Raw genomic sequence first — 124,467 nt, forward strand, 5'->3', positions numbered from 1 at the left:
CTATCTCTTAAAATTGTTATCAAGAATACAAAATATCTTCTATTTCTTATTTGGCTATTATTCATACATAATATCATCCCATCAGTTTCTTTTATTACAATCGTAGAGTTGAGCCTCTCCTTGTTGCATCTTTCATAAATCTTATTTATCATTTCATTTCTATTTTTACTGGTTGTATATTTCTATAGATACTGTACATCTGGTTCATAACAACAAAACAACAGCCCCGGCGTCTTTTCTTGTATGCTAATGTTGGCTGTTTTGTCTATGTGAAGGTACACAGTCCCTCCATGTGGTCCTTTTCTCCAAGTCCCTTCGGTTGTAGTCACATTTGTAGTATAACACGGGTCATTGGCCTTACAGGTGTAGTTACCCTGCTTTCTATCCACTGTGGCATTCGCCCACACTGTCCTGAACTGTTCCAGTGATTCTGTACTGATTACGTGTACAGGAGTAGCAGTTCTGCCTTTTTGTATAAGAGCACACGCAACAACCGCCGCAACAACCGCAAAGATCTTCATTCTTCTGGCTGAAGAACCTTTTTACAATGACTGGTGTGAATCCAGCTTGCCTTTCCTTCGAGCTTCACTGAGGTGCTTGTAACGAGTAGGACTTGAAAAGGACCATCAAACCTTGGCTCAAGGCTCTTCCTCACATGTCTTTTGACAACGACCCAATCTCCTGGTTCTAGCTTATGCGTCCCTTCAACTGAATCGGGATCTAGAATGGAAGCAAAGACTTGTGCATACACCTTGTTCAATTGTTTGTTCAGCGTTTATACATAATCTGTTAGTCTACCATACTGCATTTGGCGCACCTGTGGAAAATAACATCCTAATCTGGGAGCCGACCCAAATAAGATCTCATATGGGCTGAGACCTGTTCTTTTTGTGGGCGTGTATCTTACTGAGAACAAGGCTAATGGTAGACACTCGGTCCATGGTTTCCCGGTTTCTACCATTGCTTTTTGGATTTTCAATTTGAGAGTCCCATTTAGTCTCTCAACCTTCCCACTACTTTGTGGATGGTATGGTGTATGTAGGGCTTGACTTATGCCTAGAGCTGACAACACATGGTTCATGATTTCACCCGTAAAATGAGTTCCTCTGTCGCTCTTGATCACCTCTGGAACTCCATATCTGCACACCACCTCGTTGATCAGTTTCTTTGCTGTGGCTACGGCTGTAGCTTTGGTTACTGGAAAAGCTTCTGGCCATCCTGAAAAGAGATCAATACAAACAAGCACATACTCATAGGCACCAACTTTGGGTAGTTGAATATAGTCTATCTGCAGTCTCTGGAACGGATATATAGGTCTGGGTGTGTGCTTCTGTGGTACTTTTACAGTTCTTCCAATATTATGTGTTGCACAGATCATGCATCCTTGTGTAAAACTGCTGGCCATCACACTAAACCCTGGAGCATACCAGGTTTTGTTAACCAAGTCCATCATTGCCGTTTTTGACTGGTGTGTCTCTCCATGTGTTATCTGGGCCATCATTGGGAACATTGTCTTAGGCAGGCACAGTTTATTCTGGCATTGCCAGAGGCCATCTTTTCGTAGCGTTGCTCCTTGGGCCGTCCACTTGTCTTTTTCTTCTTCTGTTGCTTGTCCTTGAAGTTTTTGCAGTAGTTCCGGGCTTACAGCTGGTCTTGTTTCCTCTGGATCTTTTATCTGATATACGGCTGCTAACACGGGTAGCTTCTGTGCTGCTTGCTTTGCCGCTTCGTCTGCCAGGGCATTTCCCCTTTTGTCTCTGGTGAACTCAACTTAGTGTGAGCTTTAATTTTTACTACTGCTACTTCTGTGGGTAACATCAGGGTCTCCATCAAGTATTTTACAAAGTCTGCATTCTTTACAGGTGTACCTGCAGAGGTCAAAAACTGTCTTGCCTTCCATATGGCGCCATAATCGTGTGCAATCCCAAAAGCATATCGAGAGTCAGTGTATATATTTGCTGTCTTTCCTTCTGCATGTTGGTATGCTGCTGCCAGGGCCTTAAGCTCCACTTCTTGTGCTGAGCGGGACGCTGATAAGGAGGCTGCTTCTAGGACTACATCTTCGGTGGTTACTGCATATCCTGTAAGAAAAGATCCTTCTACACAATACCTTGAACCATCCACAAAGAGTATTAGGTCTGGGTTTTGGGGTGGGGTATCTTTTACATGTGCGAACCCCACTGTTTCCTGGGCCATAAGAGCCATACAATCATGTTCATCAGTTTCAGGCAAAAATTGTGACCATACTTTACCTACGTCTTCTCCCCCTTGCTCCAAAGGCAGTAAGGTAGCTGCGTTCAATGTAGTACAGCGGTGTAAAGTAACCTGCTCAGGAAGAAGAAGAGCACAGGTTAATCTCAAATGTCTTGCAGTGGACAAATGCTTAGGTTGTACTTGAGTTAGAATAGCAGTAATATCATGTGGTGGAAATGCCAGGACCAAATCTGAGGCCTTGTTTAGCATTGAATTTACAGCAATGATAGCTCTCACACATGATGGGGAACCTCGGGCCACAGGGTCTAGTCTAGCTGAATAATATGCTACCGGGCGCTGCTGTGGTCCATGACTTTGTGTGAGAACTGCAGTGGCATGTCCATTCTGTTCAGTACAGTACAAAGTATATGCTTGCGTAGAGGTACTCCATGGATTGGTGTCACAAGCCGCTACCAAACACAACTCCTCCTCATTCAGCTGATAATCCAGAATACTTTGAGAATCTCACTTTTATCAGGTTCTGCAAATACTTGATTAATACAAAAACAAATAAAAATAAAACATTCCCAAAAACTTTACATCAAATTAACAATGTCCAGACAAGTTTTGTTTTGCCTTCTCCCTCATCTAAATCCATAAAAACTCGTGTGAGTGACGTCACATCGCCTCCTGTGTAACTTTGCTGGAGGGGGATGGTCTCTTACACATAAACCAAAATTGTACCTGATCAGTTCCTTCACCCTTCCCCCCTTTGTGGACTCTGCGAGAGTAATGTAGCAGAGTTCAAAACTACATCTCAACATAACACTAGTTTAACCCCTTGTAATGTGCAACAGCTTGAAACAAAAATGACTTTTTCCTGACGAAAATACATTTGATCTTTACAATGACATAACTCATGTGTGAAATCAAAAACAAAACAATTGTAGTTCGTTATTCAACAAAACAGAAAATATTATCTCTGATAACATTAATTACTGCAAACCAATAAACAGTATAACGGTGGGGGCACATACATTTTCAAAACCCCGTGTCTCACAGTATCTGTAGTTTAATACATCTGAATTAACATCAAAACACATGAAATCTGATCACATCATAACACATAAATATCGTAACTTTTATAAACAACAGCGCTTGCGCAAAAGAGAAGAAATGTATTTAGGTTTGTAGACATTACTGATATATATATCTCTCAGCAGTGCATATTGAGATCCTTTTGTCTCATCAGCCCTGCAGACTGCACCCAGCCAGCCCCCCTCCTCCTCCTCCCAAACACAGCACACTTTAGAGGGGAGGGAGGGGGGTCACAAACTCATTTCTCACAACTTCTCACAATCTTAACACTTTCAATGCCGGCAAAACAACATACGTATCTGCAATCATTCATCACACCATTGTATAGGAATTATCTACGTTAATGTTTAACCGTACAATCTGTCGGCCACCATCTCTATATTATGATGACGTGTTGTTTCATCAGTGAACTAGACTGGAACTTCTGTAAATAGAAAAAAACACTACAAATGACAAAATTAACAAGGTGATTATTTCATACTGATTTGGTTGGGCCGGGCGTGGCCACATCAGGGGCAGGGGGGGGGGCAGCCTCTCCCATTGGAAACAGTGCGCAGGGGGTTTCCTACCAACAATGAGGACACACTCAACATGAGGTACGGACGCCATTACCGGGCGTCGGCTGGATCAGCATTTAATGTTGTGTCCATTCATTTCAAGAACAAGATTACATTTCTTATCTCACTAGCAGCTGTTCTTCACCTCCCCCTTCTCTTGTCACACTAGTTGATTCTAAATTATACCATATGGGAATTTACTATAAGGTCACTTGCAACTTTAAAACAGCTACTACTTCTATCACCTCCCTTTGCTTTAAACTTTACTTTATAAAATATGAATTTCCTCTGACAACCTCCTGCACTTTTACTTCAGTGTATTAATATTACATACATTTGTAGGCTCTTTGTTGCTTTCTAAAAGATGCTACAATCCATCTACTCCAATCTGCTTTGTCATTTGACTCTGTGTGGTTCTGGATTTACAATCCCCTAGTAAATTTACACCATTTTAACAGGTGCTTGCTCACCCATATGCCATACCTCTATTGGCTGTTAGGGAAAGTCCCACACTACGTATCTCCTACGTACACTCTGTATACACTATCCAACTGAGCCAAATTACAACCAACTAAACAATAATCCCACAAAGGATCTGCTCATTATATCATCTATATTTTTCCCGATCTAATCTTCCCGCTTTTCCCATTCCACATGCCTTCATTAACTGATTCGTTCCTTGTGTTGCCTTTTTACCTTCTCTTTCTGCTACTGCCTGTTTGGCTGTCAGTCCTTGTGGGTGCTCATCTCGTAATAGGAACACCAAGTTCCCCATTGTTCACTAGTTATAAGTGGTCGCCTATGGGCAGACCCTAAGTTACGTAGGGGGTAATTTTCCTGATAGGTGAATTTCTTTCTCACCTATTTTAGACAGTTACTTATCCCCTCGAAACTTCTTAATAGGAACACCAAGTTCCTCATCTTGTGACTGTAAGTGGTGGCCTTTTTTGGCACACCCTAAGTAATTCAAGGGGTAAGTTTCCTGATAGGCAAATTTCTTTCTTGACTATTTTCGACAGTTACTTATCCACTTGATACTTCTTATTTTGTTACAGATTTTAGCTACTGACAGATGAATTTCTTTCTCATCTATTTTAGACAGTTCTAGTTTCCGTACTTACTCTTCTACTCTGGCCAGAGAATCTTCCCTTTCACAGTCCTTTTATAACTATCTTACTTTCTTCGTCTGAGACACCACTCGAGTACGTGCCCTCCGCACCATGACAAATATTCCTAATCCAAATAACAAGGCAAACGTAAAATCAAGCTGTTCTTTTGACATGCCGGATTATCAGATTGCACAAAATTCTGGAATTTTGAGCTGAAAATCAGTGCATGATAATCTCCGCAAGTACCTCAATGCTGTACACACATTTTCGGTATTTTGCCGGATTATCAGATTGCACAAAATTTTCGATTTTCGGGCTAAAATTTAGCCTATCATAATCCCCGTAGTCACCTGAAGCATGTACACATGTTTCTGGTAATTTGCCGGATTATCGGAAGTTTTTTCCAAAAACTATTTCCTTATTCTAAAATGCATTTGTGACACAAAACTGGGTTTCTACAACATTCATACAAATACTGTCATGGAGATCAGGCACTTTATCCTGAGGGTAGGATTACATATAGACTTGACCAGATTTTTACACTAAAAATACCCTCATGTGGCCCCTCTATTCCTCAGGAGTACTACCGGGAAGGTGACCTACCAGACAGGAAGGTGCAGAGCAGAGTTTGTAAGAATTAAGTCTTCTTACCTTGCTGCAGCAGTGGTCTGCACGTTCCTTCGTCCGGGTGGTCGCCATTCAAGTCCCGGGAGATCCCCTAGGTGGGGTGCCGTCCTTCTGGTCAAGTCCCTGGTTCGGGCGCCAATTTCTGTGATCGCAATTTGAGTCACGTTACGCCTTGATCTCCATGCAGGTTCAAATCAGGTGGGGGGGGGGCGAGCTGCTCGGAGAAGTAACAGATACACTGAGACGTTTCTCAAGGCAAAATACTTCTGACTTTATTTAACCATAGTGGTCGCTTTTATAGCATCACAACAAAAACATTCCATAACATATGAGTCATCTGTATATTCAATAAAACCCATTGGTGGAACACAAGGTATTCCCTTTTATGCTTAGGGGGGTTGGTCAAGTGATTGACCGCCATCTGTTCGCAATTTCAAGAGACAGCAGAGCAGCTGCAAACTATTTCCTCTCTTACCCTTTCTAAAATACCCATTCTATTGTAACACATGTTCTCCTCTATAACATTTCACTCCTTGGGGCCCCAGATACATTATACATATATTTATTCCATAACATTTCCTTTTGGGAACGGGTTGTGCTGTAATCCTTTTTCTATGTCGGCTTACACTGCTATCTAAAGTGCCATCTAGTGGTATGTTTTCAATACTACAACTGTAAGTAATGTCTATGGGAAGGTTTGGTAAAAAAAAAATTATATACTATTTAAGTCTCAGATATTCAGATTTCGTATTCACTATTCAGATTCCGGTCTGACAAAGTCCTACTCCGAGAGACCTCATCTAGCCTACAGGGAATGTGACATTCCATTATCTGATGGCCATGAATATTGCCACAATTGTGCCCCTTAAGCTTTTCTGTAGGCCCTCCATCTACAAAAGATGTAATAGTCTGGATTAAAGTCTTTGTGCACGCCTATCTGAATAAGATGAGAGATGAACTTAGATCCTCTCTTATACGCAAGACCAGAGTCCTAGTTATGCATGCAGCTCCGCTTCAGCTCGTCTCCATATAGATGTCTCCCTCTTAGCTCTGATGTATATGGAGAATAAGGCCTCATGCACATGACCGTAGCCGTGTGCACGGCCGTGATTTTCGGGACGGCCGGCTGCGGACTGTCAGCGGACTGTCAGCCGCAGGCCGCCCGCACATGCCATTGTTTTCAATGAGCCCGGACCGCAGAACCGGGCCGTAATAAGACATGCCCGTTCTTTCTGCGGTCCGGGCTCCCGGGCCGTGCACGGACCGCAAAAACTACGGTCGTGTCCACGGCCCCATAGAAAAGAATGGGGCCGCAATTCTCCCGTGGATTTTCGGGGGAATTGCGGCCGCAAAAACACGGTCGTGTGCATGAGGCCTAAGGCACGCAGCAAGGCTCCCGCCATACATAGGAGGTTTGAATACATATTTCCTCTTATACAACAACAAGCGTTGGAATGGCTCATGCCCCCAAAGTACATGGGGCTATAGCCAAACTGCCCAAAAGAACAGAAGTATTCCTGCTGGAGGACGCCTATTTCATCTTCTCCCAGCTGGGAAAAAACATCTCGGACGTGTTGGTGTGAAAAATAGAAAAAGAGGGTTACACTATACTGTTTACCCATCTTCCATAAGATCGATAAGTAGTGACCAAATAGTTACTCAGAAGCAAACAGTCCGTTCTAGAGTCCTCCATTATTCAGCTGGTACAAAAGAAAGTTCTGGTAGATGCCCCCGCTTAAAAAATGAGCTTTGGGGTTCTATTCGAAAATATTTCTAGTCTCAAGACCCTCTGGGGATTGGCACATGATTTTAGATCTAAGCTACTTAAAGAACTTCCTGGTAAAAAGAAAAAAAAAGGGCTTCCGCACGGAGTCCATCCTTTCCATCCTTTCCTATTGTAGGTAGAGGACGTGGTGGTCTCATTAGACACCTACTTTCATGTGCCCATCTCTTCCCACCCTCAGAAATACCTGCAAATGGCCGTGATTGTTCAGGAAGACATTACCAGTTCACTGCTCTTCCTTTCTGCATGTCACCAGCCCCCTTCGTGTTCACAAAAATAGTAACATCTGTGGGGGCAGCCCTAAGATTAAGAGGGGTCTCTATAGTCCCATATCTGGACGACGGGATTCCCTTAGCCAGGTCAGAAGATATTCTTCTACATCATTTACGTCTGACCCCAAATTTTGTGAGGGATCTCAGATGGATAATAAACTCGGAGAAGTCCAGAATAGCTCTATCCACATCCTGTTGTGCCCATGGTCCCTGACCCCGGGCACAGTCCTACTTACCGGCAGCCACGACCGCAAGACACTTTCTTCATGCTGGCGTCTCCCACCCTTAGACGCCGGCACACGTGGCTGCAGCTCCGATTGGTGTCCTGTGTTTAGGTCCCCAGCCAATCCCCCTACATCCTGTACTATAAAAAGGGCCCTGCCCTCCCACTCCTTGCCTGAGCGTTGCTGTGTCTATCCATGTTTGTTAGCAAATGGTCCCCTAGTTGTATCCTTTTCCCATAATCTGTTTCCTGTATCCCGTATACAGTAATTGTGTTTGTTCCTGAGCGAAGTCTAGTGTTGGAGTCGAGTTCATCCTCTGTGCCACGTCATCTGCTATGCCAAGTGTCATCCGTCACGCCAAGTGTCATCTGCTATGCTAAGTGTCATCTGCCACGCCATGGCTCATCTGTGCCAAGGAGTCTGCTATGCCACGTGTCTGTCAGAACTTCTATACAGGTCCTCTAGTTCTAAAGACTCACATTGACTGTGTTTTGGACAGCTGCTACTCCGCTACGGCCGAGCGGCCTAGTGGGTCCACATCCCCCCCGAGTCGTGACACATCCATTCAGTTCCTGGCCTTTACAATAGATTCTGAGGAATTAATATAGAACGTATACCGGAAAATTGTATAAATCGTATTTATACAAAAAAATTAACATTCATTTTCTGAAATAGGACAAAACCTTGTTCAACTGAAATGTTTTTTTGCTCTTTAATAGCAGAACTGCAGTAAATCTTACCAGAGTATGGAGGGTGAATGTCTGGAGGAGTTACCACATCTCTCACCCTGAAGGTCTGACCCTCAATGTCTGGATTAGTGAGCGTACATTTTACCTGAATGTCTGGATTAGTGAGCGTACATTTTACCTGAATGTCTGGATTAGTGAGCGTACATGTTACCTGAATGTCTGGATTAGTGAGCGTACATTTTACCTCAATGTCTGGATTAGTGAGCGTACATTTTACCTCAATGTCTGGATTAGTGAGCGTACATTTTACCTCAATGTCTGGATTAGTGAGCGTACATTTTACCTGAATGTCTGGATTAGTGAGCGTACATTTTACCTGAATGTCTGGATTAGTGAGCGTACCTCTTACCTGAATGTCGGGATTAGTGAGCGTACATGTTACCTGAATGTCTGGATTAGTGAGCGTACATGTTACCTGAATGTCTGGATTAGTGAGCGTACATTTTACCTCAATGTCTGGATTAGTGAGCGTACATTTTACCTCAATGTCTGGATTAGTGAGCGTACATTTTACCTCAATGTCTGGATTAGTGAGCGTACATTTTACCTGAATGTCTGGATTAGTGAGCGTACATTTTACCTGAATGTCTGGATTAGTGAGCGTACCTCTTACCTGAATGTCGGGATTAGTGAGCGTACATGTTACCTGAATGTCTGGATTAGTGAGCGTACATTTTACCTGAATGTCTGGATTAGTGAGCGTACATTTTACCTGAATGTCTGGATTAGTGAGCGTACATTTTACCTGAAAGTCTGGATTAGTGAGCGTACATTTTACCTGAATGTCTGGACTACTGAGCATACATTTTACCTGAATGTCTGGATTAGTGAGCGTACATTTTACCTGAATGTCTGGACTACTGAGCATACATTTTACCTGAATGTCTGGATTAGTGAGCGTGCATTTTAGCTGAATGTCTGGATTAGTGAGCGTACCTCTTACCTGAATGTCGGGATTAGTGAGCGTATATTTTACCTGAATGTCTGGATTAGTGAGCGTACATTTTACCTGAATGTCGGGATTAGTGAGCGTATATTTTACCTGAATGTCTGGATTAGTGAGCGTACATTTTACCTGAATGTCTGGATTAGTGAGCGTACATTTTACCTGAATGTCTGGACTACTGAGCATACATTTTACCTGAATGTCTGGATTAGTGAGCGTACATTTTACCTGAATGTCTGGACTACTGAGCATACATTTTACCTGAATGTCTGGATTAGTGAGCGTGCATTTTAGCTGAATGTCTGGATTAGTGAGCGTACCTCTTACCTGAATGTCGGGATTAGTGAGCGTACATTTTACCTGAATGTCTGGATTAGTGAGCGTACATTTTACCTGAATGTCGGGATTAGTGAGCGTATATTTTACCTGAATGTCTGGATTAGTGAGCGTACATTTTACCTGAATGTCTGGATTAGTGAGCGTACATTTTACCTGAATGTCTGGATTAGTGAGCGTATATTTTACCTGAATGTCTGGATTAGTGAGCGTACATTTTACCTGAATGTCTGGATTTATGAGCGTACCTCTTACCTGAATGTCGGGATTAGAGAGCGTACATTTTACCTGAATGTCTGGATTAGTGAGCGTACATTTTACCTGAATGTCTGGATTAGTGAGCGTACATTTTACCTGAATGTCTGGATTTATGAGCGTACCTCTTACCTGAATGTCGGGATTAGAGAGCGTACATTTTATCTGAATGTCTGGATGAGGGAGCATACATTTTATCTGAATGTCTGGATTAGTGAGCGTACATTTTACCTGAATGTCTGGATTAGTGAGCGTACATTTTACCTGAATGTCTGGATTAGTGAGCGTACATTTTACCTGAATGTCTGGATTAGTGAGCGTACATTTTACCTGAATGTCTGGATTAGTCAGCGTACATTTTACCCTCACTCTGAATGTCTAGATAAGTAAATGTACATCTTCCTCTGACCCTGAATGTCTGGATTAGTGAGCGTACATTTTACCTGAATGTCTGGATGAGGGAGTGTACATTTTACCTGAATGTCTGGATGAGGGAGCGTACATTTTACCTGAATGTCTGGATGAGGGAGCGTACATTTTACCTGAATGTCTGGATGAGGGAGCGTACAATGGACGAGCCACACTGTTTACTTGCACATCACAGGCCCCTTTTTTTCTTAAAGCAAAACACATCCACGGTGCTCTGCTAGTATTTACTGTCCTCCTGTCTGTCCTACAAATGACAGGAACCACTGCCAGGAGGAGTTATCAATCCTGGGATTGTCCAGGACTGGCATCAACTATGTAAACATCCCTCATTCCCAAAGTCATGACCATCTTTCTTTAGTATTTCGGGCAGAGTTTTTCTTTAGACTTTACATTTTATTAGAGATAATATAATAATACATTAGTGCGATGCAGACAAATATCCAGATGAATAAAGCAGTGACAAAAAGCATGCTGGGAGTTGTAGTCCAGCAATTACTTTGTGTTATGAAAGACATTTGATTGCAAGTTTCAAAGTGAGTTTTATACAATATTTCACCAAAACTATAAATCCAACAGATAGAGGAGTTATATACATAGTATATAGTATAGTATACAGTGTAGTATATATTATATTATACAGTGTAGTATATAGCATAGTATAGTGCAGTATAGTTTATAGTATGCAGTGTAGTATATAGTAAAGAATAGTATAAAGTGTAGTATATATTATACAGTGTTGCATATAGTATAGTATACAGTAGTATATAGTATACAGTGTAGTATATAGTATATATTATAGTGTACAGTGTAGTATATAGTATAGTATGCAGCGTAGTATATAGTAAAGCATAGTATAAAGTTTAGTATATATTATACAGTGTAGTATATAGTATAGTATAGTACACAGTGCAGTATATAGTATAGTATGCAGTGTAGCATATAGAATAGTATGCAGCTCAGTATATAGTATAGTACACAGTGCAGTATATAGTATAGTACACAGTGCAGTGTATAGTATAGTATACAGTGCAGTATATAATATAGTATACAGTGCAGTATATAGTATAGTATACAGTGCAGTATATAGTATAGTATAGTATAGTATACAGTGCAGTATATAGTATAGTATAGTATAGTATACAGTGCAGTATATAGTATAGTATAGTATAGTATACAGTGCAGTATATAGTATAGTATACAGTGCAGTATATAGTACACAGTGCAGTATATAGTATATAGACACCCCCCCCCCCTGTAGATAGAACCATTGGGGCTCCTTCTAGGAACAGAATACCCAGTAGAGAGTTGCCGATGCTCTGGCCAGGGCTTCCTCTCCTGGAGACGCCCCTGAGGCCAATATATGTCCTGAGGATGCATATACAATTGAATATGGCAGCTGCCGGGACACATCCGGGACAGTAATTTGACGGAACTATCTCTGTAAATTCTGGACTGTTGCCAACTATGGGAATATTGGCCATGACGCATGGGGAGGATTATCCAAAAGGAGACACGGGGATTACACATGGGCAGCAGTATATCATCTCCAGTATACAGCTGCCCCCAGAGAGTAATCACCAGGTACCTGCACAGCGGATCATCCCTCCATGTGATCTAGTCATAGGGACAGCTGCCATGTAGGAATCACAACCGCGCCTTCTCATTCATCCCATTGGCTGTATAATCCTCCAATCATATTCTGGTGTCTGTCACCAGTCTCTGGCCGGATTTCTTAGGTTATGATGGTTTCTCCCAGTTGCTGCCCCCCCCCCCCCCCCTGATATCTTTATAGAACCTTCCCATACACATAATGCAGCATGAAGGGGCTCGGTGAAGGTGGTAGTGACGGTGTGTAAGTGTCTGATGGGGTCACACAGCTCATAAAAGGACAGCTGCCCGGCCTCATAATCTAGACATATCCTGAATCTATCACTGGAGATCTTGTCAGGTAACCGGATCTCTTTCCTGTCATGTATCACTGAATACTTATTATTATTCCTCCACAAACTCCAGGACTTGTTATTATTTCCAATGTATGACTGACGCCCCCTCCTGTCTATACTGGGGTAACACATCCCCACCATCCACCCCCCTGATCTACTGCCCTCCACATCCCAGTAATGTCGCCCTGAGGAAAATCTCCTGCCGCTTATCACCTGAGGATAACCCTGGAATCTCTCTGCTGTTTCTGGACGATTCTGCTCCTCTCGTGTCCAGGTTGCAGTTTTCAGGTCGTCTGATATATGGAGATTATTAGCAGCTGTGTTTACATCCAGTAATATGTCTGCAGGACCCTCCACATAGATCCCACTCCTTATACCTGATATTATGTCACATAATGTGTGTAATGTGTCTGAGATCAGAGCCACATCCAGATCATCCACATCACGGAGCTGTTTATCACGTCTCCCCGTGTCCTCATCCCCTCCCCCCTCCTCAGGATCACACAAGTCACCTGTGTCTGGTCCCTGTAGGACAGTCAGTGGATCAGTCATGTTACACAGCTCCTCAATGTCCCTCATCTTCCCGGACAGCTCGTCCTTCTTTATTTCCAGCTGCTGGATCAGAGCGGAGAGTGAGAGTGACTGTTCCTTCTCCTGCCTGGAGATCTCACTCAGGACCCTCTTCTCCAGGTCGTCCAGCCGTCTCCTGAGGTCTGTAAACAGGACAGTGACTCTCTCGGCTTCTCCAGCTGCTTTTTCTTGATCTTTTCTCCAGCGCTCCTCCAGACTCTGGACTCTTTCCTCAGTCTCCTCTCTCTTTGTGGTCAGTTTCTGCAGAACATTTCCCAGTTTCTTCTTCTTCTTCTCAGAGGCCTCATCCAGCGACTCCACTTTATGTCCATTATGTTCCCCAATCAGACTGCAGGACACACAGATACAGATATCATCCTTGGTACAATAGTACTTTAATAGTTCCTTATGGACAGAACATTTCTTGTTCTCCAGGGAAGTGCTGGGTTCAGATAAGACGTGTTCTGCTGCCTTGCTGTGAACTCTCAGGTGTTTATCACACAGAGAAGCTTCACAGTGCAGACAGGATTTAACAGCAGGTACAGCAGAGTCCACACAGTAAGTGCAGCAGATCCCGGTCTGTTCTTTATCTGGTTGAGTAAACAGGAAATTCCGCACTATATTACATAGAGTTATGTTCCTCATCAGTGCAGGCCGCTCCCGAAACTCTTCTCTGCATTCAGGACAGGAATAAAGTCCAGACTCGTCCTGTGTATCCAGCACACGATCAATACAGACCCGGCAGAAGTTGTGTCCACAGCTCAGCATTACAGGATCGGTATAAGTGGTCAGACAGATGGAGCAGTCCAGCTCGTCCCTCAGATCAGCAGACGCCATGACTGGCAGGAAGAGAGAAACGAAACTACAATTCTCTGACGCTCAGAAACCAGAGGGCGGGTTTTATACTTGTGTCTACAGGACAGGGCGGAACAGCACAAGATCAGTCACTATTAACCTGTTAATGGACACGTGTTATAATCATATATTCTATCTGCTGTATATATAAGGCAGACCTGCAATGCGGCACGTACATAGAGTCGGGTTATTAGCGGTTAAGAACTTTAGAAACTAGAATATTTAGGCTGACTGCACACGTTGCATATTACGTGCGGATTTGCTGAGCAGATTTTCTTGCGGCTAATCCGCAGTGTAATACAGTACCAGCAAAGTAAGTGACATTTCAAGAAAACTAGTCTACACGGTGCAGATTTTTTCTGCGTGTAAATTGACCTGCGGTGCGTATTTTAAAAAACCGCAGCACGTCAATTTATCCTGCGTGTCTAACTAACTTTACAGAAAAACGCATCAAACACCGCAGCTAAAACCGCATCTATTTCCGCATCAAAATGTAAAAAACGCGCCTAAGTTGTAGGGAAAGGGGAAAATGGAAAAGTGTTTGGAGGTATAACAATAGCTGTAATATAAATTCTATATTAATAATTGATAATTGGATTAGAAAGTCATCAGTCAGCATATATTGTAGTCACAGGATGAGTCTGGGTTGTATATGTCAAGGCAGTATAGCACTAAAAGTGGTGGTAATAAAACCTGGCATCGACAATTTGTAACTGACACTCCGATATCCCCCCTGACTTTCTATAAATGAGTCCGGGCAAATTAATTGGCAGTTCTGCGAGTGAGTTGATCTCCCTGTAATGTTCGCTGCCAGTAGCGCGCTGGTTGTGGACCAGAGCACTAAAAGCCACTGATGACCGGCGCTAATCTTCCTCCGCTCGTGTGCTGTACGGAGGAAGCATGAAAGCGATGCTGTGGTTCCTTATTACCATATTAAAAACGCACCTAAAAACACATCAAAAGACGCAGAGTTAGGTGCGGTTTTAGCTGCGGAATCACGTGCGTATACCTGATTTTCCGCATGAATTTAGCCTTAATGTTGACTTTACATAGTTAGTACAGTTGAAAAAAGACGCAGATCCATCAAGTTCAACCAATGAATGGGAAAAATTTCCACACATTGACATAGGAGCGGATATTTTTTTGTTCTAGGTAATGATCTCGTCCTTTTTTGCAGCATCTCCTGTCCCTGCTGTGGCGGCTCCTGCGGTGACTATTCCATAGATTCACCGCTCTTACAGTAAAGAAGACTTGTCGCCTCTGCAGATTGAACCTTTTTTCTCCAGACGGAGGGAGCGCCCCCTTGTTTTTTGAGGGGGTATTACATGGAACAGGATTTCACCATATTTTTTGTATGTGCCATTAATATATTTATATAAGTTAATCATGTCCCCCCTTAGTCGTCTCTTTTCAAGGCTGAATAGTTTTAGTTCTTTTAATCTTTCCTCATAACTTAGATTCTCCGCGCCCCTTATCAGCTTTGTTGCTCTTCTTTGTATTTTTCATCCTTTCTATGAACTGGAGCCCAGAACTGAACTGCATATTCTAGATGAGGCCTCACTAATGCTTTGTAAAGTGGTAATATTACATCCCTGTCCCGCGAGTCCATGCCTCTTTTAATACACGACAATATCCTGCTGGCCTTAGAAGCCGCTGATTGACATTGTGCTGTTATTTAGTTTACTAGATTATTACACCCAGATCCTTCTCAACAAGTGACTCCCCCAGTGTAGCGCCCCCTAGGACATATAATGCATGCAGGTTATTACACCCAGATCCTTCTCAACAAGTGACTCCCCCAGTGTAGCTCCCCCCTAGGACATATGATGCCTGCAGATTATTACACCCAGATCCTTCTCTACAAGTGACTCCCCCAGTGTAGCGCCCCCTAGGACATTTGATGCCTGCAGGTTATTACACCCGGTTCCTTCTCAACAAGTGACTCCCCCAGTGTAGCTCCCCCTAGGGCATATGATGCATGCAGATTATTACTCCCAGTGTAGCGCCCCCTAGGACATATGATGCTGCAGGTTGTTGGTACCCAGATGCAAAACTTTACATTTATCCACATTAAACCTCATTTGCCAAGTGGACGCTCAAACACTCAGTGCGTCCAAATCAGCTTGTAATTCACGAACATCTTCCATAGACTGAACTATATTACATAGCTTGGTGTCATTTTGCAATAGTGCTATTAATCCCATCCTCTATATCATTAATAAATAAGTTGAATAATAGGGGTCCCAGCACTGAACCCCGGGGTCATCACTTATAACCTGGGACCATTCAGAGTAGGAATCATTGACCACAACTCTCTGGACACGTCCTTGAGCCAATTCTCAATCCAATTACAAACTCTACTTTCTAAACCTCTAGTCCTTATTTACCCATTAGGCGTCTGTGGGGGACAGTTAAAAACGATTTCTACCGGAATCAAAGCTTCACCGGTCATTTATTTATTGCTCCTCTATGTGTATCTGAAATTGACATGAGGACATGGCTGCCATTACATCTCACATTAGAGTTGTCACTTAGCTTTACCCCACTTCTGAATGGCAATCTTGTGAAATGGCCGATTGTCCGACCCTCTATAGTCAATGTTCCCTCTAAGTCTTGGCAGCTCCTGAGCGGGGCAGTTAGGGAGCAGGACAAGTCTCCATCAATGGTGGGCGATCTGATGACCAAAAGTAATATCCCCAGTAAACACTAATAAAGCGACTAAATAAGAGAATAAGAAAACTTATTTTAAATTAGTTTTAACCCGTTAGTGACCGCCCTATAGTGGTTTTACGGCGCTGCATCGGAATAAATAAACAGAGCAGGGAGCCGTTAAATCTCCCTGCTCTCAGCTACTAGAGGTAGCTGAGAGCTGGGGGCGTTCCTGCTCGAACGCGTGAGATCGATATCAGTAGCGAGCACCACATCTGAGTGGTTTCTGTAACATTGCCCCCCACTATGACGTCGTTTGTAGCACTCGTCCGCTTATAAGGGTCAGAGACTTTTTGGGTCCATTTAGGTTCCAGGGCTCGGGTGTGACCGCAACCTCTGCACTTCCTATACTTTTGACCCTGAATGGTACAACGAGGCACATTTTTAGTTTAGAAATCTGGGAACTCTGGTTGACAGCTCCAATGTACATGTAGACGTTGTTTGGGTTCCTTTACACCTCCGACTCCAGCAGACAATGTGTAAATCACGCTTTGGACCGTTGTTTTGTTTTCTTTTTTTTTCTTTTTAACTTCTACTTCTTAAAGAGAACCTGTCACGTGTAAAATGCAGTCCAATGTGTTATATATTGTGTTCTGGAAAAATATTCCTAGTATATAATCTGCCCACTGGATTCCTAAGTACAGAATGAGCAGAGTTTAGAACAATTAATTACAAATAATACTGAATATTTTCCCACAAAACTTTTCTGAGCGGCTCCTCCTGCTCTATATCGCGCTGTATTAAGATCCGTTCTATATTGTATGCAGTCAGTGGCCACAACTTCCTTTCCCAGTGCCAACTATATCTCAAATGCCTGCAGCCAATTCTTCATTCAGGACTTTTTTTCACATCTGGCAGCAAACCAAGTCTGCAATTCTTCAGGCAGTGGATCGCATGAAAGCATATGCCGATAAGAAGAGAAGGGTTCCTTCTCAGTTTCTCCCCGGAGTCAACAGCTCTCTTGAAGGAACATTCGTCTTAAGATCCCTTCCCACAAATTCTCTCCCAGATTCCTCGGCCCCTTCGAGATGTTACAACGAATAAACCCTGTGTCCTATAAGCTTAGGCTGCCTCATATTCTCAAAATCCCCAACTCCTTCCATGTGTCCCTCTTAAAGCTTGTGGTCCTGAGCCGCTGCAGCAAATCTCCTAGTTCTACAGTTGCTCCCAGCAGTTCTTTTGAAGTCTTTGAAGTGAAGGAAATCCTGGACTGCAAAAGGGTAGGAGGAAAAACATTTTATCTGGTGGACTGGAAGGGGTTTGGTCCTGAGGAGAAGTCTTGGGAGCCAGAAGAGAACATCAATGCCCCAGCTCTCATTAAAAAGTTCCTCTTACGCTCGGGACTTAAGAAAAAGGGGGCGTAAGGGGGAGTGCGGTTGTGCTCGCGGTCGTTGACCACCATCACATCCTACTTACCGGCAGCAGCAACCGCAGGACACTTTCTTCATGTCGGCGTCCCCCTTCCCAGAGACGGCGGCACACACGGCTGCAGCTCCCCTAGGTGTCCTGTAGGGTGTGCACGCACTCCCTCCCGGCCTTAAAGGGCCAGCGCAGGGACCTGTGTTTAGGTCCCCAGCCAATCCCTTTACATCCTGGGCTATAAAAAGGCCGCCTTGTTTGTCTCCTATACTATTCTTTCCCTTTCTTTCTTGTGTCTACTCTGAGTGGTTCTTGCTCCCTGTGATGGTGCTCCCATGCTTGGCCATAGCATTTCAGGTTATACAGGACGTTGACTTATTGCACATTGTTTTGTTCTCCTCACCATTCCCTTTTCTGTCATACTCCTTCCCATTATGATGCCCAGATGGCTGTGGTGGTGGGGGCTCTTCATGGGTTGTGATGTTTACCCCTTTTGTTTGGGCTGCGCCCTATTTGTCATATTTTTATTATGGGGACACATTTTCTCTGTATGTTTTTGTACGTGTTTGTATTAAAACTAATAAAAAACGTTGAATTGGAAAAAATTGTTTTTCCTTAAGAACAGCACATCTCTCCTGTGCCACCTTAATAACCCCTCCCTGACCCCCCTCATCTGCTCTCCGCCATTGTAATACGATCCTGCTCAGTATCGGGGTGTCTGCTCTGCAACTGAAGGGAAATCCTGTGATGGACTCACCAACACTTGCTAGTGGTTTCCTCTGGAGTCTCTGTGGACAGCAAGAGAAGATCCATATAGGCAGCTGCCTGCACAAAAGGTAAGTGTGTGTAATGTATGTATGTACTGTATGTGTATAGTGTAGTGTATGTGTACAGTGTATGTCTAGTGCATAATGTCTGTATTGTAGTGTATGGTGTAGTGTGTACTGTATGCGTATAGTGTATGTCTAGTGCGTATTGTATGTATTGTAGTGTATGTGTTGTAGTGTGTAATGTATGTACTGTAGTGTATAGTGCATGTGTAGTGTGTAATGTATGTACTGTATTGTATAGTGGGTAATGTGTAGTGTGTAATGTGTATATTGTAGTGTGTCATGTATGTATTGTAGTGTATAGTATGTAGTGTATAGTGCATGTGTAGTGTGTAATGTATGTACTGTATTGTATAGTGGGTAATGTGTAGTGTGTAATGTGTATATTGTAGTGTGTCATGTATGTATTGTAGTGTATAGTATTGTAGTGTATAGTGCATGTGTAGTGTGTCATGTATGTATTGTAGTGTATGTGCAGCGTGTAATGTATGTACTGTAGTGTATAGTGTGTAATGAGTAGTGTGTAATGTGTATATTGTTGTGTGTATTGTAGTGTGTCATGTATGTACTGTAGTGTATAGTGTTGTGAAGGATGGTTTATTTGCTTATATTCTCTGTATGAAATTACATTGTGAATTATCAAGCAGGAGGCCGAATTACTAAGATATGTATTATGTGAAAGTGATGATAATGTGTAAATGATTTAGTTTCGTGCAGCAGCCTTCTTGTCTGGAGTTCCCATCTTGTCTGGAGTTCCCATCTTGTCTGGAGTTCCCATCTTGTCTGGAGTTCCCATCTTGGTTCTTTTGTAGTGAATAGGAAAGTCATTGTTCCTTTAATACAAGTAATGTTGATTTCGTATGTTTTATCTTTGACCTTGGTTCCCATGCGAAGTTGGATAGGGAGGGAGATGGGAGTGAGATGGGAGGATGGCAAGTATGCGTGAAGGAAGGTCTCCCCCATCTCCACGGGAACATTCTGTCCAAAAGAGATTAGACACCTGCAAAACCTGATGTGTGAAGAATTATAATGATGTATCTGGGATGTATTTTATTGTATGCTTTTTACTGAATAACAAATATTGTTACATTGTCTCTGATTGGTTTACCTCAAGCCGACACCCCTTCTGAATTTCAGTTTAACAGTTTGAACTTGGAAATAAATCCTTCAGAGGAGCATTTTGAGCATATCAGCAGCGTCTGTGTGTTTTCTTCTCTCTCGATATATATCGGTGAAATATTCTAATTAGGATACTGAATAATGGGGTCTGGCCTTGAGAGTCTGTTTGGACTTTCAGTCTAATATATTTTGAGCCATTGATTTTCACGACAGTGTGTAGTGTGTAATGTGTATATTGTAGTGTGTCATGTATGTATTGTAGTGTATAGTATGTAGTGTATAGTGCATGTGTAGTGTGTCATGTATGTATTGTAGTGTATAGTATGTAGTGTATAGTGCATGTGTAGTGTGTCATGTATGTATTGTAGTGTATGTGCAGCGTGTAATGTATGTACTGTAGTGTATAGTGTGTAATGTGTAGTGTGTAATGTGTATATTGTTGTGTGTCATGTATGTACTGTAGTGTATGTGCAGCGTGTAATGTATGTACTGTAGTGTGTAATGTGTAGTGTGTAATGTGTATATTGTTGTGTGTATTGTAGTGTGTCATGTATGTATTGTAGTGTATAGTGTGTAGTGTGTAATGTGTATATTGTAGTGTGTCATGTATGTATTGTAGTGTATGTGCAGCGTGTAATGTATGTACTGTAGTGTATAGTGTGTAATGTGTAGTGTGTAATGTGTATATTGTTGTGTGTATTGTAGTGTGTCATGTATGTACTGTAGTGTATAGTGTGTAATGTGTATATTGTAGTGTGTCATGTATGTATTGTAGTGTGTAGTGTGTAATGTGTATATTGTAGTGTGTCATGTATGTATTGTAGTGTATGTGCAGCGTGTAATGTATGTACTGTAGTGTATAGTGTGTAATGTGTAGTGTGTGATGTGTATATTGTTGTGTGTATTGTAGTGTGTCATGTATGTACTGTAGTGTATAGTATGTAGTGTATAGTGCATGTGTAGTGTGTCATGTATGTATTGTAGTGTATGTGCAGCATGTAATGTATGTACTGTAGTGTATAGTGTGTAGTGTGTATATTGTAGTGTGTCATGTATGTATTGTAGTGTATGTGCAGCATGTAATGTATGTACTGTAGTGTATAGTGTGTAGTGTGTATATTGTAGTGTGTCATGTATGTATTGTAGTGTATAGTGTGTAGTGTATAATGTGTATATTGTAGTGTGTCATGTATGTATTGTAGTGTATGTGCAGCGTGTAATGTATGTACTGTAGTGTGTAGTGTGTAGTGTGTATATTGTAGTGTGTCATGTATGTATTGTAGTGTATGTGCAGCGTGTAATGTATGTACTGTACATTTGTTTCTTGCTCTGCTATTCTGCTCTTTTCAATAACGCAGGCGGCGCGGTGACGTCCTCACGCCGCTTGCATCATTCAGCTCCAGCAGACGGCTCATTAGAGAGCAGGCCTGCGTTGCTAGAGGACGGTGCAGGAACAGGATCAGGTGACCATGTAACGGTTGTTTTTGTTTTTTTAGTTAAAGGGGTTGTCCACTACCGGACAACTGATGACCTATCCACCGTATAGGTCATCAGTATATCATCGTTGCGAGTCCGACACCTGAACCCTGCACCGATCAGCCGCTCCGGTGGCCTGCGAGCATCGGATGTTATTGCCTATTATGCGATGTACGGAGCCGGAAGCAGTTGGCTCCGTACATAGAATAGCGGCCGTGCTGCAGCTCTGCTCCTATTCACTTGAATTGTACTGCAGCTCGGCCGCTATTCCGTGACCGGAGCCAACTGCTTCCGGCATGTACGGCCGGTGCACGGAGGCAGCCAGAGTGGCTTAACGGTGCAGGGTCCAGATGTCGGACCCCCACAGATCATGTACTGATGACCTATCCGGTGGATATGTCATCAGTTGTACGGTAGTGGACAATCCCTTTAACAGTGTGAGTGGCATTATCTACAGGGGGCTCTATCTACAGGGGGCGCTATCTACAGGGGGGCTCTATCTACAGGGGGCTCTATTGGGCAATATCTACAGTGTACAACCAATCTCTATAACTATATTTCCAAATATCCAAGGATAACAAAATGAGAAGTTCAATCTCTTTATTAATAATCCATTAAAAACAAGAACAGCTGTAAACAGACAATTAAAATCAACAGAGTAGTAGGACAATGGGGGACACAGCAGGTTTGATATGTATGAATACAATGCCTGGGAGCAGTATATACTGACACAAATACAAAAAAAGATATATACCCCAAATATTATAGTACAAAAAAGAAGAGTCAAATTTAGGCTATACACATGTATATAATAATACTCCAAAATGAATCATCACTCACAAATGTGTGCGTTTTTAGGTAGGTCACTAAATGATAGGGAATGCACAATTCGTGTCATGTTTCCCACACAATGGTGATAGGTCCAAATAATGTATATACTAACTATGATTAGAAACCCCTGTCTATATAAGGCGTCTTTAACACTAGCGTTAGTATCAGTTTACCTGTCAGTGGGGGAGGGGATCAAAACATTAAACGGAAAGCAACGGGTCCGTTAGAATTCCCATTGATTTGAATTCTTTTGTTTCAGTTGCTTTCCGTTTGTCTCCGGTTTTCAGGTTTTTTTGGACGGAAGCAAAAAGTGCAGAACTTGTTTCCAGGAATGTAGTGGCCTACCTAAAAACGCACACATTTGTGAGTGATGATTAATTTTGGAGTATACATGACCTGACAATAATTCCAAACATTCCCTTGTATGGTTTTTTTCAGATGCAGCAAAATATATCAAATCAACTGATTAAACCGGCGCACGCTATTTGCTAATTACTCTATAAAGGAAGCAGTAAAGAGGGGAGGAAACCTCCAGCTCACTAGTTTGATGCATCTCCAGACTCTCCGCTCGGATCCCCGCTACGGCTTGCGGTATGCAATAGAAGAAAGGAAGAAATGATCCAGCGCTGAGTCGTACTTTGGATTAAAAAGGAAGCAGTATTCCCACCTTTATTGGGGTATTAAAATTGAAGGGAGACGCAGTCCCAAGACATGTATAAATAGTAGGCGGTTTGCCCTGGCCTACGCGTTTCAAGCACAAGCTGTGCTCTTACTCATGGCAAAGAAATGTCTACTATTTATACATGTCTTGGGACTGCGTCTCCCTTCAATTTTAATTTTAATACCCCAATAAAGGTGGGAATACTGCTTCCTTTTTAATCCAAAGTACGACTCAGCGCTGGATCATTTCTTCCTTTCTTCTACTCTATAAAGGGTCATGGGCGGTGCCGCTATCCTGAGGAGTCACACAGTCCGGATGCCAAACCCACCTTTCCATGCTTGAGTGACACCCCCTGGCTGTTCTACATCACTACCAGTCTCCTCCAACTTTCCCGGATGTGCCATTGCATGGGCACGCACTGGGCAGCGAGGCGTTTTTTGCCCGACTTCATTGCTGCACCGCGCATGCCAGGGAAGTATCAGGCAATGACGCATCCGAATGAGTCATTTCAATTTTCGCCTCAGGCAGCAGAAAAGCTAGAATTTGCCCGGCTGCTACGCCAAAGTGCCTGTCCTACAAATGACAGAGATAATATAATATATGCATTAGTGCGATGTAGACAAATATCCAGATTAATAAAGCTGTGACAGAAAGCATGCTGGGAGTTGTAGTCCAGCAATTACTTTGTGTTATGAAAGACATTAGATTACAAGTCTCAGAATGAGTTTTGTACAATCAATATTTCACCAAAACGATAAATCTAACAGGTAGAAGAGTTACACACATAGTATATGGTATACAGTGTAGTATATAGTATAGTATATAGCATAGTATATAGTATAGTATAGTATACAGTGTCGTATATAGTATAGTATACAGTGTAGTATATGGTATAGTATGCAGTGCAGTATATAGTATAGTACACAGTGAAGTATACAGTATAGTATACAGTGTAGTTTATAGTGTAGTATATAGTATAGAGTGTAGTATATAATGTAGTATATAGTATACAGTGCAGTATATGGTATAGTACACACTAGTATATAGTATAGTATACAGTGTAGTTTATAGTGTAGTATATAGTATAGAGTGTAGTATATAGTATACAGTGCAGTATATAGTATAGTACACAGTAGTATATAGTATAGTATGCAGTGCAGTATATAGTATAGTACACCTTGTAGTATATAGTATAGTATACAGTGCAGTATATAGTATAGTATACAGTGCAGTATATAGTATAGTATACAGTGTAATATATGGTATTGTTTGCACATGCTGACAGATAAAAAACAATTAGTTTATTCCTCCGATATATTAAATTATAAACGGTTCTGAAGGGGTTTAGAGGCCTTTCCAATGTCTTGAAACCACAGGCGCCCTCTCTACGGTCCCCGATCCAATAGCTATATATACTAGTCCTCAATAAATTAGAATATCATCAAAAAGTTAATTTATTTCAGTAATTCAATTCATAAAGTGAAGCTCATATATTCTATAGATTCATTACACACAGAGGGATCTATTTCCAGCATTTATTTATTTTAATGTTGATGATTATGGGAACAGCTAATGAAAACCCAAAATTTAGTGTCTCAGAAAATTTGAATATTGAGTAAAAGTTGCAGATTGTAGACTCGTGGTGACACTCTAATCAGCGAATCAACACAAAACACCTCAAAGGTTTCCTAAGTCTTTACAATGACGGGTCTGCTGCTCAGTGTCCACAGTCCTGTTTTCAGATGAAAATAAATTTTGCATTTCATTGGGAAATCTCGGTCCCAGAGTCTGGAGGAAGAGTGGAGAGGCGTCAATCCAAGTGTCTTGTGGTCCAGTGTGAAGTTTCCACAGTCAGTGATGGTTTGGGGGCTGTGTCATCTGCTGGTGTTGGTCCACAGTGTTATATCAAGTCCAGAGTCAGCGCAGCGTCTGCCAGGACATTTCCCAGCACTCCATGCCTCCCTCTGCTGACAAGATTTATGGAGACGCTGATTTCATTTTCCAGCAGGACTTGGCACCTGCCCACACTGCCAAAACTACTAATACCTGGTGTAATAACCACAGTATCACTGCGCTTGATTGGCCAGCAAACTCGCCCGACCTAAGCCCCATAGAGAATCTATAGGGTATTATCAAGAGGAAGATGAGAGACGCCAGACCCAACAATGCAGACGAGTTGAAGGACGATATCAAAGCAACCCGGGCCTCCATAACACCTCAGCAGTGCCACAGGCTGATCACCTCCATGCCACGCCGCATTGATAACACCTCAGCAGTGCCACAGGCTGATCGCCTCCATGCCACACCGCATTGATAACACCTCAGCAGTGCCACAGGCCGATCGCCTCCATGCCATGCCGCATTGATAACACCTTAGCAGTGCCACAGGCTGATCGCCTCCATGCCATGCCGCATTGATAACACCTTAGCAGTGACACAGGCTGATCGCCTCCATGCCATGCAGCATTGATAACACCTTAGCAGTGCCACAGGCCGATCGCCTCCATGCCATGCCGCATTGATAACACCTTAGCAGTGCCACAGGCTGATCGCCTCCATGCCATGCCGCATTGATAACACCTTAGCAGTGCCACAGGCTGATCGCCTCCATGCCATGCAGCATTGATAACACCTTAGCAGTGCCACAGGCTGATCGCCTCCATGCCACGCCGCATTGATAACACCCCAGTAGTGACACAAGCCGATCGCCTCCATGCCATGCCGCATTGATAACACCTCAGCAGTGCCACAGGCTGATCGCCTCCATGCCACGCCGCACTGATAACACCTCAGCAGTGCCACAGGCTGATCGCCTCCATGCCACGCCGCATTGATGCAGTAATTCATGCAGAGTCGGAGCCCCGACCAAGTATTGAGGGCAGATACTGGACATACTTTTCAGTAGGACAACATTTCGGTATTAAAAATTATTTTTGAAATTGGGCTTATATAATATTCTAATTTTCTGAGATACTAAATTTTGGGTTTTCATTAACTCTTAAAATAATCATCAACATTAAACGAAAAAAATGCTGGAAATAGATCCCTCTGTGTGTAATGAATCTATAGAATATATGAGTTTCACTTTATGAATTGAATTACTGAAATAAATTAACTTTTTGATGATATTCTAATTCATTGAGGACTAGTATATATAGCTATTGGATCGGGGACCGTAGAGAGGGCGCCTGTGGTTTCAAGACATTGGAAAGGCCTCTAAACCCCTTCAGAACCGTTTATAATTTAAAGAGGCTCTGTCACCAGATTTTCAAACCCCTATCTCGTATTGCAGCAGATCGGCGCTGCAATGTAGATTACAGAAACGTTTTTGTTTTTTTCAAAAACTAGCATTTTTGGCCAAGTTATGAGCATTTTTATATTTATGCAAATGAGCCTTTCTTAAACAGCCTCTGTCACCAGATTATAAATGCTCTATCTCCTACATAATCTTATCGGCGCTGTAATGTAGATAACAGCAGTGGTTTTTATTTTGAAAAACGATCATTTTTGAGCGAGTTAGGAGCAATTTTAGATTTAGTTTCTTAATGCCCAACTGGGCGTGTTTTTACTTTTGACCAAGTGGGTGTTGTAAAGAAGTGTATGAGGCCGACCAATCAGTGACATATACTTCTCATTGTTCCAGCTCAGCATGATCCACAGCACAGTGTGATTGTGCAGTGAAAGAAGCTGGGCTGGAACAATGAGAAGTGTATGTCACTGATTGGTCACTGATTGGTCAGCCTCATACACTTCTTTACAACACCCACTTGGTCAAAAGTAAAAACACCAGTTGGGCATTAAGAAACTAAATCTAAAATTGCTCCTAACTCGCTCAAAAATGATCGTTTTTCAAAATAAAAACCAAAGCTGTTATCTACATTCCAGCGCCAATCAGATTATGTAGGAGACAGGGCACTTATAATCTGGTGACAGAGGCTGTTTAATATATCGGAGGAATAAACTAATTGTTTTTTATCTGTCAGCATGTGAAATAGGAGCACTATAGAAAAGAACTATACGCACCTACCCAATATCTAAGAAATGATGTCACTGCCGATTTTGCAAACATTTAAAGGGGTTTCTCCAGGTTTAGACAATATCACACCCTCTCTATTATTAAGCCATAATTCCAAAGTTGTGATAAAGATGGTGGCCAGATGTTAGATAAATATGGCAAAACTGTTACATTCACCCCCTGTAGAAAGAGCTACACCCCCTCCATGTGATCTAGTCATAGGGACAGCTGCCATGTAGGAATCATAACCGCGCCTTCTCATTCATCCCATTGGCTGTATAATCCTCCAATCATATTCTGGTTTCTGTCACCAGTCTCTGGCCGGATTTCTTAGGTTATGATGGTTTCTCCCAGTTGCTGCCCCCCCCCTAATATCTTTATAGAACCTTCCCATACACATAATGCAGCATGAAGGGGCTCGGTGAAGGTGGCAGTGAAGGTGTGTAAGTGTCTGATGGGGTCACACAGCTCATAAAAGGACAGCTGCCCGGCCTCATAATCCAGACATATCCTGAATCTATCACTGGAGATCTTGTCAGGTAACCGGATCTCTTTATTGTCATGTTTCACTGAATAATGTTTATGAAACCTCCCCAATATCCAGGACTTGTTATTAAGTCCAATGTATGACTGACGCCCCCTCCTGTCTACACTCGGATAACACATCCCCACCATCCACCCCCCTGATCTATTGATCTCCACATCCCAGTAATGTCGCCCTGAGGGAAATCTCCTGCCGCTTATCACCTGAAAAAACTGGAATCTCTCTGCTGTTTCTGGACGATTCTGCTCATCTTCTGTCCTGGTTGCAGTTTTCCAGTCGTCTGATATATGGAGATAATTAGCAGCGGTGTTTACATCCAGTAATATGTCTGCAGGAACCGCCACATAGATCCCGCTCCTTATACCTGATATTATGTCCCATAATGTGTGTAATGTGTCCGAGATCACAGCCACATCACGGAGCTGTTTATCACGTCTCCCCGTGTCCTCATCCCCTCCCCCCTCCTCAGGATCACACAAGTCACCTGTGTCTGGTCCCTGTAGTACAGTCAGTGGATCAGTCATGTTACACAGCTCCTCAATGTGTCTCATCTTCTCGGACAGCTCGTCCTTCTTTATTTCCAGCTGCTGGATCAGAGCGGAGAGTGAGAGTGACTCTTCCTCCTCCTGCCTGGAGATCTCACTCAGGACCCTCTTCTCCAGGTCGTCGAGCCGCCTCCTCAGGTCTGTAAACAGGGCAGTGACTCTCTCGGCTTCTCCAGCTGCTTTTTCTTGATCTTTTCTCCGGCGCTCCTCCAGACTCTGGACTCTTTCCTCAGTCTCCTCTCTCTTTGTGGTCAGTTTCTGCAGAACATTTCTCAGTTTCTTCTTCTTCTTTTTGGAAGCCTCATCCAATGACTCCATTTTATGTCCATTATGTTCCCCAATCAGACAGCAGGACACACAGATACAAGCCGCGTCCTCAGTGCAGTAATATTCCAGGATCCTCTTATGGACAGAACATTTCTTGTTCTCCAGGGAAGTGCTAGGTTCAGATAAGACGTGTTCTGCTGCCTTGCTGTGAACTCTCAGGTGTTTATCACACAGAGAAGCTTCACACATCAGACAGGATTTAACAGCAGGTACAGCAGAGTCCACACAGTAAGTGCAGCAGATCCCGGTCTGTTCTTTATCCGGTTGAGTAAACAGGAAATTCCGCACTATATTACATAAAGTTATGTTCCTCATCAGTGCAGGCCGCTCCCGAAACTCTTCTCTGCATTCAGGACAGGAATAAAGTCCAGACTCGTCCTGTGTATCCAGCACACGATCAATACAGACCCGGCAGAAGTTGTGTCCACATCTCAGCATTACAGGATCGGTATAAGTGGTCAGACAGCTGGAGCAGTCCAGCTCGTCTCTCAGATCAGCAGACGCCATGACTGACAGGAAGAGAGAAACTAAACTACAATTCTCTGACGCTCGGAAACCAGAGGGCGGCTTTTATACTTGTGTCTACAGGGCAGGGCTGAACAGCACAAGATCAGTCACTATTAACCTGTTAATGGACACGTGTTAGAATATATGATTATATCTGCTGTATATATAAGGCAGATCTGCAATGCGGCACGTACAGAGTCAGGTAATTAGCGGTTAAGAACTTTAGAAACAAGAACATTTAGGCTGACTACACACGTTGCGTATTACATGCGGATTTTCCTGCGGAAAATCTGCAGCGTAATACAGTACCAGCAAAGTAAATTAGTTTTCAAGAAATCGAGTCTACACTGTGCAGATTTTTTCTACGTGTAAATGGACCTGTGGCGCATATTTTAAAATCCGCAGCACGTCAATTTATCCTGCGTTTCCACTTGTGAATTGTATCTGACTAGTTTTAAAGAAAAACGCACCAAAATACCCAGCATAAAACCGCATCTATTTCCGCATCAAAATGTAAATACTGCACCTAAAAACGCATTAAAAAAACGCACTATTAGGTGCGGTTTTAGCTGTGGAATTATGTGCATACACCTGTGGTTTTTTTAGGCTTTTCCACATCAAATTGCGCAACGCGTGCATGTAGCCTTAGACTGAATGCACATATTGCGTATTACATGTGGATTTTCCGCACATATTTTCATGCGGTAAATTCGCAGCTTAATACAGTACCAGCAAAAGTAAATACAATTTTAAGAAATCTCATCTACACGGTGCAGCTTTTTCTGCATGTAAATTGACTTGCGGTGCGTATTTTAAAATCCGCAGCACGTCAATTTATCCTGCGTTTCCGCTTTGCAAATTATGTCTAAATAGATTTACAGAAAAATGCACCAAAAACCGCAGATAAAACCGCACCTATTTCCGCATCAAAATTTAAAAAATGCACCTAAGTTGTAGGGAAAGGGGAAAGTGTTAGAAAAGTTTTCAATTTATGACTACTTTATCTAATGGAGACTAAAACTGTGTATCTGTAAAGCCTTGCCTAACAAAATGTCTAGTATGTTTTATTGTTAAGATAACTGATATTATATATGAGGAGGGGGTAGCTGAATTCCTAAAAAGGGAGCTTAGAATTTCCAGACAAAGGTTTAACTTCTAATTCGTTGTCAATTGTGATATATGAAGAAAAATGTAACAAGAAGTAGACCAGACATGTTATTCTCAGAATATGTATAAAAACTCTGTCATTCAGGATAGAGGTAGACATTCTGCCATAATGTTTCCTTATCGATAAGAATAAAGACGCGCATCCTCTCTATTCAGGTGACCTCTCGACTCTTCCTTGATAAGAATATAAATTCTTCTAAGAATTGGTCCTTCAAAGCCAGGAATCCAACATCTCCTGACCCCTCGTCTACTCGAGGACTGCTTACCGTGCATGGGGTGAGTTAATCTATGAACTCACTAAATCTAAAGACCTCCGGCTGATTGCTGTAAAACAGAGGCCAGTCTGATGGGACGGATGGGGTTGGAGTGAAGGATTCTAAAAGAACGTATAGAGAGGAATTGAGGATTCAAGTTTTCATCTGAATAAAGGTAATATAATTTTGTTTATATATATTTTTAATATTTAGATGTTATAAGTTTATGTGATAAAAAACCTAAGTTGGATCTTAGGTACTAAGACTAGGTTTTAGTTATATTAAGCACAGGTCTTAATATAAAAACCTAGGAATAACGGTTCTCGAGGTTAGTAGTCCAAAGCCTATGTGAGAAGGCTACAGGTAATAAATAACTCCGTGCAGACCGTAACAGATAAAGTACTTGGAGATTTGGAGGATCTCCTATAGATTAAGGATTATAGAGTATTATGATTATTTTTTTTTTTTAAAAAGGAGTTGAATAAGAAATTGTGTCTGGCTAGGTGTTAACTCCATTAATTGGGCTACTTTAAATGACAAAGTAAGAAATTACAGGTGGTTACAGAGTAAATTGATATGAGAAAAATTGTTGAAAAGGCTGGCAGCCATAAGATGGTCGTTTGCATGTGATGAATAGAATGGTTTGTGGAAATTTGAAAGAAATGATTGTTATAGATTAAAGGTATATGAGAAGTATACTTAAAGAGTAAAATAATAGGATAATAAGCATTGAATGATTGAGATATGAGGGGAACAGCTGTTTGTCTTTGCAAGTGTCTGAATTGTGCTGTGTAAGGTAATGATGTATATAGGTTTATGCTTCTGTGAATGTATGATATGAAACATATATGGGACTCCTTGACTGTGAAGAATCAATGTATGAGGGTTAAATAAATAAAACCCACTGGGCGATTATCGGGCAGACATGTGTTCATAGAACGCTGGTTGCCGATAATTGTCCTGTGTAAACAGGGGAACGATTAGCAGATGAACGAGCAAACACTCGATCATCTGCTGGTCGTATCGTTTAAAAAAAGTGAAATATCGTTGTCGGCAGCACATCTTGGTGTGTAAACAGGGAGACGCGCTGCCGGCATGATAATGTATGGGGACGAGCGATCAGAGTAACGACTACTCGTTACGAGCGCCGATCAACAATGTCACGTTGACCGGCGCTCGCTGAACCGACCACTTATCGGCTGGTGTAAAAGGGGCTTAAGGTCATGTTCACACCCACATTGTGACATTCCGTTGTTCTGCTCCCTCGGAGGAGCAGAACAAGGCAATAACGGAAGCAACGGTCCAGTTGCACAACGGACACGGCAAACGGCTGACGGAACCCATTGACATCAATGGGTTCCGTTGGGTGTCTGATTTTATGCATACTGAGCGGTCTCCAGTAATCTCCGGTAATCCCTGCCAGATCTGCAACGGAGCCTCCCACGTATATATACCTAGATGCCATTAGGACGGAGAAGGTTGGACAACGGACAGTGGGACACCAGGGAGTTATGTTCATCATATCCGCTGATAGTATTTACAAAGCTACTGGTCTGGAATTCCGACTAATTCTATGATGAGTCTTTGGCAGAATCAAGGATATTTGCAGCTCCTGAAGGTGAGGGATGGGAAAGTCCCTCCTGTATGTGGCGTGCCAACAACATATAACCACAGGCTCATACATGATTGAATTTATTATTATACTGAAGATGTGCGTTCCCATTCCTTGACAGATAAATTATGCCGTGTGTAATTACTGGCATTTCCTAAATATTGAACTCCCGCAGTTCTAAAAAAAACATGCCATATGCTAATTATGGCGCCTTCTGACTGGATTGTCTAAGAGGCACCAAATGGTCATGGCAATTGTGTCCCAAATCAGATACCACAACCGCACTCACTCTTGAACGGCGCTTCGAGCTAGAGAGCTGGGGCTACTAGGAATCTCTTTACAGCATCCTCTAGTAGTAGGAGATATATCTAATATATATTTGGCAAGACGTGGTGTCCGAGGCAGTTCGCTCCGCCCACAGCCCGACCTGCAAGAAGCCTGTGAGGAAGGAGATGTGAGTGCTCAGTCCGTCTGCTGTTTGTGTCTCTATTTGTCTGTGTCTCTGTTTGTGTGTGTAGAACTTCCAGCATGTGTGTTTTTTGTGTGTCTAAGTGCCTACATATGTATCTCTGTATGTGTATATATTTCTGTGTGTGCATCTACTACATTATCTGTACTCAGAGTTATCACTGTGTTATCTGTGGTGATACATAGGACTGCAGGTAAGGCTTCGTTCACCACTGCGCTTGCGCTCCATTCCAGCAGAGCTTTCCGTCGGAACGGAGCACTCACAGACACAAACGGAAACCAAAGGTTTCTGTTTCCGTCACCATTAATTTAGATCCGGTGCCAATGGTTTCCGTTTGTCTCAGTTGTGCAAGGGTTCCGTCGTTTTACGCTATTGTCGACTAAGCCATCGATTCCAGCAAAACGACGAAGCCCTTGCACAACTGAGACAAACGGAAACCATTGGGACCGGATCCTTCACTATTGAAATCAATGGTGATGAAAACCTTTGGTTTCCGTTTGTGTCAGTCAGGGTCCCATTCTGACGGAAAGCTCAGACGGAATGGGACCCTGGCGCATATGTGAACGAAGCCTAACATCTACTACATTATCTGTACTTGAGAGTTATCACTGTGTTATCTGTGGTGTTACATAGGACTGCAGGTACCATCTACTACATTATCTGTACTGTGTGCAGGGCTGGGCGATTTTGCAAAAAAATAAAAATCTAGATTTTTGTCAACCCTATGGACGATTTTAGAATTGATTCACGATTTTCTTTTTTTTTTAGGAGTAATTAAGGAATTACCGTGCATGCAATTCCCTTATCTCAAAAAAATACAAGACCCAATTATTTTAAATAAGAGAATTGCAGGCAGATTTATCCAATAATATATATTGATTATAAGGATTGTCCCTTAGCTGCTACATGTGATCACGCTCAATTATAAAACAGACAATGCTGATAATCATCATACATATATATATTTGGCTCAGAGAATAAGAGCAACTAGGAATGCAGAGGAACGCCAGGAACGAGAAACCAATTCCCTAAACAAGACATTAAGAAGGCAAAACCCTGAAGTAAGACGAGCCTGTACTGAACAACGTCGTTCTCAAAGAGCACAATTATAAATACTTATCATTCCCTTTGCTAGCAAACCCGTGTAACAGGTTTTCAATATATATATATATATATATATATATACACATATATATACATACATACACACACATACACTATTTTTATATATACACTATATAATAAATGGATTATGGAGAACATACAAACTGTAACATTGAAACGAAAAACAACAACATAAAAGACACAGGCGCCGATCAGTTATACCATAGATTTTTATTAACCCCACAAAATGTCCAGCAGTTCCATACACAGTTCTGGTGTCCCCAAAATTATGGAAACTGCAAAATATAATGCACATTTCATGTCATTGTGTCATAATAATGAATCATCAAGAAACAAATAGAAATGACCAAATTCCTGAAAACACTGAAGATCAAAAAAATATATAAAGGTAAAATTCTGTTGACATCGTCCGTGTGACGGCCGTCACACGGCTGCATGTATTTCTGTGGGGCTATTCACATGGCCGTTGTTTTAACGGACCGTGTGAACACGTCCTATTTTTGTCAGTTTTCATGGATCTCTCAATGGACTCAAGTCTATCAGAGATCCGTGAAAATGGGTCCCACACGGGTGCAAATCGGCCGTGAAAAACATTAGTTTTTCACGGCCGATTTGACACACGTTCATCTGAATAAAGCCTTAATCCAACATATATGGAACCGGATGCTGAATTATCAGATGTATTGAATGATTGGCTTTGGTCATAGAAAACTATATAAGGCTGTGTTTACATCTGCGTCAAGGCTCCGTTCCGATGTTCCGTTAGAGCTTTCTGTCGGAACGGAGCCCTGACTGACACACTAAAAGAAGAGGTTTCCGTTTCCCGGCGACGGATCTGGTGCCAATGGTTGAGTCCGTCAAAACTACGTAACCCTTGCACAACTAAGACAAACGGAAACCATTAGCACCGTATCCGTCACCTTTGAAATAAATGGTTCCGGTCAGGGTTCCGTTCAGATGGAAATCTGCGACGGAACGTCGGAACTGAGCCCTGACGCAGATGTGAACGAAGCCCAAATTGTACTTGTAGGGATAGAAAGGCTCAAGCAAGATAAAATGCTTATCCAAAATCTTCTGCTGTCACTTCACTGATCGGTCTTCTAGGCTGTAAACAAGTGCCGAATTATCAGAATCGCTGGATTATCAACTGCCACAATAAAGGAATTTCACTGAAAAGACTATTTACAGGAATTCTGATTAAATTATTTATCACTCGAATTTGGAAAGAGAATAAAATAATAGTAAAGGTGAAGTTTTACGTTATGTCTGGACCAGCAGAGTTCTATATGGGTTGGTTTTGTGGTTCTGTCCGCATGATTTGCTAATATACACTCAGGTTTAGGCGGTTGCAAAAATTTGGGATGATGTAATTCTCTGGTGCTGAATAAAGGCCCTTTTACACGGGCCAATTATCGGGCAAACGATCAGCCGATGGATGAGCAAACGCTGGTATAAATAGGGAGACGTGCTGCCGACATGATAAAGATGTATGGGGACGAGTGAACAGAGTAACGAGCTCCTTGTAAAAGGTGGAAACGAGCGCCAATCAACAAGCTGTCTCGTTGATCGGCGCTCGATTACACAGCCGTGCAATACCACCTTTAGGGTAGGGCTCCGCAGTGACAGGGAGTTGCATGTGATTTGCAATAAATCCACAATGTAACTTCATTATTTCCCTGTGGGAAAAGTCACGACACCTTACGACCCTCAAAAACAAATCTGACGTCGTCAGATTTTCTGCAATGGTCGGAAGTTCGCCAAAGAAAAATATTGAGGTTGCATCAGTCATGGTGATCCCATGATTTTACCTCGACTCTCATACAATGACGTGTAGGCTTTTCCTAAATGAAGAGGCACAAACATGTTACAAAATCATTGAATTGTCTTACGTACGATATTCTATCCTTCGGGAAAGATCTTATACAGTGTAAATCAGATCTGACCGGGGAGAAGCTATATATAAATAAGGGGTGCACCAATTACTTCTCTGTACTTACATTCTGCTAATGACATGCATGTATGTCACTATACGTTAAGGGGTTAAGCACTATTAAAACAAGGCTCATTATAAGCATAAAGGTTAAGTAGCCGGGACATTGCTGGGAATAAGAGCCATGACACAATTATCAACCAGGAGACAAGGATTACACATGGGCAGCAGGTGCTCGTCTCCAGTATACAACTACACGAAGAGAGTAATCACCAGGTACCTGCACAGCGGATCATCCCCCCATGTGATCTAGTCATAGGGACAACTGCCATGTAGAGAAATCATCACCTGTAGCGCCCCCATCTCATTTATGTCATTAGCTTTATAATCCACCAACCGGATTCTGGTTACTGTCACCGTTCTCTAGTCGGATTTCTTAGGTTATGATGGTTTCTCCCAGTTGCTGCCTCCCCCTGATATCTTTAAAGTACCTTCCCATACACATAATGCAGCATGAAGGGGCTCGGTGAAGGTGGCAGTGAAAGTGTGTAAGTGTCTGATGGGGTCACACAGCTCATAAAAGGACAGCTGCCCGGCCTCATAATCCAGACATATCCTGAATCTATCACTGGAGATCTTGTCAGATAACTTTGTCACTTTACTGTCATGTCTCACCGAACACTGGTTATTACACCATGTCCTCCGCCTCAAGCTCCAGGACTTGTTATTATTTCCAATGTATGATGGATCCCCCCTCCTGTCTATACTGGGGTAACACATCCCCACCATCCAACTCCCCGATTCACTGCTATCCACATCCCAGTAATGTCGCCCTGAGGAAAATCTCCTGCCGCTTATCACCTGATTATAATCCTGGAATCTCTCTGCTGTTTCTGGACGATTTTCCCTCACTTGTGAACAGGTTGCAGTTTTCCGGTCGTCTGATATATGGATATTATTAGCAGCGGTGTTTACATCCAGTAATATGTTTGCAGGAACCGCCACATAGATCCCACTCCTTATACCTGATATTATGTCACATAATGTGTGTAATGTGTCTGAGATCAGAGCCACATCCAGATCATCCACATCACGGAGCTGTTTATCACGTCTCCCAGTGTCCTCATCCCCTCCCCCCTCCTCAGGATCACACAAGTCACCTGTGTCTGGTCCCTGTAGGACAGTCAGTGGATCAGTCATCTTACACAGCTCCTCAATGTGTCTCATCTTGCTGGACAGCTCATCCTTCTTTATTTCCAGCTGCTGGATCAGAGCGGAGAGTGAGAGTGACTGCTCCTCCTCCTGCCTGGAGATCTCACTCAGGACCCTCTTCTCCAGGACGTCCAGCCGTCTCCTGAGGTCTGTAAACAGGACAGTGACTCTCTCGGCTTCTCCAGCTGCTTTTTCTTGATCTTTTCTCCAGCGCTCCTCCAGACTCTGGACTCTTTTCTCAGTCTCCTCTCTCTTTGTGGTCAGTTTCTGCAGAACATTTCTCAGTTTCTTCTTCTTCTTCTCAGAGGCCTCATCCAGCATCTCCACCCGGTGTCCCCGGTGTTCTCCTGCTGAACAATAAACACAGATAAAAGTAGCGTCCTCAGGGCAGTAAAATTCCAGGATCTTCTTATGGACAGAACATTTTCTATTCTCCAGGGAAGTGCTGGGTTCAGCTAAGACGTGTTCTGCTGCCTTGCTGTGAACTCTCAGGTGTTTATCACACAGAGAAGCTTCACACAGCAGACAGGATTTAACAGCAGGTACAGCAGAGTCCACACAGTAAGTGCAGCAGATCCCGGTTTCCATCTGTGTTGGTTGAGTAAACAGGAAATTCTCTATTATGTTACGCAGAGCGAAGTTCCTCATCAGTGCAGGCCGCTCCTGAAACTCTTCTCTGCATTCAGGACAGGAATAAAGTCCAGACTCGTGCTTTGTATCCAGAGCGCGATCAATACAGACCCGGCAGAAGTTGTGTCCACATCTCAGCATTACAGGATCGGTATAAGTGTGCAGACAGATGGAGCAGTCCAGCTCGTCTCTCAGATCAGCAGACGCCATGACTGAAAGGAGAAACAAAGCTGCAATTCTCTGACACTCAGAAACCAGAGGGCGGGTTTTCTACTGGTGTCTAGAGGACAGGAGGTTCACTGAAGTGACAACTGAGTAAAATATACCTTTTAATAGTAACTCGTTTTAAAAACAGGGGTAACACACCACTGTGAAGTAAGCCCCACCGTGAAAATTTAAAAACGTATTAAACAAAAAACACTGAGTCATTATGATAAATATATCTCAGTGTTTGTAACAATGTTTCACTGGAACCAGCATTTATCCTGGGCACAACAGTAGTACAATCCCCAAAATGCACCAGTGTCCGTAAACAAACACCGGATCTCCTAGCGCTGGGTGTAACACAATGCTACTGTCCCCTATGCAGACATTCCATGTACAATGAACGACCCTACGCGTTTCAGATACTCATCCTCAGGGGTCCGTATCTTGGTCACTCTGGCCTCATCACCAGCGATAATAATATTCAACAGCAGATATTCTGCTGTGCGTCACGGGAAGATGCTCGTATCGATGTCAGCGGCATAGAGGACAGGGCTGAACAGCACAAGATCAGTCATTGTTAATGGACGTCACACGTGTTATAATCATATATTCTATCTGCTATATTTTCAAGGCCTACATGGTGGTCACCTATAAAAGACCCGGGTTGTTACTAAAAGACAACAGTAAAGAAATGGCCAGGAGCAAATAAAGCAGAGGGACAGTATGACGGGGAGAGGGGGACAAAGTGGTTAATCAGCAGAGACATGCTGGGATTGGGTGAGAGGAAGGTTCTCGGAGGGAGATAGAAGGGGATATTGCTTACCTCACTTCCTCTTTCCCCGGTGAAATTTTGCTGTGGACATTCAGGCACCGGAAGGTCTTGAAAGGGTTTAATAGTTAACTCATTCTCTCTCTTTGACTCCAGTATGTAGGTGGGATGACCCTCACCCTGAGATAAAGAATAAGTAAACATACATCTAATATAAACCTGAGGTATATCATGAAGCACAGTGTTTTAAATGAATTACTATTGAGGTTTAAAAAGGGATGCAAAAGAGAAATGTTTTGGATTTTTAGTTTACAGTGTTTATCTCATAAAGTGTTAAATAAGACTATTGAGCGGATTACTTCGGTAATCTTCACTATTCGCTATGATTTGAGACCGATTCCTATTTCTCATATATTTACTATTATAGTATTGGATGTTCAGAATAACGAATATAGGGGACTACCACATTGGAACGTCATATCCGGGGTCAATGACAAGGGAGATAGAGAAGGTTTAGTGTAAGGCCGGATTCACACAAGCATGTTTGGTCCATGATATGCTGTTCGTACCTCGGCCGCATTTCCCGGACCAAACACACTGCAGGGAGCCGGGCTCCTAGCATCAGGAGTCCCTGCCTCACTGTGGGAAAATTGTCCCGTACTGTAATGATGTTCTCAGTACGGGACAGTAGTTCCGCGGAGAGGCAGGGATACCTAGCGTCATAGGTAACTATGATGCTGGGAGCCCGGCTCCCTGCAGTGTGTTCGGTCCGGGATATGCGGCCGACCTGCGGACCGTATATCACGGACCAAACACGCTCGTGAACAGACGATTTTATGTAATGTTTTAAACACTTAGTCACATTGGATGCAGCTTCCTCATAGGAAGCCGGCTGCATGTACACGACATGTGGGGAACAAGCAAGCGTCGTTATGGCAATGCCTATCCACATGTTGCGGTTGAGGTGCGGTTAGAACCGTATCGAATAAACGAATCCGAAAGCAGCACAAAGTTGCACCACAATTTGGTGTTTTTTTTCCACGCGGTTGCATTTTTTACAGCAGCCGCTTTGCAAAATGCATCAAACTACTGTAAAAAAACATGCAGTATTTGGATGCGGTTCTAACCACACCTCAACCAGTGGGTGAAAAGACCCTCACACATCAGTGCTAGATAAACACCTATGGCATGGAAACCATTAAACAGCAGCCAAAAGTCTTTGTCTATTTGTGAGTGGAGCCAAGAGGCCATTAATCTTTATCGCTGAACTGACTGGCAATTAACTACCTCCTTCCCCCGACCTCTCAGGGTATGTTCACACGCAGTGTTTTCAGACATAATTCGGGCGTTTTACGCCTCGAATTACGCCTGAAAAAATGCCCCTAATACGTCTACAAACATCTGCCCATTGCTTTCAATGGGTTTTACGAAGTTCTGTTCCCACGAGGTGTCAAAAGACGGCGCCTAAAAAGACGGCTGCGAAAAAGAAGTGCATGTCACTTCTTGGGACGTTTTTGGAGCAGTTTTTCATTGACTCCATTGAAAAACAGCTCCAATAACGTCCGTAAAATACGGCGCGAAAAACGCGAGTTGCTACAAAAACGTCTGAAAATCAGGAGCTGTTTTCGTCTGAAAACAGCTCCCTATTTTCAGACGTTTTTGTCACTGCGTGTGAACATAGCCTTACTCTCTCCGCTCAACCCTGAATACTCTGCCTCCAGTCAGGCTGTAATCACACCGCTTCGGCTGGGTTCACACAACCTATTTTCAGATGTAATGGAGGCGTTTTACGCCTCGAATTACATCTGAAAAAACGGCTCCAATATGTCGGCAAACATCTGCCCATTACTTTCAATGGGCTTTACGATGTTCTGTGCCGACGACCTGTCATTTTACGCGTCGCTGTCAAAAGACGGCGCGTAAAATTACAGCCTCGTCAAAGAAGTGCAGGACACTTCTTGGGACGTAATTGGAGCCGTTTTTCATTGACTCCAATGAAGAACAGCTCCAAATTACGACCGTAAAAGACGCCCCCCAAAACGCGAGTACATGCAATTACGTCTGAAATTCAGGAGCTGTTTTCTTCCGAAAACAGCTCCGTAATTTCAGACATAATTGCAATTATCATGTGCACATACCCTTAGGCTTCGTTCACATCTGCACCAGGGTCCCATTCCGTCGGAGCGGGACCTTGACTGACACAAACGGAAACCATAGGTTTCCATTTCCATCACCATTGATTTCAATGGTGACAGATCCGGTGTGAATGGTTTCCGTTTGTGTCAGTTGAGCAGGAGTTCCGTCTTTTTACGGAATCAATAGTGTAGTCGACTACGCTATGGATTCCATCAAAACGACGGAAGCCTTGCACAACGGAGACAAACGGAAACCATTCGCATCGGATCTGTCACCATTGAAATCAATGGTGATGGAAATGGAAACCTATGGTTTCCGTTTGTGTCAGTCAAGGTCCCGCTCCGACGGAATGGGACCCTGGTGCAGATGTGAGCGAAGTCTTAGAAGTGGTCACCCTCCTTTCCCCGTCAGTGTGTGGAGGCAGGCTGACTGGAGAGAGGCTCAGACATATTAAATACTTAATGGCCACTTTATTAGAGACACCGGCCCTTTCACGATTGGAACTTCCCTGCATGGAAATTAGACACGTGACCCCGGAGTGCAGCATAAAATCAAGTGGGCTTTCCGTGGATCACTTTCAGTGTGAATTCGCATTAGAATGGGTATATTGATCGATCTGAGCGACTTTAAACAAGACATGGTCATCATTGCTGGACTACGCGGGGGCCAGGATCTCAAAAACTGCCAACCTTGTTTGGTTTTCTCGTGCAAAATATGTTGAGTAAGGCTATGTTCACACGCAGTGACTAAAAACGTCTCAAAATACGGAGCTGTTTTCAGGCGAAAACAGCTCCTGATTTTCAGACGTTTTTCGCGGCGTACTTTACGGCCGTGTTTGGAGCTGTTTTTTAATGGAGTCAATGAAAAACGCCTCCAAAAACGTCCCAAGAAGTGTCCTGCACTTTTGACAAGCCGTCATTTTACGCGTCGTATTTTGACAGCGACGCATAAAGTTAAAGAGGCTCTGTCACCAGATTTTGCAACCCCTATCTGCTATTGCAGCAGATAGGCGCTGCAATGTAGATTACAGTAACGTTTTTATTTTTAAAAAACGAGCATTTTTGGCCAAGTTATGACCATTTTTGTAATTATGCAAATGAGGCTTGCAAAAGTCCAAGTGGGTGTGTTTAAAAGTAAAAGTCCAAGTGGGCGTGTATTAGGTGCGTACATCGGGGTGTTTTTAATACTTTTACTAGCTGGGCGCTGTGAAGAGAAGTAACATCCTCTTCTCTTCAGAACGCCCAGCTTGTGACAGTGCAGATCTGTGACGTCACTCACAGGTCCTGCATCGTGACGGCCACATCGGCAGCAGAGGCTACAGTTGATTCTGCAGCAGCATCAGCGTTTGCAGGTAAGATCGACTTACCTGCAAACGCTGTTGCTGCTGCAGAATCAACTGTAGCCTCTGCTGCCGATGTGGCCGTCACGATGCAGGACCTGTGAGTGACGTCACAGATCTGCACTGTCACAAGCTGGGCGTTCTGAAGAGAAGAGGATGTTACTTCTCATCAGAGCGCCCAGCTAGTGAAAGTATTAAAAACGCCCCGATGTACGCACATAATACACACCCACTTGGACTTTTACTTTTAAACACACCCACTTGGACTTTTGCAAGCCTCATTTGCATAACTACAAAAATGGTCATAACTTGGCCAAAAATGCTCGTTTTTTTAAAATAAAAACGTTACTGTAATCTACATTGCAGCGCCGATCTGCTGCAATAGCAGATAGGGGTTGCAAAATCTGGTGACAGAGCCTCTTTAAGGCTCGTGGGAACATTGTAAAACCCATTGAAAGCAATGGGCAGATGTTTGTAGGCGTATTAGGGGCGTTTGTTCAGGCGTAATTCGAGGCGTAAAACGCCCGGATTACGTCTGAAAACAGTGCGTTTGAACATACCCTAAACCGCGAACGGCGTGATCGAGGAAAAAACATCTTGTAGACGTAAACTACTCGGGTCAGAGGAGGATGGGAAGAAGCGTTCCGATGAACAGGCGGTGATCAGTCAAGCAAATTGCAGCCGAATACAACACTGGTGCGCCAACTAATGTGTACGAACGCACCACTCACCGATCCTTAGCACGGGTGATCCATAACCCTAGACGACCAGTGCCATTACTGACTAAGGGAAACAGAAAGGCAAAACTCACGTGGGCGAAAGAGACCAAAAATTGTATCACTGAGCAGCGGAAAAACAAAGCCTAGTCCGATGAACGCAGATTTCTGTGGCACCGTGCGAATAAGAAGGTCCGAACTTGGTGCAAACATCGATGAAACCTCCTCGTCAGGTGTCCAGACATATTTTCAAACCGAGTAAAAAGAATTTAGGGTTTTTCTAAACATATTTTACCTCACAAACAGAACACAAGGCCTCGTGCCCACTTCATTTTCATCAGGGTGCTATCCTTTTTTTTAACCGATAGCATTTCTATGGGGCCAATCACACTTCCGCTGTTTTGACGGTTCCGTTCCGTCAAAAGCAGCGCATGTCCTACATTTGTCCGCAGTTCAGTGACCGTGGGGCCCTTTGAAGTCTATGGGTCCGTCAAAAAAATACGAACGGCACACGGAAGGCATCCGCACGCCGTCCATTTTTCTCGGATCTGTTGCTAAGCGACGGCAGGGCGTGCCAAAGTTCCCCGCATTCAAAACACACACAATGGAATTTAACGGACCGTTTAAAAAACGGAAGAGAAACGGCAGCACAGCGTCCGTCTAAAACGGAACGGACGCGGAGTGACAACGCAAACCACACGGATGTCGCAACGGACCTACGGATCCGTTTTGTGTGGGACACTAACTTTTATCGAGCACGACGGGAGCAGGGCAGTACAGACAAGTCAAAGCAAAAAAATAAATACATTTAATGAAGTAAAAATTGTCAAAAAAAAAGGGGTCATACATTTTATTTGGACAGCGCAAAACTGAGGTTCAGGGCGGCACCGCTTAATATAAGGAATACTATACAGCGCCTCTCCAAACAACGAAATGCGCAGTCCATTAATAATGGCGGATGTCATCAGGTGCCGTCCCGTGCTGGCGCCACAATACGATAACCGCGTCTGAGAACCTTTTCTAATGAATTTATTTTACCTCAGATCCTGCCGGAAGTGATTGAGTTTCTCTGTCAAGATGGCAGCTTTACTCTGATGCACGGTACGAACCAACTCCCTGAGCTGTCTGCTGCAATGCCTGCCCTTGCTGTCACGGTGACTGAGGAGAACTCCCCGTGACTGTGACTGTATCTTGTAGACCTTGTTGCAGGCAGCAGGTTGTCACCAACCAGACAGCACACGACATGAGTGAAAGCCTTGTTTATGGCGGGCTGGCGTGTGGAAGGTAAACATTGGATATCTGCCGGTCATGTGACCAAAAGTGCTTGCAGTACCTGCTAATGGCCAGAGGTGTCATGCACACACTTTCCCCTCAGAAACACACACACTGTGAGGTAATCAGGAGCAGATCCAGGAGGCGGACATTGTGACTACATTCCTCTGCTGATAATATGTGAGGTAGAAGCTGATCCTACACTAGCACGAGATGTCTGAGGTAAATCTGATCGTGTAAGAGGGGTACCCATGGCTGGTATATATCCTTTAGCCTATGTTCACACGCTCAGTAAACAAAACGTCTGAAAATACAGAGCTGGTGAAACCGCTCCTGATTTTCAGACGTTTTTTAATCAAAGTCGCGTTTTTAACGGCCGTTTTTGGAGCTGTTTTTCTATAGAGTCTATGAAATACGGCTCCAGAAACGGCTGAAGAAGGGACTTGCACTTCTTTTTCGCGGCCGTTTCTTTACGCGCCTGTTTTTTAAAACGGCCGCATAAAAAAACGGCTCCTTGGAAATCAATGGGCAGATGTTTGGAGCCGGTCTGCTCCCTATTTTTAGGCCGTTTACTGCCCGAAAAACGTCCGATAATAAGCCGTGTGAACATACCCTGAGGGTATGTTCACACACTAAGGGTATGTGCACACACACTAATTACGTCCGTGATTGACGGACGTATTTCGGCCGCAAGTCCCGGACCGAACACAGTGCAGGGAGCCAGGCTCCTAGCATCATACTTATGTACGATGCTAGGAGTCCCTGCCTCGCTGCAGGACCACTGTCACGTACTGTAATCATGTTTTCAGTACGGGACAGTTGTCCTGCAGCGAGGCAGGGACTCCTAGCATCGTACATAAGTATGATGCTAGGAGCCCGGCTCCCTGCCTTGTGTTCGGTCCGGGACTTGCGGCCGAAATACGTCTGTCAATCACGGACGTAATTAGTGTGTGTGCACATACCCTTAGTCAAAAACAACTGAAAATTACGGAGCTGTTTTCAGAGAAAACAGCCTCTGATTTTCAACCGTTTTTGAAGCTGAAAATGGTTTTTGAGGCGTTTTTTCTAGACATTATTGACACAATGAAAAACGTCTCCAAAAATTGACATGCTCCTTTTTATGCACCGTTTTTTAAAACGGCGTAAAAAAAACGCTGATGTTTGTAGCCATTTAGCTACTCTTTTTTTTCAGGCGTTTACCCCTCGAAATACGCCTGAAAACACTGCGTGTGAACATACCCTCAGGCCCTATTCACACAGTGGAATTTTTGCGGCGTAGAACGCCATGGGCTCCGTCGCAAAATTGTGCCTCCCCTTCATTTCAATGGGAGTCGGACGCTTCTTTTTTTTTTTTTGCTAGCAGACAAAGGAACCGTCCTGTCCGATCTTCAAGTGGATTCTGCCCAAACCTCACATTGAAGTGAATGGGAGGAGGAATCTTCCTGCTGACAGTAGGAATAATTCTGCGGTGGATTTTGCTGCGGGACTCGCCAAGGGGGGATATGGCGTGGCAGGGCAATTCCCCTGCTGTGCCAGTTGACATCTGCGTCTTCCCCTGCACTGGATGCAGATACAATAGCAACAGTCTGACCGGTTCTGCCGGAGCAAGGGAACCATCAGCTCCCTGCCCCACGATTCAGTGTTTTTTCTGTGATGCAGGATGCACCTGCATGGATTCTCGGGAGCAGGCCTTGCTAAAAGAGGCCAGGCCTGCATCCCTGGTTTGACAGCGTGGGAATAGGTGAGTAGGTTTATCTGTTTTAGGGGGCACAATCTACAGGGAGCATTCTATGTGGCACTATTTTCAGGGGGCATCGTGTGTGACCATATTTTACTGAGCTTGTTCAAGATATTGTATTTATGTACTGAGCTTTGTTCTGGTGCTGTATACACAGTCGAGTCTCATTATTATGACAACCGTCTGATATCCAGAGTAACCGCCGTATGCAGCACGGACAGCAGTAGACGGGCTGGAGGTGACTCAATAAGGGGCTGGTCGGGGGTCTCCGGTATCTGGAGCCGTGCTGACTGCAGAACATCCCACATTTGCTGGAGGGAGGGTCCATAGAGCGAACAAGACGATCCAGGTGGTCCCACAGATGCTCAATTGGGTTCCAGTCTGGAGAATTAGGGGGCCGGGAAGTATTTGGAAGTCTTGGTCGGGCTCTTCCAACCACTGTCGGACATTTCTAGCCGTGTGAAATGTCGCATTGTCTTGCTGGAAGATTCCATCTGCCCCAGGGAAGACAATCAGCATGGATGGGTGGAGGTGATCGCAATGATGGATTCATACCCAAATCGGTTCAGAGCCTTCCACATGGATGAGTGGCCCAGAGAACGCCATGAAAAAATACCCCAGACCATAACGCTGCCGCCACCAGCTTGTGCTCTTCCAGCAATGGTTGCCGGGTGTTTGTTCTCTGATGTTTCTCGCCCGACACGCCAACATCCGTTCCATGAAGCAGAAAACGTGATTCATCGGAGAAGGCAACCTGTGCCAATCATCGGTGGTCCAATTCCAATACTGACGGGCAAATTGAAGCCTTTTTTTCCGATGAACCTTTGTTAGCATAGAATATTCCCAATGGTGCCATTTGTCCTCTCACTATACACTTTCACCACAGCACGCGAACAGGTCACAAACTGCGCTGTGTGAGAAATGCCGCCACCCTTGGCCCGAAAGCAAATAATCATCCCGTTTTGCAACTCTAATAAATCGCCCCTTTTACCCATGGCAACGGGGATTTCAATCAAGGTCTAGGAAGACTCCATTTACATTTTTACCTCAGGCAGCAGAAAAGCTAGAAGCAGCCCTGGCTGTAAGACCCTGTTCACATAGAGCTTTTTGCAGGCAGAAAAAAAAAATCTGCCTCCGAATTCCTTCAGGAACGCATGTATGTTTCCACATTTTTTTTTTGTGCCATTTTTCGCCCATGGCCATTGAAACTAATGCAAGCAAAAAAAAACGGCATGTACTTTCTTGCCGCCTCTGACCTCCCATTGAAACCAATGGAAGGCAGAAAAACCCACGGTGCTCGTTTTGAGCGTTTTTTTTGTGTAAAAAAAACGCTGCGAAAAATAGTCACAGGAACACGCAGGTTTTTTCTGCTTCCCATTGATTTCACTGGGAAACCGTGGCAAGATAGGAAATGCCGCTTTTTTTTGTTTCTGCGAACTGCCAAAAGCCGCCCAGAAAAAAAAACCTCTCTGCCTCCAATATAAATCATTGGGGGCTATATCGGCTGTTTTTTGGCGCTGATTCCAATGTGGAGTCATCTGACAGATCTGTACGGTCATTTGACAGAATGTACTGATCATGCCCAGACATCACATCATGGGAGACGGAAGAAAGCTCTAGATCTGAAGGAGCAGGCGGTGGAGCTGTGGGCTGATAGGACAGTGGATTAAATGGGACTGAGCTGCAATAACAGACACAGCCAATGGAAAAGAGTGGCGCTGCATCTAAGGGTATGTGCACACACACTAATTACGTCCGTAATTGACGGACGTATTTCGGCCGCAAGTAGTGGACCGAACTCAGTGCAGGGAGCCGGGCTCCTAGCATCATACTTATGTACGATGCTAGGAGTCCCTGCCTCTCCGTGGAACTACTGTCCCGTACTGAAAACACGATTACAGTACGGGACAGTTGTCCTGCAGAGAGGCAGGGACTCCTAGCATCGTACATAAGTATGATGCTAGGAGCCCGGCTCCCTGCACTGTGTTCGGTCCGGTACTTGCGGCCGAAATACGTCCCTCAATTACGGACGTAATTAGTGTGTGTGCACATACCCTTAGAGAACAGCCAGGTTTTACTACTCTCACACGACCCGGTTAGCAGGTAGCAGTCTGTCTGTGTGTGTGACTGGTGTTTACGGTGGAGGAATAGATATAATTTCCTGATTCATTCTTCTTTTTCTCCAGGGTTCGCCAGGTGGGTGAGTTTCCTGCCAGCCTGTGCTGCTTCCTTTTCTAGTCCCGCAGGTTTTTTTGTTAACCTTTTACTTGTTCTATAGTAAATAAAATAAAAAAAAGATATAACAAGTACAGCCAGCAGGTGGCAGCATCACCCATAAGGAGTCTCTGACAAGGGGAAAGTATCACTATAAGGGTATGTGCACACACACTAATTACGTCCGTAATTTACGGACGTATTTCGGCCGCAAGTACCGGACCGAACACAGTGCAGGGAGCCGGGCTCCTAGCATCATAGTTATGTACGACGCTAGGAGTCCCTGCCTCGCTGCAGGACAACTGTCCTGTACTGTAATCATGTTTTCAGTACGGGACAGTTGTCCTGCAGCGAGGCAGGGACTCCTAGCATCGTACATAACTATGATGCTAGGAGCCCGGCTCCCTGCACTGAGTTCGGTCCGGTACTTGCGGCCGAAATACGTCCGTCAATTACGGACGTAAATAGTGTGTGTGCACATACCCTTAGAGAAGACATGTTTCACCCAGTAGGACACGTATGTGAGTTACGGCCTGTTCACATCTGCGTTGCAGGCTCCGTTAGGATCCCCCGTTACAGACGGTAAGTCGCAGGTGGTGTCCATCGTACAACGAAAATGTGCTTCCGGTATATTCATTGTTCAGCTCCTCTGACGGTACAGAACAACGGAAAGCCAAACACAGATGTGGACAGTCCCTTATACGGGGAGTGTTGGGGCGCTATTATTATATTTCGGAGCACTGTGATGCTCACTATATTTCGAGGGCACTTTTACTGGCACTAGATTTGGGGGCACTATGGTTATCATAATTTTGGGGGCAGTGTCGCTGTCACAGTATTTGGGGGTTCTGTGACTGTCTACATTTTTGGGGGCACCGTGGCTTCCACTGTATTTGCAGGCTCTGTGGCTGTCCTATTTGGGGACCTTAAATACAATGCCAGCCACAAGGCTCTGAAGTATAAAGCTGCCCTAAATATAAAATACCAGTGCAGCAGTCTATTAATATTGCTGCCCCTATGAGGATGGTACAAAAGTAAAGGCCCTAACATCAGTGGTAAATGGCCAGTGACTGAAAATCAAAGCAAAATTGGCCTAGTGCCCATAGAAACCAATCGGCACAGTTTTTATTTTCAAGGAACAAATTTAAAATGTGCTTACAAAGAGTGACATAAGACGGCGACATCGAAGCAAGAAAAAGCTTTTTACGATTCGGAATTTGCAAGAACGGGGTCTGTTGTGACAGTGCAGCGAAACTTGGTAAATGTGCTCCGCATAGAAACTGCATTTCACGTTGGGTAAGGCCGTTCAAAGCAGCTGGGTGTTTGTCATTGGTGAATTCGGGTCCGCCCAAAGACTTCGGAAGAGACCGTGAACAGGATTCGAGCCATGTACGAGCGTAGTCCTAGAGAGTGGACCAGGCTGACTAGTATGGAACTACAGGTGCCACAAACCACGGTATGGAGTATCTGCATTGTAAGCTTCTTCAGGAACTGAAACCAGACGACCAACCGAAACACAGTGACCTTTCAAGTGACTTGCAGAGCCAATTGGAAGAGGACAAATTCGCTGACAGGCTTGTATTCCTCGATGAGGCGACCTTTCACCTGAGTGGGAAGGTCAATCGCCACAACGTTAGAATTTGGGGCTCAGAAAAACAATGTGGAACACGTGCACAAATATATACACACACAGTCACGACACACAGGGACGAGTACATACACACACTCACAACGTATATGGACGAGTACATACACACACTCACAACATATATGGACTAGTACATACACACAGACACCACACACAAGGGTGAGTACATACACACAGACACCACACACATGGACGTAGTGTTGCCACCTTTTCTCTCCAAAAATACCGGCCAGCTTCAGGGTGTATTTACAGGTGCCGCTGCGCTACAAGTGCCGGTGAATTTACAAGTCCTGCAAAAAAGAAAAAACACCATGTGTAAATAAACCCCACCATGGGTAACAATTAGTGTTTGGGGGCGGGACCACGCTTTGTTAGTAAAGGCTTAATAGAAAATATATTGTCAGAAAAGGGTTAATAGACGATAAAGTCAGTCAGTAAATTATTAATAGAGAAAAGAGGCTTTTAGTAAATAGGTATTGAAGCATATATTGTCAACTGAGGGTTAATGGAGACAAATTTCTGCCAGGAAAAGGTTAATGAAAGATATATTCTGTCAGTAAATGATTATAGAGGAATATATTCTGTCAGTAAATGAGTAATAAGGGATATATTGTGTCAGTAAATGAGTAATGGAGGATATATTCTGTCAGGAAAGGGTTAATAAGGAATATGTTCCGTCAGTAAATGAGTAATAAGGGCTATATTCTGTCAGTAAATGAGTAATGGCGGATATATCATGTCAGGAAAGGGTTAATAAGGAATATATTCTGTCAGTAAATTATGACACTCCGTTTGGATGTTTGTAAACCGAAAGCACGTGGTGCTTTTCTGTTTTCATTCATCCTTTTCACAGCTGTTGCGCGAATTACGTGGTTTTCATTGACTTAAATGGGTGAGTGATGCGCGAACAACGCACAAATATAGGACATGTTGTGAGTTTTTCGCTGCGCAAAACTCACGGACTGTCTGCACTGCCCCATAGACTAACATAGGTCCGTACAACACGTGTGAAAATCACGCGCGTTGCAGGGACGTAATACACGTTCGTGTAAACAAGCCCTAAATGTGTACGAAGGGATATATTCTGTCAGTAAATGATTATAGAGGAATATATTTTGTCAGTAATGGAGGATATATTCTGTCAGGGAAGGGTTAATGGAGGATATATTCTGTCAGTAAACATATAGTAGACATGTGCTGTACTGATAACCTGTCACTACATCGAACGCGTCGTTCCTGAGGAGAATACCCGATAACTGCATTTACGTCTGAAATTACGGCGCTGTTTTCAGGAGAACTTCTTTGACGAGGCTGTTATTTTACGCGCCGTCTTTTGACAGCGACGCGTAAAATGACAGGTCGTCTGCACAGTACATCGGAAACCCATTGAAATGAATGGGCAGATGTTTGCCGACGTATTGGAGCCGTGTTTTAAGGCGTAATTTGAGGCGTAAAACGCCTCTATTACGCCTGAAAATAGGTTGTGTGAACCCAGCCTTCGTTTTCACGGGAGCAGCAAAACTCTGCCAACCGTAGTCAATTAAGGCCTCGTACCCACTTCCGTTTTTTCCTTCATGGTGCTAGCCCTTTGACGGCTAGCACCCTGACCCATTAATTTCAATGAGGCCATGCACACTATTTGATGATCCCGTTCCGTTCCGACAAAAGTCAGTCAAAAAAACTGAAGGCACATGGAAGGCATCCGTGTGTGACGGAGCTGTTGCCTAGCAATGGCCGGGCGAGCAGAGGTACATATAGAGACCGATATTGCACTGTACTAATCGGCAGCCCCTTCTCTCTATTAGCACTGATGGAGAGAAGAGGCTGCTGATCAGTGCTGGAACGCAGCGATAGAAAGAAAAATAAGTTCATACATACCCCGGCCGTTGTCTTGGTGACGCGTCCCTCTTCTGACATCCAGTCCAACCTCCCTGGATGACGCGGCAGTCCATGTGACCGCTGCAGCGGTCACATGGTCTGAAACGTCCTCTCAGGAGGTCGGACTTGAGGAAGAAGCAGGGAGTTCTGGGTAAGTAGTAACTTTTTTTTTTATTGCAGGTTTTTTTAATGAAACATTAATAATCTATATTGTGAGTACCATGTGCGGCGCTCAAAATATCGGGTGCATAGTGTGAATGGGAACAGATTCCTATCGGAAACTGAAACACGGAAGTATACACGGAGTACACACGGGAAGCACACTGATCCGTGAAAAACGGTGATGGCAGTGTGCACGAGGCCTAAGCCTCAAAGCCATCCAATAGTTGTTCTCCTTGAAGTGAAAATTAGGCCTCCCACACACGAGCGTGTTTGGTCCGTGATATACGGTTCGTATGTCGGCCGCATTTCCCAGTTCGAACACACTGCAGGGAGCCGGGCTCCTAGCATCATAGTTACCTATGACGGTAGGTGTCACTGCCTCGCTGCACGAAAACTCTCCTGTACTGTAATCATGTTTTCAGTACAGGACAGTACCGCGGAAAGGAAGGGACACCTATCGTCATAGATAACGATGATGCTAGGAGTCCGGCTCCCTGCAGTGTGTTTGGTACGGAAAATGCGGCCGACATATTGACCGTATGTCACGGACCAAACCCTCTCGTGTGAATCCGGCCTACACTCTGATTGGTCTTCGTTAACACCATGAGCCGCACATTGTTAACACTTGGTTTGCTGGCTCCCAGACGACTCAGATCTACTGACTTTGTGTATATGGTGAAAAACCTTTATTGGCAGATGCCTCCCGGTGTGAATAGTAGTTGGGTCGGTGAATTATGGACTGGGTGGCAACCCGACCTGCCACACATTAGAAACCGTTGCAGCAGTTCTTCTGTAGCTGTGTTATCCTGTCAGTCTCCATGGCTCTCTCTACAGATTCTTCTCTCTTTGCAGACTCTCGTCTCAGGGATCATAATGTGGGATTTGTGTTAGGTGCACAGCCAACTTTTTATACCACTCCCTAGACTTTTGTAGGTCACTGTGAGGCTATGTTCACACACGGTGGTTACGCTGTGTAAAAGTACACAGCATATCCACCCTGGTCCCCGCAGAGCGTTCCGGCCGAAAATCCGCACCAAATTGTGGTGCAGTTTTTCATCCAGAATGTCTGCTTCAGAAAACGGCACGTAAAAATAAATAAATAATATTTCGATACCGTGCACCCTCAAATGGTTCAATACCGTTAATTTATGTATTTCGATACTAAGCTTTGCAGCCCCACTGTGTAATACAGCCATTGCCCCGCTCCTGACAAGTGAGCGCATGGTGTCAGCATGATGTGATGCGGCTGCCACTGAGGACAGAGCATGGCGGGCGCACTGCAAAACACCCCCATATTCTGTCTTCAGTGCACTTGTCAGGTGCCGGGCAATGGCTGCATTACACAGAAACCTCTGATCTCCGTCGTTATTCCCTCTAATGCTGCGATCAAAGCAGACCGCAACATTAAGGGTAGGAACACACAGCGTAAACACTGCAGATTTTCCGCAATGGATTAATTGCGGAAAATCTGCAGAGTATTACAGTAGCAGCAGTGTAGGTGAGATTTCAACAATTTTCGTCACCACACTGGTAAATTTCCACCAAATAAAACGCACATAAATTGACCTGTGGTGCGGTTACTTCAATTGCAACATGTGAATTCTGCGGACACGCTACTCTTCTGTTGTGGGTTTTCCCATTGAATTCAATGGTGTGCTTAAAACCACAACAAAGCAGTGTGTGTTGCGATATTTGCGGCAAAATCACAGCGACTGTGCCACAAAAAAAGCAAGTAATAAAAAATAAAAAAAATCACAGGCTGCATCGTCACATGGCCTGCAACATCATCCCAGGAGGCCAGACTACGCGCCGAGAAGAGGGAGTAGGTAAGTATGAACAGGTTTTTTTTTATTTTTCTGGCGCTACTTCGCAGAGGAAATTCCGCCGGGAAAACGCACCACAATGTGGTGCCATTTTCCAGACGGAATTCCCTGCGGTGTTCAGGGCGGGTACGTTGCGAAGTTTGACGCAGTGTATCCGCACTGAATACGTTGTGTGTGTTCCTGCCTTAAAGGGGAAAATAAGGGGGATGCTCCTTGGATTGCGTCACAGGGAATTACAGACGGCCCAGAGTAACTTGAAGGAACCCAGGGCTGTCCTACCATATTTCCTGTTGTTAGGGCACACCTGGGTATGTCCTAACAACTGCCTGTGTACTATCAGTATATAGGTATGTACAGTACACCAAAGTTTAAAAATAGAAAAGTTAAAAAAAATAGTCATGTTAAATAAATTAAAAAAAAGTAAAAATACACATACACATTTTTTAAAATTAAACATTAAAATAAAAGTCTCAATACATAAAATATATACACATTCGGTATCGTCGTGGCCATAATAACCTGCACAACCAAACTCATAGTGTCCTTTATGATGTGTACGCTGTAAAAAATAAATATAAAAGCTGATTTCTTTCACTTATTAATGTGGGGCACGAGGTATTATGAATTGTGAACCTCCATGTGCCTCACATTAATAGTGATTAACCCCATCATGTACCTCACACATTAACCCAATGTTGTCTATTATGACTGAGAAACATGATGGGGTAATTACTATTAATGTGAGGCACATGGAGGTTCAAAATTCATCACACCACGCGCCTCACATCAGAAAATGGAAGAACTTTTTTATTATTGTTGGTAAAGTATCGAGTATCGCAATACTACACGAAGTATCGGTATCAAAGGCCAAATTCTGTTATCGTGACAACGCGTCCCTCTGACGTCCTGCAGCCCGCCCTCCTGGGATGACGTTTCATCCCATGTGATGGCTTAAGCCTTTGATCGTCCCATAATTGGTCACAACCGCTATCACAACCTATCTCTAGCATACGGAACTCACTTTTGAATGTTGGCTCCGAACTATATATATATGTGTATGCTCAGTTGGGCACAATCCGTCTGTGCACTCAAGATGCACTCCGCCACAAGGCTGGAAATCGGAAATCCTCCTGAGAATGTTATATGATCAGTGTATAATGGGGAACATACAAACTGTAACATTGAATCAAAAATAACAACATAAATATACAGGCATCATCAGTAATTATACATAGATTATTATTAACCCCTTAAAATGTCCAGCAGTTACATACACAATAGATCTGGTGTCCCCAAAAATTATACAAGCATGCAAAGAAATAAGGCAAATTTCATATGATTGGGTCATTATCATAATAATAATAATAATAATAATAATAAAAAGACAAATGAAAATGTACCTAAATCTCCCAAATGCTGAAGATCAAAAAAATATGTATAGTAAAATTCCTTTATTCCAACATGAATAGAACAGGATTCTGTATTATCAGATGTATCAAATTCTCAAATTATTGGATTTGGTTATTGAAAACGATATCTAAATTGTTCTTGTAAGGATAGAGAGGCTCAAGCAAAATTAAAATGCTAATCCAAAATCTTCGACTGTCACTTCACTGATCTGTCTTATGAGCCGGAAACAAGTGCTGGATTATAGGGCCCTGTTTAGGCTATGTTCACACAGAGTTTTTTGCAGGCGGAATTCCTGCCTCAAAATTCCGTTTGGAAGTTTGAGGAAGATTTTCCACTCCCTGCACGCCGATTTTCGTGGCGTTTTTCGCCTTGATATCAATGGGAGGTCAGAGGCGTAAATGGCCGGAGATAATAGCATGTCCCTTCTTTCTCCCGCGAGACGGTTTTACCTCTCGCGGGAAAAAGACGCCTCCGCCTCCCGTTGAAATCAATGGGAAGCATTTGCGGACCGTTTTTGACGAGTTTTGCGGCGCGGTTTCCGCGTCAAAAAACGCAGTGTGAACATAGCCTTACATAGTTTTTTGCAGGCAGAAAAAATCTGCTTCAGAAATTTTGCGGCCATTGAAGCTAATGCAAGGACCACGTGCAAAAAACACAGCGTAGGTTTTTTCTGCCTCCCATTGATTGGCAGGGTTCAATGTGGGTTGGTTTTGTAGTTTTGGATTTGGTAATATACAGTCAGGTTAAGATGGTTGCCAAAATTTGGGCGCAAACGTTGCCAAATTATTGACTTGTCTCCTGGTCGACATTCTACAATTCAGAATAATTCCTCTACAGCGTACACCGGGTCTGACCGCGGAGAAGCTATATATAAATATGGGGTTCACCATTCACTTCTCCAGACCTACTCTACAAACCATGTATGCCAACTGTCAGGAATGTGTCCTTAAGGGAAGATCTCAGGGACTGGCGCTGCACACAGGTACGGCTGACACTATGGACGGGTGTGCACAATGATATTTATGTATGTGGAATGTTATATAAAGTTAATCCCTAAGAGAAAAGGGAATTTTTTGTTTTTTCCTCCTGCCATTCGGTCACTTGTTGTTTTTGCGGAATCAGAGATACGTTCTTTATCCATTACTTTCAGGTATATATATGGCAGCATTTAATGGATATACATTTTCTTTTTTTAATGACTGAATACATAAAAGCAGCAATTCAGACATTGCTTTTTTTTTGGCGTGTGTTCATCGTGACATTCTTGTGCGGTAATTACATCCCACCGATGACATACACTATGCATTAAGGGGTTAAAACAGGCTGAAACAAAGCTACTTCCAAGCATAGAGGTTTAGTAGCCGGGACGGCGCTGGGAAAAAGAGCTATGACACATGCAAGGATTATTCACCAGGAGACACAGGGATTACACATTGGCAGCAGTATATCATCTACAGTATATAGCAGCAACTAGAGAGTAATCCCCAGGTACCTGCACAGCAAATCATCCCACCCATGGGATCTAGTCATAGGGACTGCTGCCATTTAGAAATCATAACCTGTAGTCTGCCTTCTCATTCATCCCATGGGCTGTATAATCCACCATTCAGATTCGAGTTTCGGTCACCAGTCTCTGGCCGGATTTCTTAGGTTATGATGGTTTCTACTAGTTACTGCTCCCCCCTAATATCTTTATACAACCGTTACCCACACATAATGCAGCATGAAGGGGCTCGGTGAAGGTGGCAGTGAAGGTGTATAAGTGTCTGATGGGGTCACACAGCTCATAAAAGGACAGCTGCCCAGCCTCATAATCCAGACATATCCTGACACTAGCACCAGAGATCTGGTGAGGTAACTGAATCTCTTTACTGTCATGCATCACTAAATACTGATTATTATACCTCCTCCTCATCATCATCACCCTCCTCCTCAAAGTCCAGGATTTGTTATTATCTCCAATGTATGACTGATCTCCTCTCCTGTCTATACTGGGATAACACATCCCCACCCTCCACCCCCCTGATTCACTACTATCCACATCCCAGTAATGTCGCCCTGACGAAAATCTCTTGCCACTTATCACCTGATTATACTGAAATCTCTCTGCTGTTTCTGGACGATTCTCCTTCACTTGTGAACAGGTTGCCGTTTTCTGGTCATCTGATATATGGATATTATTAGCGGCTGTGTTTATATCCAGTAATATGTCTGCAGGAACCGCCACATAGATCCCACTCCTTATACCTGTTATTATGTCACATAATGTGTCTGAGATCACAGCCACATCCAGATCATCTACATCACGGAGCTGTTTATCATGTCTCCCCGTGTCCTCATCCCCTCCCCCTTCCTCAGGATCACACAAGTCACCTGTGTCTGGTTCTTGTAAAAAAGTCAGTGGATCAGTCATGTTACACAGCTCCTCAATGTGTCTCATCTTCCCGGACAGCTCGTCCTTCTTTATTTCCAGCTTCTGGATCAGAGCAGAGAGTGAGAGTGACATCTGCTCTTTTTGCCTGGAGATCTCACTCAGGACTCTCTTCTCCAGGTCGTCCAGCCGTCTCCTGAGGTCTGTAAACAGGGCAGTGACTCTCTCGACTTCCCCAGCTGCTATTTCTTGATCTTTTCTCCAGCGCTCCTCCAGACTCTGGACTCTTTTCTCAGTCTCCTCTCTCTTTTTGATCAGTTTCTGCAGAACATTTCTCAGTTTTTTCTTCTTCTTCTCAGAGGCCTCATCCAGCATCTCCACCCGGTGTCCACAGTGTTCTCCGGCCAAACTGCAGGACACACAGATACAAACCGCGTCCTCGGTGCAGTAATATTCCAGGATCTTCTTATGGACAGAACATTTCTTGTTCTCCAAGGAAGTGCTGGGTTCAGATAAGACGTGTTCTGCTGCCTTGCTGTGAACTCTCAGGTGTTTATCACACAGAGAAGCTTCACAGTGCAGACAGGACTTAACAGCAGGTACAGGAAAGTCCACACAGTAAGTGCAGCACATCTTGGTTTCAGTCTGTGTTGGTGGACTGAGCATTAAATTCCCTATTATTTTATGCAGGGGGAAGTTCCTCATCAGTGCAGGACGATCCTGAAATTCTTCTCTGCATTCAGGACAGGAATAAAGTCCAGACTCGTCCTGTGTATCCAGCACACGATCAATACAGACCCGGCAGAAGTTGTGTCCACATCTCAGTATAACAGGATCTGTATAAGTGGTCAGACAGATGTAGCAGAGCAGCTCTTCTCTCAGATCAGCAGATGCCATGACTGACAGAGGAATAAGGAAGGAGCTAAACTACTAGTGGTCACATATAAACAGTCGGGTTGTTACTTATGCATTACAGTAAAGTTTCTTAAAGTAAAATTCCAGTTTGTTTAATAGTAAAAAAGAAAAACACTGGTATTCAAGAAGTTTACCACTTTAACAAAAAAATCTAAAGTATCGTGCTGAGAAACTTGTTCATCACTTTTTGAAAAATTCTATAGAAATGTATTGGTATTAAAAAATATATATTTTTTATTAGAGATAAGCAGATAAATTCACCAAAGTAGAGGTTCACGGGAAAATACATTCTGAAAATTATGAGAATTGCTGAATCATTCACAAATATGTATTTTACACTTATACAAGTGAAATATTATTGGATATTACGAAGGTTATGATGTTTTAAGGAATGCACCTTGGCGTCGAGTGTGGTTACTAATATTTATTCCCTATGCCTATTCAATTGTTTAAAATGTCAAATAGAAACAATAAACTTTAGATCAGAAACTGAACCTGTATCTGGTGTCTTTTTTTTTGAACAATCTTATGCTGCAGCTTTTTGATAAGAAAATGACTTAACATTTATGGTGCCGTGAATTGGATCAGAAAGCCATCTGAACACCAGCCAAAAGGACCAGGTAGGAGGACTGGGAGACACAATAGCCACAGTACGGAGCAGCCTTTTATACTTCTACTATTGCTCTCCCTTTCCTACTGGTATGGCGTGCTGTAAGTCGTCTTCGATATCCATGATGCTGTTTTCGCTCCCAGAATTATTTCCCTGCTTAGATTAAGTCATGTGGGGAAGGTTTGAGGAGGTTCTGGCTTTGAGACTTAATTTTGTTACTTGTGCTTTCCATCTCATTATTGAGAAGTTGTTCCAAATGGTGGATGCCCCATCAAGTTAAGTCTGAGGCGGACACAGACTGCAGAGGGCCCCTGTGCAAAAAATGTGCGTGGGTCCCCCATAACCTAACCACGCCCGTGCGCATATTAAACTATACAAATCTATATTTCACACTTTACTAGTTTAGAACACAAGTAACAAACATAAATACTGCAAATAATTTCCATATTTAACAACTGAGTATAACACAAAGCACTCATGTAACTAACTTATAATGACTTAATCTTGCTCATTGCACTGTCACTTATCAAGCAGGACTTTCAAGTAAGGACTTATCAATCAGCTTTTCTGTTTTTGTAAGGGCAGATTCACACGAACGTTGCGTTTTTGCGCGCGCAAACAACGCTGCGTTTTGCGAGCGCAAAGACCATTTGACAGCTGCGTGTGTCATGCGTGTCTGATGCGCGGCTGCGTGATTTTCACACAGCCGGCATCATAGAGATGAGGCTTGTCGACGCCCGTCACTGTCCAAGGTGCTGAAAGAGCTAAATCTTTCAGCACCCTCGACAGTGAATGCCGAACACAACAGCGAAAAACCTGTAAAAAAAAAATATAAAGTTCCTACTTACCGAGAACTTCCCGGCCGTTGCCTTGGTGACGCGTCCTTGGTGACGCGCCTCTCTTGACATCGGGCCCCACCTCCCTGGATGACACGGCAGTCCAAGTGACCACTGCAGCCTGTGATTGGCTGCAGCCTGTGCTTGGCCTGTGATTGGCTGGAGCTGTCACTTGAACTGAAGTGTCATCCCGGGAGGTCGGACTGCAGGAAGGAAACAGGAGTAATCGGTAAGTTAGAACTTCGTTTTTTTTTACAGGTTCATGTATTTTGGGATCGCAAGTCACTGTCCATGGTGCTGAAACAGTTTAACTCTTTCAGCACCATGCACAGTGAATGTCTCCCGACGTCGCGGACCGGAAATTTTTTCGCGGACCCGGTGAAGTTAGCTTTGGTTGTCGGGGTTCGCTCCTCGCAAAGACACTCCGTTTGGATGCTTGGAAACAGAAAAGCACGTGGTGCTTTTCTGTTTCCATTCATCCTTTTGACAGCTCGTGCGCTGTTTCAGTCGGTTCGCACGGAAGAGCTTCCGTGCGACCTGCCTGGTTTTCTGCGTGAAATACGCAGAGTTATTGAACCTGTCGCGTATTTTGCGCAGCGAACAAACGCGCAAAATACACGGACTGTGTGTACTGCCCCATAGACTTCTATAGGGCATTGCGTGCCGCGCGAAAACCACGCGGCCTACACGCTGCCAAATCACGCTCGTGTGAATCCCCCCTAACTCCCGACCATCTAATCAGAAAGTGGCGGGGAAGCAGCCGAGAAAGGCAGAACGGGGTTTAGGGGGCCCCCGTTCTAGAGATAGGCGCAGGTCCCAGAGCTGGGACCCGCATCCTGTGGATATGCCATAAATGTTAAAGAAGAGCAAACCCCTTTAAGGCTATGTTCACACAGCCTATTTTCGGGCTGTAAACACCCGAAAACTGGGAAGCAGAACGCCTCCAAACATCTGCCCATTGATTTCAAAGGGGAAAAATTGCATTCTTTTTTTCCGACGGGCCGTTTTTTTACGTGACCGTTTTGAAAAACAGCCACGTAAAAAAACGGACGCAAAAAACGTGTAAGTCACTTCTTGGGACGTTTTTGGAGCCGTTTTTCATAGACTCTATAGAAAACCGCTCCAAAAACAGCCATAAAAAACGCAGCGAAAATCGTGAGTGGCTTAAAAAGCGTCTGAAAATCAGGAGCTGTTTTCCCTTTAAAACGGCTCTGTATTTTCAGACGTTTTTGAGTTTGTGTGTGAACATACCCTTACTGTCCACTGAGCTCCACTCCAAACATTTTCTACAGACAGGGCAGCAACCACTCCCTCCTAGTTCTTTTTATTTTCAGTGAGTCCCCTTCACGACGCTCAGCACACACACCACACAGTAAAAGCTCTGGCAGGCTCAGGCTGGGTTCACACGACCTATTTTCAGACGTAAACGAGGCGTATAATGCCTCGTTTTACGTCTGAAAATAGGGCTCCAATACGTCGGCAAACATCTGCCCATTCATTTGAATGGGTTTGCCGACGTATTGTGCAGACGACCTGTAATTTACGCGTCGTCGTTTGACAGCTGTCAAACGAACACGCGTAAATGGACTGCCTCGGCAAAGAAGTGCAGGGCACTTCTTTGCCACGTAATTTGAGCTGTTCTTCATTGAACTCAATGAAGCACAGCTCAAGATTTACGAGCGTCTCAGCTGTTAACAGTCTGTCTTTTCACACGTAAATGCCTCTCATCGTGTGAACATACCCTCAGGGGGCAGAGCAAGAAGAACCCTAAGGCTGGGTTCACACGACCTATTTTCAGACGTAAACGAGGCGTTTTATGCCTCGATTTACGTCTGAAAATACGGTTCCAATACGTCGGCAAACATCTGCCCATTCATTTGAATGGGTTTGCGGACGACCTGTCATTTTACGCGTCGCTGTCAAAAGACGACGCGTAAAATGACTGCCTTGTCAAAGAAGTGCAGGACACTCCTTGGGACGTAATTTGAGCCGTTTTTCATTGAATTCAATGAAGAACAGCTCCAAATTACGCCCGTAATTGACACCTCGCAAAACGCGAGTACGAGCAATTACGTCTGAAATGCAGGAGCTGTTTTCTCCTGAAAACCGCTCCGTAATTTCAGACGTAATGGTCGTTATCGTGTGCACATACCCTAACACTGATTGTGCCACACAGCCCCCCTTGTATATAGTGCCACACAGCCCCCCTTGTGCACAGTGCCACACAGCCCCCCCATTGTATATGGTGCCACACAATCCCCCCTTGTTTGTAGTGCCACAATGCCCTCCCCTTGTATATATTGCCACACAGCCCCCCTCCCTTGTATATAGTGCTATACAGAGCCCCTCCCTTGTAAAAAGTGCCACACCGCTATCCCCCCTGTATATTGCCACACAGTCCCGTCCCCCCCCCAAACGCTTGCGCAGACCAGTGTGATGAAGTGACGTCATCACACCGGCCTGCGCAGGGAGTCTTCCCAGCAACGTGAGGACGCAGATACAAGTAAATGTGGTTGTCGCTAGAACCGGGGCCCCCTCTGATGCTAGAGACGCCACCAGTCCTGAGGGGGCCTATGCTGCCCGGCCCATAAATTGTATTGGCTGGGTAGCGCGGGCCCCCTCATGCCTCGGGCCCCGTAGTAGCCGCAGGTAGAGGGCTTCTGAAATTGACCAGTTTGCCCCCCCAAATTCCCTGTCGGCAACTCACAGATCGGGCCCACTTCCTTAACATATGTTATTGATGGATCAATAACACATGTGAAGGAAGGGGGCCCGATCTGTGAGTTGCTGAAAATGCACAGGGAGTGAATGGGGCCCCCCCCCTCTGTCTAAGCGGGCTCCCACCCCCTACGGGCATCTGTGCAGCCAAACCGGCTGCATAGGCTATATATCCGCCCCTGAGTTAAGTCCCACTCACCATTTAAGCTGATAAGGACAGACAACCAGTTCTAGGATCTGGGTCTGTGGGCTCTGGGAAGAGAGACACTTGGGCACAATGGGGTGAAAGTGTTGACAGTAGCAGTCTCGTAGATACTGGGAACCAGCCCACACGCAAGAATGAGAGACAAACATGGTTTGGTACCAGTGAAAACATGGAATAAATGAGGAAGGAACTTTGAGATAAAGGTTTCTAAGATTCCTCGTAATAAGAGTGAGCGCACTTCTCTTTTTGCTTTAAGTAAGCGGTTCTATAAATTCTGGAGTTTCAGTGGTTGATTCCACCCCTTCCCCTGATTGTGTTAAATTATATAAAACAATGTATGGCGATGACTGCTGGTGAAATTAAGGGCCGCAGATAGATGTCGGTAAACGAGCAACAATCGACGATGTAGCACGTCATTCGGTGGTAGTTTTTGTTCCATTTACATGGAGAAATCATTGAGCTGTATGGGAACGAGTGATCATTTTGCATCATTGTTGGCAGCACATCCTCTGTTTACACGGGGAGATGTGCTGCCGACAACTATGATTTTTAGGACCGCATGGAAGATGCAATCAGACGACACGTGCATTTCGTACCACCGATCATCGGCCCTGTTTAAAAGGACCTTAAAGGGATTTTCCCATCAGAGACATTTATGACCTGTCCCCAGGATATATCATAAATGTCAGATAGATGCGGGTCCCACCTCTGGGACCTGCACCAATCTCTAGAACGAAGCCCCCTCAACCTTGTTCTACATTTGTCTGTTCTCGCTGCCTTCCGGCCCCTTCCTGGTTATATGGTCGGGAGTTACGAAAACCGCGTAGCTCGCTGAACAACGGTGTTTCCGTAACTCCCATAGTAGTGAATGGCAGTTATGGAAGCAGCGTAGCATGCGAGCTACGCTGTTTTCGTAACTCCCGACCATGTAATCTTTTTTTATGGTCTGAATTCAACTGCAACACAGCGGCAGAACGGGGTTAGGGGGCCCCGGTTTAGACATAGGTGTGGGTCCCAGAGGTGGGACCCGCATCTATCTGACATTTATGACATATCCTGTGGATATATCATAAATGTATCTCATGGGGAAACCCCTTTAAACTCCGATAGATAGCAAAAAGCAGAGTACTAACCACAGAGTAGAATAAAATAGGGAAATACCGGTTTTAAAAAGGGAAAAACGACTTCAAGATCTCAAGTATTCTGACCTAGATGATAATATATAAAAAATCAATTGGACAAAAAATTCCAAAAACATTGAAAATTGGCAGAGAAACCGTAAGACAGTTAGGACCCTTTTATAGAAAAATATTGGGGGATGATTCTCAGAGCAATCTATACCTGGTGGAACTGAAACTGGCAAAAAAAAAATGCTGGGGCCCCCATGGGTTATGGTTTTGAAATATAGATACAAATTATATTAGCAGGCAGAACCAGATCCCAGCAGATTTAGGAAATTTCAAGCAAATATTGAGAGTAAAAAATGGAAAAACACAAATTAATGAATCTACAAAGTCAGTCCGAGGGGAGATATTGATAAACACTGTTAAAGAAATATTTTTGAAGAAGATTTTGATCTATTGCTGACATTTTTTGTGTTGTTTTTCAAGGCTATCACAGTGTAATCATGTTACCTGTATTTGGGGGAAAAAAATTACAATTGTCACCTATTTTCAGTATAAATAGTAGATTATTCAGTGTAAGGGACTTCATAACACTCACTTATCGTGAAGCTAAATGGTCCTTGTCTACTATTTGGATTAATAACCAACAGATATGGATAGAAACGTAAAGAGAAGTAAAAATAATTCATAACATCTACGGATGTTAGACCTATGGCATTGTATTGTGTTTTGATTGTTATATTTAGGATTTATTAACAAATGCAATGTATTTTCTGTCCAAACATTAAGGTAAGGAGTACTAAAAGGAGTCTTGAGCAGTCCGACATCTTTTATACAAAATAGGGTAGTACACAAGACTGAACCAGTCACCAGCCGGTATCTGTATATGTGCAGATATGAAGTGCAAGGAGCATGGGGTAAACTGTTGAATGATGGGGTCTGGTATTGAGAAATTATTGCATCAAAAGGATAGGAGTCATTTTAAGGATTATGGTATGTGAATAAGATGTGAATTTCGGACACTCGTAAAACTGTTGATGGGAATTAATCTGGGTAGTGCATTCCAGAAAACTGGTGCAGCACAAGAAATGTGGGGGTTAGAATTGGGAGGATGTTAGTCTTTTAGATCGTTGACAAAACGTAGAGCACGGGTAAGGTGGTAGACGGGGTTGAAGGAGATGTAAGGAGGTGCAGCATCGTGGAGAGATTTGTGGGTGAGAGATCAGTTTAAATTGAATTCTAAAGTAAATGGGCATCCAGTGCAGTGACTGGCAAAGGGTGGAGAGATTGGTGTAACGGTCAAGTTTAGTGACTGGCACATTGTAGAGAGGTTGGGGTAGCGGTCCAGTGTAGTGACTAGCACAGGGCAGATTGTGTATTATACTGTATGGGGCCAGCTATGGGGCAATATACTGTATGGTGGAAGCTAGAGGGGTATTATACTGCATGGGGGCAGCTATGGGGGTATTATATTGTATTGGGCAGCTATGGGGCATTATACTGTATGGGGAGGCTACAGGAGCATTCTACTATATGAGGAAGCTGTGGGGGCATTATAGTGTATGGTGGCAGCTAAGGAGGCATAGTGTGTGGTGGGAGCTATAAGTGCATTATAGTGTATAGTGGCAGCTATGGGGGCATTATGCTGTATGGGGCAGCTGGGGGGCATTATACTATATGGGGGCATTATACTGTATAGGGGCATCTGTGTGGGCATTATACTGTATGGAGGCAGCTATGGGGGCATTATACTGTGTGGGGCAGCTATGGGGATATTATACAGTGTGGAGGCAGCTATGGGGGCATTATACTGTGTGGACTCAAGCGGATGTGTATGGGCGGAGATTGAGTGGGATTAGAGGTGTGGCTTAAAAGGGATACAATTTGCCACGCCACAGCGGTCGTCCCTCTTTGCAATACTTTAAAGTTGAGAGTTATGCCCCCATGTGCATTACATCAGTAACGTACATGGGATTACTAATGTGAGGTACATGGGGTTTTTAATTTGGTAATCCCTTGTGCCTCACATTCGTAACCCTTTTGCGCCTCACTTTACATAATCCACATTTCACTTTACACCTCACATCATCACCATGCGCCTCGCTTTAGGCACATTGGGGTTACTAATGTAAGGTATATGGGGTTATTTATTTAGTAATCGCATGTGCCTCACTGTAACCACAAATAGCTAATTTTGACCCATGAATCTCACATTAGTAACACAAATATAAGGCACATCGGAGTTACTAATGTGAGACACATGGGGGTTAATCACTATTCATATGAGACCTATATGGTTACCAGTTTAGTAACCCCATGTGCCTTATAGTAAGTAACCCCATGCACCTCACATTAGTAACCCCAAATGTGCCTTTATATTTGTGTTAATAATGTCATATGCATGGGGTTAAAACGAGGCATGTGGGGTTAAAATAATGCGCATTGGGGTTCCTAACGGGAGTTGGGGGGGGGGTTACTGACTATTAAGGCGTCTTTACCGGTGGAGTTGAGCTCGGACCTTCACCTGACAACAGACCCAGGTAAGTGTACCTTTACTAAAAGTAGTTGAGTACCCTTGGTGTAGACTGCCAATAAGCTGGTTAATGGCATGTCGATTTCTGTATGCGTGATGGGTAGGTGTATCCTGAGAAAGCCGAGAATTTTTGAATGTAGAGAAGGGAAGGTTGTGGTCGGATAACATGAGAGGAGAAATAATGAAATCCGAAACTGTGCAAAGCCGGGACACGACCAGAATTAGTAAATTGTGAAAGACTTAGGGTATGTTCACACGACAGCGTCCGTAACGGCTGAAATTACGGGGATGTTTCCGCCTGAAAACATCCCCGTAATTTCAGCCGTAACGGCATGTGCAGGCGCTTGAACGCCGCGTCCATTACGGACGTAATTGGCACTGCTATTCATTGGAGTCAATGAATAACGGCTCCATTTACAGCCAAAGAAGTGACAGGTCACTTCTTTGACGCGGGCGTCTATTTACGCGCCGTCATTTGACAGCGGCGCGTAAATATACACCTCGTGTGAACAGACAAATGTCTGCCCATTGCTTTCAATGGACAGATGTTTGTCAACGCTATTGAGGCGCTATTTTCGGACATAATTCGGGGCAAAAATGCCCGAATTACGTCCGTAATTAGTGCGTGTGAACATACCCTTAGGAAGAAAATGAAAAAAAGAAACTGAGAGGCAGATGAGGAAGTTCGGTTATCAATGGGGATGTTAAATTCACCCATAATGAGATTTGGGTTTTCAAAGGATAAGAAATAAGGAAGCCGGGCAGCAAAGTGATCCAGGAACTTGCGGAGTGAGCCCGGGGGGCTGTAGACAACCGCCACTTGCAGGGAGAATGGGTGGAAGCGGTTGCGGGTATGGATTGCAAAGGAGGTAAATGTTAGTGAGGGTACCGGGAAAATGACCTGGAAAGTGAGGTGTGGAGAAAGAAGTATGCCTACTCCTCCACCCTACCTGTTCTTAGATCTGGAGGTATGTTACCATGTTTAACTGCAGCAACACTATGACACCTAAACAAGATGAGTTCTGTCCTTGTGCCACCCCTAGCATGAGTGCTTCCCCTAAGCTAGTTCTTAATTTATATGTGTGTATATGCTTAGGGTACAGTCCTATGTAGTGGCGGCTGAAGCCAAGGTCACTTGCAGTGGCTATTTGCCACACGATTTTGCCGGGCATTACAAGCACAATGGTGCGGCCATTGGCCACCACATGCAGGCATGGTTTCGGCTACATAGCACCCATACCCTTAAATCCAGGGCTAATTTAGCTTGTTAAGCTATTAATCAACTACACTTAAACATGTGAGGCAGAAATACTATGCAAAGATTTAAAAAAAAAAAAGTTTAATAGCCTGGATATACACAGTCAAGTCACATTATTATGACCACCTCTTACTTTCGACGTCGGCAGCGCGTAGCCCATGAAGGAAGCGACGTGTCGTGGGCTTGGTGGTATATAAGGTGTGCGATAGGCTGTCTGCACACATATCACTTGTTGTTGCCATGGGTAAAAGGGGCGATTTATCAGAGTTGCAAAAAAGAATGAATATTGGCTTTTGGGGCATGGGGGTATTTCTCACCCAGTGCAGTTTGTGAACTGTTCGTATGCTGCAGTGGTGAAAGTGTATCGTGAGTGGACAAATGGCACCATTGGGAATACCATTAATGTGGGAGGTGAACGACGCGCTATAGTGGAGCAGCTCATCGTGAAAATCAACCAGGGGGCTAAAATAACAGTTCAGCGAATCTACTGCGTATAGAGCTCCGAAACTGATGGATGGTCTCTTCTGCTATCCTAACAAAGGTGCAGTGGAAAAAAAAGGCTTCAATTTGCACGGCAGTATCGGAATTGAACCACCGATGATTGGCAAAGGTTTGTCTTCTCCGATGAGTCCCGTTTTCTGCTTCATGGAGCGGATGGACGTCGGCGTGTCAGGCGAGAAAAATTAGAGAACAAGCACCCTGCAACCATTGCTGGAAGAGCACAAGCTGGTGGCGGTAGCGTTATGGTATGGGGAATTTTTTCATGCCATTCTCTGGGCCACTGATCCATGTGGAAGGCTCTGAAGAGATTTGGGTATGAATCCATCGTTGCGATCACCTCCACCCATACATGATGATTGTCTTCCCTGGGGCAGATGGAATCTTCCAGCAAGACTATGCGAAACGTCACATGGCTAGAAATGTCCGACAGTGGTTGGAAGAGCACGACCAAGACTTCCAAATACTTCCCTGGCCCCCTAATTTGTCCGACTTGAACCCAATTGATCTTCTGTGGGACCTCAATCGTCTTGTTTGCTCTATGAATTCTCCCCCACGCACCCTCCAGGAAATGTGGGATGCTCTGCAGTCAGCACGGCTCCTGAGACATCCGACCAGCACCTTATTGATCACTCCCCGCCCGTCTACTGCTGTCCGTGCTGCACACGGCGGTTAATCTGGGTATTAGCTGCTGGTCATAATAATTGGACTTGACTGTGTATAATAAATGAATGAACATTTTCTGGGTGACCATTATAGGGGAGGCATGGAGCACTCTCTAGGCCCAGAAATAACCTAGTGCAGTTAGTCGACGAAGCATGGGGACGCTGCACCACCTCGCTGACCGTAGAGTACTGAAAACATGATTACAGTACGTGACAGTTGTCCTGCAGCGAGGCAGGGACTCCTAGCATCGTACATAAGTATGATGCTAGGAGCCCGGCTCACTGCACGGTGTTCGGTCCGGGACTTGCGGCCGAAATACGTCCGTCAGTTACGGACGTAATTAGTGTGCGTGCACATACCCTCAGAGTGGTGACTTAGGGTTCTATTACATGGCCCGACGAGGGCCGTGTAATTGAGCGCCAATCAGCTCGTTGATCGGCGCTCGTTTGCTCCTTTTACAAGGAGCTATTACCAGTAATGTATGGGGACGAGCACTCGTTACTCCAATCGCTGTTCTCCATACATTTCTATCAGGTTAGCAGAGATGTGCTGCTGACAACGATAATATTATAGTCTGCGTAAACGATACAATCCGCCGATAAACGAGAGTTGCTCGTCCATCGGCTGATCGTGGCCCTGTTTTGTTTACGCTCGTTTTCCCGGTAATTGGCCGGTGTGAGTGGGCCCTTAGAGACTAATCCTTTTGTAGACGGAAACCCTTATAACGCAGGGACACTGTCCGAAGGAGTGTCGAGGCCCTAGAGGACAGGGTATGTAAGTGGTGAGACAGCTCCCTAGGTGCTGGGGCATATAGATAGACAAACGCCTGGAAAAAGGTGGGGAGCTGTGGCAGAGGTATGAGGCTGTGTGAAGGTGGTTTCTGTGAGACCGGCAGAGACCCGCAGAGGAAGGATTCCTGTTTTTTATTGGTTTAGCTATTCTGTAGCGTTAAAAGATTGTCCCACTTCATGTGTTCTGTAACCGCCATGATTGTTTACCTCTTCTGAGTATTGATGCACCACATTTATCACAGTGGTGCGCGCTGTGTGATAGATTTGGTGCATCTTACTCGACCTATTCGACACTTTTCCTTATGGCATCTCTTGGTTGGCTTACTTTAGATCAAGCTACACATGAGACGGTCAAGTTTCGTTGGATCGTCTGTATGGTTGTTTGATTTTGCCTGCACTTAAAGGAGTATTCCCATATTAGACCCTTATGGTATGTCCACAGGATATGCCATAAATGTCTAAAAGATGTTTCCCACCTCTGGGACCCATGCGTGTCTCCAAAACTGGGGATCCCCAACCCTGTCACGCCTGGTGATACGACAGCTGGCCGCCTCTTCCAGGCGGTGAATAGGTGGCCAGGAATTACGGAAACGAGCGAGCTGGGCTGTTTTTGTAACTCCCTTTCATTTCTTTGTATCTGGGCAGGAAAGAAATGGGTTTAGTTGTTTAATTCTGAGCAGGTTAATGATGACTTTGCTTTAAAAACTATCTTTACAGATGTCTCTGGTGGAGTCAGTCACTCTCAGCTTTGAGGCTTTGTCATGTGGTGAGACTTGGAAATAATGACGTTTGGTTCATTAGACAAAGGGATTTTTTTGTATTTTTTTTTAGCAAATGGGTGTACTAAGACGAAATAGAAACTAGGGCAAATGACCATGCAAGATCGCGTGATTTATTGTCTTGTAGTCATGAGCTGATGTTCTTTAAAGGAAAACTCTACCAAAATTAAAGTTTACCATGTGTTCTATTAAAGAATTCCAGGTGTCAGTCTCTCACCTGTTCTTTTTCTTGCTGCTTCTATCACTTTTTATATATCAATTTGGGGCTGTTTCATAGCAACCCCTCCCCTGCAGACCCATACTGTGGCAAATGTGGGAGTAGGCAGTGATAGAGGAATCGGTAGAACTTTTGTAAAGGAATCCGCACCCAAAACTCAGAGTCAACGCAGCTGCCTACTTCTCCACTGAAAAGACATTGCCTCCAGGCTGGAAGCCATGTCCGGTCATTCTCTTGTCGCTTGTGTGAAGGAACTACGGGAGTAAGTGACGATTTCGCGAGATCACGCTGTGCTGTGGATTAAGCTGGACGTGAATGAAGAGAAGTTTATGACGCTGATTGGTCGCTGATTGGTCAGCGTCATACACTTCTCTTTAATACGCCCACTTGGGCATTAAGAACAAATTTGCATAACACTTAAAATGCTCATAACTTTGTCAAAAATAAAGTTTTTTTAAAAAAAAACAACACATTACTGATCTACATTAAAGCGCCTATTAGATTAGGTAGAAGATGGGGCAGTTATAAACTGGTGACAGAGACTTTTTAAACTATGTATTTTGGGGAAACATGATATTTCCGATCTTTTTCTTAAAATTGTGATCTCTAGAATTTCTCAAGGAAATCTCTAGTGTCTCAAGGAAACTATTAACGAGGAATTGGAAGAACAGGTCGAGCCCCACTGCTGCAGCCTGGAAAAATGCCACTGACCGTTCTCGTTTTTATTTCAAAATCTAACGTACATCCAAAGGGGCAATCTTTTTTTTATTTTTATAAAATTTAGAATCCCTGGATTAATCCAATAGATAACGACCCCTTTATGATCATTCTAAAATATGGGATAGATTAGTAATGTGTTACTGACTTTGGAGCAGTACCCCTGGGAGATATTGACTTGGCTGTATGGTCCCATTTTTTTTCTTGGTCCTGATTTACTTTACTCCTTTTCACCGGTCGCCGCTGCCATATGGGTTGGGGGGGGGGGTGTGTGGGTAAACTAGTTAGTTACTTTATGGATAGTAGAGTCTTTTTCCTTTTTTCTCTTCTTGTATATAATTTGATGTGAAACTACAGAAGTGGGGTACCATTAACACACAGTAGTTTGGATAAGAAAAACAAACCATCTTTATTGAACATATATGAACAATATAAAAATGAGTCATGCAGAGCATGAACAGGACATCTCTGTGTGCAGGGAGCAGAGTGTAGTGATTCAGTAACAGACATGGGCATCTAAGAAAATATACAATCAATCACTCACAGTCAAGAGTGTCGGGTGATCCAGCTGATCAGCATTTAAGCAAACAATATAGCAGCCATATGTGTCAATATGGCTCTAATCAATGGTAATGTATGATAACGAAGCATAAATACACATGAACAAGATCAGAAGACATGCATGAAGATGTAAAGGTAACGTACCCATGAAGCTCACTGAAGCACACAGAGAGATGTCATACCCGACGCGCGTTTCGGCGAAATGCCTTCGTCCGGGGGTGGCGTCTCTTCAGTGGGACCCTCCATTTACATACGCTACAGCCAATCAGGTATATTGGGGCGTTCTTAGTCCAGGCAATTCTGGTAACTTGTATTGGCGTCATGCGCCAGGTTTAAAGATGGCCGACGGCACACTCCCGGCCATGCGTCATCAAGGCGGGCAGTGAGTAAGCGACGACTGACGTCGCGGACACACCACCCATCGAGATGCAGACACACAGACCACGAGATAGCCCGGCCACTCCCCCTGGCGTAAGCGCACAGTTATCCATGCCTGGATGTAAAAGTATGTGTGAATGTAACTTAACCTGATTGACTGCTAGCGCAAAAACAGTATAGTGTTAATTTGTACATAAGCAAGAAAGCAAACTTGACAACACAGCGATGACGCTATATTCTCTAATATATAATCGATCATAATTATATGTCCCGTATACATAATTAAAAAATGGCAAATACAAATGGGTAAAAATGTGTATATTACATAAAGTGATAATATAAAATAAAATAAAACACATATATAGTGAAGTGAACAGAAATGTGTGTATATATGTGCATATTAATATCTAAATATATATGAATAAAATCACATTAAGAAATTATAATATTGAAAAATGTATATATATTTTGTGTATGAACAAAAAAGTGAAATAAATATATAATGTATATTTGAACATATGAATAAATATGCAAGTGAAAACCAACATAATGATTAGAGATAAAAATAAATGTAAAAAAATGTGCATACATGATGCAATCATATACATCAGTGTTATATTACAACATTTGTGTGTAAAGTGTGAAATCAATATACTGGTGAAAAATAATATAGATATTTATTGTGTGTACACATGTACATAAAATATATGCATATAAGCGTATAAGGTGAATTTATATATATATAAAAAGTCATAAAAAATAAATATATATCTATATGCATACAAATAACAAACAGCATTTTATTGTTATATGCAACGTTCTTCGCTATATTGGCCAAATATCTTCCTGCGAATATTCAGACTTCCGTGATCCTCCAATGTGGTGACAACACGACAATCTGTACAAAAACTAGAAAATGGAGGGCAAATTAATAACATTCAAATTAAAATAATGAACTGTACAAAATACATTTATATTGTTGTGATAGGCCCTGTTCACACAGAGCTTTTTTGCAGGCAGAAAAAATTTGCCTTATAATTCCTTCAGGAATTTTGAGGCAGATTTTGAGCTGTCTGCACGTATTTTTCCGCAGAGTTTTACACCTGCGGCCATTGAAGCTAATGCAAGGACCACGGGCAAAAAACGCTACGAGAAAAGCACAGAAATTAGCGCTGCAGGTTTTTTCTGCCTCCCATTGATTCAATGGGAGGTCAAAGGTGGAAACCATGGTAAGAAAGGACATTCCTGCTTTTTTTCCCCGCGAGTGTCCAAAAGCCACCCAGGGGAAAAAAAAAGCCTTTGACTCACATTAAAATAAACGGGGGGGGGGGGGCGATTTCAGACTTTTTTTGGCGCTGATTCGGACGCGATTTCCGCATCAAAAAATAATGTAAACTGACCCATACTGTGCCCAATGTATTATGTTTTTTTATATACTTTAATAAAAACAAGTTTAAAAAAAAAACACAACAAAAAAAGACCATCACCTGAGTGATGAGAGCAGGGTCGGATCAAGGTTGGTGGACTCCATCGTGTAAAAAAAACTTAGCATGCAAAAGGGCTCTCATACTGTTGAGTCGTCTCACAGTCAGGCCCTATTCACACGACAGGGATTCCCGGCTGTGGTAGGAACAATAGACCCCAAACCGCCGTGCTTTCTGCCACTCCTTTGCCCTCTTCTCCTCCTCACAGTGAGAAGTGCATGTGAGGAGGAGGGTATTTTTTTGCCCCCTGTAGGAGCGGAATCCCTAATCCCCGGACACAGCGTTGCCGAAGCTGTGGCCGGGGATTCTGCTCCAGGAGAAGTCCCTAACTTCACTATCTATATATGGACAGTCACGTCAGGGACTTCTCCTGGAGCGGTCCCCTACTCAGGAAGCGGAATCCCCGACGCTCTGGCCGGTGTTTCCGATCCAGGAGAAGTTCCTAACTTCACTGTCCATATATGGACACAGTGACATCAGGTACTTCTGAAGCGAGACTCCCAGCGCTGTGGCCGGTGATTCAGAAGAAGTCCCTGACTTCACTCTCCATATATGGACATTTAAGTCAGGGACTTCTCCTGGAACGGTCCCCTACAGTGGCGCTATCTACAGGAAGGTAGGGGGGGTGCTGTGTTGCACTACCTACAGGGGGTCTGTGGTGCATTATCTACATGGGAGCTGTGTGCCACTACATACAGGGGGGCTGTCTCAGTATCTAGAGAGGGCAGTTTGTGGCATTATCTACAGAGGGAAGTGTGTGGCAAAAAATGTACAAATGAAATTAATCAGTTTTTTAAAAGGACAGGGAAAAAAACTGACGCAAAACGGGTCAAAATCGGCCGTTAAAAACGGAAAAAAGAGACGTTTTTATCGGCCGACGCGCAGACCATGCCGTGTGAATAGAGCCTCAGCCTACTTTCACACGACCGAGTGCAAACTCGGATGTGAAAAAACTGACGTTTTCTACGTCCGAGTGGCATCCATTTTCACGGATTCCTCATAGACTTGAGTCTATTAAGGGATCCGTGAAAGCGGAAGTAAATAGGACATGTTCTATTCTTCCACGGACCCTTCACACGGTCAGTTAAAACAGCCACGTGAACGGCCCCATTGAAATACATGCGTCCGTGTGACGGCCATTGTTTTAACAACCGTCACACGGACGCATACTACGGTCCTAAGAGGCTGTGGCTACACAAGTCTTTATTGGAGTATAAGCTTAGGCCGAAGATGCGGGAACATTCACATATGAAATATGACTTTTCCTTATGATAGAAATGGCAGCAGTCTGTAGTCTGAAGAGGGCAGATACACAGCTAGCATCTATAGGTGCTTTATGCAAGTTGTGCACAATCTTTTACAGCCACATTCAGTTAGTCATAGAGTTTGCACGATCCCTCAGTATTCCTGAAGAAGGGCACATGCAGCGTCGCCATCAGCAGCCGATCACACACGGCTTCTGTACTCAAGTATTTGTTTCAGCATCAGATCATTCACCTTTTCGGACTATTTGATGCCACTGCTACTCGGCCTCAGTTACTGGAGGGGTTCAGGTACCTCAGAACACTCTATTCATCCATATTCACCCCTTTACACTCCCCCCAGGCTTTCGCGAGTTCGGTCCTGTTCACTCCCCATTTTTAATGCATTACTCAGCCTAGGTAGTCCGCTTTTCTGTGACTGTCACCGGTAGAATTAGTTCATCATCATCATCATCATCATTATTATTATTATTATTATTTCAATCGTCCTGGCTTTATCTGTGTAACCTCATCACCGGTAGTCATCTACTCTTGAGGAGCCTCATAAATCTTCATCATACTCTGGGTGGTCATGGAGGATTGTGCCAGTCCCTTTTACTTACAGCACTGGACAGGTAGGCAGCTGCGTGGACTTAGAGATTTGGGTGCTGATTCCCTTACAAAAGTTCTAACGATTTCTCGATCGCTGCCCAAGCCCACATTTGCCACAGGATGGCTCTGCAGGGGAGGGGCTACAGCCTTCGTAAACTATCCTGCCCATGAATAGCTGGAGGACACAAACCTGAGTGAAATACTTCTACCCTAGGTACACCTTCACCTTACACTATCCCATCCCCTTCAATATGTTTTGCCCCTCTTCGCCTATTGGGAGCAAACCGTCTGCCACCAGGGTCTGTAACATTTTCAGCTGCTTCACCCTTAAAACCTTCCACTCCATCAAATTCAAGTGTCTACCCATCACCCACACTTGGCAGTAACGTCAGTGGGTTGTTTCTTGTGATGGCCATGTGACGTACAAAGACCTCTTCCCTATTATCGTTCCTTATGATAAAGCCATAGCCCCGCCGAACATTAAACCACTTCCCTTTACTCTCGTCCCTAGTGGTTTTTTCTTTATATAACAATTTTCTTTATTATTATTACAGTAGTTATCGTTGGATATAAAAGGAAGAACTTCAAGCATAAAAAAAAACCTAGAAAAAGTAAGAACTTTCCAACATCCCAGACTAGTCATTTAACACTTTGAAGAGGGACAAATAATAATAATAATGGGACAGCAGAGCAACAATCTTAGATCATCAAGCGATTCCTGGGTCTCATCATCTTACTACGATTAGTCCGCTGGTCCACCCCGTCTATTAGTATAGTGAAGTAGATTGAGCTAAGTCCCATTATATACAGTATGTCCCCCGAATAGTTAATACATCAACAGTATTGGAGACATTTAAGAAATTACACATTTACGGCACAGCATACGAAGTCATATAGCTAAGATAAATCTGGTGAAGAATATACAGGACCACAACTCATATCCACAAATTACCTACCAAATTCTATACCTTGTCATGTATGTACACAGTGACTCCACCAGCAGAATAGGGAGTGCAGCTCTGGAGTATAATACAGGATGTAACTCAGGATCAGTACAGGATAAGTAATGTAATGTATGTACACAGTGACTCCACCAGCAGAATAGTGAGTGCAGCTCTGGAGTATAATACAGGATGTAACTCAGGATCAGTACAGGATAAGTAATGTATGTACACAGTGACTCCACCAGCAGAATAGTGAGTGCAGCTCTGAAGTATAATACAGGATGTAACTCAGGATAAGTAATGTAATGTATGTACACAGTGACTCCACCAGCAGAATAGTGAGTGCAGCTCTGGAGTATAATACAGGATGTAACTCCGGATCAGTACAGGATAAGTAATGTAATGTATGTACACAGTGACTCCACCAGCAGAATAGTGAGTGCAGCACTGGAGTATAATACAGGATGTAACTCCGGATCAGTACAGGATAAGTAATGTAATGTATGTACACAGTGACTCCACCAGCAGAATAGTGAGTGCAGCTCTAGAGTATAATACAGGATATAACTCAGGATGAGTACAGGATAAGTAATGTAATGTATGTACACCGTGACTCCACCAGCAGAATAGTGAGTGCAGCGCTGGAGTATAATACAGGATATAACTCAGGATGAGTACAGGATAAGTAATGTAATGTATGTACACAGTGACTCCACCAGCAGAATAGAGAGTGCAGCTCTTGAGTATAATACAGGATATAACTCAGGATGAGTACAGGATAAGTAATGTAATGTATGTACACCGTGACTCCACCAGCAGAATAGTGAGTGCAGCTCTGGAGTATAATACAAGATGTAACTCAGGATCAGTACAGGATAAGTAATGTAATGTATGTACACAGTGACTCCACCAGCAGAATAGTGAGTGCAGCTCTGGAGTATAATACAGGATATAACTCAGGATCAGTACAGGATAAGTAATGTAATGATGTCAGTATAATATATATATATATATATATATATATATATATACACACACACACACACACACACACACACACACACAATAGATAAATATATATAAACAAATTACAAAAAAAGTGTTCTCATTTTTAGTGATTTGTCTGCTCATAATAAAAATTAAAAACATGCAATTAAACTAATCTAGAAAATGAAAGCCTCAAGTCTTGTAAAAATAGTTATGATATTTAAAGCAGTTGCAGTGTGGCGGGGGCATTATCCTGCTGAAAGAGGGCGCTGCCAGTAGGGTATACCGCTGCCATGAAGGGGGCACTTGTCTGCAGCGATGTTTAGGTCGGGGGTACCTGTCACATCCACATGAATGTCAGGACACCAGGTTTCCCAGCAGAACATTGTCCAGATCATCACACTGCCCCCGCCGGCTTGTCTTCTTCCCATAATGCATCCTGGTGCCATCTTCTCGCCAGGTAAGTGACGCACACGCAGTCTCACATACCAGCCATTAGGCGGCTGAGACGCGGCTCAAAACTATTCCAACATGGAGTTTGGTTCAAAATTTATTGTTAATGGCCGTGCGGTTTGGCGGGTGAACGGTGGTTTACTTGCAAAACCGCACAGCCATTAACAATCAATTGAAAAACAGCACGTTGGCACCGTTCTCGTGCGCATTGCGACCGCCGCTATGCGAGACCGTATCCTAATGTTATGGCTGATCGGTGTATATTACAAACGCCATATTGCATTAGTACTTACCTGCTTTCCTTAACATTCCTTAAGACTGGCAGCCCGCTTTGAGAACGTTAGACCCATGGCAGTTAGGCTCCACCCATTTGTAGTGCTAAGCTCCGCCCCTACTTGCCAAAAATTTAGGGCAAAATATAATCCAACCCCATCAATCCTTTTACCTACCAGCTCAGCAGTACTGCCCAGGATCGTTGTGAGCAGCTTGTGCTCTATGGAATGAGCCCCCCCCCCCTCCTCCCAGGACCCCTGTGACCCATTAAGACTTCAAAAATCAGTATGACCTTCCATTTGTACCCCCTTCCCCAATTATACAATCTAATAAGACACCGTTTTGTATGCTGCTACTTTTTTATTGAGTTTTTCCTTTTTATAAAAAATATTATACCAAAAAACAAGCATAAAACAAGACAAGGAACAGAAATGTATCCCCCCTCCCCAGTGCCATGTGCAAGATGCCCGCTCCAACTTATGTACCAGGGCAGGAATTTAAGGATGCCAAAACTAATGAGTAGTTGACGGATCAAGAAGGACTTGGCTTAAAGTGTTTCCCCACTACGTCCCCTGTTGGACACTCTAGTAAACCATCGGACCTCCATTGGATACTGGAGCTGCGCGCCGAATACGACAGCGAGGGAGAAGTATCCAATAGAGATCTGATGGTTTAGGGGATAGAGAAGAGACCTAATACCAGATATCGGAATTATTTATAAAGCATCAGGCTCTAAACTGAAACATGTCGTCTGGATAGTCAATCCTACTGGCTACTGGTTTGCAAAGAATCATGGGAACTATAAGCGGTCAGGATTACAGCCCGTTTCCTGGGTAGGGTGGCTGCCACCTGCAACGTCAAGGTCCTGCATCACTCATCCGATTGTACATGATGCACTGCGCCGATTATAGGGGGTTAATCATGGGGTGAGGGAGGGCGGGTCAGCGCCCTCTTGTGGGCCGGCAATGATTAGTAAATAAATCTAATAAATACTATTTACAACAGCAGGAGGGACAGCTTTGTGGCAACAGGGCAAGTACTGAAAATAGAAAAACCAGGGGACAATGATGGGGGTTATAGGCAAAGGGTTCTGAATATTATCCAGGTATATAAGGCACTGACTGATACAGGGCAAACGGTCAAAAGGGATATTGGATCAGCGGAATTTTAGGCAGTTTATAGCCCCCCCCCCCCAGCTTGGGCAAAACGAGTCCCAGTATAGCTCTTCCTGGCAGTGCCGGCTGCAATTGATAGTTGGGCTGGAATGTATTCCTCGTGATCTTCTCCGCCACACAAGGTCTCATCCTCAGAACATTCACGTAACATCTCGGGTTGAAAGGGTTAACAATTTCATTGTATAAATAAGTCGTCCAATCGTATTCGCTATCTGGCCAAGAACTGCGGAAAAGGTTTCCTTTACGTCTCAATGCTACAAGTCACCTGCCACCTTTATAGTGGCGGTGTCAGACATCCAGGATATCGGGGGTGTTCCGTGCTTTTATCATCCGCCAGTGTCAAGTCTAGAGTCCCAGCCCCCCCACACCTGACGAGAGAGGCGCAAAGTCCGAAGGGCCGGCTCAGTGTGGGAGCTTGAGGGGTGGCTGCGTCTGATGGGGAAGCAGGGGATGAAGGAAGAGAGAAGGCGGAGGGAGCGGATATTAGGACGTAGCGTTTACCGTTCTGTCCAATTCTATTATTTTCGTCATTTCATTTTGTCCAAAATCCGAATGGAACCTGAAAAGAAAGAAGAAATTATCAGCACAAGAAGAAGGTTAGATCAGTCACCCGCGCCCTCCGTGTTCACACTGCACCCCTCTATTCTACTGTATATTATACCCCCTGCTCCCCTGTATTGTGCTATATATTATAGTACCGGCACCGCTCCTCTCCGCTATTATACTACATGCACACCTCTGCCATACTGCACCCCTCTATTCTATATATTATACTTCCTGCACCCCTCCTCTCCGCTATTATACTACCTGCACCCCTCTGCCGTACTGCACCGTACTATTCTACTATATATTATACCCCCTGCACTATATATTATACTACCGGCACCCCTCCTCTCCGCTATTATACTACATGCACCCCTCTATTCTACTATATATTATACCTGCACCCCCCCCCCCCATTCTACTGTATATTATATCCCCTGCATCCCTGTATTGGGCTATATATTCTACTACCCTCATATCCACTATTATACTGCATGCACACTTCTCTGCCGTACTGCACCCCTCTATTCTACTGTATATACTGCCTGCACCCCTCTATTCTACTATATATTACACCCCCTGCTCCCCTGTATTGTGCTATATATTATACTACCGGCACCCGTCATCTCCGCTATTATACTACATGTACACCTCTCTGCCGTACTGCACCCCTCTATTCTACTATATATTATACTACCTGCACCCTTTTATTCTACTATATATTATACTACCTGCACCCCTCTATTCTACTATATAATATACTACCTGCACCCTTTTATTGTACTATATATTATACTACCTGCACCCCTCTATTCTACTATATATATTATACTACCTGCACCCCTCTATTCTACTATATAATATACTACCTGCACCCTTTTATTCTACTATATATTATACTACCTGCACCCCTCTCTGCTGTACTGCACCCAAATATTCTACTATTATACCCCTATTTGCTGTACTGCTCCCCTCTATTCATTGTAATGCGCCTCCTGCACCCCTATTTGCTGTACTGCTCCCCTCTATTCATTGTAATGCGCCTCCTGCACCCCTATTTGCTGCACTGCTCCCATCTCCCACATAATTGCTGCACCCCCGTCCTCTGCGTCACCTGTGCAGCACTGCTGGATCCCGGCTGCTGTCATTAGACAGCGTGTGCGGCATCTCCTGTGACAGGAGGAGCTCCTCTAGTGCGGCCGTGTGATGCTGAGAGATCATTTCTTTGCTTCTCTCCAAGGAATTAGGAGACTCCACCGTGACTGCAGAGCTATAAAACTCTTCCCAGCCGTGCTGCTCCTCGAAGGACAGGATGCTTCTAGACCTCACTAGGAGACAAAGCATTCATGGTCACCGACTGCTGCTGAACTACACTGAGACGTCAGGCCATACACACCTGAATGGCGCCACTCACCTATCGATGCTGCATACGACTCCTGCACTGAGTGCACACTCGCTTCTGGTAATGTCTTGGTGGCTGATGGGTAGGGATCAAAGTTCTGTGTGAAACTGCCGAACATAAGCGCAAAGCACAAGGCGACCACCTGAGGGGTTACAAATCGATAGTAGGGGGTCAGGCAATGAAATGAGAACTCACATGGAATATCAATTACAGGGCAACTATCAATGACATATAGCAGTTTAAAACATCCCCTGGGTTACAGGTTCCCCAATAATGAGCCGATTGTCATTTCCCCTTTAAACTGTAAGATTACACAGTGACCATTGAAAAGAATGGGACATATGTGAAATGCACAGCTCAATGCCATATGTAGTGAGCGCCCCCTAGTGGCGACAGAGAGAATTTTAGCCCTGTCAGTAGCTCTACATAGACTTGCGACGATTAGATCAGCAGTGAAGCTGGAGAACACCGATACCCCGCGGCCCAGACAGATCCGGTTACGATATACTTAGAATGGTCCAGATAAACAATGTAATGGAAACCATAGTCAGGTGGGGGCGAGTGTCAGCAAATGAAATGTTAAAGACTTCGGTCTTCTTCCGGGAATCATCAAGAAGCCTCAGCTATTTGTAGGTGAATCAGTGGGACGATAGACCGGACGACGACTACGGCACGACGCGAAGTAGCTGAACTAAAAAGTCACTGGTATAGCCCCATAGAGATTCTGCCCCCGCTGTTCAAATGCCATGTACCAACCTTGTGACATCACGTCCAAGAGGTCACATGACTGACATACATACATACACATATATATATATATATATATATATATATATATATATATATAAATAAATAAATTCTGGCTTCTAGCAGATGCCACTAGGGGGAGCTCACTGCATATAAATGTGTACAGTTCCAATTGTACTCAAAAATCTGTACCCTCTAGTGGTGGTAGCTAAAAAGATTGTTGCATATGTTTTTTTATTTTTTTAGCTCTGATGTAAAGTACGTGAACATATTGGCAGAGTGCGGCCACTCCCTCACCATGAGGCAGGTACTAGTCTGGGTGGTGGCAGCTTTATACGAGCGGGATACTTTGCCGGCCACCATTGCCTGTAGACGCTGTAGCTGTTGTAGGAGGGTCCTGAGGGATAAAACACAATTGAAGAGTAAGTTCAGCATATCCTACAATGTTAATCAGTGGGACTTCTAGATTTAGCACATATAAGGTCCCCAAGGCTGAAAAGGATATATGTAAGGAGTGCGACCAAAAGTAAGTAATCCATATAATGCAAGAGAATTGTAAAGGCTACACAGTTCAATTTATACACCAGGGGGCGACGTAGAGAAGACATTTTTGGGGGCGGTCGTCTCACCTGTTCGTGGTTTCTAAGACCTCCACCTTCTTCCGCAGGTCGCTGTTTTCAGAGGAACAGTTCTCGACCCTATCGGAAGAAAGTCAACGTCAGAGAGGCATAAGAGAGGAAGGGTTGAGATCTGGTGGCGATTATCTTCCCTTACAATATAATCCCCATTACAGCTCCTATAGGGGTTGTCACCAGGCTTTCCCAGACTCCTGAATGCCACATCTGCCTAGTTCTGCAGTGACGTGTGACCAGAGGAGGTATCACTCAGCAGCTTTGCCATTCAAGGGCCTAGAAAAACCCAATACCTCCTCCCCCATATTGCTGCATAGCTAAGCATTTGCCGTTCAGGCACCCGGGAAGGCGAGAACCCCTTTAACAGCCATATTGGTTGTCACCCAGCTTTCCTAAAGACGAGCAGGAACATCTTGACAGACGCGATAAATAAATATATGAACAAAGAACAGGCGACTGATCTACTCTGAGCAGACCGGGCCGGGGACATGTCCTTACCGTTTCTCCAGGCTGTCCATATATTCTTTCTTTTTTCTACGACTTTCCTGGGCGGAGATCTGAAGAGACAATAAGGGTATAAGTGATCGACCATCGTCACCACAATCACCATGTATGTGTACAGTACTAAAACCGGCATTGTACCCGCTGGCATGGCAGCCGTCATTATAGGGGCGTGTCTAATACTTTAGGGGGCGGAGTTTGAGGGAAGAGAGTCCAGCCCTATTAAAGAGGCGGTAGTAAAATAATATACTGATTATATGCGGGCCATCATAGCGGGGTGTACACTACTACCTAGGCACTTTATGGCAATGTTGGTGATATCAAGCGAGACCATAGCAGTAGTGTAGACCGACATCGCAGCCTTCCGTCGGAGGTATATTTTGGCAAATCCTCTAAGAATATACCTCCGACACAAGGCTCTATCGCGATGAGAACGCAGCCCAACTGCACAGTGATGTACAGAACCGTTCATAGATCCCATTTACCGAATCTGCCCCCGTGGGTAGGACGCGTCCTCATACCGTGATCGACTAGTGACGCTTCTGTACCTTGTTCTTTATCTTCCTTCGGATTTTCTTTAGCGCCTTCTCTTCAGCCTTAGTGAGTGGCAGTTTAGTGGGGATCGGGTATCCTTCAGCCACTAGAGTCCTCTTCTCTTCTTCTGTGAGGATGAGGGGTCCAGTGCCCTGCAGCTTCTGCAAATAAAACTTTTTTTAAACCTCAAGGATAGGCCATCAATTAAAACCCCTTTAATAAAAACTAGAAATGGAGTGCAATACCTCAGCACTACCTGTAGGTGGCAATGTTTGCTTGTCACTACACAGAAGTCTATGGGAAATTTTATCTCTATGTCTTTGTAGGGGGTTTTGGAGCTATGTATCAGAAAAACGGAGCTCCAACGCTTATAAAGATATATTATGAAATAAGTCAACGTAGAATTTTGAACCTAAAAATGAAATCTCTTTTTAAAAATTGATTTTTCACTTTAAGGAACATGCGACAGCAAATGCTGGAACGCATGGCAGCAACGGCGCATCAGATGTAGCGCTCATTAATCGTATTGACTGGTGTTATCTATCTGGTTTCTAGCACGTCTTCAGGTGAGACTTTGGACGCAGGACAGCAGTGTCACACTATGCGTCACACTAGCATGATATAGTATATATGTTGTAGAGGTGAATCGGTCATGTAATTGCAGCTGTATTGTGGTAACTATAGTAAATATAATATATATACCTACAGTCCTAGGCAGAACTATCGACCAGAACTGGTTTCAAGTGGCAAACTCAGCTCTGCTACATCTGAAGCTGCTGCTTCAATTTGGACTTACATGGGGGGCAGTCAGGAGAGGAGAATTAGAGAGCGCTGACGGATTGCGACCTGTGACTTTATTTCCGGACTGTGATTGGACAGGGCTGGAGGGTGGAAGGGATCGGCTGGGGCTTTGGCCTCCTTCAGAATCGCTTCCAATGCTGCTGGGGGGAGTCGGGGGCAGCTGCAGATTATCGGATGGGGCAGCTGCAGGGAGGGAGGAAGACGTTAGCGCATCAGTAAATAAAGATCCAACTGGCATCAACTCGGGGACATGGAAAGGAACCCACCTTCTTTAGGACACAGGTTCAGGAACTGATCCACCTCATGGGGCTCCAGTTTGATCTGTGGCATGGACTTTGGGCTCAGAGGCTTGTGCTGCAAAGAGATAATAGGGCAGATATTGGGATTGGCACCAATGAAGATCAGCGAGGTTGGTGGTCATGGGCATAGAAAAAAAAAAAGCGCTGTTGCCTATAATCAATCCGGTCTATAATTAGAAAAACGTGGCTGCTTTCTTCCCAAAACAGCGCCACACTTGTCCGCAGGTTGTGTGTGGTATTGCAGCGTAGCCCCTTTAACTTCGATATAGCCGAGCTGCCATACCGGACACAACCCATGGACAGGTGTGGCGCTGTTTTTCTAAACTTGTACAATTTCTTAAAAATTTGGGATAAACGGGCATCTTCCGGAGCCAACGAATAGCAGCTGTGGACTCACAGTGCCCGACTATTAGATAAATTGCTGTTAATCCAGCACAGGGTCTGGAGTAACAGGATTTTCGGACCATAAAGTGTCGAATTAAAAGGACTTTTTCGGGGCATGTTAGACCGCCTGCCATCAGAACAAACAAGTATAGGGAAGCTTGAATTTTTACATGTCCAATCCTAATGCTTCTTCCGGAGATAAGCGGAACCAGAACTGTCTGGCAGCTACTTATCCCCGTTTTTATTAAAGTGGTGGAGTATCTGTTGATTGAACGATCCTTCTGTGGGCAATTTAAGGAGCTTTCATGGCACTTACCTGGTCTGGCTCTGGCAGTGGTGGCAGTACTTCCACCTCAAGAGGTGTTGTCACCGTGTTGGTGGTGAGGGTAACGGAAGGGGCCAGGCCTGGGTTTCCTTCAATGGGGACCTCCATCTTAATTTTGGTAGGGGTGAGCCGCCCTCCAAGGCACCAGTCTTCCCCGGTGAGATCCCCTGTGGAAATAAAAAGATACAGGATTAGGGTGAGACAGAAGCAAATAAAATAGTAGTAAATGAGAACAAAATAATGCAGAGGATTCTGGGTAACCGGGCAGACACTGCTATATTTCCAGTGACCCCTTTCACAGTAATTGTTTAAATGCCACTCAGGATCTGTGGAGAGCAGAGTGACAATCTTCATAAGTACTGTTATGGCGTCCATTTCTGGGGCATTTTGTCTAAACAATATGTATTGCGCAGTTCCTCTGTTATTCCTCCTGGAAATGTATGAATAAATTGACAGCTGGGCGTTTCCCTATTCCCCTTCTAAATAGGGTGTGTCCCTACTCAGTCTGACACCGTAGCCACTGATTGGACAGCGTGAGAGCACACGCCCCGCTGACAAGAGGAATTGTGACGCCCAGTTGTAAATTTTTTCATACAGCTTCCAGGAGGAATAACAGAGGAATCAAACAATACACAATTCTAAGGAAAGAGGATTCAGAATTGCTCTCTCTTTTGGAATACAAGGGGAGCTCTTTAAATCAAGGGACTGTCCGGGAATATAGGGACAAGCGGTTTACATATCCAGCTACACAGAGCATGCAGTGTTCATTCACCAACAATAGATTATTTCTCACACCCTCGTACGGTGAATAATGGCACGATATTGTGAAATAATGAAATGTGACATAGTTCTGGGTGACCCACATACTCTCACCAGCCCCTACCATAGGACAAAGCACCGAGGACCTGTCAGTTATCCAGCAAGGAAGGAATTAGACATTTGCCCTGTGACGGGTGAACGTCAGCGGGAGAACACAACGCCTCGGGGCTTCCGGGTGTCTTCTGTCGTGAGACTTTAACCCTTGCATGGACTTTGAATGGCTACGCTGCCTCTTAAAGGGTTATTCCCATCCAAGACATTGATTGAATATTCACAGGTTGGGAACGGATGAAGAGCTCGCCGCACATGTGCGGTGGTCGCCTGACCGGAGCTGGGCTTTACATCTATCAGCCATTTCTAGCATATCTTCTGGATAGGCCACAAATAAGATGGCAAAACCCCTTTAAGGGGACCAGGAACACGAACTCTCTACACTGGCGGAAACAAATCTTTTTATTGCCGATCGCATTGTTTCGCAATGAAAGTGTCAGGTTATCTAAACAATAAAAGACCAGTTACACCTATAAATTCCTGTCCAACCCGGCCGCCCTCCGCTCCGGTAAATAATACCTGACTTTTTGCTTTTCACTTGCAAACATCAGCGCTGATTAAACGTTCCAGTCCCCCTCGCTGTCAAATCTGTCAAAATTATTTTTCATTCTACTCGTGCCCAAGTAACCATGTGCCCCACTCAGGCCTAATATTCAGAGGACAGGACAAGTCTCTGTTCACATGTCGTCCATCAGCGGCCGTTTGTCCTACGTTTTTGCCCCTATATGTTGTTATAACTGAATGTCAACTGTACTGAGTAGTGTTGTTGGCTGCGCTTTTTAATACAAATCGGTTGCACAAAAATAAAACCCATATATTGTTCTATGCGGTTTATCTAAAAAGGTAAACAATGGCAGATGTCCATCAGAACTCTTAACAAGGACCTCCCTAGGGCAAGCACGCCAGGACCTCCCTAGAGCAAGCACGCCAGGACCTCCCTAGAGCAAGGACCTCCCTAGAGCAAGGACCTCCCTAGAGCAAGGACCTCCCTAGAGCAAGGACCTCCCTAGAGCAAGCACGCCAGGACCTCCCTAGAGCAAGCACGCCAGGACCTCCCTAGCGCAAGCACGCCAGGACCTCCCTAGAGCAAGCACGCCAGGACCTCCCTAGAGCAAGGACGCCAGGACCTCCCTAGAGCCAGGACCTCCCTAGAGCAAGGACGCCAGGACCTCCCTAGAGCAAGGACGCCAGGACCTCCCTAGAGCAAGGACGCCAGGACCTCCCTAGAGCAAGGACGCCAGGACCTCCCTAGAGCAAGGACGCCAGGACCTCCCTAGAGCAAGGACGCCAGGACCTCCCTAGAGCAAGGACGCCAGGACCTCCCTAGAGCAAGGACGCCAGGACCTCCCTAGAGCAAGGACGCCAGGACCTCCCTAGAGCAAGGACGCCAGGACCTCCCTAGAGCAAGGACGCCAGGACCTCCCTAGAGCAAGGACGCCAGGACCTCCCTAGAGCAAGGACGCCAGGACCTCCCTAGAGCAAGCACGCCAGGACCTCCCTAGAGCAAGCACGCCAGGACCTCCCTAGAGCAAGCACGCCAGGACCTCCCTAGAGCACTCCATGACCCTCCTAGAGCACTCCATGACCCTCCTAGAGTACTCCACGGCCAACCTGGAGTACTCGAAGACCGCCTTATGGCACTCACGGCCAACCTTCTAGTACTTGAGTCTTGCCTAATGCTCATGAGGAACCCATATTAATACTACAACAAATAAAATAACAATCGTCATCCCATACAAGAATATATACACCATCGCTAAGGTTGTCATTTGAAGATCCGTGCATGAAGAACCGCTGTAAAACACTCGAGGACCGCCTTATAGTGCTTGAGAATGGAGGAACCCGTATTCACATTACAACACGAAATAACAATCGCCATCGAATACAAAATAAATGATACCATCGCTGAAGTTGTCATCTGAAGATCCGTGCGTAAAAGGCGACTGAGGGCGCGAGTCCCCACACAGGGAGTAGCTATGTTCTGCCTTAATCATGGGAGACGGGGAACTTGGATTCTCCACTTCCATCATTTCATATTTCTCCGTCAGGAACGGGTCTCCGATGAGCTGTCCGAGGGCATCCAACAGGGCGGTGTCATCCAGGAGCTCCGAGAAGTGCTGCGAAGAAAACAAAGATGGAGTCAGGACATTTATATTATTACAGGGCAACTATAATAACAATATTATTCACACGACACTATGAATGGGAGGATATTTTGGGAACGCGACCACAATCTATCAAATAAAATCCCATTTATTAACATCCAGGGGGCCAAATACCCTCATTGCCGGGCACAACATTCAATACAATTATCCGTATACCCAAATCCTATTTTTACTGACAATTTCCTGCATAACCGCAATAAAAATCGTTGTTAAAAACTTAATTCACAAGTTTAGATCTGCTTCTGGATATATGATGGCCAATGAGGCCTCTCATCCAACTTTCCCAGACTCCTGAATGTCAAATGTGTCAATACAGGAACCATACAGGGGCATATCACAGTGTAACTAGGTAGATTTGCCTTGAGGACTCATTGTCATTAGCGGTCCCACAAGGGTTGTCAGTCATCTCTCACGGAGATATTGGTTGTCACCCAGCTTTCCCGGAAACAGATCTAGCGAACGACAATACTGAATAAAATTTGACAGAATAGGAGAATTTAAGGGACGTCTTCAGAGGCCATAGGTGGTGAAGCCCCCTCCTGTATGTATATAATGACGGGTAAACACTACACATTCCCGAGAAAAGCCAATATGGAACAGTGTTTATGGGTGACACAGTAAAGGGGGGGGTTGTAAACGGGCCACCAGTAAATCGGCCTAGACCTCCCGCTAGGACCACAGCAATGACAAACAGCACAGTGTAAACAGGATGACTTCCAGATGAGTACGGCTGTAAACCTCTATTACTGCACGCAGCTTAACCCCTTCTTGGTAAAAAGACACAGAGCAATTTTCATCTGACCTATCAGGCAGCGCATCCAGATTGACCCCAAAAAATTGGTGAAAAGAAATCCCAAACGATAATATTTTACATGTCCCCATGATAACACTTCCTGTCACGTGCTCTGGCCTTTCGGCTTTCTCAATGGCACACCTTATGGTAATAAACCACCATACACATCAATATCCACATACTGGCTAGCTTGAATAGCGGTAGTTAGGATGTAGAAATTCATGTGGATGGTGATATGGATTCAATCAATGCCTCAAGGTCTGAAGTGCAGGACAGTGTGTGTTGTCATGGGGACACCGGGGAGCTGCAACTGCCATCAATACAGGAATAATAACAGGTTAATATGTAATTAAAAGAGCCTAATTGCAGAAAATCCACCCAATAGACGACATATGCAGCGAGTTTATAGCTCAACTCCTCCGCCGGTATAATAAATAGCTCCAGTGCCGCCATATTCCCCCCTCTGACGCTGTAAACAAACATGCCGCCGGCCCTTCCCTCGTGGTACAGATGGCTCTCAGGGTGATCGGGCCATGTCGCCCACTCCCTTCACCCATGCTTAGCAAAACTGTCAGCAAAAATAAATAATTCATGAGCGCTCCATGATGAATAATGAAAAGGGAAACTTCATTGTTGTTTTTATTTTTACCAGACTTTCCCTTTAAGACCGTTCCCGTTGAGCAAATTCTGCTGTTTTCAGCAGCCGACACAGTCCAACTTCCTAAAAAAAAAAAGTCCTAAAATACGGTGGATCGTAGTCAACACATCGGCAATGCACATGTGGGAACGGCAACCAATATGGCCGCCATTACAGCTCCCACAGTATTTTGCCTAGTTACGGACCAATAGAAGAGTCGAGGATGTCGAAGGCCTCCTGCACCCGACCGTAGCGTTTGTTTCTTACGGTCCACAAATTTGGTCCGTAGTGAATCCGTAGCTGTCCGCAATTTTGCACGCGCCTATAAACTTCTATAGGGAGTCAGTGCAGCAATTGCGGACAGGAATAGGACACATTCTATATTTTGCGGATCTTTCCACAGCCCGGACGCAATCCGTAAAGGTGTCCGTGGGCTATAGAAGCGAATGGGTCTGCAGATTATCCGTAATTACGGATAAAACTACGGTTGTGCGCATGGGGTCTAACTGGGTATTTAGTTAGCCCTGTGGTAGCCATCTTGGTGGTCACCCAGCTTTCCCAGGAATGGATAAAACTAATAAATGACTGTAGAGAGTGATTATATTGTTATACAGCGATATTTTTGGTGCCTACTGATGGTCTCCAGTTATGCAGGATGCCCCAGACCTCCCCTCCCTCCAATGTAAACAGCAGTCTGCGGCCCGAACCCCCGCTGAGCGCATCCCATATGGGCGTCCCAATACAAACGCCCATTGTGTGTACAGTATACGCAGAGAGGAGGGTGAACCCGTCATGAACCAGCCGCCCATCAGTGTGAAAAACCTCAGCAAACACATATGTACCGGATATGGATAACTCCCATCATCTTCGGGCGTGGAAAGTTTATTTTTCGTGCTGGTATTGAATGCGACAATCCAGTTACTAAACTACAACGATACTAATGGGGCAGGGGCCGGAAAGGGCATTTACCCCTAAAATAAAAACATTATCCCTTTAAGTGACATCTTGTAAATTTCTACTCCGTCTTTGCAGGAAAGTTGGTAACATGGCTGCCATTACGGGGGTGGTCACTCAGCTTTTATGGATCTCCGACCAGCAATCCCGCCTAGAGGTATTCAGCATTACAGAAAATTCAAGGAGAAAATTTTAACTTGATGACAGCCATGTTAGTTTATACCCAGCTTTCCTAGAAACAGATGAAGAAAATTCTGAACAGAACGGTCTACAGGAAAATTGGTCTCGTAGCCCATAGCAACCAATCAGAGCTCAGCTTTCATTTCCTAAACTGCTCTGGAAAAATGAAAGCTGCACTGTGATTGGTTGCTATGGGCAACATGGACAGGAGAGATAGATAGATAGATAGATAGATAGATAGATAGATAGATAGATAGATAGATAGATAGATAGATAGATAGATAGATAGATAGATAGATAGATATGAGATAGACAGATAGATAGACAGATAGATAGATAGATAGATAGATAGATAGATAGATAGATAGATAGATAGATAGATAGATAGATAGATAGATAGATAGATAGATAGAATTGTCTCATGGGACCGGCTTGTCTACCTCAGGCAATCAGCTGTTCTCGCTGGATGAAGCCGCCGCCATCAACCACACACTCAAATAAATGGCCGTCCATGTATCGCATGGACACGCACAGTCTGCCGGGTCAATTCTGACATGTAACGGGGGTTTCCGATTGGAGGACCCCCCCCCCTCTATGACATCCATATGCCCTAGTAAAACAGGGCTTCTTCTCCCGAGATAACCTTTCAAAGTGATGCTAAACCGAATGTCTATCTAATCTCCAATTGGTGGGCAGTTACGGTCTACCGTTCTCTGTTATCAGGCATTTCAGGCAGGGGAGAGGCTTTCCGTAGGGCTCGTCATGGGGATGATTGATAATAAATCCAGAAAAATCGCTCCCCCCCATCATCACCACATTGTCTCACCCATGTCCAGTGCCGAGAACCTGTAGAAACATTTACATCCCATACGGTTCCATTAGAACATTGGTGCATATTTATAAGTTGCCGGCCTAAAGGCTAGAGTCCCTTTAATTTTGAAGGGTCCCTTTAAAGCCGGGCGGAGGTGGGGGTGAATCTGGCACCCAGACTTTGTCAGCTTGAGTCTTAACCCTTTGTGAGTCAGAGTCGCTCCGGGTCAAGTAATAAAATAACCGACATCTGCGGCAGCGACGGCGTTAAGGGGTCAAATCCACAGATGAAAAGTAAATCCAGACAGTTACGTGGCGTAACCACAAATCCAGACAAACACCCCGAGTCTGAAACCTGATCAGTTTTCCATGAGTCATGGCACATTTTCCAACAAAAAAAATAAAAATCTGGAAACTGGGAGAATGTGGGAAAGGCAGATAAGACGGGATATTTTCCTGGAAGCAGCGGACGTTGTGTTATCACTGGGCGCTGTGGACAATAAAGGATCTGTAAGGGACCGGGGCATGGCTTACGTCTGCGCTCGCTGGTACAGGAGGCTGCAACTTTCTAAACTAGACCAGACAGTCAGAAACTGCGCCAAATTTACCACAATGGCACACGCTAGAAGATAAATTTGGCGCATCTGGCTGGTGATTTTAGACACCTTTTATTTTCCTTACGCCCCCTCGTGACTGGCGTAATTTACCTCAATATTATGCGCCCAAAAATGTTCACACGCCAAGTCATTTTACGACTCCTCTTCGCTAGGCCCCTTTTTGTAGATAATTTCCGAAACGGTCTAGGATGGTACAAAAGGTGTCTGAAACACATAATAAATTTGGCGCAAGGCATGTATTTTATTTAGTAAGTCTCCACCTTTCTGAATCAATTCTTCACCACTACCAAGATCTCTGCGAACGGTCAGTGAATGGAATCATTCTTGTTTTCATCCAAAAGCTAAAAAAGAGGAAGCAAGTGGGAAATGGCAAAGGCAAAGAATAAAGTGACGGGAGACAGATGGGGGGGGGGGGGGGTACAAAGAATTTCAGCAGAGAACAGGATGAGGTTTTTGCGCAGGCAGGGCGAGAGGGAAGAAGAGATGGGGACCAGATGTTGGAGGCTGCGCACACTTTCCACAGTCGGGATTACACCAAGTCGGGCTGCATTGCATCATCTGTACATACAAGCCCACCCCGGTGACACCCGCAGGAACAGACTGATTTATTTTCCAGGTCTGCCCCAACAGGGGGTCCCCTGATCACATCCACATTCTCTTTACTCTGTGTATTGAGATCCATCCTGGCCGTGGACCAAAGGGAGACCCGGGCTCAGTGTTGACTATTTCAGCGGGGGGGGGGCGGGTGACAGGGAAAAGTACACGGCCCCTGGTGGGTAATCCGCCACTCAAAACACTGAAATTCATTTGTCTTGTAAATCTCTGCGCTTCCGATGTTTGCACAAACTAAAAACAGGCAATTTACCAAGACGAATCGCATCGTGCGGTTCTATCGGTTAAAAATGGCGACTACGAAATTTTGTAACTGGAAGAGAATTCCGTTTATGTACTAGTTTTTCCCTGGTCTAGGTCTACACCAGCAGTCACATAAGTCCTTTATTTCCATTACATTAGGACGGAGTTTACCACAATAGGGCGCCACGGTCAAACGGTGACGCATCTTTTAACGCTCAAGTCCGATATAACCCAAAACAATGGCAGGTTGCGCTGTAAAGCTAGTAACATCTCAGGGTGGCGATGTTGCAGGAGCAATACTGTCTGGCATCCCTGGGGGGCGATGTTGCTGGAGTGATACAGTCGACAGATCGGTGGCGAGGTCGATGGGTCCTTCGGATTACATATCAAAATGTTCTAATATGACATAGGCCCAAATTAATTAATTCAATTGCCCCTTGAAATGCCAGTGAGAGGGTTACAAGACGTGGGCTCCGCCCCCTTGACTTCTTAGAAACTGGCTCTTCCTATCAGAGCAGCAGTAAACGGTCATGTGACCCAGCTCCTGGCTCCGCTGAATGCCTTCGGGCGATCACAATGGAAGGGGGTCTACATAACAAACTGTCGCCATGACAGACATTTTTGGAGGGCCATTTCGAGCTAGGCTTAGGGTTTCGAGCCCACTAGACCAGCATTACTAGGGTATTTGTAAGAAGTCCTAATACTGACCCAGATATGGGGCCCCTTTAAGGATATTTATTCAGCTACCAAAACGGCTTCCTATACCGCTGGGTTATTGGTTTCTCTGGTTCCTAGTATAGTAATGGATAGGACAAGAATGGGAACCACCATATTGCCCCTCTGATCAAAAAGCAGCCATAGTCTTCCACAGCGCCCCCTTTGGATGGCATCTGAATTTTTTTTTTAATTCGAATTTCTAACACCAAGTTTGGCTGATTGAAATTTTTTATTTTTTTTAAATGAAATAATGATGTATTGAAGTGTAAAAAGTTCATGCCCCTTCACAACATGTTCAGGCAGGCAGGGAAGGGGTTAAGTTAGCCCCTAAGCCCGGTCATATCGCTGAACTAGTGTGGTTTATTTTAAGCCTTTAGGCAAGTAGACAAGTCTCGGCGTTATCCAGACTCGCTGAACGCAGAAATGTGAGCCCAGGTGTTACCTGGAAGTACAAAGAATCTCTTCATGAGACAGGAATCCATCGTCCATCCAGGAGGGAGAAGACATTCCTGCCGATGACTAGAGAGACCTAGAGGCTCACGCTTTAAAAGAATGTGAATGGCATTTGCGCTTTTTTTCTTTCTAGAAATTTCTTGGGACACAAAGCAAGTAAAGTTTATGAGGAGGTCCATTTTACTGATGGTTTTGCACCTTCCGACAACTTTTACGGAATGTCTGATCTGTGTCAAGTTTTCAACTCTAATATCTAAGGAGTTGTTATTTATGCATTTATTAGATATGTAAGTGTAGGTTCACCAAAGTTTGGTTGGTGGCACATCAAGTCCCTTAACGGGTAACCAAACTTTCAGAAAATTTTTGAATTGTCCGAAGTTTTGATCGGTGGGGGTCCGAGTACTCAGACCTCCACCGATCGCTAAAACGAAGCGGCAGAAGTGGTGGTGTGAGCCTCTTGTTTTCGGATTGGCTTTTCTCAGAAAGCCGAGGTAACGGTGTATGGACTCAATAGAAAGTCTATGGGCCCGTACACTGTAACTTCGGCTTCCCGATAAAAAAGTCGATCAGAAACAAAGCGGCTTAGCGCTCACCCGAGCGCTTCTGCCGCTTTGTTTTAGCAATTGGTGGGGGTCTCAGTGTTAGGACCCCCACCGATCAAAACTTCTGACATGTCAGAAGTTTCCTGAAAGATTAGTTACCCTTTAATATATTTGCAGTACTTTGATTTTTAATAAAACATAAAGGACTTGTGTTCTGTATGGAAATAACTATATTTTATTTTGGAATACTAGGGTTTAAATGGATTTTCTTGGCCTCCTTAGGATAGGCCATCAATATTAGATCAGTGGGGGTCTGACTCTTGGCCCCCCGATCAGCTGGTCCACTTCGTGGTTTCCCAGGCATAGCTCCGGTCATTTCATAGTGGTTGTTCCTGGTATTGCAGCTCACTACTGTTCAGTTCCATTCAATTGAATTGATGCAATACCAGGTCCAGCCACTACCAAATGTAAGGCGCTATACTTGGTAAACAATGACGCGACGCTGACCGTAGCGCCACGGTCCCTTAGTCAGTTGACCGGTGGAGGTGCCAGGTGTCTGACCCCCACCGATCTGATACCAATTCTAAAATTAGGCTATAAAGTCCCAGATATAAAAAGTGTTATGCAATAGACATGCTGCGATGCCTTATAAGGACAAATGGACATCATAGAAGGGCGACCCCTGCTCTGACCCCTTAGGCGCTAGAACTGAGAGACGCCCTGTCATCCTAGGCAAGGGTTAATGTGAAATCCCCATACGTAAAATCATGAAGCTGATTATCTGTTATCTAAACTGTGGGTTCCCCAACTGCATACTTCCTGTTGTGGACGCAGTCAACTTTTCATATATAAAACCCTTTAAAGAAACTTTAGGGAGAGAAGCCCTCTCGGATATGCCATAAATGCTTAAAATCGGAATACCCCTTTAATCCAGTATCAATGCGACCTGATATTGCTGCGGACATCACAGAAGAGTAAATAAAACTTTGACACCCCCTTTCACAATGGGACCACGGGGGCGATCAGATGATCACCCGGGTGCCGTTCCTGGCAAACACACGGCCAGCAAGGCATTTTCCCTGCAGCGGCCCCTTTAATAAGGTGGAGGACCTTTGTTGACCCAAAATCTGCAAATATAACTAGTTCCTATCTGGTTCTTGCTACTCTTGCGAAATTTCACGTTATGCTGCAGTTTTGTGCTGGGAAGAAGTGGCGGATTGTGAAATGCCGGATTAAAGGAATTTTATTATATAGATCTAAATAGGAGTAATGAACTCTATGAAGAGGACTATGACCGGGTCTCTAGGACCCCGCTGGACACAGACGCGCAGGATTTTGGCCTTGATCGGGAAATCGGTCTCTTGTGTATGGACGCTGCCAGGTCCAGCCTGCCCTAAACATCTGGAGTCCATCATATAGGAGAACCCCTCCCAACGAGGAATGACTCCACTTGGCTGCAAAGCTGGGGGTGCGACTTACAAATAAAACAATTACTGTATAGAACGCAGGCCTGGGAGACGCACGGCCAAACCACATCATTTGGGGGAGTTTCCCTTTAAATCCCCCCCAACTCTGCTTAATCATAGATAAAGAGGCCTTCTCTTCTCTCAAGCGGTTTGTGGGAAAGCTGTGTAAAAAAAATAATATGGACACTTACACAGTTCCTACAGGAGCGGTCACCCAGCTTTTCCAGACTACTGAATGGCAAATCTGCCTAGTTACATCTTTGAGGAAGATGTATAGCTGCATGCAGGGCCGGATTTAGGGGTGTGCGACCTGAATGATTCCCCTAAGCCTGGTGAAGGGGGCGCCACAGACAGCCTGGCAGACTTGCGACCATCACCAATCAAGCAGCAGAAGTTAGACATTGTATTAGATTACTTTACGTAAGGACTGTATGGCGGTATTATTGGAGCGCCGGCATGACTGGAGCGCTGGGTGGCGGCATGACTGGAGCGCTGGGTGGCGGCATGACTGGAGCGCTGGGTGGCGGCATGACTGGAGCACCGGCATTTACTTAGGCTTTGTGTAATTCTGCTACTTATGTGGCTATTTGGGCGATTATAATTAGGTACTGCATGGCATGATTACTTGTACACTGTATGACAATACACTATATTGGAAGAGGGGGCAATAAAACGTACCGCACAGAGCATGATCCAACTTAGGGCCGGACTTGGCTGCATAGCGGATTGGCCATTCAGAAGACTGGGAGAGCCAGATGACAACTTTGCCAGAACTGTAATTGTGTCTGCACTGATTGTCACCCAACTTTCCCAGAAATAGATGCAGCTAAGAAACGCCTGGTCAGTTCACGTTTCCAGCGCAGGCACTCAAGAAAATATTGCTCAGCCATACAGAAAAAAAAAAACGTGTACATTTAATTGCGACCTTTCTGATAGCGGATCATATAAGCCAGTGCATTGTATCAGGGGGTTAACAGGCAGGTCTATGGCCAGTATGGAGCGCTGCCGCACTATAGGACCCCAAACAGTAGGAGCACGGGGCCGTCCGGGGGGTAAAGTGTTAATTACGCCTGCAATCAATAGAAGACCAACTGAAAGCTGTTTCCAAGAACGTTACTGAGAGGTGCGGTATCATCTTCCACCGGCAGCGAGGGATTAAATCACAACATATTTAATCCCTGGACACGACGCTTTGACAACGCGCAGCGGGGGGGGGGTCCAGCGTTATGAATGGCGGCGGAAATCGACTGAAAAGCCAAATTGCGTCATTAATAATCCTTTTCATTGTAAGTCAAGATATTTTATGAGAAAGCTGGGTGATAACTAGTATGGCTGCCATTACAGAGGTTGTCACCCAGCTCTGCCAGGCTCCTGCAGGGCAAATCTGTTTAGTTATGCCATTCAGGAGTCTAAGAATCCTATGTGGCGACTAGTTTGGCCGTCATTACAGGGGTTGTCACCCAGCTTTTCCAGGCTCCTGAAAGTCAAATCGATTTAATTATGAAATGGGAGCTTGTATTAGACACATTTGCCATTCAGGAGTTTGAAAAAGTTAGGTAGCTACTAGTATGGCTTCCATTACAGGGGCCGTAACCCAACTTTCCCACACTTGTGGTACAAATCTGTTAAGTTATAAAACCAGTACATAACTAGAGAGATTTGCCATTCAGGAGTCTAGGAAAGCTAGGACAGGGATTGTTACCCAGCTTTCCCAGCCTCCTGCAGAAACAGTTATGGGCTGTAGCCGTACATAAACAGATACCCCATTCAGGTGTCTAGAAAAGCTAGGTAGAAATCAGTATTGCTGCCATTACTGGAGTTGTCACCCAGCTTTCCCAAACTCCTGCAGGGAAAATCGATTTAGTTATGAAACGGGAGAATATAACGTCTAGGAAAGGTAAGTAGCAACCAGTACGACTGCCATTACAGAGACGGTCACCCAGCTTTTCAAGGCTACTGAAGGTCACATCTGTTTAGTTATGAAATACGAGCATAGGATGTACCAGTACATAACTAGACAAATTTGCCCTTCAGGACTCTGGGAAAGCTGAGTGACGACCACTGGGGTAGATTCAATGGTGGGTACACTGGTTGCCACCCAGCTTTTCATGAAACAGATAAAACTAAGGAATGGATGTTTGGGTTTTTTTAAGTTTAGTTTTCCAGACGAGATCGACTGAGGGATTTTTCTTTACGTGCGACTAACTATTTAGGTGAAAATTAGGCAGATGTGATGCGGAAAGTAGATTGTGCGCACTCCCGGGCCTAAAAATATAAGATATTAGAATAAGAACCACGACTAGTGAAAGGAGGACACTACACGGATAGGATTTCCAGGAGACGCGGCGCTGGGGTTAAAGCGCCGGCTCATATTACTCTGCGATCTTCCTAGGAAACCTCAGTACTCGCCATTAATACCATCATGTAGGTAAAGCTGAGGGATAAAAAAAAACAATGAAACAGCCATTCCTGAGCTTTACTGTATATACATGCGTACAACTATATACAGTCATATCAGTGAAACCGCGTGCTGGCCCTTTAAGAAGCGGACAAGTGATGTAAGCGTGTCAGCAAATTTATGTCACTACAACCGATCTGAACTTCAGGATTTCATGTGTGTACTATTAGCAAAGTCCACGTAGGATCAAAGTGTCAAAAATAAATAAATACACAACGAGAAGCAGGTATGCTCTATATAGTTATACGAGGGGGACCTGGGGCGCAAAAAGCTTGTGCCCCCCCCCCCCCCACCTATGTGTCATTTACAGATGTCTTCTAATGTGGCTCCTTTTTTATAAAGAAATCTCTTTTCAAACTCTTTTGTGATGTCATTTATTAAGCTCTTTTCTAGCACAAGGTGATATCTAGTCAAGCAAATCCTTAAAGGGGTAGTCCACTTTGAACAAACTCTTTGGTAGAGGGGATCCATGAAAATGAGCAAATCACATGGTGTCCCTATGCTTGGGCCCCCAGCGATCAGCTTTAATCTGTGGAAAAACCTGGCAGCAAGCATTCAGTTTTCCTGCAGCGCCTCCACAGGAGAAATGAAGCATTACACAGTTCCCATTCATATCAATGTATTGTCTGTGTAATGCAGGACAGGACAGGTCCTCCAGAGCAAGAGATGCTCTTTCTCCACTCCACTTTCCCTGCAGCGCCACCACTGGGTAAAAGAAGCATTACATGATGGCCACTGGAATGAATGGGCTGTCCGTACAATGTATGGATATGTTGGGTCCTCCAGAGGAAGAGACTAACTTTATGGTTAAAGGTAAAGGGTTCTGAACTCCCACTACTAACTCAGAACTCCCTAACAGGGTCTCTGAAAATGGGTTTTTCTAAAAATTCTCCATCTCATTCTGGTCAATATCCTTGTCTAAAGGGGGCAGTATTGTACTATTAAAGATAATGAATTTGCTTGACCAATGGTTGTACGGGGTTGAAAAAGGACAACTATTCTGATCCAGATATGTACTCGGAGCAGTTGTCAATTCCCTTCCCCCACTCCTCTAAGCAGCTCATACACAGAATGTTCACTCAGCAGGGGGCGATAATGAGCACAGGAGAACGCTCCCCCAAGGGGAAAGAGAATATAAAATCTGAGCTCCATTCTGAGGCATGAAAATTTTTGTGAGTTTACCAAAACCTATTCTAGATGTTTCTCCTCGATCATAGATGGTTACATCAACGGTGACCGGAATAGCTCTTGTAACAGGTCGGTGCAGCCGTATCTGCGGATGAGAGGTACATGTTATCTACAGAATCCGAGCCAAATCCAATACGGCACAAGGTGACCCTAATTCCATGTATCAGAGTCCACAGCGGAGGCGTGGGATGGCACGATGACCCTTTGCCTGGGTTCCAGATAGAAAACAGACATGACCAGGTGATAAAATGAGTTCAGTAATTGGGGGGGATGTATCACAGGACACCCAACAAAAAAAAAAAGCGGCCCACGGGGTCTTCTCTTAGGCCACGCCATAAAGGCCTACATCGCTAAATGCCTATCAGCCCCAATAGAGGCTAAAATGTTTGCCCCCATGTAGAGCCTCATTGAACCATCTGGTCTCGGACTACATGGGTGTGTTTTTAATATGTTCTCCAAAAAGTTACCATATTCATTAAAAATGTCAAAAAATTGACAGTAACATTTCTGAGTAACTTCAACGAGGACAATACCGGCAGTGTCTACGCACAGGAGACAAAGGAGTTTTCTTAAGCTGCGGCGTAATTTTTCTTGGCATCGGTCTAGAGCGGCGCTGTCCAGTTCTTCAGCCCTTAGAGACCCCTTGAGCTGGCCGGGGATTAGGAGGGCTCACAGAAACGGTATTAATGTTGAGTCACTTTGCATATCTCCAACACAACTGGGTACAGTATGAAGTTTCCAGAAAGCCAAAACGTCCTGTGGGCCAAGCTGGATGACCTAACCAGAAAAACAAACTATGGCGGGGCCTGGAGACCATCTGAAAACGCAGCTACAAAAATGTTAACTCCTTCAGCCCTCAAAACTAGAGATCTTGTAATAAAGGGGGTTTCCTAATACAAAGATTTTTTTTTTGCTTTAAAAGATGCTCTGCAGATACAGCAGCCAAAGTGTTAAGTAATAGGGCCACACTAGTGACTTTCAATACACGTCCTTAAAGGGGTTCTCCGTTTTGGACAATCCCTACTTGTTAGAAGGATCTCTCGACAATAAGCAGATCACAAAGTGTCCCCCTGCTGGGATCCCCAGTGATCACCTGTAATCTGTGGAGAAACCTGGCAGTAAGTGTTCACGTTTCCTGCAGCGCCACCACAGGAGAAATTAAGTATTACACGGTGCCCATTTATATCAATGGGTTGTCTGTGTAATGCAGGACAGGACAGGTCCTCCAGAGAGAGAGACGCTCTTTGTACCCATTCTCCACTTTGGCCAAGAGAGGAGGACCCCCCTCTATTAGCTCTCTAATCAGGTGTATGGAAATTGTTTTTCTAAACTGGGCACCCCTTTGAAGCGACACTAAACCTACAAATTCAGAAATCCGATGTCCATCTCCTCAGTCTTCATTTGGGGACTCACTTATTGGGGTTTTACAGAGGATGATTATCGAGCAGACAAGTGTTCATATAACGCTCGTTGCTTATAATTGCCTTGTGTAAACAGAGGAACGATCAGCAGATGGACGAGCAAACACTCGATCATCTGCTGATCGTATAGTTTTCAAAAAGTGAAATATTATCGTTGTCGGCAGCACATCTTGGTGTGTAAACAGGGAGACGCGCTGCCGACATGATAAAAATGGATGAGGACGACTGATCGGAGTAGCAACCACTCGTCCCTCATCCATAGCTCAGTGTGACAGGAGCAAACGAGTGCCGATCAACAATGTCTCGTTGATCGGCGCTCGCTGCATCGGTCGCTTGTCAGCCAGTGTAAGTGGCTTATCTTGTACACGTAGATTACAGCAGTGTTTTTATTTAGAAAAATTATCATTTTTGACGGATTATGACCTATTTTAGAATTATGCTAATGAGTTTCTCAATGGACAACTGGGCGTGTTTTACTATATGGCCAAGTGGGCGTTGTGGAGAGAAGTGTATGACGCTGACCAATCAGTGACCAATCAGCGTCATACACTTCTCTCCATTCATTTACACTGCACTAGCGATATCCCTATGTGCAGCCACATAAACACACTATAACATTACTGCAGTGTCCTAACAATGAATATACATTACCTCCAGCCAGGACGTGATGTGTATTCAGGATCCTGACACTTCGCTAACACAATCCCGACACTACAACACAGCAAGCGTAATCTCGTTTTAAATGACAGTTTACAGCGTAATCTCGCGAGATTACGCTTGCTGTGTTGTAGTGTCGGGATTGTGAATACACATCACGTCCTGGCTGGAAGTAATGTATATTCATTGTCAGGACACTGCAATAACGTTATAGTGTGTGTATGTGGCTGCACATAGTGATCTAATAAGAACACTATGTGCTGTATAAATGAATGGGGAGAAGTGTGTGACGCTGATTGGTCACTGATTGGTCAGCGTCATACACTCCTCTCCACAACGCCCACTTGGCCATATCGTAAAACACCCCCAGTTGTCCATTGAGAAAGTCATTAGCATAAATCTAAAATAGGTCATAACTCTGTAAAAAAATTATCGTATTTCTAAATAAAAAACACTGCTGTGATCTACATTACAGCGCCGATCACATCATGTACAAGATAGGCCACTTGTAGTGACAGAGCCTGTTTAAGTGATGCTTTACTTGCCCGGGTTCTTTCTCCGGTAAAAAAAAAAGCCATCAACCAAAGATAAAAAAAAAATAAGCCCCGCCTCTTTCCCTACAGCTTTTGCTTCGTATGCTTTAGGACTGGAAGAAAAAAAAAAGGGACAAAATCGCCACCTCCTTCACACGCTTAGTGTTGACATCACCAAAGACTATGATATTGAGCCACCATCAGCGATAGAGTCTTGGCTATACTGCGAGGTCTCCGTAGCTAATTTCACTACTACAGACCTACTCTAGGGCCAATTTTCGAGTAATAGAAATTAACCTGAAACGCAGGAATATGAACAAGGTAGAACACTTGAGCCTCTGTGAGGTTGCCTTGGTCAGATTCGACCCCATGGGCATTAGTATTACTATAGCGCCAACGCCATCCACAGTGTTGCACATACAGCGTAAGTATAATAAATACAATACTATAACAAAGGAAGGCGAGGGGGTTACGCTCTATTCTCGTTGCAATATAACTTTCTATATGCACAGTCCATTTAAACATTTCTGCAGAGACATTGTGAGGATGGCAGAGCCGCAAGAAGAGGGACCGCAAGGCAGACGAAACGCATTCCTCAGGGAGGAGGTGAGGAGACATTTATAGAGCCAACACACCTCATCTATTGTATGCCACAAAGCCCGCTTGATTCGGCAGTGTTAACTTAAAGGCTCCTATATTTGCATTCGAAAATATAAAAAAGTATCAAGTAAATTAACACATTTATGGTCCTTTTAATCGTTGTTTCTGGCTTTTTCAAAAAGTTATGCACAAGTTTTTGACATTTTTTTTTAAATTGGCCTGCAGTAAGAGTGTGTGGCCTGAAGGGGTCACTGTTAGTGACTTAGAAGAGGACACCCAATAAAGAAGATTTTAAACCTAGACAAATGTTAACGATAAAAAAATAAAACGTACCTTCCAAATAGATATAATGCAGTACAGTCCTAAGTAACAGGACTTGTTGGAACACAGAGTGCGGAGTACATATACATGCCAGACCCCTAATTAACCCACCGAGTACTGCAAATGGCACACAGTTAATTGCCCGAGGGTGAACTGACATTTCAATTGTCTGTCACTGAACTAATCCCATTCAGTACGCCAGGGTGTCTGTACACATGGAAAATGTCAATTAAAGGGAACGCACGTGGAGACTTGCAAGTGTCGCTGACGTAAACGCTGGCAAATACAAAAGAGACCAGGCAGTTTTGTTTGCCCCTCTGGGCAGAAGCAGGATATTTATGAAGAGCCCCTTTAAGTCTAAAATAACTTTATTAAAAAAAGGACATATTGACAAAAATAACAAATATCAAACTTACTAAAAGATGGGAACCCTCAAGTTGTCCACCAAGAATGAAACGGACTACAACTCCCAATGTTTACCAACTGCTAGATCTAACGAACACCTAGTTTTTTAGATACATCGGCCCATATGGAGTACCAGTTTACACCAGTTTTTGGCGTAAACGAAGCCAAAAAGAGAGTCGCACGCAAATCGAAATTGGGGCAAATCTACGACAGCTCATAGCAGGTATGGACTTCAGTCAAAAATATGTCAAGCTTATTAAGAGACGTGCGTGCAATTTACTACAATGATTGTATAACTGACACTATCGGCGCCCGTCGAAAACCCGACGGAACCCATTAAAGTCAATAAGCTTCGTCGGGCGCCGATAGCGTCAGTCATACAATGGGACAACGCTACCGGTATTTTTGTTGTTCTGCTCCTCTGACGGGCAGTATTACAAATTCCAAGATCAATGCAAGAGGTTGGTGCCCGATATAACATGTAGAGAAGGGCCGGAGGTTCCTGACCCCGGGCCCTTTATGTACACCAAGAGTCATGTATGTAAAACACGGGTCAGAGGGGCATCAAGATACTGTGATGTGACAGGAGTTTGGCCAGTCTTCTGCCTTCAATAGACCATCAAAGTTTGTGTGGTGGGGGTCCGAACTCTGGGCTGTCCACTGATCAGCACTTGAGGGGAACTGAGCAGCATCAGCACCTTCATGGTGCTGATCGGCGGGGGTCCTAAAGGTTGGACCCCCACCGATCAATTATTGATGGCCTAAGGTTAGGCCATCAATGTTAAAGTCCCTGAAAATTCCTTTTCATATCTAGTCTGATTCGCCAATCACCATGACATTCAAAAATTGTTAAATTACATTTTTGAAAACTTCAGAAAAGAGGACGTCTCAGGGACTCAAACAAAAAACAGCCTGTACTCGTGTAATGTGGATAAGAAAACTTCCAGGTCAAACTTGGTCTGGCCCCAAAATATAAACTATGAAGAAGTGACAGGTCTTCCCGAGACAATACACCACCAGACTGTTTTGTTTTCTTCAAGGGCCGGCAGTACCAGGGTGACAGCACTCCCAGGTCTGGAGAAATGATCGCCGCATCTGGCAGCCATTAGTAATCAGCTCCATCATAGAACTCCTGAACATCTGTATTTGGTTTTACCCATCCTCCACCAGGAACGGAGATTCAAAAAGACTACAAAAAAGTTTACAAGAAGGAAATGCAGATGTCTAAGCTGAACTGTCCTTCAGGGGGTCAAGAGGATGGGAAGAGTAAACCTTTAGATTCATGAGGAAGGGATTCTACACTGGGAGAATTTACATTGGAATCTTTGATCAAAAGTTAACCAATAGAATCGTACGACTAAAAACAAAAAGTTGCATTGACCTAAAGAAAAAAAAAGTTTCATTTTCTACATTTTTACTCAGATATAAGTCACATTTTGTCCTATAATTAATATGTGGACCAGAGAGACATCCTGAGAGGACTCTGCAAAGTTTCCACCATCGTGACCCTACAAGGCCCAGCGTCCCGCGTGGGGAGTCAGAATTGGGATGAGGTGTATATTGTTGTATCCCATCTTAGGAAAGTACAAAACTCTTTTACCTTTCACCAAATAGCTGCCTGCATATACTACACAGACTGTCAAAGTTAAAAAAGCTTTAAAAAAAATTAGACAATTTTAAGTAAAACTTTCATGAATGCAACTTCCCCCTATAAGTCAGATTGGTACGTTCCGCATAGAACTCCAGCATATCAGGACTTTCTATTTCAAGGGAAAGTCCATTTGTCTTAGAGGGAGAGCAGACAATTTTTGTACACCGTTGAATGTTTGTAGGATTATATCATCGATCTGATAGGAGTAAAGAACAAATCGCGATCTTTAGACTCCGGTACAAAGACAATTCAGAGGAAAAGATTGGGCAGGATCTGACGGCCTGTCCACAAACAAAATATGACATACAAAAAAAGATAAAATTTTTTTTTTTTAATTATAAAAAAGATCCTTTAGTCATCCTCTTATCAAGTAGATATAAAATCTATTTAGATATTTTTTCGATATATTTGTTTCTGGGAGAGAGAATGACAGTCATTATGGCCACAGGGGTTCTTGTTACCCAGCTTTCCCAGACCCCTGAAAGGTAAATATGCTTCACTCACCCCTTAGATTGGTGCATTATTAGTCTAATTTACCATTCAGTTGTCTGGGAAAGTGTGATGTCAGCTGCTACACGAGTTGTGATGATGGCCATATTGGGGGTCACCCAACTTTTTGCAGGTCATGGTGAATGTAACATATACTATATATAATACGGGAAAAAAAGGAGCAATACATATAAATTCTGCAGCTCGTAGTCACTTTCAATGACTCTTTGTTGTCTGAATTGCCCTTTTACTGTAGCCCTGCCCCAAATGTGAGGGAACCAGCACCCACAGAACACTGGCCGCGCTGTATCGGGACAACAGGGTCTTTGATGGTGGGTGAAGATGAGTGGAAACCGACTGTAAGTAGATCTGCTCTGACTGAAGAACCTGGCAGCACTTTTCGGTTTTACATACATTGCTTGTGTACTTTAGTCCTAAGGAGCGTTTTCCCCTTAAAATGAAAAAAAAAACTCCAAGCGATCCTAAGGCCTCATGCACACGACCGTAGCTGGCGGCACGGACAGGCAGTGGAGTGTCACCCGCGGGCTGCCCGCAATCACGGACCGTGCACACACAGGATGCGCGTTCATTTCAATGAGCCCGGACCGCAATTGCGGACGTTACAAGGACACGTCCTATTTTTTACTGCGGTCCGGACTCCGGGAAATGCACAAACCGTGGAAACTACGATCGTGTGCATGAGGCCTTAGACATTGAGTGGTCCTACGCAGCTGATGGGTGACCACTCATGATGGCAGCCATTACAGTGCCCTTTAAAGGGCCTATGGACGTCAGAGAGGGAGGGGGGGTCTGAGCGTAGACAGAAAGCAGGACTATTTGAACGAAGGTGGGACGCAGCTTCCCGGGACGATATCAGCTTATCAAGGACGGTGTCTGAAGTCAGATCCAAGCCGATCATCTGATTGCCAAGGCGCCTTTAATTTGTCTTAAATAGACCACCCCTTTAAGGGTTCTCATCCAGCTTTCCACAGTCCCTGATTAACAAACATCTGCAGTGTTACATTCTATAGTGATGTAAAATGTCCATTCAGGGTCTGTAGAAAGCCGAGTCACCGCCTAGAATTTAAGGTCGATAAGATCTGCCACCCCACAAGTTATTATAGGAACAATTCTGTAGCGAAAACAAAAAAAAGTGAAAATCCTCCGTCCAATTTGGCTGGAGAAGCGCAACGAAAACACGCCGCAGCTGGCTTTTCTCCAGAGCAATGCAATAAGCTGGGGACAATCGTAACGCATTCCTCTGAAAATTAGGAAGAGCCAAACAAACGCAAAAAATGGAAGGTTCCCACAATGGGGGTGAGGGGGCAGAAAATGTCCAGCCCACCCGTGAGTCAGATGGAAGGATTCCGGCAGAGCTCCGTCACATTTTCCCGTGGAAGGAATGAGTACAGGATGCAGGAAACCTGACCGCTTTTCTTAAAGGGACACGGACTCTAAAGTCTATTTTGTGTCTCTCTGTGCAGTTGAATACAAGCTAGTGTCCCCTGTTATCAGCCGAAAGATCCCCCCATTGATGACTACTTTATGTCACATACGACCAGGTAGGACCCCCCCTTTATGACGTCCGTATGCCCTAATAGGGGCATATAATAGGCAAAAAATCTGTTCTGAGAAAGCTGGGTGACAGCCGATACGGTCGTCATTACAGCTTGGGTCGTCACCTGGCTTTTCTGCTGCACAACTAGGCGGATTTACTATACTGGAGGTTTTTTATGATTATATTTCACCATTTTTAGTTATATCTGATTCTGGGAAAGCCGAGTGACAACCAACATGGCCGTCATACAGCTCCAACTGGGGTTTTCACGCAGCTTTCTAAGAGTCCTGAATGGCAAGTCTGTCCACCTCCATGTCACTACATAGTGAGGTTGATCTGCCATTCGGGAAGGTGGGAAAGCTGGGTGGCAGCTGTAGATTATTAGATTCCAGGTTTGAGAATTCATGACCCTTTTATAGCCATTGGACTGAAGCGCGACCCTGACTGACCAGACGTGATAAAACAAGTACAGGCAAAAGCAACGGTCGGCAAACAAATACACGCCTGGGCCTGTAAAGACTTTGCCTGAGGGTAAGTGACCATCACAATAGAAATCCCCCATAGACGCACACTGCGGAAACGTCTCTATTCTAGGGTAAACCGAGATTCCCGGCAGTCTGCAGATGGAAAGTCACTTGAGGTGAAAGGGGGGAGAGGAATGTGCAAAATCCTTCCCACAAAGTGCGGCCATATACAGCTAAACCCGTCCCGGGCCGAAACTGCCGAAGAAAGAGCAGGCGCCCATAGCAACCAATCAAATTGCTTCTCTTATTTTCTAACCAGCACTGGAAAGATGAAAGCTGGAATCTGATTGGTTGCTATGGGCAACTGCTCATCTCTACTCACCAGCATTGATCTATAAGGCCTATAGGCTCACATACAATAATAATCTTATAATTGACAAGGAATTAATATAAGAAATAGGATTTAGGGTTAATTCACATGCTGCAGTATGAACCGCATAGAAAAAAAACGCATCCGAAAACCGCATGCGTTAATACCGAGATTTGATGTGTTTTATTGATGCAGTTGAGGTAAAAAAAAAAAAAAATATACAATTACATTGAAAAACGCACTAAATTGCCATATAACTGCACGCGGTTTTTCGATGCGAACTGCATCTCAAACCCTACGTGTCATAGGCTACATGCAAACGTACCACGGACGTTTAACACGTTCATGTGAATCAGGCCTTAAGCTGCGGATTTGCCACAGGAAAATCTGCGCTGCAAATCCGCACGTAATACACATGGTGTGCATGCGGGCCGAAGTGTCTCAGAAAACGTACCAAAACTAAATATGGCGCATTTTCCTCCCTACATACGCCAAGTCCTTGATAGCATAAAACTACCCGAGGATAATTTAGGGGAAAAAAATAATTTCTTGCTCTTTGTACGGTTTTCTGTAGAATGGAAAGACAACGTTTACAACCTGCAGCCTGTCGCGGCGACGGCAAATATCGGTCCTCGAATTGTCCTCTTCTGTCAGCTTTTCAACTGTTTCTGGGAAAGCAGGGTGACGACCAACATGGCCACCAACACAGTTTCCACAAGGGTAGTCACCCAGCTTCCTCAGACCCCAGAGCGGCGATTTATCAGTGCTTAGCTAGACAAATGGCACCTCCTTGAAACTTCTGAAATGTTCCCGTGAAGCCACATAACCAGGAAGATTTGCGATTTATTTTTCCAGGAAAGTTGGCTATCATAAGGCGGCCATATTGGTTGTCACCCAGCTTTCCCAGTATGAGATCTTCTTCAAGCAACTTAATATAATTGAAACTCTTGTAGTATGGCGATTGTTTTTCTCTCTTAAAGGGACACTAACCTGCTACCGAGACCGCACATTTCATTTTCGTCATATCATTATAACAATACACGTATACAGTACATTTATCTCTTCACTAGAGGAACTGAAGTCTGGTGTGAAGGGGCCCTTTGTCCGATATTCGCCCCCCTTCCCCCACACACTGAGATATATATTTAGCTATGTTATTATAAGGCTCTTGTTCCGCCTGGCACCGGCTCTGCAGACACGGTTATAACTACACTGCTCTTTGTGGTAAAAGAAACCAGTCATTAAATGGACGGCCTTTTTGAAAAAAAAATATTTTTTTTTAAAGGGAAACAATCTCTTGCGCATAATATTGTTCGATTGCAGACGGCCATTTTTCTAAAAAAAATGTAAAAAAAAAATACCCCCTGAATTTATATATATACTATACACTCTCCTTGGCAGGCAGATTTGTGTCATGCTCCGCCCACCCTATGCATTAGGAGCTCTACATCCAGGAACAGCTGCACAAGGTCGGGATCCCTTGTAGGATAAATAGTGGGATCCAACATCAGTAAAAAAATATAGAGAGTGGCTAACGCGACTTTGGAAAAACGAAAAATTTATTTTCGCAGTGCGGTCTTTTTAAATGGGCGCCCACTCCTTACGTGGTATACCTGGTGTCAGGCGACAGAACATCAATGGTGCCAGCAGCATCTGGTATAGTGATATTTAGTCAGCTGCATACGGAAGCCATCCCAGATCGGATTTCAAAGGGTCGGCAACACAACAGAGGCCCACAAGCCCCGTGCCCCCATATACTTAGCCAGCTCTATGATTAGTAGGAACGCCGTTATGACTGCCAGTCGACCACGGCAGCAGCAGCAATCTGGCAATAGCCTTGGCATAAATCTAGACAAGCACCCCCCACCAATGCTATGGCCTAGGGTAGCAAATGCTTTGACGGAGATAAGCGGCGCCAGTTTCCATTTACCCCAACCCACTTAGAATAGATCCAATGCAAGTAGTTGCAACCTAGCAAAGCTCCAACTTGCTGGGAGTTGTAGTATTGCCATAGGTTCAGGCCTGTCTTATCGAATACTGATCTCGAGATGACAACGAAGCCGGATAAAGACACCTGATAACAGCACGCAATAACGGTATAACAGTATCCAGGATGTTATAACACCACGTGTAGTATCCGTGTATAACCTACGTCTTAACGTGATTATTGGTCTCTTAATTAAGAATTCGCCTCTGATATAGTCGAGAAGAAAGTGCAATGTTGTCATTCTTCATAACCTGGAGAGGCCGGGGGCTCCTGGTACAAGATTGATCCTTTCCAGACATTCTGTAACTTCGCCAAGAATTCCACAGCAGTGAATTTAGTCTGTCTGAATCTCGGAGGTGAGCGGCGGACAAGCAAAGGCCTGCAGGGCTAAACAAAGCAAAGAAATACCGCACATCTGGTAATCCGGGACGTCTGGTAATCCGGCACTGGGTAATAAATAAAAAAATCCAATGCCATATTGCAAGCACGTCGCCTGACTACCTAGTTCTGGTACCGTTCTCGGGTTTGTGGACGAGTGGCAGCCACCTTTACCCAATATTTAAACAGGTTCAGGATGAGTGATGTCAGGGGGGGGGGGTCCGCACCCCACAATGTTTAAGGAACATTTTACAAGGGGTTGTCTGATCCAGACTACAGGGGTATTCCAGTTTTATTTAAATTATGTTTAATGGTTACATAACGAACAGTTATGCAACTTTCTAATTAACTTTGTGTTTACATTTTTCACCATTTTCAAGATCACAGTTTTCTGTCAGGGAATGGGAATTTTTTGGATTTATATCTAGAGGTTTAGAATATGTAAAGACTTTATGCTTCGCGCAACATAAGTTTTGTATCCAGTCTAGGCAAACCTCGGTGAGCTAAATAGATCGGTTATGTGTAACATTTGTGCTTGCTGTCAGTGAATGGAAACATTCTTGTTGGACACAATCCATACAGATTTTCAGCCTCTTGAAAATCAGAATGCTGCTATTCGCTGAATCAAGCAGAAAATTTTCTTGAAAATTGTGAGGGATGGAAACACAACCTATACTTGAAATTTGCGGAACTTTTTATTATACGATGATTACGTTTTATTACGGAAATCCTTTAAAGCGAAGGTCCATCTTCATAAACGTTGTCAGTTCCAATGCAGCTAAAATGCAAAATAAAGCAAACAGTCCTAATTAAAAAAAATCTCCTACCGCTTTGTGTCTACAGCTCCTATGCATGAACTATGTGTCTCCATGGTTACAGACTACAAACTAACCCTGTGTAGTCTGATACTGCAGTCATACTCCCTTGAATCAGTTCCATACTCCTTGCTGAGCTACCAAAAGTAGAAATAGGGGATGGATAGAAGTGAGAGTGACTGCAGAATCAGGATACGGGGTTTATGTAGTAGTTACCATAGAGACACATAGATCTGCATGGGAGCTGCATACACAAAAATGATAGATTTTTAATGAAGAAAATTCACAAAATCGCGTCATTTTTCATTTGAAATAAATTGGAACAATTAAAAATATATATGTTTTACGAAAGTGGACGTGACCTGTAAGTGACCTGTGGTCCTAATGACATATTTGCATATGTTAATGATACGCGGGGGCGCTGGTTATAGAATACAAAGAGAAACACAAATGAGGGATTTGCTGGAAAGGTCAATGTTTCATCTCGGAGCAGATAGATCGACCTTTTCAGTAAATCCTGTTTGGCAAACAGTTCTCCCGGCGGCCCATAATTACACATTGTAGGGCTTTAAATGGGAACCTCCCCTCCCCCTTCGATCAGCTGTAATCTGTGGAACCTGGTAGAAAGTGTTCAATTCTCCTGCAGCGCCTCCACAGGAGAAATGGAGTATTACATCGTTCCTATTGAAATCAATAAGTTGTACATATAATGCACGGACATGCTGGGCCCTCCAGAGCGGGAGTTCTGCAACTTTCTAATATACTTTTCAAGACCTCTGCTTTTAGTCAATGAATGGGAACATTGTATACAATCAGCTTCGGTGAGTGCCTCGATCATTCCTCTATATATAGAATGGGAACATTGTAATGCGTATCCAGAATCTGAAACCCTGTACAGACCTAACACTTATCACAGCTGGGAGTTTGCTACAATTGTATTTAGCCTTTGCAATTTCTGCCTGGACTCCAGACCGATACACAGAAGCAAACATGAATCTAAAGCTCTGTCCACATCTGCGTCGCTGATTCCGTCACATCTGACGGGAAGAACAGCTCATTACGAAGCGCTATTCTTTCCGTCACACCCGCGGACACCACGATGGCACCGGACGGACCCCATTAAGTCAATGGGGTTCATTGGGCGCCATTGGTGTCCGACGTGCGATGGATCTGGCAAAATGGCAATTTCTTTTTTTCTGCTCCTATGACGGAGCAGAACAATGGAATTGACAACGCAGGTGTGAACTCAGAGCAGTGTCCAGACTGGATACAATTGTAGCAAACCTTTAGCTGTGAGTATTAGGTCGGTAAAGATTTTCAGCAAGTTCTTATTCACTGACTGTAAACAGAGATCTTGAAAATGGTGACAGACAGAAACACAAAGTATATTAGAAATGTGCAGAACATTTTACTGGAAAGCCCGACTATGAGGTTGGATACGTGAAACACAAGTTTTAGAGTCAGCCCTGTAAACGTTCAGGGTTGCTAGGTTACGTGCCGCTGTCAAATTGTACGACCCCTCGTTTCACACTTTGCTTTTCGAGCGGTTATTACTAATGAATTATGGAATAACTTATTTACAACCTTTGAGATCTTCATGTACTCATTCTAAAATGACTTGCAATATACATTTCTGGAGTTCCCCTTTAAAATGTAATTTTACATAAAATTAGCCACAACGGCAACAATTCACGGCGCCATTTGCACCTATATCGAAGTCTATAGCCTCCCCGCTGTACCTTAGGGAAAATACTTGGTCATCACTTTATAATGATCTGGGAATGAAACCGGCAGCACAGGACCCCAAAGCCAGAGGTAAATTCAACAAAAGTAGATGAAAATGTTTTGAACTATTAAAAAACAAAATTTACCAAAATTTGCAAAAAGAGCATCGAAAAAGATTAACGGTTTCATATGTGTCACATATCCCCCCCCCCTCGACCGTGAACACAGCTGTGCTAATATGTTGGCCCCGATCCAGGTGTGGAGAGTTATAACATCTGCACACAGTGTGCCTTCCCCTTTAAGGATTTGGATGTAGAAAATGGAAACAATATATATAGATATAGAAGTCAAATAACACCCCCGAGAGCAAAAGTGAACCCCCAAAATAAATATCTACTCTATAATGAAAAGTAATATTTTAAAAAAACTGGGTGACTACCAAATCCCACCATGTCCTCTGAAGGAGCCGCATAGTATTCCACCCTCTAATTGGTGGGCAAGAATAAAATAACTTTATTGACAATTTTGTTTTCTTACCGTATTATAGAGCGAGTCGCTCTCGGCCACCTCTGACAGCTCGCTCAGTTTACGGTCCCATTGTACTACAGGGTCTCCGCTCTCCATTATCTCCATGGTCTGATAACACGAAGAGTTAATTGCAATTGGGATATGAAAAATTTAAGAATAATTGGACATGAAATCTGCAGATCTCTGCACTGAGGGAGGAAATCAGACGATCAGAGCAGTTTAAAGGGACTGCAGGGACAATAAGTTAGTTTTTGGTAATAGAGGGGTCTCCAGTATGTGGGTGGAAGGCAGTGGCAGTGTTGCTATGGAGAATTATGTGATTACAGTGGCTTCAATCCAGTGTGAGGGTCTGTAAGGTCCAGTGGGAGGTCAGGGTAATAATAGTCAGTGCACAGCAGAGAGATCCTCCTTCCTCAGCGTCCAGACTCAGACTGACAGCCTCACTCACCCACGCCCCCCTCAGGAACACAAAACACGCCCCGTCTATGTCTTAACCAATCCTCTTCCGTTATTCTCCCAGCGACTTTGCTCTCCGCCAATCAGCAAACTCTTCATGCCCCGAGGGAAAACGCAGCTGCAACTCGCTGGAATGTGGGCAGGGTTTCCTATGGTTGATAACTCCGTCAGCCAATCAGAGGACGCGGTGAGAGTTAAACTCGGTAAAGAAAGCGTGTCGAAGAGTTGACTGACGTCCCCAAAGACCAATAGGGAGGAGATGCAAGATGGCGCGTCCAATGAGATAAGGACAAGAATATCTGTGCAGCCAACACAGAGGAGGCTCCGCCCTCGCGTGTGGCTGGAAGTTCTCAGCTGATTCTTGGTGTTATTCTGAGGCCGCTTCTTATAATATGATTATCACTGGACTGATAAGGAAAGTTCTAGACTGTGATCTATAGATTATATTATTATATTGTGATAGACAAACATTCATTTTTATTAAATTTTTTTATTTTTAATCTCTATTTTCCTTTTATAGCATTTAAATGCCACATACAATATATGAATCACTTCCTATATAATGTATTCCCCCCACCCCCAATTATCCATCGTCTCGCTATAAGAAGCCTTGTAAAAAATAACATTATTATAACGAGTTTTTTTTGTGTAAAGAATAAAAAGATAATTCCGACTTATCACCCAAAACACCAACAACAGAGGGAAGCGGCATTACCGTGTCCATTTATAATCTGTATATATGATCAGTTTCAGGGACAGGTGCCCAGGAACCCCCTGTGATCTGGGCCCGGAGACCCTCACATACAATTGATGGCGCTGGCAAGTTAGTGAAGCATCAGTTCTCTTCCCCGCCATTTGGTGCTGTCCTTGTGAAGCAGGTGGTGCGATGGCGTAATCTCGCCACCTGCGTCGTTCCTACATCGCTGGGGGACCACATGGGAACGGGACAGGTGGGCGCTTGTGGTGGTGTGGGGCAGTATCTGCAGGGGGCACTACGGCACTATCTACATCTGTGGCATTATGTACAGGGGCATTGTGTGGCACTATCTACAGGGGGCATTGTGTGACACTATCTACAGGGAGAAGTGTGTGGCAATATCTACAGGGTGCGGTGTGTGGCACTATCTTCAGGGAGGGCATTGTCTACAGGGGGCACTGTGGCACCATCTACATCAGTGGCATTATCTACAGAAGCACTATCCACAAGGGCAGTGTGTGGCACTCTACAGGGAGAAGTGTGTGGCAATACCTACAGACGGCATTATCTATAGGAGGCATTATCTATAGGGGGCATTATCTACAGAGGGCATTATCTACAGGGGCACTGTGGCACTCTCTACAGGGGGCATTATCTACAGGGGCACTGTGGCACTCTACAGGGGGCATTATCTACAGGGGCACTGTGGCACTCTCTACAGGGGGCATTATCTACAGGGGCACTGTGGCACTCTCTACAGGGGGCATTATCTACAGGGGCACTGTGGCACTCTCTACAGGGGGCATTATCTACAGGGGCACTGTGGCACTCTACAGGGGGCATTATCTACATCGGGCACTGTGGCAGGAGGCACTGTGGCACTCTACAGGGGGCAGTGTCCACTGGAGGCACTGAAAGTGGAACTATCTTCATTGAAACTGTGGCACTATCTACAGGGGGCACCGTGGCACCATCTACATCTGTGGCATTATCTACAGAGGCACTGTGGCACTATCTACAAGGGCAGTGGCTGGCACTCTACAGGGTAATGTAGCACTCTACAGGGAGAAGTGTGTGGCAATACCTACAGGGTGCGGTATGTGGCATTATCTACAGGAGGCATTATCTACAGGGGCACTGTGGCACTCATTACAGGGGGCATTATCTACATCGGGCACTGTGGCATTCTCTACAGGAGGCACTGTGGCACTCTACAGGGGGCACTGAAAGTGGCCCTATCTTCATTGGCACTGCGGCACTATCTACAGGGGACACCGTGGTACTAACTATAGGGGGACAGTGCATCACTATCTACAGGGGGCACTGAGCGTGGCACTATCTATGCTAGTTTTTACGCTATGAGCAGTGATCAGCACATATCCACTAGCATAGCATTTATATTAACGCTAGAAGACCAATACTCGTAGCGTAAAAAACAGAGGGTATCGGGAGCGTGGCGAAAATAACCTTGTTTAAAAAGTGTGCATGTGGAAACCCGCCTTTAAAAATCTGGCGTTTGTCCCTGAGTATCGCTTAATTCTGGAACAAGTCCAGATCATATGCATGAAATCAGTTTCCATAGCGCCGGAACTCGCTCAACTAGAGGTTTGACGCAACCCAATTCTATACAGAGAGGAAAAAGAATAATAGTCTACAGTCTACAGGAGGTAGCCACGTAGATTGAACCATTTGGTGATCGACACGAGAGGACGAGTCAGTAGTCTGTAATGTGTTGTGCCATCTATTACCCGACAGAATCCCTAAATCCTGTCCCCACTGTCTCCTAAATGTAGAAATGACAAGAGAATCAATTAATTTAAACAATTCCCGCGTTCCACCCTTTTTCGAGTTAGAAGAGAAGTCATTCTAAAATGTGTGAAGATTGTGTCTAATATTCGACAATAGGAAAGGAAGCAGCGCGCCGTAACTGCAGCTATCTAAAGAATCTGTGATGGCTCGAAAGATTTCCTAAATGTCCCATTTCCATCAAATTTTACAAAGTAATGTCATATAAATATGGAGATGACCCCATTGAGATAAAGTGTGGAAGCCGCGAGGCCAGGAAGTGACGCTCCAAGTCAGGGATCGGGAATCCACCCTCATTCACAGGCGCAATAAAATGATTTTATTATAGGCCCATATTCCTCTATATAGCAAATCAAAATACATCAAATACTATTTCACAAAAAGACAAAATACAATTACACAAAAAAACGAAAATACAATTACACAAAGACACAAAATACAATTATACAAAAAGACTAAATACAATTACACAAATAGACGAAATACAATTACACAAAGACACAAAATACAATTACACAAAGACACAAAATACAATTACACAAAGACACAAAATACAATTACACAAAGACACAAAATACAATTACACAAAAAAACGAAATACAATTACACAAAAAGACAAAATACTATCACACATACAATTACACAAAAAGATGAAATACAATCAGCCAATCTAAAGATCTTCCAATCCAGCCGGAGGGGTGAGTTACTGATAAAAATAACAATTGAAAAAAAGACAAAGGTCTTAAATAAATAGATTCTGTCTGCCAATGATAATGGAGGACTACGCCAGGTCTTAACTTTCGCCGTGATATTTTTAGGCCTGACATTTAGGTCAATAAAAGACTAGTCCTATAGTAAAGCACTATGAATAACAGTAATACACGCGGCATAGTATCAGTCCCATACTGCGAGCCAGTAAAGGTCCCCTGCCCCAACCCATCCATGGGAAGCCATGGTACCGCTATTGCTCCCCCACAGGTGAAGTGCCCTTCCGCACAGCTTACCATGGCCGCTGGATAACCAACAAAACTACATGCACCTGGCACTACCCTCTAACAATTTACGGCCGATCCCCGCCACCCATTTTTTTCCAATCTTTGGTCTCTCGTTGGATATCCCCCCCCCCCCCCCTACCTCAATCTGTCCTCCCCTTTATCTTGCATCACCACCCATGTTTTGAGCACTATTTTACTTCTGTTACCCAGCCACCCTCTTACGCTCATCCTCCCACCATGGCCATAAAAGAGTCTGGGAACCCTATGTAAGGCGGCCATATTGGTTGTCATCAAACTATCCAGAAGCAGATATAACTAAGTAAAGGCTTGATAGAATATTTAAGAACTTGATGAGGGTGGACGGGGGACGGGGGGTTATTGATGACATTTTACACCTGGTTTGTGCAGTTGTGTATTTGGGAACCCGGTCACAATTAACATCTATTGATATTAAAATGCAGCCATTTTCTTGCACATTGATTGGTAACCTGCCGAGTACTGCGGTCATAGACATTAGATAGTTGTCAGACAAACAACTGCCCCCAACTCTCCCTTAAAGTGACACTCTATTTTGCCTTCAGTGGAGGAGCCCACCCACCCACAAAGTCTCACCTAGAAGTCTCTGCCGATCAGAGGATCTACAGGTGTCTTCGGACTGTACGCCCAGATTATCAGGACCGGCCCGGGAACCTGTATAGGGAATTGTACATAGTTTAAAGAGGCTCTGTCACCAGATTTTGCAGCCCCTATCTGCTATTGCAGCAGATAGGCGCTGCAATGTAGATTACAGTAACGTTTTTATTTTTAAAAAACGAGCATTTTTGGCCAAGTTATGACCATTTTTGTATTTATGCAAATGAGGCTTGCAAAAGTCCAAGTGGGCGTGTTTAAAAGTAAAAGTCCAACTGGGCGTGTATTATGTGCGTACATCGGGGCGTTTTTACTTCTTTTACTAGCTGGGCGTTCTGATGAGAAGTATCATCCACTTCTCTTCAGAACGCCCAGCTTGTGACAGTGCAGACACAGCCGTGTTCTCGAGAGATCACGCTGTGACGTCACTCACAGGTCCTGCATCGTGTCAGACGAGCGGGGACACATCGGCACCAGAGGCTACAGTTGATTCTGCAGCAGCATCAGCGTTTGCAGGTAAGTAGCTACATCGACTTACCTGCAAACGCCGATGCTGCTGCAGAATCATCTGTAGCCTCTGGTGCCGATGTGTCCCCGCTCGTCTGACACGATGCAGGACCTGTGAGTGACGTCACAGCGTGATCTCTCGAGAACACGCTGTGTCTGCACTGCCAGAAGCTGGGCGTTGTGAAGAGAAGTGGATGATGCTTCTATACACAACGCCCAGCTAGTAAAAGTAGTAAACACGCCCCGATGTACGCACATAATACACGCCCAGTTGGACTTTTACTTTTCAACACGCCCAGTTGTACTTTAGAAAGCCTCATTTGCATAAATACAAAAATGGTCATAACTTGGCCAAAAATGCTCGTTTTTTAAAAATAAAAACGTTACTGTAATCTACATTGCAGCGCCGATCACATGCAATAGCAGATAGGGGTTGCAAAATCTGGTGACAGAGCCTCTTTAAAGATGAACATTCTGATAATAAATACATTAGCCATAGTCAAAGGGGTTGTCTACTTTAGAAAACCCATTTTCATACACCCTATTAGAGAATTCTGAGTTAATAGAGGGGGGTCCCCTGTTCAGGATCCTCATCTTTTGACCAGAGTGGAGAATGGTTACAAAGAGTGTCTCTCTCTGCAGGACCTGACCTGTCCTGTCCTGTATTACACAGACAACACATTAATTTCAATGAGTACTGTGTAATGCTTAATTTCACCTGTGGTGGCGCTGCAGAGAAATTAAACACTTACTGCCAGGTTTCCTCACAGATTACAGATGATCGCTGGGGGTCCAGCAGGGGAAACGTCATCTACTTCTTGTCAAGGACCATTCTAACAAGTAGGGATTGTGCAAAGCAGAGAACCCCTTTAAGTTGCCTAAATACATTAGAGCCCTGGTCCTGGGTAAAGGCAGCAAGATGTGTAGTTATAGATTTATACACATTGTTTATATATGTAAATAAGAGTGTATATCTGGCCCCAGGGGCATCACTATAAGGCGTGCAGAGGTAGCCTGGGGCCCCTCTGTCCCATAAGAGGACACCCGTATTATAAATGGTACATGGTAGGTGGAAGCCCTATAACAGATTTTGCATTGTGGCCCAGGAGTTTCAATTTACTCCTCTGTAGACTACACCTCATCCCGCCACTTCCTGTTGGATGATTTGTCACCCGGCGCCATGCGACTGTGGTAGCCGATTGATGGTCGGAGCAGTGACGTGTCATCCACAGTGATGTCACCGTTGCTGCCAGCGACTGGATGACAGCCCCAGTTCATGTAAATTTGCCAAAATTCTTGATTCAAAATTGACCATTTTGTGTTTGCAGCTCTAATGCAGACCTATGTGTCTCCACAGTAACAGACTACAAACAAACCCTGCGTAGTCTAATCCTGCAGTCAGGTGTTGCTCCATTCCATCTGCCTCTTATTCTTCTTTCTCTAGGTTATCAAAAAGAGAGGGCAGATAGAAGAGGGTAAAGGGGGTGATTATCGGGCACACGATAGTTCATATAGCGCTCGTTGCCAATAATTGGCCTGTGTAAACGGGAACGATCAGCAGATGGACGAGCAAACGCTGGATCATCTGCTGGTCTAATGGTTTTAAAAAAGTAAAATATTATCGTTGTCGGCCGCACAGACGCGCTGCCGACATATTAATGTATGGGGACGAGTGATCGGAGTAACGACCGCTCGTCCCCATCCATAGCTCCGTGTGACCGGAGCAAACGAGCGCCGATCAACGATGTCTCGTTGATCGGCTGCATCGGCCTGTGTAAAAGGGCCTTAACACATGACTGCAAGATCAGACTACACACAGGATTTGTTTGTAGTCTGTAACCATGGAGACACATAGGTCTCCATTGGAGCTGTATACACAAAATTGTAGGAGATTTTTAATGGAGACTAATTACAAAGTTGCTTCATTTTTTATTGTACAGGCATCAGAACAATAAAACGGTTGGAAAGTATACATACCCTTTAAGGCAATTAAATTAATTAGCAGAGACATAAAGTTTGTTGACCCTCACCGGGGGGGGGGGGGAGTTAAAAATTACATAAACACACCATGTAAAAGCGAGTGATAGTGAAATGAGACAGTGTGAGAATCACAATAGGAATGTAGATGTCTCTGCCTGGTGCTAGCTGGAGATTTAGACAGCTGGGACTGGGGTGGAAACGCGGAGCTCCTGTGACATAATTAAGCTCCTATTCTTCAAAGGGAACGCGGCGCAATCCTACGGGACATCTAAAACCCGTATCCCAGGTTGGACTCGCAGGTCGTGTCTATTATTGGTGACGCGGTGATACAGAGCGCCCGGATTACTCAGGAATCTGTCCCGGAATCTATGGAGAAATATTACATTCAGGTTCATTCCGGTGACATCACATGACGCTGCATATAAAGGGGTTTTCTATACAGATCAGATATTAGTCAGCTCAATTCCTCCCCGTCTTCAATATATTTGCTTGCTGTCAGTGAATAGGAACATTCTTGTTTGCATCCAGAGTCTCAATCCCAGTACAGACCTAATACTTCTCACAGCTGTAAATTGTTACAATTGTTTCCAATCCTCTGTGAGCTCAACAGTCTGGAATCCAGGGCTGATTTATTTTAGGGCTCATTCAGACGAGCGTGTTCCTCATCTGTGTTCTGTGCGTTGAAATAACTGACAGGACAAGGACCCATTCGTTTCAATGGGGCTATTCAGACATGCGGGCGTTTTCACGCTGCGAGTGTCTGTTGCGTCAAACTCACTGCATGTCCTATATTGGAGCGTTTTTGCGCATCTTGTCGCCCATTGAAGTCTATGGGTGAGTGAAAAACACGGACGACATCCGTGTGCTGTCCGTGTTTCACGCATCAAATGCAGAGAAAAAAAAAAGTGCTTGCAAGTTCATGAAAAACGCACGCCACACGCAAAACACACTGATGGCACCACGGACATGAAATGCAAGAAATACGTTACGTAAATCGAACATGCTCATGTAAATGTAGCGTTACCTGCACTGATACATTGTAACAAACTATCAGGACAGGGAACATTATAGCAAACGAATGTGACCCCCACATATTATGGTATATTTGTTATAGAAGCCCTAAGCATCAGAGTCATCATCCTGTACCCCAAGTGTCAGTGTCATTACCCTGTACCCCAAGTGTCAGTGTCATTATCCTGTACCCCAAGTGTCAGTGTCATTACCCTGTACCCCAAGTGTCAGTGTCATTATCCTGTACCCCAAGTGTCAGTGTCATTACCCTGTACCCCAAGTGTCAGTGTCATTACCCTGTACCCCAAGTATCAGTGCCATTACCCTGTACCCCAAGTGTCAGTGTCATTATCCTGTACCCCAAGTGTCAGTGTCATTATCCTGTACCCCAAGTGTCAGTGTCATTATCCTGTACCCCAAGTGTCAGTGTCATTACCCTGTACCCCAAGTGTCAGTGTCATTATCCTGTACCCCAAGTGTCAGTGTCATTACCCTGTACCCCAAGTGTCAGTGTCATTATCCTGTACCCCAAGTATCAGTGTCATTATCCTGTACCCCAAGTTTCAGTGTCATTATCCTGTACCCCCAAGTGTCAGTGTCATTATCCTGTACCCCAAGTGTCAGTGTCATTATCCTGTACCCCAAGTGTCAGTGTCATTATCCTGTACCCCAAGTGTCAGTGTGTCATTATCCTGTACCCCAAGTGTCATTGTGTCATTATCATGTACCCCAAGTGTCAGTGTATCATTATCCTGTCCCCCAAGTGTCAGCATATCATTATCCTGTACCCCAAGTGTCAGTGTGTCATAATCATGTACCCCAAGTGTCAGTGTGTCATTATCCTGTACCCCAAGTGTCAGTGTCATTACCCTGTGCCCCAACCTGTACCCCAAGTATCAGTGTCATTACCCTGTACCCCAAGTGTCAGTGTCATACTGTACCCCTGGTGTCAGTGTCATTATCCTGTCCCCCAAGTGTCAGCATATCATTATCCTGTACCCCAAGCGTCAGTGTCATTATCCTGTACCCCAAGTGTCAGTGTCATTATCCTGTACCCCAAGTGTCAGTGTCATTACCCTGTACCCCAAGTGTCAGTGTCATTATCCTGTACCCCAAGTGTCAGTGTCATTATCTTGTACCCCAAGTGTCAGTGTCATTATCCTGTACCCCAAGTGTCAGTGTGTCATTATCCTGTACCCCAAGTGTCATTGTGTCATTATCATGTACCCCAAGTGTCAGTGTATCATTATCCTGTCCCCCAAGTGTCAGCATATCATTATCCTGTACCACAAGTGTCAGTGTGTCATAATCATGTACCCCAAGTGTCAGTGTGTCATTATCCTGTACCCCAAGTGTCAGTGTCATTACCCTGTGCCCCAACCTGTACCCCAAGTGTCAGTGTCATTACCCTGTACCCCAAGTGTCAGTGTCATACTGTACCCCTGGTGTCAGTGTCATTATCCTGTCCCCCAAGTGTCAGCATATCATTATCCTGTACCCCAAGCGTCAGTGTCATTATCCTGTACCCCAAGTGTCAGTGTCATTACCCTGTACCCCAAGTGTCAGTGTCATTATCCTGTACCCCAAGTGTCAGTGTCATTACCCTGTACCCCAAGTGTCAGTGTCATTATCCTGTACCCCAAGTGTCAGTGTCATTACCCTGTACCCCAAGTGTCAGTGTCATTACCCTGTACCCCAAGTATCAGTGTCATTATCCTGTACCCCAAGTGTCAGTGTCATTATCCTGTACCCCAAGTGTCAGTGTCATTATCCTGTACCCCAAGTGTCAGTGTCATTATCCTGTACCCCAAGTGTCAGTGTCATTACCCTGTACCCCAAGTGTCAGTGTCATTATCCTGTACCCCAAGTGTCAGTGTCATTACCCTGTACCCCAAGTGTCAGTGTCATTATCCTGTACCCCAAGTATCAGTGTCATTATCCTGTACCCCAAGTTTCAGTGTCATTATCCTGTACCCCCAAGTGTCAGTGTCATTATCCTGTACCCCAAGTGTCAGTGTCATTATCCTGTACCCCAAGTGTCAGTGTCATTATCCTGTACCCCAAGTGTCAGTGTGTCATTATCCTGTACCCCAAGTGTCATTGTGTCATTATCATGTACCCCAAGTGTCAGTGTATCATTATCCTGTCCCCCAAGTGTCAGCATATCATTATCCTGTACCCCAAGTGTCAGTGTGTCATAATCATGTACCCCAAGTGTCAGTGTGTCATTATCCTGTACCCCAAGTGTCAGTGTCATTACCCTGTGCCCCAACCTGTACCCCAAGTATCAGTGTCATTACCCTGTACCCCAAGTGTCAGTGTCATACTGTACCCCTGGTGTCAGTGTCATTATCCTGTCCCCCAAGTGTCAGCATATCATTATCCTGTACCCCAAGCGTCAGTGTCATTATCCTGTACCCCAAGTGTCAGTGTATCATTATCCATTCCCCCAAGTGTCAGTGTGTCATTATCATGTACCCCATGTGTCAGTGTCATTATCCTGTACCCCAAGTGTCAGTGTGTCATTATCCTGTACCCCAAGCGTCAGTGTCATTATCCTGTACCCCAAGTGTCAGTGTCATTATCCTGTACCCCAAGTGTCAGTGTCATTACCCTGTACCCCAAGTGTCAGTGTCATTATCCTGTACCCCACGTGTCAGTGTCATTATCTTGTACCCCAAGTG

The 124,467-nt window shown here is 44.3% G+C and overlaps 3 protein-coding genes, 1 long non-coding RNA gene and 2 pseudogenes across 6 annotated transcripts; 1 reads left to right on the forward strand and 5 right to left on the reverse strand.

Annotated features, from left to right (window-relative positions):
• Positions 1-10,968: 10,968 nt before the first annotated feature.
• On the reverse strand, positions 10,969-13,928 carry LOC142748685 (E3 ubiquitin/ISG15 ligase TRIM25-like; annotated as a pseudogene).
• Positions 13,929-26,896: 12,968 nt separating this feature from the next.
• Positions 26,897-30,511, reverse strand: LOC142748686 (E3 ubiquitin/ISG15 ligase TRIM25-like; annotated as a pseudogene).
• A 3,176-nt stretch (positions 30,512-33,687) lies between these two features.
• LOC142748687 (E3 ubiquitin/ISG15 ligase TRIM25-like) lies at positions 33,688-43,739 on the reverse strand. The gene is made up of 3 exons (XM_075855867.1): positions 43,474-43,739; positions 38,299-38,424; positions 33,688-37,480 (listed from the first exon to the last, which is right to left on the reverse strand). Exon 3 carries the CDS (start codon positions 37,476-37,478, stop codon positions 35,868-35,870), a length of 1,611 nt encoding a protein of 536 aa, XP_075711982.1. The 5' UTR covers positions 37,479-37,480; positions 38,299-38,424; positions 43,474-43,739; the 3' UTR covers positions 33,688-35,867.
• Positions 43,740-43,820: 81 nt separating this feature from the next.
• On the forward strand, positions 43,821-106,200 carry LOC142748690 (uncharacterized). The gene is made up of 3 exons (XR_012882286.1): positions 43,821-43,929; positions 75,649-75,705; positions 106,133-106,200. It is a non-coding gene; the product is annotated as an uncharacterized LOC142748690 (long non-coding RNA).
• On the reverse strand, positions 56,247-57,866 carry LOC142748689 (E3 ubiquitin/ISG15 ligase TRIM25-like). The gene has a single exon (XM_075855872.1). It carries the CDS (start codon positions 57,846-57,848, stop codon positions 56,247-56,249), a length of 1,602 nt encoding a protein of 533 aa, XP_075711987.1. The 5' UTR covers positions 57,849-57,866.
• On the reverse strand, positions 78,092-114,144 carry CREB3L2 (cAMP responsive element binding protein 3 like 2). 3 transcript variants are annotated; one of them, XM_075855870.1, is made up of 13 exons: positions 113,711-113,800; positions 111,347-111,411; positions 87,865-88,081; positions 85,086-85,261; positions 84,353-84,440; positions 84,082-84,269; positions 83,300-83,446; positions 82,749-82,807; positions 82,248-82,316; positions 81,916-82,015; positions 80,884-81,013; positions 80,584-80,797; positions 78,092-79,485 (listed from the first exon to the last, which is right to left on the reverse strand). In XM_075855870.1, the coding sequence occupies exons 3-13, from the start codon at positions 87,992-87,994 to the stop codon at positions 79,410-79,412; spliced, it is 1,377 nt and encodes a 458-aa protein (XP_075711985.1). In that variant the 5' UTR covers positions 87,995-88,081; positions 111,347-111,411; positions 113,711-113,800; the 3' UTR covers positions 78,092-79,409. The 3 variants fall into 3 exon arrangements, with proteins under 3 accessions (XP_075711985.1, XP_075711984.1, XP_075711986.1); XM_075855869.1 differs by lacking the exon at positions 111,347-111,411 and having other exon boundaries at positions 113,711-114,144; XM_075855871.1 differs by lacking the exons at positions 111,347-111,411; positions 113,711-113,800 and adding an exon at positions 90,402-90,459.
• Positions 114,145-124,467: the final 10,323 nt, after the last annotated feature.

Source organism: Rhinoderma darwinii, chromosome 3 (assembly GCF_050947455.1).
Source record: "Rhinoderma darwinii isolate aRhiDar2 chromosome 3, aRhiDar2.hap1, whole genome shotgun sequence".
NCBI classification, from domain to species: domain Eukaryota; kingdom Metazoa; phylum Chordata; class Amphibia; order Anura; family Rhinodermatidae; genus Rhinoderma; species Rhinoderma darwinii.

Excerpts from the sequence above, each read along its gene's own strand:
- LOC142748687 (XM_075855867.1), bottom strand. The coding sequence starts at position 37,478 with ATGGCGTCTGCTGATCTGAGAGACGAGCTGGACTGCTCCATCTGTCTG.
- LOC142748689 (XM_075855872.1), bottom strand. The coding sequence starts at position 57,848 with ATGGCATCTGCTGATCTGAGAGAAGAGCTGCTCTGCTACATCTGTCTG.
- CREB3L2 (XM_075855869.1), bottom strand. The coding sequence starts at position 113,806 with ATGGAGATAATGGAGAGCGGAGACCCTGTAGTACAATGGGACCGTAAA. Across the intron at positions 82,317-82,748 it reads ATGGACAGCCTGGAGAAACG|GGTCGAGAACTGTTCCTCTG; the intron begins GTAAGGACATGT and ends TTCTTCCGATAG. Across the intron at positions 80,798-80,883 it reads GTCGTATGCAGCATCGATAG|TGAGGTCTAGAAGCATCCTG; the intron begins GTGAGTGGCGCC and ends TTTGTCTCCTAG.